General features: G+C 35.0%; 1 long non-coding RNA gene across 1 annotated transcript; it reads right to left on the bottom strand.

Moving 5' to 3' along the window:
• Window positions 1-50114: 50114 nt before the first annotated feature.
• Window positions 50115-143188, bottom strand: LOC118600398. The gene is made up of 3 exons (XR_004950036.1): window positions 143115-143188; window positions 91998-92071; window positions 50115-50263 (listed from the first exon to the last, which is right to left on the bottom strand). It is a non-coding gene; the product is annotated as an uncharacterized LOC118600398 (long non-coding RNA).
• Window positions 143189-144179: the final 991 nt, after the last annotated feature.

Raw genomic sequence — 144179 nt, 5'->3', positions numbered from 1 at the left:
CAGTGGATAAAAAGGATTCAACATCTATTTGTGAAAAAAACTCTCAATAAAGTGGGTAAAGAGGGAATGTACCCTCAACATAATAAGGGCTATATATGATAAACTCACAGCTAACAACATATGTGAAGGTGAAAAAAAAAAAATGAAAGAGTGAAATCTAAGATCAGGAACAAATGAGGACACACAATATGCCACTTTCATTCAATATAGTATTGGAAGTCTTAGCCAGAACAATTAGGTAAGAAAAAGGAATAAAAATCATACAAATTGGAAAGGAAGTAAAACTGCTGCTTTTGCAGATGACATATTACATACGGAAAACCCTAAAAAGTCCACCAAAATCTGTTAGAATTGATAAATTCAGTGAAGTTGTAAGATACAAAATAGACAAAAATGTTTTACATTTCTGTACACTAATAATAAACTAGCAGAAAGAAAAATTAAGAAACTGATCCCATTTAAAATTGTATCAAAAAGAATAAAATACCTAGGAATAAATTTAACTATGAAGGTGCAAGAGAGATCTGTACACTGAAAACTGTAAGACATTGATGAAAGAAATTAAAGAATACAAAAATAAACAAGAAGGTAATCTGTGTTTATTGATTAGATTAATATTGTTAAAAAGTCCTTACTATCTAGATTCACTATAACCCCTCTATCATAATTCCAAAGGCATTTTTCACAGAAATAGAACAATTGGAAAATTTTTGTAGGACCATGAAAAATCCCAAATGACCAAAGCAATCTTGAGAAACACTAACAAAGCTTGAGGCATCACATTACCTGATTTCAAACTATATTACAAAGCTATAGTAATCAAAACGGAATGGTATTGGCATAAAAACAAACACCTAGATCAACGGAACAGAGAGCCAGCAATAAACCCACACATATATGGTCAATTAATTTATGACAAAGGAGTCATGAATATATAATGGAGAAAGCACGGTCTTTTCAATAAGTGGCACTGAGAATACTGGACATGCAAAAGAATGAAATGACCACTATCTTATACCATACATAAATATTAACTCAAATGGATTAAGAACTCGAACATAAAACCTGAAACCATAAAACTCCTAGATGAAATGTAAGTGGTAAACTCCTTTACACTGGTCTCAGAAATGATTATTTGGATTTGACACCAAAAGCACAGGTAACAGAAAACAAAAACAAACAAGTTTCCTGTACAGAAAGAAAACTTATCAACAAAATGAAGACAACCCAGAATGGGAAAAAAATATTTGCAAATTATATCTGATGAGAGGTCAATACCCAGAATATATAAATAACTCAAACAACTCAGAGAAAAACAATCCAATTTAAAAATGGGCAAGGAATCTGAATAAATATTTTTCTAAAGGACATATACATATGGCTAATGTGGACATGAAAAGGTGCACTAATAATCAAGGAAATGTAAATTAAAACCCCATATACCTGTTAGAATGGCTATTATCAAAAAGACAAAAAATAAGTGTTGGCAAAGATGTAGAGAAAAGGTTATTGTTGATGGGAATGTGTGCAATTGGTGTGACCATAAATTGGTGCAGCCACTAAGGAAAACAGTATGAAAATTTCTTTGAAAAGTTAAAATGGAACTACTATATGACCCAGCAGTTTTACTTGAGTATTTATCTGAAGAAAATGAAATTGTTAACTCGAAAAAATATACCCACTCCCTTGTCCATTGCAGCATTATTTACAGTAGCCAAAATATAAAAATAAGTTCAGTGTTCATCAATGGATGAATGGATAAAGAAATTGTGCAATGCTGCAATGGAATATTATTCAGCCATAAAAAAAGAAGAAAATCTTGCCATTTACAATAACATGGATAGAATTTGCAGGCATTATGCTAAATGAAATAAGTCAGACTAAAACAAATATTACATGACCTCACTTATATGTGGAATCTATAAACATAAAAGGTAAAGGGTGGGCAAAATGGGTGAAGGGGGTCAAAAGGTATAAAAATTTCCAGTTATAAAGTAAATAAGTCATGAGGATATAATGAACAGCATAGTGACTATAGTTAATATTTATTGTATATTTGAAAGTTGTCGAAAGATCTTAAAAGTTCTTATCACAAGAAAAAAATTGTAACTATGTATGGTGAGAGAGGCTAACTAGACTTATTTTGATCATTTCTCAATATACTCACAGTCACATTGGGGGTTAGGAGAGCAACATTAGAATTTTAGTGGGACACAATTCAGTTTGCAAAGTCATGTAATACCATCTGTCCTGCTGATCCCTTTCATTCATCTCCCCAGAGTCTGCAGAAGAAATTCTAGTAGGTGAGGTCAACTACTTAGTTGTACGTAATATACAACATAACGATTTGATATGTGAATATATTGAGAAATGATCACAATAAGTCTAGTTAACCTCTCTCACCATAGTTACAATTTTTTTCTTGTGATAAGAACTTTTAAGATCTTACTCTCTGCAACTTTCAAATATATGATAAATATTAACTATAGTCACTATGCTGTTCATCGTATTATATTATACTTTCTAATAGCTGTTTCTGAAACTGCTCTCGTGGTTAATTTGAATATTTGATTAAGTGAGCCACCAGCTCTTTTCAACATTCTCAGATAAGAAGCAACACCATATAGAATCTTACTATTTATTTTAGTTAGAATTGTCATTTTGCAACCAGACCATGTTCAAAGAACTAGGCTGAATAAATTCACCATTTTTTGAACCAAAATTATGTAAATGATCATTTCAATTTAACAGTATTTATAAAATTCAAGCACTGTGATATCTCGACAGTCCGTCTGATAACCAAGACAGCTACTGAACAGCTAACGGACAGGTAGTGTTTCCAGTGTGGATACACTAAAAAGATTATTCACATGCCAGACAGGATGGAGCCAGATGGCACAAGATTTCACTACTCAGAAGGGCATGCAATTAAAACTTAGGAATTATTTCTGAAAATTCCTATTTAATATTTTCAGACTGCAGTTAATTATATGTACCTTGAACTACGAAAGCAAAACTGCAGACAAGGGATGTTATCTACTGTATTTTTCTTTCTTACAATGCATCCTAAATGCTGTTATGCTCACGGTGAGAAATGGAAAGAAAAGAATTATAGGTTCAACTAAAATGCTCATCTCCAAAGCAGCAGTTGGCATTTTCAGGTAGTTTTAGACTAAAGTCACAGTAAGAGTTTTTAGAGTCTGTCATGCCTTCCAGATGAGTGTAGACGTTTTACATACTATGGTGGTCTCAGGCCCAAGCTTTATGCCTCTAGCCTCTCTCAGGATGTGTCCAGGCAGTTGCTGATTTTGTTATAACGTAGTTTAATTAGCGCCCTAAACAATTTTCACTGGTTTTGCTGACCTCATTTAATTTTCTCTTGGGGTTCAGCACTACAAATGTTTCAGAAGTGAAATAAATGGGGTCACTCGCCTTAGAAGGACACTATTCATGTGCACCTTAGCACCTGGAGCTGAGCGGTGAATACCTTTTATTTTTTATTTTCATTCTAAATAGTTTTATTACAAGATATGAATATTCAGGATATGTCAGAGCACTTCGTGCTTCTAATTAGATTTTTGGTAACTAGTTTTAAAGTGTTACTTGAGTATTTTTCTCATAGTGACTTTCAGGCAAAAGTATTACTCAGTGATTAAGAGATGTTAATCTTATTAAATAGATTGTTCTTAATAGCCAGAGACATCAGTCCATGGATAGCTCCTATGGTAATTTTACATCAGATCAAGGAGCTTTGACAAGTTTGTCTTCTGATTTTTTTTTTGTCATGTGTTTCTAAACCCAGTATTAAACTCTTCATCCCAACTGGGCTTCTGGCTGATCTACCTTTTCTGATAAATTAAAGATGTAACCAATTATATAGTCTGCATTAGTAAGCAAACTAGATGAAATCAGCATATTCACCCAATATTTATTCCACAAAAACTCAAAACAATTGCAATCTGAAGAGGATTTGAAATATGACACTTCTAAGGCATAATATTGATTTACAGTGTACACCAAAGTCTTCTATTTTATTAAATGAGATAATCTAGTACTCAGAGGTCCTTTATCAAGAGGTTTATAGTCCTTCGTGTATGTCCTAAAGGCTTCAAGATCACTTTCCCTGCAGATGCTGTTTTTGTTGGGTATAAACACGCACTGGGTATAAACCTCCTGAGAATCACTGGGACTGTCCAGACTAACCAGGTCCAGAATTCCACTCCGGGAAGTTCTCCAAACTTACTAAACACTGTAGATAGAAGCTAAAATCGTCTTCTACTCTTTGATATTCTCTGTATCTCCCAAGCTGAACAATGCTTTGGTGATAGCATCTGGGGCAGTGAGCTTTGATATTATTATGTCTAATTCTCCATGATCTGAAATTTTTTTATTAGCATTCTTTCAGAGCATGGATTGACCTGGGCCCACTTAATTATCTAAAGCCTCAGCCTAGGGGTAATAAATATGATTAATATAGTATTTAAGATAAGTGGCACTGGGCAGCCTCTCCAGTGATTGTGGAATGTATTAAGGTTTTGTCTTTCATGTCCACATAAGAGAAGAAAAAGGAAAGCTTAAGGGAAAGGACTCATTAAAAGTCCTTTGTCTAAAAACCTTGGGAAGTTTGACATCCTATTCTTCCTGACCTCTGAGTGATCACTACTACAGCCAGGGATAATGTTTTTAATGTCTCAGTTTGAACACTGCCCAATATTTTAAAGTAAATCCACAGATTATGCCGCCTTATAAATTTCCTGGTTCCGTTGCCTTACATTATTGGATATATTTCTGTTTCCTTTGCTTTCATAGACCTAAATAATGAAAACTCTTTATAGTTCATCCAAAGCTCACTGACTCTGACATGTGGTATTCACATTTTGTGAGTAATTTCCAGGGTACTTCCTATTTTTCTGCTGAGCTATATGCCAAGATAACTTTTGAAAGGTACAGCAGTATGGGTAATTGGCAATTATCCAGGTTTGTGTTGGATATGTTATGGAGGTATTTCTATAAATTAGGAAATCATGCAAACAGGTAAATTTTATTATCTAATAATAATTCTTATTAGGGGTGTTCCCTTACTTTATCTTTTTCATATATTTATATGGAATTTGCCTCAAATGATGCTTTCTTTTTCTTCTGAGGGGTCCATCAATAGATATCCAAAGACAGCCATAATTAGGTACACTGGCCAATTAAATAAGGAAATGCAATATCTTGTTAGCAATTGGCATCAACTATTGGGTGACATTTTGATAAACTGCTTCAATATAGATAGCATTTTGGTGTCTTTTCACTTCTTAAAAGGTCACCGTCTCTGAAAAGTAACATCAAGAAAGCTGATATTTAAAGGGTAGAGGAAAATTCAAATAAATAGCCTGTTCCACTTCTAGGTATATCTTCTCACAATAAAATCCCTGATAGTCTACTTGGCCTTTTTATTCTTATTGAGGTTTCCATTATTGTAAGGGAAAGATGATACATCTTTTTTCTCTCTGATCCAGATTTGCTATCACTTAAAGCCTCACTCTGTTTTTTTTTTTTTTCAATAAGGAATTTAACAGTTGACTCGCTTGGTAAGATCTGTGTGGTTACAAGTACTTCTCGTCCTAAGAGAGATTAATGAGACTTTTAGAAACTTCTTCAAACCACTGTGAGGAGTTTGCACCACATTACTCGTGGGTGGAAATCAGGGCCAATTCTACGAAGCTTCTAGGTTAGTGTTTCTTACAACATAATCCACAAGTTGTCTACCTTGAAACAGCACCTTCAGTGTCTTCTCAGCTATTCAGGTACTTAGGTCAAAGTCCAGATCAACGGAATTAGAATCTCTGAAGGTAGAGCTGACTGAGGACGCCTTGGTCTCACAGGATTTTCAAGTAATTCTTAAGCATGCTGTGAAAATGACAGCTCTGTGCCACAAACAGGTGCTCTGACCACCGAGAAACCTACACTAGATCTTGCCTATCTCCCTCCACACTTAGTAAACTTCCCACATTCTCAATCAGCAGGAAAATCACTTCCTCACACAACTTTAAGACAAAACAGACACAAAACAAGTTGCCTTTCCCCAAAATGATCTGTCCTAGATTTTCTACTCAGCCTGATGCAACAGGTCTGTCCTTGTACATTGTGTGCTGCTCCTGGACATTTTGGAAATGGGGATATAACTTTATCATTCTATTGTGAGTGAATCATCCTATGTAGCATATGAAGTGCCACAAAAACTTCTTTTACAGTCTTGTTAGGAAGGTCTGAGAGCTGGAGAAAATACATGGTTCTGGGAGAGCAGAGCATGATTGGGGGGTTGCTGAGCACTAACTACTTGAACCAGCCGGTGATGCACAATCACAAAGGTGCAGGTGGTATAACTCCTCTTTGAAAGAAGTGAGGTGCTACCTCTTTTATCCTTTACTCAGTAAGTAATCAGTTTTGTTGATTCTAAATAAATATCTGACATTTGGCTCAACAAATTTTATAGTTTAAAGGTTCCAAAAAGCAATCCTCCCACAATGAAATAGCTGAAAATACATTGTACATCAGTCAGGCAAATTACAGGAGGTTAACGGGGCTGGAACACTTTCATATCAAATCTCCTCATTCTTGTGCACCAGCCCTGAAGGTCAATGAAGAGGTCAAGGCTCCAACAGACCCTGATACAGCTGAAGCCCAGGTGGTGGCCACCTCACATATCTTATGGAAGAGTCCTCATTCAGCTTTGAGAAAGGCAGTGAGGCATATCCTCCTACCCTTAGAAAACACCCATTGGCCTGTATAACTTGTTTAAAAGGAAGAAATGTTTAGTGAGCGTCAGCTATAACTTATTGTCACAGTGCTTAGAATCTTTCTCTGGGGTCCTATCTCTTACTGTCCCTCCTTCCCTATGCTCTACTAGCTCTGAGATGCTGGACGTCATATCAGTCTATGCAGGGAGATTTTATCTTTTCCTTGACCACTTCTTCAGGTTCAGCCTCTTGTGCCTCTGGCTTGCTTTATGCCAATTTATAATCCGTGCTTTCCCTCATTTGCTTTGGATCTTTCCCGTAAGTTCTGTGCTTCCTGCTGGCCCCTTTCAAATGCCACAGAATGCTAGATTCAATACTGAGCTTCAACCACTGACCTTTCCCATTTTAACATGTCCTCTTTTTCCTGAGACCTGCCTGCTGGATAGAAAACATGTGCCATGTTCTCCTGGATCTAGTCACTTTAGAGATATCTGGCCAGTAGCTACCATGACTTTGTACTAACAGCAAAAGTAAAGAACTATTGATTGCATGTGAAAAACCCAAGTCCCAACTCCCTTTAATAGTTCTTCATTGAATTCTGTAAAGCACAAGAGAAATTAAGAGACCAGTAGTTCACATTGGGGGTGTGATGGAAAGTTAGTATGTATTAAGTACTAGCTGACAACTGGACATATCTTCCCTGTGGCCAGAAAATGCTTCTTGGAGATGGGAAAAGGAAAGTTGAGCATACACAACTGTTTGAACTAGATAAAGTGATAAAAAATAAGAACAAAAGTATGGGAGCATATCATTTTTAAGAAATACTGGCTATAAGAAGATGAAATATGAAAATAGTCTAGAGACCAAAGAATAATTCAATATTAAAGAATAATGCTTCAGAGAAAAGTTTAGAAATAAGATTCGGAAACTGGAAAGTTTATCTTCTAACACAATGAACATAACGACCATGTCTGTTGTGTTTATTACTCTATTCTCTGCATAACTTAGTTCTCTGGCACATGATAGGAATACCAAAATGCTTAAATAAATGCATAAATGAATAAATGAAATAATTTATCAATGAGCAAAGCAACCTGCATTATATAGTTAAAATATGTACAGTGACATTAGTGCATTCACTAAGTTTTTAAATAACCTATGTGCCTATGTTCGAAATAAATGTGGATTTAGAAAATGTATTTCATTTGCTAGTAGATATTATTCTAATAAAGGTTAAAGATCTCAGTCATTTATCCATCTATTTTCTCCTAAAAATATTAAATGCTTTACCATTTTTAAATGCATTAATTTACTATTTTGTAGCATGGTTATTTTTCATGTTATTTAGAGAGAATTTGTCTTCCTGCTAGAAATTTTTACATTGTATATACAGTGTTACTTATTGCTTGGATAATGCCCTATTAATTTCAATGGATTCCTTTTGACATAAAAATGGATTTGCACTGAAGGGCAAACACTACCTCCATATGTATCCAGGCTGCATTACAATTGAATCCATCACATTATACATTTATAGGTGTCTACCCCTGTTACATTGCTGAAATGGTCTGCCATAAAAAATGGCCATGTGAAAAGCTGGTTTAAATTTCATGCATTTTTACTTGCAAAGTATCTGGTTAGATGAACAGAGGCCTCCAAGATGAAATCCTTTCCAACGTGAATATGCTAACATGACTCCCTAGAAGCAACACATCAGCACTCTGTCCAGTGCCTTTTCTTTAGATTCCAGTGACAGATTTGTTTTAGGGTCAGCATGTTGAAATGCACTAAGAATTTATTTTTCAAGCTTACAGAGGCAACTAGCACAGTGAGAGAGGAAAATGTAATCTCTGTTTTCTTTGGCACCATTGATGCTAGTATGTGAGAGCCCCTTCATGGTCTCCAAAAACCCAATTTAATATTTGGGACCATTTGGGTTATATCTTTAGAAATAATTCTTTGGTATATTAACTTAATTTTTTTTTAGATAATTAAAATTCCTTTCTTTCCTAAGGGTGGAAAACCATGCCCATGAAACCGACTTCAGGTCTGGAGGCAAAACATGCTCCTCAAGGGGAAGCAGAGAAACCAGACTTAAGAGGAACCTTTCCATTGAGGGTGTTTCTAAAAAGTGAGGGTTGAGAGTTTAGGAGAACACCAACTTAGAGGGATTTCACCAAGGTTTCTTATTTTTTCATATGTTAGAAATCTCAAATGGAGGTAAATATATTATAGCAAATAACACACTAGAAGAAAAAAAATCCCTAGATCTCTATTTATGACTTAAACAAGAAGTGTTGGCTTGTATTTTGAGATTTTACTTCTAGTATAATAAATAATTTTTTAAAAAAAACATAGAATGGGAACTGACAATAACACCACCAGAATTTGAACATTCGGGTTTAGGTTTGGTTTGTCCTTTCTAGATATATGACTGTAAAAGTTATTGGGCTTGTATTATATGATTTTTATGTAAAATAGAAACTTTCCAGAATCAAGTGTTGCTTCACATATTTTAAAACATTAAAGCCAATATTTAAAAATCATAGATTTCACACAAAAATGTAGATGTCTGATCTCATGTGCTTTATATGAAAAAATGGAGATAAAAATCTACTACTCTGTGTCCTTATGTAGATTAAATAAGATTATATGTTATATGTTTTGAAAACTTTGACGTTAATATTATTTACCATTTATTAAACTCATTTTTACTTTTAGTTGTTTCTTTGTCTCTAATTTTCTTAGTTTTTCTTTTCTTTTTTATGATCACAAGCATCAACTGCAATATTTCATTCTCGATGCTTTGAAGACTATGGTTTCTTTAGTTAGGTTGGCTAATAAATTCTGACTCAACTTTTCAAGTCAAACTATTACAAGATGGCTTTATTCATCCTAACATATGAATGGAATATAAATGAGGCACAGTGCACATTAGCTCCCTCAGGTGAATACATCTGGGTCTAGGACATGTATTAGGGAACAGAAAGTAAATTTTGAGATGGTAAAGATGTGGGTAGAGTTCAGTTTCTTTTCTCACTTCTTCCTTTCTATCAATAAAAGCTATTAAATATGCAAGGTATAGAATACATATTAATGCAGATTAAACTGGCTTATTGTGAGCTTTTAAATTGGCTTATTGTGAGTTATTAAATGTGGGGTCCATAGTACTCCTTTATCCTCCAGTATGTCAAATACATTCATAAAATTGTATTATAACTCTCAGATTAGTCTGAGTTTTTTCAAAGCCTTTTCACAGAAATTGGTGAGTCAAAGATAAGGTTGAAAATTAGCAGTAACTTGAGTTACAAAGGCTTTGTAGAATTCTTCCTATAGCTGGGGTTTGAGACCGACTATTAATCATGTTATAACTTAAAAAGATATAAATGTGTACCAAGCAGAAAGAATTCAGTTCAGGTCTGCTGGCCCAAATACAATGGGCTGAATAGCAAAGTCCTAAGATTTCTTAGATGCATAATGTTCTTACAAATGGTCCATGCTATGCTAATAAAACTATTGTGACTAGGAGCTTTTGCAGTGGAAACTGACAGATGAGGCAGAGTTAAGTACTTTTTCAGACAAGCTACTACAGTAAATCATTAAGGCGCACAAACAATCATCCTTCATCAGTGTGCAATTTGTTTCATAGCAATTGCAAATCGAAAACAATGTAAACAAACAAATCGACAACTAATGAACATCCCCCACCGCTCACTGTAAATAGATCTACAACTTTAGAAGAACACTTTATCCAACACATTGTCAACTCATTGTAAACACATCTACAACTCATAAACAACTCATTACCCAGTATGTTGTCACCTCATTGCAATTAAAGTTGAATGTTAACTGTACTGTATGTTCCTGTTCTGAATCAGATTATACCCTAGGAAGAAAATGGCTAAGGAGAGCCAGTTCAGAAATAAGAAGGCTTTTATTTTACTTTTTCCCCGTGTCAGTTTGATTTTTAAAATTATTTGACTAGGCTCACATAGAAATTAAACTGAATTTTTACCTTTCTTCAGGTAACCCACATTTTCCATTTTCATAGAGAAAAGGCAGTAGTTTCTTAGTACAAGTTTCTTTCATGGAGGAAAAGTAAATGTGTAAAGTATTCCCCAAGCAGTAGTAAAACTCACAGCTTTTACTGTAATTGCTTTGTGTGAACTGCATTTGGCATCCCTACCTGGTATATAATCTTTTGGTTGAGGCCAGTATTTTTTACAGTCTACGGAATGGTTATTTTTGGAAAGCAAACGTGAACTTATGAATGTCACCACAATTCTCCCATAATGTTAACTTCGCCTGAGGATTTAAGTGGGTTTATTCACCATTCTGATTTACATAATCCTTATATCCAAAACATCAGGCATTCTGCCAGGTTACATATATGTGCTTATGTGTAATATACATGCAATTATGTATACAACACATAAGTAGTACCAGGAGTATCTGACCCATTTTACAAAGGGTCACTTTATGAAATGGCAGTATTATTTTATATATGTATATATATAATACATTCAAATATGTGTGTGTATGTATGTATGTGTGTGTGTATACACACACACATACATACACACATATATATATATATATACTTATACATATTTTGATTCAGACAAAGGTTCAAATTTTATGGTTAACCTGTGTGGAAGATAGGATTTAATTTGGAATTATACTAAATGTAAATGAATTACAGTCAAGATATAAATATAATTATGTGCATAGGATTGTAATGTAACATATTTATAGCATTATATTCATGCCAATCAACACAAAAGGGCTGTGAGTGTAATTAAAGAACAACAGACATTTAAGGGGCCTCAGTTCTCGATCCAGGTTTGCTTCTAAAGAAATAAGATATTTCTCAAAGCTGTAATCCAAAGGGTTAGTCATAGATTCCTCCCTAGGAAAGACGATCTCTAATGTTCTTTCCAAGTTTTATTCTGAATATTTTTAAGCGTAGTAGAGCTAGCACTGAGGTGCTTCAGAGGATACAGAAGAAATGCTTTTTATCTTATGAAATAGTGGGATGTATTAAGACTTTGCAGTCAGATAATTGAATTTAAATACAATTCTGTCATCTCCTAGATGCATAATATGTCTTCTCTGAGTCATAGTTTCTACACCTGTAAAATGAGATTGTAGAATTGTGAAGATTAAAGATTATAATACTTCTAAGGTATCTAGTACAATGCTCAGTGTTGAACTAGTGTTCAATAAATAGTAGCAATTATGAGGATGGCAATGATGATAGCCAAACTATTTTACAATCCCTCATTAGAAAAATCCAAACCAAAAATTTATTTGTTTATTCCTTCATTCATCTGATATCTTCTTCCAAATTCTCTTGCCATTATAGAGAGGTCATAATGTTATACATCACACACATTAATGTTTTATTTGGAAAATACTTTGGGGGAGAGCCATAAAATTTTCCATTTCCTATTTCTGTGATATTGTACGATGAAGGTACTCTTAAGTATGTGCAATATGGAAGTATGAGTATCCAGATTTAAATATTTAAAACAATGATACTTACACTGTAAAAGAGATTTGATTTTTCTCTCCTGTACACTATTAATATGCTAAATTATAAAGGCAGCTTGTTATACTACAAAAATCAGTGCACTATGAATTGAGGAGGTTTTAGTCTGTTTTGTCTTTAAGCAAGCACTTGAGCTTGAGCCCTTAACCTAGCTAGATAAAACTGAGCATTTATTTCCTCGGTTGTTTCTCTCACTTCCCCCAGCAAATTCTTTTCAGACCATTTATTCAACAAATATTTACTGATCACTTTCTATGTGCTAGGGACTCTTCTGGACATTGGGAATCCACGATGAGCAAGATGGACAAGTCCCTGTCCTTATGTTTTAGTGGATTAGGCAAAGTAAAAAATAATAAGAGTGAATGCAATACCAAGAAAAAAATTCTGTAAAAATAAAGCAGGTAAGAATATTGAGAGTGATGGCGGGGCATGCTATTTTAGATGGAATGGTGAAAGAAGTCCTCTCTGAAGATGCTGTGTAATTAGAGACCTGAATGAGGTGAGAAATAAGTCATGCATTTTTTGTAGCAGACTCAGTAATTACAGAAGATAAAGATTTAAAAAGTTCTATCTTTGTTTTTCTCTATCTTGACGCTAGCAGAATTAATTCCTACCCTTCTCTATAACTCCTGTCTATTTTTCTATTATTGTTTTTTTTTATTAAAAGTTTGGGTGACATTAATGCTTCAAGTATAATTCAACAGTATGTCATATATATATTGCATTGTCTGTTCACGACCAAAGTTAGATCTCCTTCTGTCACCAATATTGGACCCCTTTTACCTTTACCTCCTCTCTCCCCATCTTCCTGGTAATTACTAATCCACAGTCCATGTCCATGAGTCTCTGTCATATCTGTTGCTTTTAGATTTATATCCCACATGAATGGTATCATGTGGTTTTCAACTTTTTCTGCCTCACTTATTTCACTTAGCATGATTATCTCAAGATCCATTAATGTTGTCACAAATGGCAGTATTTCATCTCTTCTTATAGCTGAGTAATATTTCCTAGTATATATGTACCACATCTTTTTTAACCAATAATTTTTTGTTGGACACTTCAGTTGCTTCCATGTCCTGGCCACTGTAAATAATGCTGCTATGAACATCAGAGTGCATATATCTTTGTGGATAAATGTTTTCAGTTTTGAGGGTAAACACCCAGATGAATAATTGCTGGATCATATGGTAATTCTTAGTTTTCTGAGGAAACTTCACACTCTTTTCCATATAGTTGAATTCCTACCAGCAGTGAATGAGGGTTCCTTTTTGCTCATAGCCTCTCCAACACTTATTATTACTCATCCTGTTGATAACAGCCATTCTAACAGATGTGAGGTAATGTCTCACTTGAGTATTGATTTATATTTCCCTAAGGAGCTCCTGTCTTTTAAAGTGTAGAAAAATAATTTTTCCCTTCTTCTACCTCACATGGCTCATATTTATCATCCCCAACCCCTGTCTAATATCAGAAATTGGGCCTTTATAACATTTTTTCAGAAGTTTAACTTTCAATTCCCATAGCTACAAATCTAAATATTTACAAAAATGTTAAAATGAACGTAGAACAATCATTTGAGATAGAGTGTTGTAGGAAATGAGGTCAGGGACTTATCAGAACTGGATCGTGTAGGAACTTTCAGGCCACATAAAACCTTTGGATTTTATTGTGATGGAGATGAAATTCTGGCATTCTAAACTGAATAAACTGTAGTGCAGCCACTATTGAAGCAGAAAGACTAAGAGCTTCTTGCAATAATTCAAGCAAGATATGACGAAAGCTTAGACCAGTATAGCAGTAGTAGGGGAGGTTAAAAGTGGCTGCATTTGGAACTTTCAAAGATCTAGCACTCAGGACTTGATGACGGGTTGGATGGTGGTGTGGAAGGAGGGATAAAAACAGAATTTGGTGTCCTTTCAGACCTGACTATCTTGACCAGTTATGAGCTGGAGAACCTCAGGTAAGTCAGTTAATCTCTCTGACCCTCAGTTTTCCTAACCAAGTTATTATGAAAATTAAATGACATAGATGGCACATAGTTATCCCTCAGTACATGGTAGGTTCTAACTCTTCATCCTTCCTTTACAGCAGGGATCTCCAAACCCTGGGCCATGGACTTGTACCAGTCTATGGGCTGTTAGGAACTGGGCCGCACAGCAGGAGGTGAGTTGTGAGGGAGTGAGTGAAGCTTCATCTGTATTTTCAGCTGCTCCCCAGCACTAGCATCACTGCCTCAGCTCCACCTCAGATCATCAGGCATTAGATTTTCATTGAGCACTGGTTCCCAGTGCCAAAAAGGTTGGGAACTTCTGCTTTACAGGACCAAACATGCTAGAAATAGTATATTGTTCCCTGATATTATGATATAGGCCATTTTATCTTGAGATGGCTATCAGTTAATGATATGTAAACAAGATGTTAAAATTCTAAGATAATGAAAACAATAATGCTATGTCATGAAAACTAAAAGGTATTAGATATTCCAAACCAGAAAAATTTTAGTAACCACTTTTCTTAACCAAAATCTGGAGATTGCCAGCAGTAATAGTTATGGCCTTAACAGGTATGAGCCAACCAAGAGGCTTCCCTGTAGAGCTGGCGATGAGCTGGAGGCAGCATCGGCTTCCCTGAGACCTGATGCCTTCTGGAAAAATTGATCCTGGCTTAAAAATGGCTGCTGGCTTCCTCTGAAGCCATATACAAAGCAAATGTCTTATTTCCTTGGGGCATTCTGATCTAATGAAGTGCTCATATTTTCCCCCCACAAAGATTTCTACCCAATTGTCTTTGGGCAAAGAAAACCATCATGAGAAAGTCAAGGATGTACTCATTCTCGGGGTACCTGGTACTCAAATCGACCACAGAGAGAAAGTGTTCATTTACGATGCTTTCTAGAAAAGTAAAGCTCTTGTGGCCATAGATTGTATTTCTAATCCTCATGCATGATATCTTTGTAAAAGTGAAAAGGGGAGAGAATGGAAAATACAGCGACATGATGCTAGCAGCCGGAGTTTATTGAGCAATCTCTATGTATTATTCACTTTACATTTAATAGCTCATTTGCACAGCACCCCTATAAAATGTGCTATCTTTATAATTCCCACTTTCCCACTTCTGTAAGTAAACTGAGGCATGAAGAATCTTTTTTTTTTTTTTTTTTGTCCAAGCACAGCTAAGTGGCTAAGTCAGGATTAGAAGCCAGGTCATCTAGTCCCTGAGGCTAGACATTACTCAATACTACCTCTATCATGTTTACAAAAATGAGTCAAAGAACGTATCGACTTATACCAAGCCATTAAAAACCTTTCTCTGTTAGGAACAGCATCTCATTAATACTAATGTAAAGAAAGAAGGTGAGCTGAAAGGCAAATGAGGGTCTGAAAGCTTATTTACTCTCCTTCCCGTGTGTGGTAATCTTTACTATTTAAACGACGTAAGTCCCTAATGCTGCAGTTTAAACCATGTTGTTTTAGGGGGCTCTGAGACAGTCTTTAAATCAGCTGTTCTCCCCATTGCCAGCCAGGTCACAGCTTCTGGGTGGCCTTCAAAAGAAAATGCAACTAAAATAGAGAGTTTATGAAGTAAAAAGAAAGGATGACAAGATCTCAGCAGGGAAATAATATTATACTTTCCTTGTGAAAATTCCCAGAAAAAAAATATGTTCATTCTTACCTCTCAACTCTCTTTCCTGTGCTCCCTTCCTCCACCCATTCTGTCTTTGTCCTATACACTCAGATTCCTCTTGAAGCCTATCAAATTTCCAGATGAAAATATGTGCTGGAAAAGTGCTAATGTTTTACATGTGTATAAAACAGATGTATGCACATTATGCTATAGGTACTAAGCATTTAAGACACATAGTTGCTAAGATTTGAGTCCTATAAGCTTTATTCAAATAGGATACTATATAGAATGTTGTTCAGTGTCAGAAAGGCTTCAAAGTAAAGAGGGGTAGTGATTCAGAACCTCTATAAAAATAAATGTAAATGATTTTAACAAATGTCCCACTTTATTTTTTTCTTTCCAGTAGCTTTTTTTAGTTTTTAATATTTAGGCTCCTTAACGATATGCATTTTTTTCAGTGAATCATGTTACTTATAAAATTTAGTTTACTTGTAGGTTGATGCTTCCAATATTATTGCTATTTAAGACCAGACTTGTTCCTGGAAGCAAAAGGAAGGAACCTTTTTCACAAAGTCAGGTAAACCTTGCAGTGCCAATATGGAGCTCACCAAAGGCAGTGAAAGTTCAGGCTATACATCGTATTTAGAACGACTGTATTCTGCCATCCTCCACACCATCTGGTTATTTTTTTCTTCACCCTTCCATAATTCATCCTGTTCTCTACTTCTGTACTTTTCTTGTTCTGCTTCTTTTAAAGTCTCATCTGAATTTGCCTATTTTGCCACTCAGCAGAGACTATCTCAGACCATTCCTCTAAGTCCTGTCTGATTCATGCTGAATTCCAGATAACTGTTAGCTGGGGTTGAAATATGTATGTAGAGAAATTTTATATGGAACATCTGCTGCACAAATGGAGATGCTTTTTTAACAAACACCTAATCTTTGTTTGATCTAAATAGATCTTGTTTTCCTTTTTGACTTCCTACATAAGATCATAGCTATAGACCTTCTTCCACTCATTACCCTCAAAATCGAACCGCCCCCCAATCATAAAGCAAAAAAAATCATTGTTAGGTACTCTGTTTTAATATCTATCCAGTTTCGGTCAGATCTTTTTTTCTTATTTTTTTTTTTTGTAGTAAATAAAAACTATTGATATTAAATTTTCTTTGAAAACATAAAATGCCCTGTTGAACATTTGGATTATTTTCTGTTTTACTCTTACAAAATAAACAGTGATGAAAATTCTTGTACACAAATAGTTGTTAATTGGGATTTTTAAGATGTATCTTCTATCGTTTGCCATCAAATTTCTATAACCTACGCAGGTTTCTCAGAAGGCAGCTTAACTACATCCTCATAGCTCTTAGGATTTAGCTTCTCTCTTCTTGTAGTCTTGTTATCTAAAATGTCTAAAGAAGCCAAGCTTTAAAATAATGTGCTGCAGTAAGTGCTATATTATATATATGTTTTAAATAGCTTTTCAAATCTACTTGTTAAATTTACAGAAAAGGAACTACTAATGGAGCACTTTGTAAATAAATATCCTTAAATATTTAGCATGAAAGATAACTATGAGAGTCTTGTAGGAAATTACAAGCAATTAGTATATATTCTACTTTAGTTATTATAAATGTTGAAAATGAACATCAAACATTCATAATGTACTTTCAAAAAATAAGTAGGTATTAATTTGGTTGGTCTTTTTTAATATATAAATTTTTGAGTCACCATTGATAGTTTTTTCATTTAATTCTCATTTTCGCACACACAAAAAGTTTGTCAAACTATAAATAAATTACATCTTAACAAAAATTTCTTTACTATGAAAGATTTAGGACTCTGAATGAGACATTTTAACTGTCAGATTTGTGACCTATGCAGTTAGTGAGTGATGGATTAGGAGTGAAAGGGTTAAGCTGTGTGTGTGTTGGTGCATGATAGACAGGAAGTAAGTTCAGGACACCATAGTTCATATAGGTCAAGGCCTGGTGGTGTCAAAGATCTGGGAAACCAAAGGTTCAGAGAGTGGGGCCCAGGAGAAATGTGCCTGGGAGAATTTCAAGGAAACAGGGTCTAAGAATCCCACTTGGAGCTAGAGGCCAGGCTATTGTGCCAGCCCTGGTCCAGAAGAGAGATTAATGTTATAATCCCGAACCACTCTCTCTAGTGTGGTGCTTTCTGTCATTCAAAAGACTGGAACTAGTCACAGGGAAACAGATGAAAGGGCCCCTTTCCTTGAATTTCCATGGCTGAGTTAATCAGAGCCACGAGGGCACAAGATTCAAAAGTCTACAAGAGAACATTAAAGTAAATGGAACAATCCAGTCCTTGGTTGTCAGGAGGGTTTAGAATAGATCACACAAGAGGATAGAGGCTGCAATAGACCTTAGACCAGAAAGGTCCTTAGACCAGACTAAAAATGTGTGAAAGAAGCAAAATAGTCACAGAGGCAATGGGATACAGAGTGGCAAAGCACAGGCTCTGATCAAAATGTTACCCCATATCTATTGCATATGACAGTAACTCATTGATCAAGCTCTTTGAATTTTAATTTTCTCTTTTATAAAATACCAATAAGAGTAATACTTCCTCCTAGGTTCTATTATGTATTAGACAATGTAAACAAAACATACATGGGATGTGCATAGTAAGTAGAAGATATTATCACTATCATTATTATTATTTAAAATTCTAGGCCAGAAATAGAGAGAAAATAAAGAGAAGGCTTGAGATTCTTAAATAACCAGTAAAGTCCTTCTTCCACTTCACCTTAGTTTGTCCAATTAACCAGCTTCCCCGTGAAGCCTGATAAGTTTTACTCCATTCTGAAGCTCTTAAGGACTTGGTGCAGTCAGGATTCATTTTGCCTTCTAAAGCCCAAGTCGTCAGCATTACATAGGTGCAATTTTATAACAATCAATAGATGACACCGACTGAGAACCTGCTTGATTACCAGCACTGTGTTAGGTGAACTCCACATATTACTTCTCATTTTATATTACTTCTAATTTTATATTCACAAAACTCCATGAGGTAGGGATTATCCATTTTTTTTTTTTACACATAACTAAACAGATAGATAATGACAGAAAATTTATATGTTGTTCAATAATGTATCCCTCAGCACCAATACGATGCCAGATACATAATAAACATTCAATAAATATTGTTGAATGAATAAGTGAAGGACTTTATCTATGGTCACCTACCTGTCAAGAGGTGGAACTTGGAATTGACATGTGAGTAAATGCAAGGCTGTGGATTTTGTACCTTATGTGTTCATTTGAGGGCTTATTTAATCACAACTAATTATTTATTTATATCCTTTGCCCCTCCCTCTTTCAGAGGTATGGTTTTTTTCAGAAGTATGGTGTGTCTCGTGATTTTGAGTCTTCTAAAATTCCTAGGGAGATCCCGGGAAAATTCACTAATTTCTTCAGTTGCCAATTATTGATTCTTTATTCTGTGACTATATTTATCAAAGGGCCCTTTATATGGTGTTTTGAAGTAGAATGACTATGATATAAATACAGGTTTGGAGATCAGAAAAGAGGTCAGGATGAGGGATGAAGATTTGGGGCCCACAGGCACATGGAGAGAGCTCAATAAATCTGTTTGTGAAATTGATTCATTAAGCCACAGAAATGGATGGGTTTATTGAAGAGTGACTTACAGAGTGAGAAGAGAAAAAATAAGCAGAGAGCATATTAAGATGAGTAGGGGAGGCCGTAAGACAAAGAAAAAGAGTAGCAGAGAAGCAGGGGAAAAACTGGGAAAGAGTGACAACACTGGTCACGGAGACCAAAGCATGATCTTTAAGAACCAAGGGATTGATTTTCTCCAATGTAATCATACTTTGGGGCAATAAATGAAAAGCATCCACGGTGCTTATCAAGGTGGTGAGGCTCTTTTTTGAAGTGGGAGGCGGGGAGCGGTGAGTGGTATCAGAAACTATATTGCAATGTGTCACAGGAATAAACAGATGACATGGTATGTTGATGTATTCTACACTATTCTTTTAAATACCTCAGCTGTGAAGGTAAGGAGAATGTTAGTATAGCAGGTAGAGGATTTTTAAAGCTAGGAAGAAATAAAAACATCAATATGCTAGTGGGAAAGTTGAGGCTGAAGATAAATGTTCAGTTTGGACTCAGATAGACAGAAGTCTGAGGGAATTAGGGACTGGAGAGGCACGAAGCATGGGACCTGCAGTGTAGGTCCATTTGTGCTTCAGTAAGAAGCTGGAATTTTCTTACATCAAGATAAGGGGGGTGAAGGGAATAAGATACCCATACAATCTGCAGAATTAGAAATTGAGCATATCCTTTGAGAAGAAAGGCTGTTAAGATTCGGGTTAAGAGAAATAGTGGAACCCCGAAAAATTATATACCAAATAAGAAGACTGAGCCAGCAAGCTGTATTGAGAATCCAATAGAGTCTGACTCCCCCAATTTTTTTAAAACAATTCCCACCAAATTCTCACAGATTTCTTTATAGCGAAGGTCAAATGACCTATGTTAGTATATTTTGTTAGAAGAAAGAGTTAGATTCTAATTAATGTTGTAGCTAACTACTGTGCAATCTTGGCTGAATCATAGTTCTTTGATAAATAGCAATGAAATATTTGTTCTGATCAGTGGTGATTGCAATAGTAATAAAAGCCTTGGAAGCTACAAGCAAAATTCATGTCATTGTTTTTCAGTTTGCAATAAATATAGAAGAGAATTAGAGAGCATTATGTTATAAAATAGTGTATTCCAAGTAAAGGTACAATTCTATCTATGTGAATATTTCAAATACTCTAAAAATTGCAATTACTTAGCAGACCTAAAAGGTCAAAATCAGATTCTTTTATGCTGTAGTGTTTTGTAATACCACTTCAAAAGCCAGCCTCCAAGATTAGTAAAAAAAAAAAAAAAGTTTTTTTGTTGTTGTTTTGCTTTGTTCTTTTTTTTTTTTTTTTTTTTAGTTTTGGTTAGAAATGTTAGATTTTTGGCTATTGGGGATATTATAAGTAAGCTGAGATAGGAAAAATTAATGTGGGATATTAATATGGGATAGAGAAAACACTTGAAATATCCTAAATATTACTCGTGCAGTTTGGATTTCACCTGTACAATTTATCTAAGATCTATTCAGCAACTCACGTGGCCATTAATGTTCTCTGGTGGGTCCTTTTCTTTTATAAGGGTTTAGTTTGAGAAGGATAAAGTCCTTTTAATTAGTTCATAATACCTCATGTAGTAATAGTTTAAAGGAAAGGCATTCAGATATTCAGAATCCTTACTCCTAACCCTACTTAAAGGAAAAAAGGAACTTTTAAAGGAAGTATTATTCACAATCATTACTCTTAACCCCACACGAGGGGAAAGGCATAGTAAAGGAGCCGATATGAAACATCTCAGCACATTATTTTCACTTTTTGTGCCAAACATTCAGCTTAATACCATTACCTGTTCATCAACCATCTATTGATTAATCAATTTATAAAACATTTATTTTGAGTAAGGCAAAGGACCAGGATTCACAGATAATTTCTGCCCTCGAGGTGTTCATAGCCAAGTGCAGGAAAAAACACATAACAGCAAAATTACAACAGAGGGTAATACCATGTAACAATGAATGGGTATATAAAACACAGAAATAGCACTGAGCGGGGCATGACTTACTCTACTGGAGGGTCAGAGATGCATTTCAGGAGATAACGTGGATTGGCATTGGACAAGTGAATTTTAGTTCACTGCATATGATTTAATGAGAGACTTCCCATTTTACAAACTGCCATAGCAAAGGATAATGTTATCTTACTAGAAGATAATGCTCAAAGCGCAATCTCACCTCCTCCAAGTTTCCTTGACTCACTTATTTTTTTATCATCCTGTATTTTACATTTCTGCTGTAGTCATAAATGGGTACTTATTTCTATGTTCATTTTTAATTGCTCAATTCCTCAAACTGCTTCCTGTTTTTATCACTAAAGTAACTTTGTCCTAAACTGAGGACTATTCTGTGTACAAGGATCTCAAATGCTATTTGAATGAATCTCCAATCATAATAACCTGTGTGTTTCATTTTGTCACCAAAGTGAAAACTGGGCCACAAGGATGAGATTCAAACACAGTGCCTTGGTAAAGCCAAATTCTGTTGGAAGTTATTTCTAGATTTAAAAACATCCAGAATAAAATGATTCATCATCAGACTACAGTCTCAAATAGAAAGAGCTGCTAAATTCAAAGCGATAAAATAGGTTAATTAAGAGGAGAGCTACAAGTTGAGCTGCATAGTTTTTCTTGGACAACATAATACAATCGAAGTTATTTATTATTTATTTTGATATTTAAAATATTTACACTCTATATTTACATATTTAAATAATCTTTTAATCAAGAAAGATATGTTTTAAAATTTTTTCAGTTTTCTGGCCCTAATCTTTGCTTCCTACTACTTTTTCATTTAAAGTGCACACTGTTGCCTCAGTGCACAGTTATCCCAGATACTTTTCGAATAAAAATTCTTCTGGAGGAAATCCTGGCTTCATTACAATTCTCTTTATAATCTGTTAAAATCCATCCAAATTTGTGTTCTCTAATTGCATAGGAGATTTAGAGAAACGTCCAAAAAACTCCAGGACTTGTAACCTGTTTTTTTTTCCTTCACTTGTTTCCAAACTGCATCTGTGTTGTCAGACAAAATATTGATATAGCCTGCTTAGCTAGATTTAGTAGAATCTAGGACAGTGATTTATAGAGTAGAAGGAAATCCACGTTAAACCTTCAGGTCTGGAAGTTTAAGGTTTATGTTGATATCTATTTGGATTGGTATTTCCTTTCCTTGCTTATAAAAATAAAATGACGTGTGAATGGGTAACCCAGAAACACAAAGCATAATGTTTAACATTACGTTTGCCACTTACACGTCAGAAGGTGTGTTAGTACTTTAAGGATTCCCAAAGTGAAAACATGTCAACGCAATACAGAAGAATAGAGTTGTGCTCTGAGAGCACATTGAAAAGGGAGCAACATCCTTTCGGACTGAGAGGGACAAAAAAGGTTTGAGGCATATGAATTTCATATTATACTACAAATAGGAAGTTGATACCACATCTGGAATCTGAGTGCATGTATACTTATGTGTATACACATACAACAGACTGAGCTCATAACATATATGGAACAATTATAATTATGTGTTTTTATATGTGCATGCACTCATAAGCACACATATAGAGTATGTGTGTTTCTAAATATATACACATATACCACTGCCATTGTCCTTAGGGTATTGGCTTGTCAATCCAGCTGCTGAGAAACAGGCTAGATTGGCCTTTTGCCTCCAGCAGGATGTTCCAAGGTAGAATTGTGTGTGTGGCAGGCAGCCAGTACAATATATCACTACAGCTGGATTAGAAGGATAACACCAACAAGGCCACCAGGAATAGGAATAAATCCTTTTTGTAGAATTGTGTAGGGAATTTTGGAGATGACTTATCTTTTTTAAATCCAAAATCACTATTTCCACAGCCAAACGGAAGGAAACAGATGTCATCCAGAAAGGGTGAAGAAAAGGACAGTAGAACTCTTGAACTAGAATGTGAACTTGCAAGAAGCTAAGACGCCAGCCAGCAGTTGAAAGAGTTGGGGGAGGGAGTGGCTGCCCTGGGGATACTGCCTGACAGGGTTCAGAGGTGACCAAGAAAGGCTTCAAGAGTTTCGACCCTGGATTCAAGTTTCCTGGCCCTATTACTGAGCTTTTCCCCAGGAAGTTTCTGGGATTTAAAAATAGCTTCAGCGTACAGTCCAGCTTTATACAAGCACCTTGGTATTTTCAGATATATGTTAATAATACATGCCTTAAATATAGGGAAGTTGTTCCATCTTATTGGTGACATTTAATATTTAGTTTGCATTTTTAAAATGAATCTCAAGGACCTGCTTAAATCAGACAATCTTCTTCGAGAAGACTTACAGTTTATTTTGCCAGAATCTACTTTGGTTACTATTTTAACAAATTTACAGATCTCAGAAATGATTTTAAATAATAAGCTCATAACAATACAAGAACATTTTGCTTATTAGCATAACCTTTTACCAACCACATCTCCTCCCCATACAAAATCATAAGAATTCAGAATTTGCACTTGGTGGCCATCTGTTTTTTCTCTGAACATTACTTTTAAGTCCCTTTCTTTGGGTTGTTATTAAGATATTTTAAATCGTGATGTTCCTGCACAGCATGTCAGATAGAAATAATGATAATAAAATAAGTGTGTACAGCAATTTACTTAGAAACAGGAGAGCGCAAAAGAAATTAGCAAATGTTTAATTCTAGGCAGAGGGCCAAACTATCCCAAACCTCCTCCTCCATCTGCCCTTGCCAGATTTTTAAAAACCCACCTTTAAGAAGTACAAATTTGTCTATGGCAGCATTTTCCAGAAAGTAATGTATAATAGAAAGATTAAGTGCAGGGTTCTAGAACCACAAAGAGTTCACCTCAGCTCTCCATTTATTTGCTGGGTGAACTTTGGAAGTTTACATAAACTCTCTGTGCCCTGTCTGTAAAATGGGGGTGATATTTATCTAACTCATAGACTTGTTATGAAGATTACTTCAGGTAATGTGGGTAATGCATTCAGAACAGTGTGTGGTAAGCATTTAGGACAAACAGTGTAAAATCTTAAACTGTTGGCTATTGTTTTTTTTTTTTTTTAAGAATATTGATAATTACAGTCATTTGGTTCATTAATCTGTCTTTAGTCAAGGCTGCACCTTGAGATAGTCTTTAAAATCTTTATAGGTGACCACTTCTGGCTGCAACTGTATTCATGAAATTGCTATTTCCTAGTACATCTGGATAATATTTAGCTGCTCATCCTTAAATCCTGAATCAACTATTCTTAATACGAGCAAAGGGATTTTCTGTGGAGTCAGCACAGTGTCACGTCCCAGGTTCCCTGTGTCTATCTGGACTGTGGCCAAATCTCCATTAAACTTTATATCAATCATGTTCATTGGATTCCAGTGGAAAAGAATGATAAAGGAAGTGGGGAACTTAATGCATGTTATTTCTAAACAGTGAACATTTGGGGACTAAGCTTCTATATTAGCAATATTTGTATCTTAATGTAAAACAATTGCATCAGAAGCCATTTTGTATTTGGTTCAACTTCGGTGCCTCTAAAAATGCGCTGGTATACTGCTACCCGGGCGCATTTTCATTGCACATTCTCATAGAAGGTGTGCTGCAGACGCTTTTACAAGCACTTAGGTGTGGACCTGACTGCAGCTGGAGAACTTAATGAGCAGTAGGAGAAGATGACTCAGTGTTTCACAACTGTCTTTCCCCTTATAGTATTTAAATTTTCATTGTGTTATCCTAATCCCTGAAACAGTTATGAAAATCTATTTTAAGCTGGTATCTAAAGCTTTTCATAACACATGAAATATTCAAAAAGTATACAATGTCTGGTTTGCTGTGAATATTAACATTTAAAAATAATCCCTAAATATTGTTGAGATTATAACCTGCCATAATTACTTTAAAAAAAATAAATGGGATTGTCTTTTAACAGATAGGAATTTTACAGCTTTCCTTTTTCTCTTCAAATATATGTTTATTCCATTTTCCCAACTAAGTTTTATCCTTATACATAAATTCTTATTCTTGAAGGTTTTTTATTGATTACTCTGTTATTTCTCTGTAATAAAAATGTATGTAAATTAAAATCTCATTTTTATTTGGTATCAGAATCTATGATAAAAAAATATTTTCAATTTGGTTATCATTACAAATATTATTAGTATTAGCAAATAAATAACAGAATAAAATTGTAAATCTGGATAAAAAATATATATAATAAATTTCATTGGAAATACATTTCTTAATGAAATGAATGAGTCTGGTTTCATTTTTAATTGATTCATGTATATATGGATGAATATTACTGACAGAATGAAACAGAGTTAAGTGTCCATTCTATTCATTTCCTTACTTATAAACCCTGGGGGCGGGGAGGGAAACTTGTGCACATAATAGGTGAATGAAAATGAAAATGGAAGGAATTTTGTTATAGCATGGTCATTCAATTATTGGCATTCCTCTGAGTTAAATGCCAAAATGCAGTGAATTATCATCAAAAATTATTTCTAGCTAGCGTTCTATCAGCTAACAACTTGACTAGGTGCTCCTTCAATTTTACCAAAAGCAAAGAATTATAAACAACCTGCCTTGAGAAAGACTTTGTCACCTAGTCACTATAGTCATCCATTGCCTTGGTTTCTGGGAAGTATACCAAAAAGGATTGACCGATACCTATCAAATAAGTTATAATTATTCTTCCTACTCTTTTGCTCTGAAGCACTTTGAGTCCTGATATATGCAAAAGAAGGTTGAGAAAATAAAAATATTGTTACTTTCAATATACATTTGCCAGTGTTTTTAAATAAAATGCTTTCATATTATTATGTGCTTTGAATATATTTTTATCAAAACTTGGAGCTGAAGATTCAGTTCATTTCATTTTTGAAAAATGTTCACCATTTAACCTACTTGGCAAAGTCAGTTCTCTGTCTAATTAATCAATCAAATCAAATTTACTTTCTCATTAAAAAAAAATGCCTGATATTGTTTTTCAGTTCAAAGAAATGTTATTTGTCCATTTCTGTGACGTCTCACTCCTGAATTCTAGCTCTAAGATACATTAGGTAGGTAGGTAGGTAAGTAAAGATAGATCAGGCATAGAGATTTGCCACATTTTTCAGTCTCTCCTTTTGCTTTGTTCCCAACTGGCTCTCTAATGAGAATCACTCATTTTTTGATAACAGTTAGCAAAGGAAAAAAGGTTCTTGGAAGGAAATTTAACCTCTGCCACCCACTTTAAAAATATACTTGAATTAGAATAGTATATCATCTTGGGGCAAACTACCTCTTTCTAATGTCACTGTTCATTTTTAATAAAAATATATTTAATAAAGAAAAGACCTTAAGTTTATGACACTTGGTTACAGGAGGCTTCACAGACAACAGAATTAGACATTAGTGAATTGATTTGGTATGCTGGAGCTTACCAAACTAGTGAGTGGTATGACTCTTTCATAAAGAGAACAGTTGTTCAAGAAGACATACAAAAGAACCAGAATGATGCTTCAGCCACAGACCCATTACCAGACAAAAGTTTATGTGGATATTGAAGACCAGGGCCTTGGAAAGTTATGCATTACAAATATATGTATCCTGCATGAATATTGCTAGATTATAGGATTCTAAGACCCTCTGAATGTGATCTTAGGAAGGAACCATGCAGACCTCATGCACAAGTAGAGTAATGGACAACCTAACATGGTGTATTTCAAGAACACTGAGGCGTTTCTCAATCCAACTGCCCCAGCTTTGATGCCTGAAATTCCACTATCAGAGATTCATTTACTTTATCACCCACAAAAGTGCTCTTTCAGTCCCTGGAAAGATATCATTGAACCTTATAAGTCACTTGTATCTTAAAACCTTAGTGTAAATGAGATTTTAATCCTGTTGAGAAACTGTGAGAGTGGAGCACATATAAAGATTGAAGGAGGTGAAGAGAGATGACATTAAAAAGGCTCACCGACTGCTTCATTTTATCTAGGGCTAGTGTGTATTATGGCTTCCAGCTCCAAGAGTCTCTTGACATCAATATGTGAGTTTCTATTACCTGATAACACAGATGAGCTTAGTTGCCTCAATAATTATAGCCATGGTTTATTAAATGCTATAGGGTCCCAATCTTAGTCTAGGTTCCATACATAGTTTATCACTACTTTAAACTGGGAAATGATCCTATGTGCTAGGTCTCATTATCCCATTTTAGGAAACAGACATCTCCTTAGTTACACAGCTAGTCTGGTTTCAAAATCCATAGTCTTTATATTTTATGTAAATTGTCTTAATCCACAAGGCTATGTTATGGTACCCAAATACCAGGTATCCTTTCATCCTCATTTTTAGCTTCCACACAAAATTATTAGTGAGTAATGTGTAAAAGTAAAGATAACTTACGGAGATGCAAAGAAGGATTCTAATCACACATTCTAAAACTATCAACCTCAGACATAACTCTTGCTCTTATCTCTTTTTGGCAAGAGATGGGACAGTCTATTTTTTCCATGTGATCTAGTCTTATTGGCTCTTATTTCTCCTTTCCCAGGCATGATAATCTCCAACCTTGAATGCTTTCCCTCCCTATTATACAGATAAATTCAGCTAGGTCAAAATTCTATCCTGAAATGGCATACCTTTATTCATTCAAAAAGCCCTGACAATTTTCAGATCCTATTAGTTTCCAACTTGTTTGCTAAGACTATTTCTTGTACTTTCAGCATATTCTTTATGAGTCTCAGACTCATCTCAAGGGACTCTTCATGGAAGTACCCCAACAAATGTGGGCTTACCCCCTTCAAGGAATTCTCGGAACTACTAAAAAAATAAAATACCTCTGTGTAGTTTGCATTATAATTCGGTGTTAAACAGACAAGAGTGGGCGGTAAGGCAAAAGATGATACGCTATTAGTATTCTTGCTTGCTATGTGGAATTAGATGGTAATTTAACTTCTCTGTCTCTTTTCTTTGTAACTGTAACATCTTCCCTATGTATTTCACAAAGCTGTTGCAAGGATCAAAATAAATTACTTATTTTTTCTTTGAAACTATTTGTTCTAAAAAGTATAACGTGCTATGCAAATATAAATTATATTTATCATTATTCTAATAGTTTCATCTTTAAATAAATCAAGATGTTAGTCAGATAAGTCATATGAAAACAAATTCTCTGAGTCTAGAAAGAAATTAGTGTTTTAGTATTTACTGAATAAATACATACAAGTAAGTCAAGTGTACCCCCAGCGTTGAAACCTCTGGCTTATAGAAAAATTGTGAATAAAATAATACTAAAATTTTAATCATGGCAAAAAATGTCCTTCAGAGTTTGGGTCCTGTCTTCTATTTTTTTTTTTTTATCTTTGCTAAGATATAATTGACATATAACATTTAAGTTTAAGGTATACGATGTGTTAATTTGATAAACTCATATATCGCAATATTATTACTACTATAGCATTAGTTAACATCTCCATCATGACACATAATTATTTCATTTTTGTGGTGAAACATTTAAAATCTACTCTTAGCAATGTTGAAGTATATAGTAATACAGTATTGCTAATTATAATCACCACACTGTATATTAGATCCCCAGAACTTATTTATCTTATAACTGGAAGTGTGTATCCTTTGACCAACATCTCCCCAGTCCCTCCAGCCCCTGTCCCTGGTAACTACAATTCTGTTTCTATAAGTTCCACTTTTTAAGATTCATATGTAAGTGATATTGTACAGTATTGGTCTTTTTCTGACTTATTTCACTTATAATACCTTTGAGGTCCATCTATGTTGTAGCAAATGACAGAATTTCTTTCTTTCTCATGACTGTATATTTAAATGGGTGCGTGTGTGATGTGTCATATCTTCTTTATTCATTTATCCATTGATGAACACTTAGGTCATTGCCATACATTGACTGTTGTGAATAATGTATATGGGAGTGCAGGTATTTCTTAAAGATCCTCTTTCATTTGCTTTGGATAAATATCTAGAAGTATAATTGTTGGATCATATGACAGCTCTATTTTTAATTTTTTGGGAGAAACTCCAAACTGTTTTCCATAGTAGCTGGACCAATTTAATTTCCCACCAACAGTCATATGAATTCCCTTTTCTCCACAGCCTCACCAACACTTATTATCTCGTCTTTTGATAATATCTATTCTAACAGGTGTGAGGTGATACCTCATTGTTTTTTATTTGCATTTTTCTGAGGATTGATGATGAGCACCTTTTCACGCACCTGTTGGTTATTTAGACGTCTGTTCCTTTCTTCCTTTTCAATTCTTACCTCCTCCTCTCCTTCCAATCTCACACCTACACTCTTAACAGCATATACTTTCTTATCTCATGTTTTTGTACATGCTGTCTCCTAAGTCTAGGATTTTTTTTCTGGTCTGTTTGATAAACTCCCAGTTGTCCTTTAAGATCCAAATCTGACTTCCTTACACATAGTGAAAGTACTCTCCTCACTATTTTTATATGATTTTGAATGCATATCTACTGTTCTGAGTATTCCTACTAACAACTGCATGCATTGTCTACCTATTTTTTGCTAAGCAATTTGTAATCATTTGTTGATTTGTTATTTCAAGTTAATAACTACCTTTGTTAGCTGCAGTTTGTATTCCAGCAAATGTCACAAGTCATCTTTTGAGTAAATTAGCTGAAAACTCAGTTTGAAGTAAGCACAATACTTGGCATTGGGATACAGTAAATGACAGTCTCTGTCTCAAAGAAGGTCACCACTTAGTGAGGAGGCAGCCGTTTAATCAAGTTATAAAGGTTATAAAGGCTTAACATCAAGCAGAAGATGCCTGAGAGTACATATAGGAAAATGGCCATATATCCACTACCACATGAAAAAGGAAAATATTACAAGGGAAACAGCAGAAAATTATGTTCCCTGCTAAAAAGTGAAACACACTATGCCTATACAACCACAAATTTAAGTCACTTTGCAAACTTTGGGTTGCTTTGTAAAATAATAACAAATGTTACCAGTGCATATAACATTTGACAAACTATTTCTCAAAACTAGTAATTTTGTCAGTATTTCTTGAAATCCCAGAGCTTGACTGGGAAATCATCCTGCTAAGGGTTCCACCTGCCTTCTAAATGGGAGCTGCAAATATGAACGAGATATCTGGGGCCACAGTGACCAACTGAGTTTCTTCTTTCAGTGGGCTTTACCCTCATTACTCAAATAGAAATTTATTTTAGGTTTTAACCTAGGAGTTATGAAACAGCAGACATTTCTGCCTTTCTCCCTCTATTTTCAACTCCAAAAGAAGTCATTTGGTAAAATAAGCATATGAGAAATAACCACCAATCTCTGTTCGAGTCATAATCTATTATCATTGATAGGATCAAAATTAATGGAATTTTACTATAAGACATATTACCATTGTTATATATGAGAAAAAATGTAACAAAAAGTTATAACATTTTGCTTATATTTAGCAAAACTTTACATAAGTTAATATAAGTCATATCCAATATGTCATGGAAGAAAACTATAGTGTCACTAGGAAGTTGTAGCTGGGGGGGATTAGAAATATAGACATCTTTTTAAATGTTGAAGCCATGGAGACAAGTGTTTGTCTAAGCTATTTTGTTTTGTTTAGTTGGCTGGTATGTAGGAGGGAGAGAAAGGAATCTTGGCAAAAAATGCACAATTTTTAGTATATGTTGTATTTAATATGTAGTATTATGATTTTAGTATAAAGAGTGTAACACATGTTAATTTGTTCAAAATTGATGTTTGACATTTGTTGGAAAAGTTCTATTTTCATGCAACTAACACAGTTTGTTATTAACTTGAATTAACAAATTAAAAATGATTATATTTTAATCGTGAGAGTTTGAGATACTCAATATAAAATGATAATACAGTGCTTAGTAAAAAGAGGAAAAACAATGCATACAATTGGTAGTAACAGCAGTCAAAACAGTAGACATGCATGTAAAACAGGTCATGTGACTCATTTGCCTAATATCCTGATTTATTTAAAGATGAACCTGTTAGAATAATGATGATAAATATAGTCCATATTTGTATAGTGCTTTATTCTTTGAAAACTATTTGTTCTCAGAGATATAATTTATTTTGATCTTCACAACAGCTTTGGGAAATACATAGGGAATGTGTTAAAATCATAAAGGAGTGGTCAGTCAGAACAGTAGATACGCGTGCAAAACTCCAAGTGATTTTCATGTGCAGGCAGGGTTTTAAGAACTACTGGTCTAAGTAATGGACAAAGAATTTCAAACAAGGGAGTTACATGTTCAGAAAGATCACCAGGAAGAATGTTATTTTGTTGAGTAGAGACTAAACGAGGGAGAGGCTGGTGGTGGGGAATCTATTAAAAGTTATTGCAGGCATCTGGTTAAGAGACAGAATTGGCTTGAACTAAAGCAGTGATAACAAAGGGAAAAAAAAATGAGATTCTCAACCAGTGACAGGACGTGTTGACTAGGAACTTGTGAGAAGGGCACAGCAGGAGCAGAGAATAACCACGAGACCCCTGCCAATATCAACATTCCTTATCTCCTCCCCTTTCCTCCCTCCTTGAGCTTGGGTTTGAGCACAACTGCACTTTATTATCTAGGTGACTTTGGACAAGATACTTAACCTTTGTAAGACTCAATAATTCTTCCCTAAAATGGGGAGGGAGTAATAGTAACATATTTTGAAACATTCTTTATGAGAATTAAATGAAATAATACATTTAAAATCTCATCATTTTTCCTCTTTTTCACATCCTCTCCTTAGTTCTCTCCCATTTCTGATTTGTTACTCCTTTCCCCCATTTTCTTCTCTCTCAATGACTTTCTGAATCTTAGAGTGTCAGGAGTTACCTTTTTAGGAACAGATTTGCTGAGATCAATTTAGACTCATTTAAGCAAAGACAGAACTAGGCTGAATATGGTAGCTGTAATTCTGAGATGAAATGACTGTAGAATAGCTTAAAGAATCACCCAACTATTGCATTATTTCACTCTTCAGATAGCCAGCATCAAAGAATCATAGGTTCTAAGAATTTCAGAACAGAAAGGGCCCTTAGGGTGCATAGACCCACTATGATATTACATAAGTCAATATAATAGCTGCACTTAGGCACAAGCTTTTTACTTAATTCTTTTACCCTGTAACAATCTTGCTCTATATCAAGTATAGCAAGAATTTACTTACTATCATTGATAGGTTCTGTGACGTTAAGAAAAATGACACATAACAAAACCAACGTTACCATAGGCTAATTGATATAAACGAGAGTTAAGTTCCTACAGCTTCAACATTATAACAAAATGAGGAACTGGTATATTCTGGAGAGGCTGTTAGTAGAAGGGTCAAGAAGGCAGGCTCTTCCATAATTGAAGCCTGGACCCAAAATAAAAAAACAAAAGTTATTTTAGGACAAGCTGTGGCATTCACATATGGACTGTATAGTAGATGACATTGAAAAAATGGTTATTTTTTTCAGTGTGGCGATGGCATTTTGGTTACTTGGGAAAATATTCTTATTTATTAAAGGTAAAGTATAATGACTATAACTTGTTTCAGATGAGTTAGCAAAAACCATTTGAAAAAAACAGATTTTATATATATTCATGGAGGAGAAAATAAATATGTCAAAGTTGGTGAGTCTAACTGAAAGCTACATGTTAGATATTACTTGTTAAAAATAAATTTAAATATTAAAATGGAGAAATAAGTATTTTTAAAAAATTAACACAGAATAAATGACTATTGTTATTCAAGGAAATTGGAGGAACAGGCCCTGGAATTAGACCTGGAGTCAAATCCTAATTGGATCACTTGTTTATTAAGTAGGCAACTTTGGGAAAATTAGAAAACCTAAGTCTTGGTTTCTTCATCTATAGAAAGAAGTTAATAACAAGAATACCTAGTTGTTATACACTGTCACCATTGTAACCATTAAGATAATAAAGTTGAAGTACTTAGAACCAGGGCTGGCACCTGCTAAGAGCCCATTTGAAGTTCTCTCACCACTGTTATCTCAGAGTACATGAGAGTAACAAACAAACAAAAAAACAAAACAAAACAAAAAAACCCCAGAAAACAAACACTCTGTGTTCATTTTGTGATTTCTGCCAGGTTACTTTTTCTTCGACTTTTTGAACTTATCTATCTTCAAGAAACTGGGACATCAGTAAAAAAAAACAAAACAAAACAAAACAAAACAAACAACAAAAAAAAACTGGACCACTCTTTTGTAGAACATATAGATACAAACAGAAAGCCCTTTTCTGTAGGTAGCATGAAGGTGGTAGTCTCCCCTAACTGTCATCTCTAAAGCCAGCAATAAACAAATCATAAAAAATGTGCTTGGAAATTTCAGCTCCACAGTAAGAGCTGAAACAAAGGCGGAAAATTGCAGCTCTCTGTGTAATAACTAAGCCTCTCGTTATGTGCTGCTGTATTAAATATAAAACATTTTCATTTCCTTTGTATAAGAAATTCAATAGGACCTGAAAAGGGGGTCAACCAAGTACGGTGACTCCCACAATAAAATGTGAATGGTGCTAATATTCCTTCTCCAACTCTCGAGAGTGACTGCAAATAACCAAACAGATAAAATGTAGCTTTCATAAAACTCGAGGTTTGGTAGAGAATTAGCATGAGACTTGTGCTTGCGACTTGCTAACGGAAGGTTGGCCAAGAGCTCAGATTTATGCCATGAAATTTAAATGGTTTCCTCCTGAGGTTTTCTTGACAATATCATTGTATGCAGCTGAGTTAGTTTATTGGCACTTTTGTATGGAGATTGTTTTTGGAGGAGTGGGGAGTATAGGGGGTAGGGGTGAGGGTAACCTATTTCTTTAAGAAACCCAGCACTTATGGGGCTCTAGAGAATTTTAAAGCGGGAATTTGGAAGAGTAACACATGCAAGAGTCTCCAAATGGTGAGGCAGAATCAACAACATTTACAAAATTACATTGGGGAAAAAATAACATGGTAAGATCACAGTTCTTTTGTTGGGGGTGTTTAACATAACACATGGCTTTATCTCACCAAGCTTCTGAAATTAGAATGATATTGCTATAAGATTTTTAGGAATTAGGCTTTGAATTTGTGTGCAAGTTTGCAGGGAATTTTGTACAAAGATAAAACCTCAAATTAAATTTAGACCCAGGTATTTTAGCAGCTAGGAAAGGTTATTCATGGTGTGCCTAATACAATGTCACTAACTAACTTAGAAACAGGAGGTCACAGATTGAAGTTAAGGAAGGGTAGGCCTATAAGCAATTCAAGCAGAATTTAATTACAAAAAGGGTAGCTGAATAATAGCGCACATAGCTACAGGCGGCAATAGATGCAGGAATTGTAAATCAGTTCAAGGAAGCTGAGAGTAAAAGGATATAAAAGAGGAAAACAAATCAACTTTCTTAAAAATATCCTAGGGTTAACTGAGCAAGCCTCAGTGGGTCAGAGTCAAGGCTTTATCCTTTCAACGTCCCTGTGCTTTGAAAAAGACACCTAAACAGCAGTTCATTGATTTCCACAAAGGCCAAAGACCTGTGTCATCCACCCAATTGAATTCTTTTGTGCTGTACATGTGCTTACCCTATATTGTCTGTCCTCTTACAATTTTATCTCCCCATGTATACATTTCTCACACCCTGGGTAAAACACAATTATTTTATTCTTGCCAACATGCACTATATAATCACCTTGGGAACTGACATTTCATCCGTGCCCTTGCAATACACAAGAGGAATTAAAGGTCCAGGTCCTCTGCGTCTTTAATGTTTTATTCTTTCCATGCGTTTCAAGGGTAGTAGCTAAATATCAACGCAAGAAAATTTATCTCAAGCTGCAACTTCAAAAAATGCACATCCAATAATAATTATGCTGTTTTTAAAATGACTATTTCTGGACAAGAAAATAAAAAGAAGCAAGGCCAATGTTAAAATGCCAAAATAGCAGAGGATGCCTGTGAGATGGAGCTTACAATGGGACTGCCAGAAAGCTTGAGCTAACATTAGAAAGAAGCATGTGAAAGTTGGCAACCCAGGCTCACGTGGAGCTAAAGAAACAGTGTTTTTGTATATTCCAGTTCCTGTTGGTTCTGATCCCTTGAATGTTGCTTGGGGTATTACACTCTCAATTCCAAACAAATTTCAACTAAACCTCAAAATATTTTCAGCTATAAGAAACCAAACACGATTTCTACTAGCATAATAAATCAGCTTACGTTTCAGTAAAATTTTAACAGTCTACTTCGAACACTGAGGTGTTAACAAAGTCCCTAGAAAGGAACTAACCATTTCCATGTCTAATTTTTAATGGTTTTGTTTTAGCTTTATATTTTTTGATTTTATATTTTTAAGCCATTTCACTTCTATTCTGTTGCACCTCTCAACCCAGCATCTAATGCTTTTCAATCAGGCTGCTTATTTAAAAAAAAAAAAATAACTCAATTGACATTTATTGGGCAGGTGGTAGCCAGGCGTCTTTTCTGTAGGGAGAGAAAATTATTTTAGGTGTTTTCCCCACACTCCTGACTTTCTGACTAAGTGAATTTCAGCACCTGATCCAAATCACAAAGGTCATCCATTAGCAGAAAGCAGAAACTAATTTGGCTTTCCCTGGCACCTTTTATACTCAGTGATTGTCTAATAGTTTGCATAGTGACAAGATGGAACCTTGGAGAAGAATAGTTTGTATGCAGGTTGCACATTAGAATGTCACTATATTCCTAGGGCCAACTTACGACACAACTTCAGACAGAAGAATCTACTGAGGGTGGCTGTTAGTTCGTTGAGCAGTATGCTTTACATTTAATTGCCTTTTTTTTTTACAAATAGATCTCTAAGTATTTTATTCTTCATTAATAATCATAAAATAGCAGCTACGAAATAGATTTATGGTGAATTTTTTTCTTTTGTCACACTGTCTTCTCTTCTGTCATTAGTTCAACAACTTATCACTTTGAAATAGTAGGCCCAGAAAAGACATTTGACAGTTTTAAACCAATATTTGATTGGCATCATGGTTACTGTGACATCCTAGATATAGATGGAATGTGTGAGGTGGATTTACCCTTTGCCTTCCAATGGCTTCTTTTATAGGGAAAAAAAAAAGCTTAAGAAAACCTAGAATAAATAAAGGTGAAGAATCTGCTGATGCAGCCCTACATGAAGAATTGCATTACTTATTTTTAGATTTATGCTTAGAAGACAAAGAAATCTATATGAACTCCTGCCTGGTATTTTTCCTCTAAGCTGTAAAAAAATAAAAAATAAAAAATAAAACTTTTTATCTATATTCAATGCAATCACTGACATTATTCCAGAGAAATACTCATTCTTGCCTATTGATTTATAACTTCTTACTTTTCTTATCCCTTGTCAAAAGTTTTCACTTACAACCCTAAGAGTCAGGGAACCAAAATCAGTACTGCCCCGTTTTGAGTGTCACTGTGTGGTGATCCTAGGTGGCCTCCAAACACTTTTATCAATATTTATTGATGGGATCCAGAGGCACTCTAGTGACCCCACTCTGGAGGGGTATAAACCCATGGCAAGTTGAGCCGGGGAAGGCAGTGGTCCTGCTGTAGGCCAGAGCTGGTGAGGCGGCTTCTGGATGCTCAGGGGCCATTGACAAAACGTCAAACATTTCACATTTCTGACTAGCTCTCTGGGTAATGCCATGCTAAGCAGAAACTTGACTATTTCCTCCTAGGAACCAACAGACACATAAACATACAGAAACAAACACAGATTCTGTTTTTTTCTCTTCCAGTTGTTCTTTCTCTTGCTTTCTGTCTCACATGCATGCGTGCATGCATGCATAGACATAGACACACACACACACACACACACAGTCTACAGGGAAATTAAGTGGTGCCAACGAAACAGTGTACTGAGAAAGTTCTTGGATAAATTAACAACGCAATTACATTACATGACATGCCACAAGATGGATGAGGAAAACTTGGCTGGTATTATGTTCTGTTTTCAAATTGCAATTTATTTGAGGGTTTTAATGGATGCCTTATTAAAACATCTCGGCCCTGGTCAGGTTTCAGCATATGTCACAGTGGCCTGTGATTGATGACACCCTCTGCTGCTTCTCTTGCACATTTGCAGGGAATTTAAGCAAAGAGGGAATGAGCTGAGGCCCAGCTTTGTATTGATCGTGTGAGGTGCGCTGCCTGGGAGCACAGTCTAATAACATTCTCTTAGCTGAACTGCTTCACATGAAGGCATTTATTACAAGAACTAAAATGTTATATTGCTCAGAATAAAAGAATATTGTACAAACAAAAGAGTTAGCGGTGAGTGGGGGAGACACAGAAAGGCAAGGGCACACTATAGAACCATTCCTTGTTATCTCTCAGAAACCACGTTTTTAAGTGTTGATGGAAAAAAAATGAATAAAGCAATGCTTATAAAAAGGTAAAAGAACAAAAGGATAAAAGCTTTATTTTTGCTTATTTTAACCAATTATATGTAACTGCTCTGTTTCATAAGAAAGACTGCTAGGTGAAGACTGAGAAGTGAGGAGCCTTAAAATCAATTGGAAAATAATTAAATATCAAAGTGGACCTTAGGACATTATTTGTAGGGCCATCTGAAAACTTTGTCATTTTACATATGCTGTAATTTTTGACAACTTCCATTGAAACAGAGCTATTTGTACCTAAAGAGTAATTGTATTCCTCTCTACACTATGAAAATTTGATTTTTGTCATGTTTTAATTTAAATAGTTTTAATTATAAAAGGGCTCCATTTTTAATTTTATTACTTGAAGTTTTATAAACCCTTATGTTTATTGATAACAAATTTATATTTCATATTGTTCAATAAAATAATGATTCCAGTTGTACATATATCATATACATGTATATATCTAGTCATGGAGAAAAAGATTAGGAAAATACAAAAGGGTAACAGTAGTTATGACTAGAAAAATGATTGTAATTTTCTTTGCGCTTCTTTGTAATATCATCATTTTCTGCAATAAACAATTACTTTTAAAATCAAAAGGACGAAAAAGTTTCAAAGAAATTTGTAATATCTTGACTTAGAGGAGAGTAATTAGAGAAATAGGTATTATTTGAAAGATCTCTAATCAATATAATCTCAAGGAAAGGGATTCATTTTGCAATAATATGAGTCTATTTCCTAGTAAGCAGAATCTATGCATTGAAAAAATCTAAACAAAAACCAATTACAAAGTTGAGACAAAATAAAAATATCTCTATGCGATACAAAAAAAAAAAAAAGAAAGAAAAAAAGCTTTAAAAAGCTAAACATAATAAGGAAAAAAGAAAGTGTGTTCTGTTTCCAAACTCTGATAACATTAGGGTTTGTCAATCTCGGTCCAAAGGATTTTTTTTTTTTTTTTTGCTTGACCTGCTATGATTGCTATTATTTGAACTGCCACATTTATTATTTTGTTAGCCTTTGAGGACCTATAAAAATCTCACCTAATTATATTGGAATCACCTAGCATCACAGTCAAAGCCAAAGAAGGTGAGAAAATGGCCAACAGCTTTCCTTGAAATGGAAGGAAAAAATAGTTAAAGAATGAACAAACAGCAGAAACTAGAAACACTCAGGAAAGCCAGCTTTATGAGTCTCTCAAGAAATGGATACAGAAAACATTTTTTAAATGTTGACAGAAATTGTTAAGTTGTAAAAATGGATTTCCTGGCATTGTCAGTTGAATGTACCTTCTAATGTACAAAATACCAAATTTACGGTCTTTGAATAGATTGTGATAGCTTTGGTGGAGTGATGCTAGGGAAAAAAGGGGAAATATTATTTAACCTCCAAGGCCTCTTTTTTCCCTTGGATTTAAGATTTCACATCCCTATTCCATGTCTTCTCATGGTCCCTCATCTTTAGTGACTGAATGCCTATCTGTTTATCAAAAGGGAATAATTTTTCTTTTACTGTGAAAGTGTTTATATAATATCAGAAACACTAAGTTCCTTTGTTCTAGAATGAGGGCCAAGTCTCTAATCTTGGAGAATTACTTTAAGTCAATGAACATTTATTGATCATAGTCTATCCATAAAGCAGTGTGCACAGCAGTAGCGCCATGATTCTCTACCTTTTTGTGATGATTGCCGGCTTTAAGAGCCAGGATCTTCTCACAATAAAATACATACACCCACACATACAACAGTTTAGTGACCCAGCAACCCTAGGTTAGAATGGAAGAACTGAAGTGATAAAATGACAATAAGATATGGCCTCTATCCTTAAAGTGGTGAAAACAGAAACATTTATAATTTTGCAGTGATTCAGCCTGTGAGAAGAGCTATAGGTGAAAACAATGATGGATGTGCTGTATCTTTGAGCATAATTCACATATTACTATGGCCTTTAATGAAGTTTCTAAGAGCGCAAAGCAGATGAGCTCAGAGCAGACGTGAAAGGACAATGACAGCACTAGGCAAATGTTAGAACAACATCGGAAAACACTTGAATGGTGCAGTTTGCAGTGGAATTCCACGATAGTGTGGGCTACTGAAGGTCAAAACGGGGCAAAGGGACAATACAGACACGAGAAAAGTATAAGAGAATATGAGAATAAAAAGTGTGTACACCTTAACTAATACAATGTTATTTGTTAATTATATCTCAATGAAACTAAGGAAAAATAATGCTGCATAGGGCCCAAAGTCTTTAAACATTGTAACTGTTCCTTGAGTAACTTCAAGACTGAGCTCTACACAACATATATAAGAAGTAAAGAAGAAATGGAATTTCAGATTTCTACTCAGGGTTAGCTAAGTTAATATCACTGTCTGGCTCATAACAGTTTCTGTCAATCACTCCCTGGTAAGGAGTATTTGATAACCAGAACTAATTAACATACATAGAATTCACTCATAATTTAACTTTGAAATGAATATGTGTAAGTATGTTCATGGTGTTCTTGTGTTATTCTCAATAGTCCCTTTGCATTCTCAAAGTTCCGATTTAAGAACCTGTATTATTTAGGGGTCTTGGTTGCATTAGCGACCAATTTTGGCAAATTATTAAAAAGTAATTTCTTGAAAAATCCTCAAGAAGCTCAGAGAGTCAAGGAGAGCTTAAAGAACTGGGAGTGGGGTTAGGCGCATCAGCTGAGGAATGACTGGTACTGGAATGGCCTTACTCCCGTTTCTGATGACTAATTTTACAAGGAAGCCACTGGTTCAGGGTTTCTCTTCACACATCATAGCCTGTGCTTTCTCACATTGTGGATGCGTTCTACAAGCAGCAAATGAGAGAGGGGAGCCTAAGTTTCAAGCACTTTTCAAGACTCTATTTGCATCATGCTTATGTCTAGTTGATCAAAACAAGTCACGTGGTCAAGCCCGGAGTCCATGGATACAAGAAGGTGTAATTCATTGGGAGCCATTATTGAACTATTCACACTATGCTTCTGGCTTTCACAATAGAAGGAATTTTCCTCCCACAACACCTATTCACAATAATAAATGGAATAAAAGGGAGTAAAAGTGATATTAAAAATAATAGATAGGTAGCAAAATAAATGATAAATGGCCACTACAGAACCCCAATTATACTGCTGAAATGGAATTATCTGAATCCAGATAGGCACTATTTTCTCCTCTGAAAATTATGAGCATGGACAGGTATCATCCATAAGAATGGATGCCTTCCCTAAATGACCAGTTCCCCCATTAAATGCATGTGGACTTTCTAAACTAGCCAAGAAAACTATGAATTATAATCTTGCTTTTTTTAAACCACAATAAATATTCAATTGATTTAGGTTACATCTGTTCACATACAATTCTAGTGTTTAAATGAAAAATAATAGAAGCCAAATAAGAAATGTAGATTTTGAAAGAATCTCATTTCTCTAGAAACTTGTCATCTTACGTGTCACACACTGTTTCCTTCAGTTTGCTTGGTAAATAAGAGTTACTGTAAATAACCACACTAAAAGTACACTGAGAAATGAAAATAAGTAGATATTTCTGGCATTTTAGAGCACAAATATAACCTCTTAACCTGTAGCATCCAAAGGTTAAGTCTTAAAACTGAGTCCATTAACCTTTCTAAGTGGTTGTGATATTAAAAACTGACTCTTAATAGCTATGGGTCATCATCTAATGCAATAACCATCAGCAATGAAGAATTATGGATTAAGAACATTATCTATCTATAAAATGGTCATTTATGACACTCACGCACAGACCATCTCTAAGATGCACAGATAACCATGGCCAAGAGTTCAAAACTAATAATATACATTATGCTTTTATTAGTATAGTTATGATATTAGTGAGTTTTCAGAGAAAATTACATTTATAGAAGGTTCAGAGTATTTACTCCAAACATGAAACAAAAAGAAAAATCTCCAGAATTCTCTTTCATTGAGCTATAAATCAACCAGGTAGAGCTAATTGACTCAGAGGGTCAAATACAAAAGAAAATAAACATGTTTTTAAGTTGTCTGGTGGCTGTGCTACAGGACAGATTCGGACTCATCTACATAATTGAGGAAAAGCCACTTATATGAAAGCTTCTGTGTCTTATCAAATAGGAAACTGTATTTGGATTGAGCTCTTTTTTATTATAACTTAGACAATTTAATATACACTTATGGAATAGTTGCTGTGTATCATCAGCAAGGACATGCTATGTTTAAGTTCCTTAGGTATGAAAGAACCTTTGATTTCCTAATAGAGACTTAGCCTCAGTCAATATTCTTAAAGACTGGGTTGTCAAAACATAATCTTCTGGAAAAAAAAAACACTATAAAAATAACTTATAATAGCTATGTTTTCTAAACATATTTTTTGGGTTGACCTGTGTACAAAAGCAAGAGGAAATGTACTCAGGGCTTGAAATCACATGGGACCTTGTGAATTCGAAGACCAGGTACAGAGGGGGGGAAAAAAAAACATACAGGGATTAATTTGAGGAAGTTTGCATTTTGATCTTAAAAAATCTTTTGTTGAAACATTTTCATGTTCTCTGTGTTATTTGAAATTTGTTTACATAGATTTCTGCCTCTACATCTAGTTAATAATTTATATTATCACTATAACCATATGACTTTTGGGGTACAGATTTAATGTTCCATATCATTTTATTTTACATTCCAAACTAACAAGAAAATGTCAGTGTTCCTAAACACGAAGTATATTTATTAATTATCCACTATTTATGCTAGATTTTTCCAAAATGAGTTTAAAAACATTTACAAGCAACTTGTAAATATGCATTCTACATCTCAAATAGCTATAAACAGGTACTCTTTAAAAAATCTTTTAATTTTTTTTAAAAGTTGTTTTTAGCCTCTACTTCTAGTAATCAAACTTCTGATGAATTTAGAACATGAACCTGTGAAGAGAGGCAGTAACACCTTGGTCAATGAGGATCCTTATCTACATGGCCTAACAGATGTCTGGGCAACACTTTCTTCCCAGGGTCCTTCAAGATACTTATCATCATCATCTTTAAGATTCTCTGGACTGGAATGTCTAACAGCTGATTCAATACTAATGTATAATGTAAAAGGCCAAAAAAAATTTTGTCAGTTTGAATTCCTAAAGAGAGAACATCCTTTGTACCCCTGCCCCATATTCACTCCCAAGTTGTTACCCCTAATCTTAGTTAAGTAAGGTTATTTCAATCCAATGCCAAAAAAACTCAAATACTACAGGGTGGAATCAGTAAGTCATATTAGTTAAGTCACATGCTATATTCAAATTGTTAGGTAAATAGAAAAATAATCTCGAGAATCATAACTTTCAATTTTATTTCCTCTTATAGAAGCCTAAATGTTTATTTGGCAGGCTCGACTACAAGCTCCTTAGAAGTAGGATTTATAACTTATTAACCTTTGCATCTGGCAGGTCTAAAATGGAAATCATAGCTCCAAACATGATATTTGTAAAGTGATAATAACAAGTATTGAGTATGATATAGTTGATTGTTCACTGTATTTTGACAGAGTATCACAGTGTAAGCTCTTGAAGTATTGCCAATCATGTTCTCAATAGGGCCACCAAATATAAACAGAGTTGAGTTGAGAGAAAACAGCTTTCTTTTTTTTTGGTAAATTTCCTTAGGATCTGTCCCATAATGTGGCTAGTTTGCCAGATTGCTTTCACCACAGGATGTTAAAACATAATAATCAACCAAACTACATTAACCAGGGTCCCCAAAGACATATTTCATGGAATAAGTAAAAGCAATGCAATTTCACAATAAGTATAACATTTTAAATTCTGTTGTCAGCATTCCTAATTCTCAAAGGTGCCTCATATATTATCTTTCCATACAAATATCTAGACTTCTTTTGTAGTTCTCCATGTACCTTTTATAATAACACATTGGGATTTCAGAAATAATACATTTTCCTCTTTCTCCTTTTTTCCTACTTCTGCTTCTTCATGTTCTTCACTCTTCCTCCTATTCTATTTCCCGTCCACATTCTCCTTTTGATTTTTGGGTACTGCAAAGAATAGCATGGTAGATTTCCCATTCCTTTATATTTCATTTCCTCAAATGCTAGGCATCCAACAAGTTTTATTCCAATCAGTATGAGTTGGATCATTAACCAGGTACTGATATAAAGGGAAAGCAAATCTGTTTTATAGGACATATCACTCTAAAGTGTATATTAACTCAATCGCTTTTTGAGTAATTATATACTGGAATACACAGAACAGTCACCTTAGGAGGCAATTTACTTATTCCAACAATAGATACTACTAAAAACAAAAACTGGAATTTCTCTGAAGTTGTCTTCAGAGGCTATGACACATTTTATTGAATGTTCATTTGGATATATATAAATTTGAGCATTTTTATTAAAAAATATTCAGAGATTAGATTGAATAAATAGGAGCTTTATTAGATTTCACCATAAGTCAGAAGTTTTTCTGTACAGAAATCTTTTAAAGTTAAATGCTCTTTCAAATAGAAATATGGTTCTGCTTAGACAATCTGGCAGGACTTGCATTCCTTTGATAGAAGGTTGGGTTTCCATATGTCTTAAGCAACTGGATGACTGATGACTATAATATTCACCTAAAAAGGGAGCTGTCTCCACAATCCTTTTATGGCTTGAAGATCTTTTAAGAAAGAGTAGGGAATAAAGATCATAGAGATCTTTTCCATTGGGCAGCCCCTCCCTAATGCCACTTACTTATGGGAATTATAACAGATAACATGGAACTACAGTAAGTCCTCAATATTGGCGATCGATTCTGACTAAGTGAAATGATGCATAACAAAACTAATTTTACCATACGCTAACTGATAGAAACAAAAGTTCCCACAGCCTCTCATCAACGTTATAATGAAACGACATTATTCTTGGACCTGCTATATTACAGAGAACATGAACCCCTTTCATCTTCTTCCAATTGGATCTCCTGAAATAGTAATATACATTAGTGTATTACAGTTCATTGACCTTGGTAGAGCCTATCTGATTTGCCTACAACTAAGGCCCAGAAATTCATGTAGAATCTTATTCACCTTTCTGACTTGACTACATTTCTTTTCTCATTTTCACTATTCTTCACTCCAGCACCTGATATAGCACACAGCACATGGAGGCATTTGGTAAGAAGATGAATACATGGATAAATGGTAAACCTGGGCATTTTGCCTATCATTCTCTCCCCACAGATGCACTACAAAAGGAACAGGAGTTAGGACACACTGTAGGGTATTAGGCTTTCAAATGCAATATCCAAAGCACATTGATATTTCCTCCATCTTTTCCTCTCTCCAACCTATTTTTCAACCACTAAGAATCTCAGACTCACTATTATTTAGATTTTGGTATGAAGCTTGATATTGTCCTAGAGAAAACTATTTCTCCACCTCGTCCTCATTTTTTTTTTCTGTTCTTTAAAGTTTTTAATAATATAAACTACATATATACAAATATATACACAAATATAAAACAGACATTTCTAACATATTTCTATGTGTTTAAAAAAAATAGCTATTACTCTCCATTCATAATTTCTAAATTCTTCAGCTAATTATTTTGTATGTAGTAAATTCTCCAGCTACAAAGTTCTACGTTAAGCTTTCTTTTCTTAAAAACTTCTTCGGTGCTTATGTTGTCAGCATCCCAGAAAGCTCCTATGAAAGAACTAGATTTGACAGTCAAGTCAACTGTGGCAGTTACCAATTTATTGCCTCTCAGCTCCAAAGTCACCCTTCATTGCCTGCTTGTGATAGTGGAACACTTCTCCTTGCCAGCTAGCATGAGGTTAATCTTTGTTAGTACAGGGTGCTGGGGGGGAGGGGGGACACTGGAAGAGGAAGGGGCTTCTCTTCCTGACTCCCATGTGCTCTGCTTCTTCCCACTTCTGCACTACTGAGTTGGAGTGTGGGATACCCAGTGCCACTCACTTCCCCGTGGGTATCCAGATGGCAGACATTTGATTTTGTTCTGGGGCCACTCAGTCAATATGACTATGGGAAATTATAGTTCCATTCCCTTTATCAGTGGTTGGTTTTAGGGTAGACTTGTAACCAAGTTATAGTTGGTAATATATGGTATGTGAGGGGAAATATTCTAGAGACACTTCCAGGAAAATTTTCTTTAACAAAAATACACAAGATACAGGCATTAGTGTATGAAAATATGAATGGAACTGAGTGGCCATCTTGAGACCAATAGGTTGTCATGCTGAAGATGGCAGAGTGGAAAGAAGAAGAGAATCTGGATCCTCAGTGATACAATTGATAGACTTTCCAATCCTGAGATACCCCACCTTCGAACTTATTATGTACCATTTCAAAAAATCCCATACTGATTAGGATTTTTGAGTTTACTGATAAATTGCAACCTAAAACATTCTAACATTCTTCATGATGAACTTAATAACTAAATACTTCTTGTTCCACACCTGTTAACCCAGGAATCTATTCTCATATACTACAGAAGGCTAATCCTTATTGGAGCTCCTTAAACTCCTAGGTCTGCTTAGCAAGACACTTAAGGAATCATCTGAAAAATCCTCACTTACTGCTCTAACGGTAAATTAAGACACAGAAAGAAATTCCTTTTCTGACTAGTTCTCTCTCCACTTTCCATTGTGGTTGCTTTAATTTCTTAAACTATTAAACATATTAATTCTCTGTAGCTTACAAAAATACAAGAGAGCAAAGCATTTTAAAGCATAGGCTCTGGAGTCAAAAGATCTTTGTTCAGATCTCACCACCTCTACCTTGAGAAAATGATACGACACAACTAATAGGGTCTCTGGATCCCATTGGTAAATGAATATAATAGAACCTGCTCATGATTCTGTGCCTGAACATAGTTAGCCCTGATTACAGTAAACTTAAGTTCATTAACACCTCAATTAATTTTACCTTAAACAGACCACCAATAGACAGGCTTTGGGAAAGTTCAGGACAATCCAGATAGAAGATTAGAGGCTTGGGGAAAAAAAATTTGCATGGAAATATCATGCTTATTTGGGGGCTGTATTAAGAATTCTGAGAATTTGTTTTTGAAGGAGACAGGAGAAGGAAGCCCTCCGTCCAAAAGATGGAGCTGATGGAGAGTTTCTTCACCTTTGTACTAGAAAGGACACTTCTGATGGGCCCTGCCAATCCGAGATGAGAGAGACAAGTGGAATACTGCCCAGAACTTCTCATGAAGGATATGTGTCATGTGATGTCTGTGAAGAATGAAAATAGAACATATTCATATACTTTGAAGAGCAGAAAGAAATATTGAAAACCCTGCCTTTCCGTTTATTTTGTCTTGCCTTTGATTTTTTTTCCAGGTCAAATGTTGCAACACTGAAGATTTTACCACAAGAGAGTCAAAAGAATTACAAAAGAGGACAGCTTCATTCAAATATGTTTAAGGACCTCATATAATGGCTGAGCATACAAAAATTAAGTAAATGATGAACACCGCTGTACATTTCAAGTGTCATTCAGGTCCCGGAACATTCGCAAGTGCCTATTTGCAAATATGTGATGCTGGAATTTCACATATCCAAATTCCGATTCTGGATAATTTAAATTCTAAATATTATAAAGATAATGCAAAGTTTATACAGAGACTCCAAAATCTATCTTTATGGCACATATACCAATATTTTCTGTTAATAATGTGAAAACCTTAACATTTTAAACTGTTTCCTTAAGAATAATTGCCCGGTTTAGCACCGCGAATGGTTTGACAAGGCAATAAAGCTTTGTGACTTTACAGCCTTGTGCTTAAACAGTTCCACCATGACATTTTGTGACCATTAGGCATACTTAATCTGAGAGAGTCCCTGCACATGGCCCACTCCTACTCCACACCCACCAACAGTAAAAACCAAACAAAAAACAAACCAAGTTTCAGAACATTAGGACAAATTTGAAAATAATTCCATTGTTTCCTGAGTCTCATCTCACTGTTAAGTATTCAACTGTGCATTCCTGGAAGAGGCAGTGGAAGCAATCGCGTCTGAGGGTTAGCTCCAGGAGTATGAGACAACCATTAAGTGGAGGAGGAGTCACAGAAAAGCCAATAGCACCCTTTTAACTATCTTAGAGTAAACCCTTAGGATTTATGCTCTACTAATTATTGTTTGACATACAAAATCATCTGTACTCTTTACTATCAAATTCCCTCTTTCGCTGAGGAGGAGACAGTTACATGTTTTGATATCTGCCTGTACCATAAGGTAGCCTTCGAGGAGTGCCGTGTTAAACAGAAGTACAAAACAGAGCCCATGTGTTTTCTGACCTTACGGGAACCTGACATGTAACTAAGCACAGTCACGCATTAAATCGTATTTCTGTCCGAAACTCTTGAATTAAGAAACTGTTTCGGGAAGGGTTTTTTTTTTTGTTTTTTTTTTTGTTTTTTTTTTTTTTTAACACTTTGTCTACATGTGAAACAAACCTCAGACAAAGCACTAGGGTCTCGCTCAGGGGAAAAGTGTTACAATAGAACACAGCAGAAGCAGGAGGGAAACCCAGTGTTCACCTAACAGATTTCACGTGAGAGAGTCTCCAATGCAGCAGTAACACTGCCAGCTTTTCTGAACCTTAACACTTACCCTTCTGTATGATTTGATTTGGGTGCATTTAGGCTGCCCAAGATTTTTATGTGTCCCTTTATTTTTCTGATCATTTCTAAACTGTACCCTTAAACATAACAGCCTTTTAGAAACTATAGAAAACTAAAATCTACCTTTCTCACCTTCTATTCATTTTCTTCCAAAACACACATGTGTTGTGGGTTTCTTTAAAAAAAAAAAAAATACAAAAAAAAAAAAAAAACCAACATAACCAGCCACTTTCAAAGACAAAATAAACCTGGTTTACCTTAATGGAGTTATTATTACAAAACAAAGCTTATCTGTAGTATGTACATGGCTAATAAAAGAATGTACCTAAAAGATATTTTGCCTCCCCAAGAATGCCAAGACTTTCACTTTTTTTCCTGAATTCTGTTAAACTAATTCTGTGTGATAGGCAAATATGTCCTCCACATGCTGGTGAATTAAAATTCAGCTTTCAGTGAATAAGATTAATTGCCTCTTCAGACAAAGCTGGATTTGCGCTCCTATTAGAGAAAGGGGAGGAGGGAGTAGCAAGGGGCAGGGTGCCAGCTAGACTGCAGTATTCAGTTACACGTGAAATGATTTGTAATTCTGAGTAATCACTTAGGACAAGCCCTTGCACCATTTTATCTATACATGACTCTAGGCCAAAGTCAATACTCATAGTAAAATAATGAGATGAAGCTAACTGAGCCCTTTTATTAATGCTCCAAGGAGCAAATCTGATGCTTGAGTTTCTCCCATTGAAAGTATCCACTTCTTCCTAAAAAAATGAACAAGTGGGTCAGGATGCCCAGTAGCAGCCAGGGTACCTGCTTCAACAAAATCATAAATAACCAACCCTTCCTCCTCCCCACTGTTTGTGTGCCAGGCTTCACCTAGCTGCAGGTGAAAGCACATGAATTCTGCATCACCTCTAGGCTCATTAAAGAGATCTAGCTCTCTCCTAATAGTTTCCCCTGACTTAGGGACACAGATACACGGATGCGCAGACGGACACACACACACACACCATGATGAACCTTAAAAACAATGCACAGTACTTTTGCCATCTCTTCCTTATCAGTCTTAGAAAGAAAATCTGATTTTCTAACAAATGCACAGCTTGGTGACAGAGTCAGCATGCAACTGTTAGGGAATTAGACGGATACCAGCTGTCCCAGTTTCCTGGAAATGGGGCCTGAGAAGAAGGGGAGAAAAGGTAGAGGGAAATCCTTGCTTCGAACTCCCAAATACTATTTTTCCCCTGTGTCATTACTGGTCAGATAACCAATCTGGTAAGTAGATATTAACATTAAATGACTCCCTCGATAAGTTAGGGCAATGTATTAAAACTTCTCTGTGCTTGTTGATGACCTAAAGATCAACTAGTAAAAAAAAAAAAAAAACAACTTAAAACAGTATCCTTAATGTCATTTTCTAAAACAGAGAAATTCATGTGGTGGGTAAAATCGTCTCTTACTGGGAAAACACTATAGAATATTTCCACTCTTTGTGGGGGAAAAAAATGTCTGCACCAACTTTTACTTAAGACAAAATCTCCATATGCTGTACTCCAAAATAAAACATACATAATAGAAGAACATATAAGATACCTGCATTCAAATTCCAGATGTATCCTCTTAGCTAGGTGCTTCTTCCAACTCACCTTTGAGCTCAGTCTTCTATCTGTAAAGAGATTACACATTTATTGGCAACATTGTGAAGAGTAATGCTTAGTTCAACATCAAATGCATAAACTTGGTTACCCGTATTTCACCCTTTCCTGGATTATTCATTTCATACGAGTGTAAATGTTGATATAAACCAACCAGACAGAGGTTTCAATTAAATTACTCCTAACATTTCTCTGATTAGAGCTTTTGGTAGGTGACCAAGATAGCTTTTTTGAACTTCACTTCCATTAGTGTGCTCTTTGAGAGAGATGCCAGCAAATGTGAAATTCCTCTCCAAAAAGCTTATATGAATTGCCAACCAAATAATCAGTCATGAACCACAGAGAAGTTGCTAAAAGGTTCAAGTACCTACACGCGGAGTACATACCAAGTTGACATTAATTTCATTTTTCTCAGTCATAACTTGGTTTTGCATGCAGCTTGAACTTGGAATGGTGCTTTTTTAAATGGAGATTTTAAGACACACAATTCCAATGATTATGTAGCTCACACTGACCTGGGATAAATGTCCAATCTAGTGAGGACTCAAGGTATGCAATAGATACATTCACATAAACACACACATAGCAATTTGTCAGACATACAGGTAAACAGGCCTTCAGGTAGAAGACCAAGCATATCTGAAGCCACCAACACCTAAGAAAGCTTGATATTAGGGGGAACCTGCAAAAAGTTCGGCATACCTGAAATGCGGAGAGTAGGTGCAGAAGTAGAAAGAATTGAAGGAACGAAGGAAACAAGCTTGAGTCAGATGGTATTTATCAGAAATTCTGAAGTGTTTGCACCTAATCTGGAGGCCAGACGCTCTCAAATTTTAGTGTGAAAAGAATCACATAGGGAGCTTGTTAAAAATATAGAGTCTAGGTCCTACCACCATCAATTCTAATTCAGAAATCCTGGTGTGGTTCCAGAGAATCTCTTTTCTAACAAGCTCTCCAGGTGATTCTGATAGAAGGTGATACACAAAACTCACTTTGAGAAACACTGCTGCAGGATATAGGGAGTCATTAGAGATTTATCAGAGGAGCGATACAATCATATATATGATATAAGAAGAAAAATAGTCCCTGAAGGATAAATTGGAAGACATCAAGAATTGAAGGTGGTGCGTAATCCAATTGAAATTTTTTTTCAATGAGGCAAGAGGAAAATAATGAGACCACTGAATGAAGTACATCATTAGATAAGGATGTAAGGAAGAGGTAAAACAAAAAAAAACCTAGCATCTAGCAGGACCAGTTGTTTGCTGCTTGGAGAAGAAAAAAATTTAGCATGACTTCCAGTTTTCTGCTTTGGGCTCTGTTCTAAATGATCATATTTGCTGAAACGGATTATAGAAAAAGATAAATAGGGAAATATGAGTTTAATTTTGGGTACGTCAGGTTTTGTAGTGTGGTTGAAAGGGTTCTGTGGTCAGATAAGCTGGCTTTATATCTCAACTCTGCCACTTAATTTCTGTGTGACATGGGCAATATGCTTTGCCTCTCAGACATAAACATGTGGAAAAATTCAGGAATATTAATGAATAAATCAGTTAATATAAGAAAATATCTTAGCACAATCCCTGAGAGTGGTTAATAAATGCTAATATTAGTAATTTGTATTAATTTTAATGTCATCATCATTAGCTAGCTGAAGCTATTCCATAGATGAAAATATTATACAAATAATTGTCAAAACTTTATTACAGATAAAATCATCCAGACAGAGAGAAATATCTGGAGAAACAAGGACTAATAGAATCCAGGTGACTACAGATGCTTTAGTTGACAGATGAATTGGATGAAGCTGAGGAATGGTCACATAGAAAGAAAGAAAAGCAGAAGATATTGTAGGTCAAGGGTGTAGATCAGCTAAAGATAGAGGAAGTTGTCAACAGTCTCACATGCTTCCCAAAGGTTAGGTAAAATGAAAGTCAAAAAACGTCCATCGTATTTGACAAATGGGAAAACACTCGTTGGTGACCTTAATTAGAACAGTTTCAATTCTAGTGAAATGAATTCATAGAAATAGTGATAGCAAGAAGAGTCATCATGTAGAAGAAAAAATTTTTTAATATGGGAGCAGGTAGGAGCACATTTTCAAGCTTAGAGAAATGATCAAGTGAAGAGGAAAAAAGTCAGAGTCATTAATGGAGGAGAGTCTGAGAGGTGATGAAAAAGGATCTAATAGAAAAAAAAGTTATGAGTAGGTGCTGGCCTTGGACAATGGAGGGAAACTTCTCTTGGCTCTGAAAGGATGAACATAAAGAAATGGTCAAAATTCCAGAAGCCTGAGGTAGCAGAATATAAAGATGAGTGTATTCCTGCCAGAGAATATCAAGTTTCTCTTTCGAACTACAATATGATCACTGGTGAAAGTGAAGGGATTATACTAAGAGGCGGGTTAGAAACTAGAGGAGGAAACTACGAATTTGAAATAAGTAAGAAGGGACAAGGGAATTGACCAGGACTGTAAAAGCCACCAGACTGCACTGAGGTAGCTTATTGGGTTTTCTCCAGCTCTTTCCAAAGCTTGGGTGATTGTAAGATCAAAGAAGATGGATTATGGGTTTAATTTAATTTAAATTTTACAGAGCAGATGTGATGAAAGGACAAGGTAATAAAAGAAAATGGTGTCATAGAGAATGGTGTTAAAATAATAGACCAAGATTTAATAGAGAAGAGAGTGAAGGCGGAGAAGCTGATTGAGAGCAAACTGAGTACTCAAGGGAATGAAGGGCTCTGGAAGAGCTGAAGAAGAAGAGCAAAGAAATAAAGAGTGGAAAGACTGTATTAAGGAATTAGTGTGTAAATTAGGGGCATATAATTTCAGAGGAGAAGCAGTCTTAAATGTTGATAGAATTGTGTGTACAGCTATGGACAGGGCTGTTATTCGAAACATTTTATGGCTGGGGTAGAGAACTCAGGCACTGCTGCCCCTAGAGTTGAGTAGGGACTTGGTGGTCCCTTAGACAAGACCAAGGATCTGCCCTTTATTTGTTGAACTGTGGAGAATTCTGGAGAAGTCCCATTAGCATGAAGGGGCATGCAGAGGGGAAGGGAGCAACTGGGCAGAAAGTGTTTAGCATCTAGCACACATGTATTTTACTATTTTCACACCCAATGTGTACTGTTGGATACCAGTTCTAGCCAAGAACTGGGTGACTGAAGGAGAGGAAAGATGATGATCTCTGAGACAGAAAATGTTAAGGAATGGGGCTGGATGTGTTACCCACATGAACGTGGAAATCATCCAGGATGATGAATAGAATTGATATGAAAAAATATCTAGGAGAGCGCTTAGTTCTTCAACTGCAGGCCAGTGTCCTGGTGATTGGTAGAAAAAATTTTATGAGGAAAAGAAAAAAAAGAAAAGAAAACCAACAAAAATAGTATCATCTAAAACATGGCAATCCCCAAAAGAGGAATTACCAGGTAAATGCAAAAAAATGATCTGGGAGCTACAACTTGAAATTTAGAAAGCTGATTTTCATTCTGCTTAGAAATATAAGACTCAAGAGATTATTCAAGGTATTTGGTTTTATTTTCACTGTTTCTTCTCCAATGCATGGACTCAAATCCGAGATTTAGTTTCTGCCACTCAGCCTGAAATATCTGGCTATTGTTCATATTAGCTCTTATTTTATGTAACTTTCAACTCCTGGCCTCTGTCTATATAGGCAGACATTATTATTGTCATTATTCTTTGACATTTCAGATAAAGCAAGTTTATGAATCTATTTGTCATCAAGAGAATATCTGCCTTTTGTCTAAAATGGGACCTTTTGAGGAGGGACTGAGCTGGGGTTTGAAGGTGATTGTTGGAACCCTACAAACCAACCATGTCTGTAGCTTTTCCCTTACATTCTTTCTTCTTTTCTTTCTACTTGCAATTTAACTTTCTACTTGCTTTTGTCTTTCTCTTCTATTATTTCCTCTCTCATTCCCTGTTTAAATCTAAGGTCATTCCTAGGTATTCCAAAGCCACACAGATGAGATGGGATAGATTGTCCAGGGAAGTCCCCTCACCCCCAGAATATGGCTCTGGAATTTTTCCTTTCTTCAGACCTCACCCTGTTTCAGTCCTAGCAAGGGGAGATAAACCAAAACTGGTCATTTCCAGCTTAGACACTATCTTTGGCCGAGACCTGACCTTTGGTTAATTATAATATTATTATAACACCATCTGCATTGCAGATACTATAGCTCCCATCAGGCACCAGATGCCATGACAGTTCCAGAAACACCAAATAAGAAAAAGTGGGAAACCAAACTCCCTGCCTACTGAGAGGAAATAATGAGGATATGTCAGTACCACATCTCTGGGATTTGACCCTAGAAGAACAAAAGCCCACAAGTCAGACATCCTTGGGGCTAATCAATCTGAATTCACCTGCACTTGCCTCTCAGGTGTGTACTTTTGCTTCATTAAATCTTGCATTGTCCTGCTTGATATTCATTTCATGAATTATTTCTCACAACATAAGACAAGAACCTGGTGACCAGAACTCGGCTTTGAGTCCTGTTTTGGACATCCACCCCTGGGGAGCTCTCTGTCACACCAAATATCCTCTCTCCTCATCTCCAAACCTGGAATCTCTTAAAATTGGGAGAAGCAAGGACAGATACATAAATAAAAATCTATTTATTTGAGCACCAGGGCATTCAAATCTATTTGTACTATTAATTTTCCTTTGTGTCTTAAAAACCCAAACTAGTTATTTACTTCCCAAGTCTTGACAGTGGCCTTTGATAAATCAAATTGTGTCCCTCAGTTTCCCTACATGGAAAAATAAATGTCCATCATTTACTCCATTATTCTCCTAAAACTGTCAATAGATTTAATAGTTGAAGCTACAATTAAATTTATATATTTTTTAATGTCAAAATAAAGCTGGTGTGACTGTACATTTGGCATTATTAAAAGCATTATTCAAGTGTCTAAGATGTATGCTAAACATTAAGTGGTTAAAATAATTTAAAATGTTTTTTTGTAAATGAGAATACATAAACATGTAAACCCTATTTTTGAGTGAAAATTTACCTATTTGAAGAATTTTCTCATTTAGCGAATGTCTCACTTTCTACAATATAGATATAAAAGGAGGTATTTGAATTTAGGCTTGTATCAAACTAAGAATACGTAGATTTGATGCATACAAATGTGCCTAGTAAAAAGTGAGCCATTCTGAATTAAATAAAATAAAACAAACTAATAATTCTTGATACGTCAATTAAAATAAGGTATGAGAAAAAGAGTATCTGAAAACCCTTTGTGTCTCTTTTTAAATCGTCCTCGTTGAATAAGTCGGGCAGGAAAACTCAACATTTTATTTGAGTGTTTAAGAGTTCCCTTTGGAGTGGAATTGATAGAGCTTGATATCACTATGTATAAATAAATAATTTGAAGGTTTCTATGTCCAGATAAAATTCTAAAATCAGATAAGTGGGTTTCATTTTATCTTTTGTTATTTTAGCGGTGGGAAGCTTAGTTTTTCCCTTCCCTCAATGGCCTGTAGTCCTCCCAAGATTACTCCCTCGGGCTCTCCTGTGGCCTGAGGGATGTATTAGGATCTCATCAGTCCTTTTAATCTGATTGTCATTCTGCATTTTAATCTCTGCTTTTAGGTTCTCTCATAAATGGGAAGCACTGCATAGTCTCCCCTTTCTCTTTACCCTTCTAAACCACACTCAGTCCACAGCAGCCCAGGAGTTATAAATGCCAGATGATACACATACTTCATTGTGAAAGTATATTTGGTGACACTTTTCTTCTGACAGTCAATAATGTAAGATTCAGTTTAAAAGCTTATAATTGTGTATGCCATTTAACATCATGATGTTTACTAGTGATGGCTGCATGCTTTATAAAGACGTAAGTGGAATTCATCAGTTCATTTCTAAATTTTTTAAAACAATTTGCTTGACTCCTAAAATATGCCAGAAATTGAGCTAGGCATTCAGAAGACAAAAACAAACACGTTTCATGTCTTTAAAAACTCACAGTCAAGTAAAGAAATGGTCACATAAATTATTATAATAGAATATGACAAAAAATAAAGCATAAAATTCCATTTGGGCACAGAGAATAGATGAGGTAACAAAACTGAGGCAAAGGTCAGGAATGGTCAAGTTAGATACCACACAGAAGATAATGCTTGAACAGGTTTCAAAGGAAGAATATGAGACAGTAGAAGGAAGCCACTTCGAGCAAGGACACATACAAAGATTCAGAAGGAAAACATAACAAAACATGACATTGTTACTTATCTGTCAATAGTTTGGTATATAAAGAACATAAGATGACAACTGGCATATTGCTAAAATTGGACATTGTAAATTCCTGTGAGAAGTAATGATATTTATGTTCAGTATCAGGATTTTCTTAGCTTAGTATGTCCCTGAAGTCCTATGATAATGAAGAAGGAGACAGATATGGCTCCCAGAATTTTAGAAAACCACAACAGATTTGTGATGCCTTCTATAATCAAGCAATGTGATCATTTAAGCCCAATTCGAAGGGGTACCTTAGACAATAGAAAAAGGGAAAAATGATTTTTCTACAACTAAGTTATTCCTGCAGAGCCCTATCATAGCATAGGACAGAATCTGTAAAAATTCAGAGAAATGTAATACCTAACAGTTCACCACCAAAAACTTATACCACAAGCAAAATCATCCTTTTAAAGATCCTTCTTTTCTTATCACCCCTTGTGTTCTTCTGGAGCATTCCCACTGTGACAATTCTTTGACCTCACAGAGAACTGCAGTCCTTTATCCTTATTGCTTCATTACTATCTACCAGCTCCCTCAGGAATGTACTTCCCTTCTTCAATAGCTCTTGTTCCAGAGCCTTTCTAATAATGACTCTTTTGCAAACACCCTAAATGCCTTGGGCTCTTCCTTCTTCCATCACATCTACTTTGCAAACCCCAGTGATGAATCCAACAGTTCACTTTCTTGCTGAGCCCGCATCCATGGAGCTAAGTACAGCTAGACAAAAATCGTAAAGCACGTAAGACTGGAATCATGGTTCATTAATGATCACCAGCCTCAAATGGTCATTTAACATTGAGAGACTAAAGTGATCCCCCACTCACCATTGCAGTGACTATTTAGTACCTTCTCTATGCTCCTCCACTGCCCCATCCCCTTTTGTTCTCAGCAGATAACCTGACCTCATAGTTCACTGAGAATATAGAAACCATACAATAAATATGACATTATCTTCTAATTACTAAATGTGCATTTGCTGTCATCTAATTATTTCCTTCTTCCCTCTTATTACAAAGAAAGAAGTAAGCCTTTTAAAAAATCTATCTTTTTCAGTGTTTCAAGTAACTTCTTTTTAATCCCCTTTCCTATTTCTTCCATCTCTTTTTCATGGATTATTCTCATCAACATTCACATACTACATACCCTCTCATACCTCTTATGTTTTTTTTAAAAAAAAAAGAATCAAAACAAAACTTTCCCTTGGTTCCACATCTCCACTTCAACTGGTATCTATTTTCTCAGTTTCTTTTTAAAACCAGCTTCAGCTTCATTACTTCCCAAGACATCTTGTTCACAATCTCACCATCTTTCTTGGGTCACCAACAATTTATTTCAAACTAGTTCTGGTATTGCTCATGCAAAATCCTTTTGCACTCCTGACAAAGCCTCTTTGCTTCTGCAATAACACACTTTCCTGCTGGCATTTTTATTTCTTTGGTTCTTCCTTCTCAAACCCAAAGAAGAGCCTGAGTTGAGGATTTGTGTGCAAGTAGTTGATTTGAGAGGTGATCCAAGGGGATGCATGTTAGGGACTCGGTAGAAAAAGAGACAGGCAAGGAGGATAAAGCAATAGTTGTGTGTTATCAAGGTCAATGATAGGCAAGAGTGGTAGAGACAAATTCCTATGAAGCTTTCTTACAAGTACACAGAATACTTCCTCTTAATTGCCCAAAAGACTTTGGTATTTCTTCCTTCTTTACCTATCATTTAATTTTGCGGGACTCAGGACCCAGTCCTGGGCCATCTTCTCTTATCACTTTAATATCCCTTCCCAGTAATATCAGACATTCTAATGCTGCAAATGGCACCTAAATGTTTATAGCTCCTAAATTTTTGTCCACTGAATAGGTATAACTTTCTACATGACATCTCCATTTGGAGATTCATTAGACATCTCATATTTAGAATACCCAAAATAATCTCTTGCTTTTTCCCCATTCCTGCCCCCAAATTTGCTGCTGCTTTAATTTTCCACATCTTAATACATTCCACTCACTCAGTTACAAAAATGGAAATGTGGGAATCATTTGACAGCCTCCTTTTTCTCCCTACTTACATCCAATTCATCACCAAGTTCCGTCAATTCTACTGCCACATTATGCCTCAAATTTCTTTACTTTTTACACCTTATTCTTCTTCTAGATTATTGCAAGAGTCTGCTTCCATTATTGCTTTCCTCCATTCCACTCTGCACATAGTAGCTAGAATGATCTTTCAAAAACATATGCCAAATTTTATTACTCTCCTACCTAAAGGTTTTAATTGTCTTTATATTATCATTAAGTAGATAACAATTTGTACTGATTTTCTTGGGACCAGTCCCAGTTTATAATTATTGTCACAGCTTAATTATTAGCAGTGTCTACCTTCATTCTTCAAATTGCCCAGTTTTGGACAATAAATTATATTATCTAAATCTGTCTACTCTTAAAATACAAAATTCTTGTATGACTTACTACCAACTCATCTATAGAAGTTAAGAGCTTGGCCCCATATTATTATACACTAGCCAACTTGAAAGCACCAACCACTTTCTGCTTCAGAGTCCTTACACACGCTGTTCCCTCTACGTACAGTGCATTCTTTCTGAAGATTACACTTGGCCAACTCCTTGTCTTTCATCAAGAGTCCAGTTAAGGCCATCTTCTAAAGCAAGTATTTCTCAACAACATAGTATAAATCATTCTCACTAACGCATTTTCTTTTTTGTATCCTCTTCCTTTCATTCTTAATGTAATTATAAATTTATGTGTATATTTATTTGTTAATACACATCTTCCCCACTATATTGTAAACATGAGGACAAAAAACATTCTATAGTTATGTACATTCTAGCACAGCGCTGGATGAACCCTCATTCTGGGTGTTCTCTAATACTGTGGAAAGAATGGAGAACAGAGGGAGAAATACCAGTCGAGGCCTTTTGAGACATTCATTTTCTAAATCTGAATAAATACAAAACCTCTCAGCACTCTGACCTACTAGAGTGCAATGAAGATGTTGAAAGAAAATGCCAATGTAGGAGAAGCACATCAAGTTTTCTAGTACTTTATGAAACTAAACAAAACTGTCTAAACACAATGAGACAAAGTCCACAGAGGCGATAGTTTAGAATGCCTTGGTAAGAAGGGGAGTTTTATTAGCTCCCAAAAAACAGTAAATTTACAAAAAGGATAAAATACTCAATGAAAAATTCAGCTTAGGTTTAAAAAAGTATTCATATGAAACTATATGCTGGATCAGTTCTCTGATTAAGAATCATAAATTAATAAATTTTCAGAGCCAAAAAGATCCTGGACATGAGCTAGTTCAGTTCTATCATCTTGCAGGGAAGAAAGCTGGGAATTAGGTAATGGAAGTAAAGTTAGAAAGACGAGGAATAACTTGTCTCCCATATTTCTGCATGATGAGACAGATCTATTGCAAAAAATATTATTTTACCAGTAACTAATACAAAAATTTAGTGAACATGTACTATTTTTGAAATATAAATAAACATACTAGGATTATAAGAAAAAAGTCTTAGATAATCTGTTACTCTAAGAACAATCTTCTACACTCCATGTCTCCTATGAAGGAGAAACTAAGATGTTGTGGTAAAAAAAAAAAATCATATATAAAGATATATAAATACATATATTCATATTTGTAGAACACAGTTGCAAAGGCAGTTTATTAAATTACATTTCAAAGCAATATTTTTCAATAAAATAAAGTATCCATTATTGTCACATAGTTAATGAATTACTTTTTTTTTTTTTCGTTAAAATGTGTTCTTAGGTTTCTCCCCTTTGATAAATTTTATTGTTCATTTTATGTAATGATTCACTTTATGTAAGTGATTCTAACAGTGAATTCATACATCCTTTACTAAATTTTGAGCCTTCAAAAACTGACACTTTTCACAGAGGGGTACCTGTTTCAAAGAATATGGTTGTAGCATCATATACTGGATACTTTCTTTACCATGTCGAAATCATGTATCTGTTTATGAAAAGCTCACATCATTTATTTCCAAAGGAAAAAGAAGTCACCTATTTCCCTACCCTGGAAGGAAAGGTCATACTGTGAGACCTATACTTTCCACAGATGACCTGTATCACTGCCGTGTGACCATGTGAAAGGCTAGAATGACAGGATTAACACAAGGGCCTATGCAGCCTGCTCTCTGCAAAGATAAATAAATATCCCATTGTAACGTCCAAGAATGGGAGGCTGAACATTTTCTATACAGACATTCTAGGTCCTCACAAATTCTTCCCCAAATTCTTCTGAGTCCAGATTTAGTGACTCATAGGTCCTACCCACAGTATATAATTTGTCTGACTTGAGAATGTAAATATGGTCTGGTAACTTTTATACTGTAGCCTAGTTTTAATGCATTTTAAAATTATTTTACATGTTTAAATATGAATATTAGAGAATACAATATTTAAACATGTAAAATAATGTTATGCATATTAAAAAGAGCATAATATGCATAAAATAAAATTTTGCATATTAAAGAGCATTATTCTATTCGATAAAAATACTTGCCAAATAGCCTCAATAATATATCAAATAAATGAAATGAAGAGACAGATATGGGAGAAATTATTTTAATCATCAAAACTTTCCAATATATGACATTTTTCCAAACTGAAAAACGTACAGTGCAGAAAATTCTCCATCCCAGAAGTGTAAGCCAGTATTTAGCAGTTATGTGACCAACTAACTTGAAGGCTGCTAAGAGCCCTATGTGAGGTTTTCATTACAAAGATCTTATCAGGACTAACTTGGAATTGTAATTACTTTGATAGAAGTTCAAAGTGGGGTTTCTTTTCTTGGGTATCTTGGCTTCCTCTTTTTGTGGGGAAAAATAAAAGAGACTAATAATGTCCTGGAAACAGTGAACTTAAAAAGAAATAGCTAGGAGTATTTGAACCTCCTTTGACAAAGTGTGAACACTTAGACCCTTTTTCCCCAGAAGTGGAGGTGGATGAAGCTAGCGTAGAGGAAAAGAAAAGAATATAAGTAGAGAGAATGGGAGAAATGCATATGTTACTACTGTTCCTTTATCTCAGCAAAGCTATTTCGAGTGATTACTGGGGGAAACTGCTCATAGTCAATCTCATATTTTCACTCCATGTTTGACATCAATGTTGTCAATACGACATAATCGTCTCTGTCAAAAGCATCATTCACTTTCAAACTGCAGAGTTATTTACAGTCGTGTCTTCATTCAATGTAACACTACCACTCAACACTCATCTGTCCCTTCTCTGTTTTAAGTAAACATTCGGGCAGACTTTTAAAGAAGCTCTATTTTAGGTTAGGCTAACAACCTGAAAATGAACCCAAAGAGAAAAATTTCTTCTCTTGTCCAAATACCATTTGGACAATTGGATAGTTTTTCACAAAAACTGGCATTTCAAATTGAGTTTTGTTTGGTAAGAGACATGGTGCTGAAAAGTGACATTTATAGTGACAGCAATATGGGTCCCCAATAAAGTAGACTGTGTTGTATTCTGCTCTAATTATAACTTTTTAAAATTTGTGTTTTTAAATTTGGAAATCAATTATAATAATGTAGCTTCTACTTAAGTACCTACTCTAAATCTCTGTTTACAAAAACATGGCTGATATGGGTTTTCGAATACAATTTATAAAAATATTGTGAGGAAAACTTAGTCTTATGCTTCTAAGCACCTGAATGAAAACTGTTTTCTTCATAGCTTCTATGTACCCAGCATGGTGGTAGAAGCTACACAACATATGAAAGAATGATAGTGATATGAAGAAAATAAGGACTAATAGAAAATGGACAGTGTTTTCAAAATAAACTTAATTTGTTTCTTCCAATTAGTCTTTCAGAGAACAAATCTTACAATTCTTGATATATCCAGAACTTTCTATTTCCTGGAGGCAACTAGTTATATCTTTTTACTACCAGAAGACATGATAATAGCTAAGAAGAGGTAGATGGAATTTTGAAAATTGGAAGCAGATATAGAGCTAATTTGACAGACAAAAAGAATTTCAGTGGTCTAATGACTTTCAGAAACCATCCTCAGTGCTTTTGCTAAGAAAGTATAAATATCTCTGACAATCTGTATGGAATCCCTTTCTCTTGATCTAAAATGTATCGAGTATATAAACTCAAAAAATAAGTCAGACATTCTAAATATATTTTCATTATCTGAAAAAAAATGAAACTTGGGTCATTTTGAAACCTGTGCATTTAAAAATACTAACAGCCACTTGTATACTAGACACTTTGCATAAATGATTTCATTTAGGCCTCCCTCCAGCCCATCAGTTTGTTATTGTCATCCCCATTTTACAGATTAGGCAACTAAGATGGACAGAGTTTCAAGAACTTGCTTATGGTTCTATAGTTAATATTAATAGTGTTATAGCTAACATCACCATCGACATAGATACTGTGACCTTTCCGTGGGTATTCTCTCATAATTCTAACAGTAGGGGTTATTAATGTCAATTAATGGAAGAACAAAACCAATCAAGTCTTAGTTTTCAACAACTTGTGCTGTCAAAGAGCTTACTTAGCTAGTTCACATAGACCTGGGATTTGAACATGGATTTGGGGGGATTTTTTTTGGTGGTGGTGGTAGTGGTGGTGGTGGTGGTTTTTACTCCAAAGCCAATGTGTTTCTCAACTAGACATACCCATCTAAGATCAAAATTGGAGCTTGAATTCATATAATTTGTTTTCAGTAAGTGTATAAATTTCATTTTACCTCAGTATCCTAAATAAAGTTTAAGAATATCAAAATAGTTGCTTCTTGTCTTTATTTTCCTGTTCCGTGATTTCCTTTTGTCTCCCTCTTCCTCACTTCATGATTATGTTAGCCGACCCAGGATCCCTGGACTCGATTTCATGAGAATTCTTCCTTTTACTTTAATTATCAGATGTTTCTAGGACCAATGCTAACATTCGTTTTCCATTTTACTATATTTTGCCATGTTTCCCCAGCTTTTCCTATAGTACCTCTACTACTAGGAGAGTAGGCTCCTAAGAATGTAGATCATGCTGAATACCACCATATTGTAATTTTCTCCATTTCATTCTATATCTTGGATTACTGATTATTGCCAAAGCACAGCACTCTTAGATATTCTCTTTATCTGCTCACTTCTTAAGAACCTTAAACTCTTTCATTGTCAGAGTAGGTTACACCGACCATAGCCCATTTTCTGCCCTCTGAACTTCTTGCCTTCTCCCTCCCATTTTCTGTTTTTTTCCTCTATATATTTTTTTCTATTTCTGCATGTGCATTGCCCCAAATGAAGTCCATTTTGTTCAATCCCATTCACCCTTTTCTTATTTTCCCTATATTCCCATCTCCACTATTTTCTTGCCCTGTCAGAATATTAAAAAAAAAAAAAAAAAAAGACTTCGAGTACCATTTTTTTTTTGTTACATAAGCAGCTAAGAAACAAAGCTAGAAATAAAGTCTTCAATTACAGAACAACTTACACATAATGATAGTTGTGAGGTGTTTTTAATGAACACATCTTTTACCATGATTGTTACCGTCTCCTATAATTATATGTGTTACGCTTTTGGCTCTCTTTTCTACTTCTTATGTTCTTGATTTACACTAAAAAAAAATTAAAAGTTCAGATAATAAGCATTAGTTACTGAATTGTCACCTCCTCACTCTACTTATTGACAATAATTTGGAAATAACAAACATCTCGTCTGATTATTAGGCCATCCATTTACCATGACCTGGGGCCACTTCTCAGTGATTAATGATGTGTGAGCTTGTTGTAATATTAAAAAGGGGAACCTGAACCTTAACTCCAAGCATAACAACATCTTTAGAGGCTTACAACAATTATGCTTGTTTTTTTTTCAATCAAATAAGTAAATTTCTATTCTTAACTTTTAAAAATAAATAACTGATCTAAAATTTAAAATCTACAATTATTGTGAAAGTCCTTTGTTTTCTAAAATTCATTAGCCAGTGATATGCAGCTTGGAAAACACACACACACACACCACACACACACACACACACACACACACACACACACACACACACACACCACAAAAACACAATTCCAAATAAGAAAATGAAAGAATCCTTTTGGGGGGCATTTTACTTCTAGGTATAATTCTATGGGATATTTCGAGATCCTTCCTGGATTATATCTTCATTTGAATAGCAACTGACCATTTACAATGTATTTTTAAAACATAATATCTCATTTATTTCTACAGGGGTAGGTACAGCAAGTAATGAAAAAGAAATGGAATTAAAGGGTATTGAATGGTTTTCGAAGTTCATGTACTAATCTGGAGCTAGAACCCAGGTCTTCTGATTCCTAGTTCATGGTTTTTTCTATTCTATCACGCTGACCTGAATGTTAGAACATACATGTACTACCTAAAGTAAAAGTAAATATTGGGCTTTAATTTTTTTAAAAATAGAAAATGTATTTTTAAAATATATTCTAACATACATTATTTATTTGATCTGGTGTAACAAAGGAAAGGAGCATTCTGATAATTTTATTTTCTGGTTTGCAGTTTTTGAGATTTCAAACCTGGTTAAAAATACATTCAACATCATGAGAGAATTCAAACTTTAATGCAAAGTCCACTTCAAAATCTTATAGTACTTCAGGGTTATATTTTTTTAAATGAATTTTTACTGTTTTACAGAGATAGTATCAGCTATGATTTCCAACTGGAAGAGCATACCAACACACCTTTATTCCATATGGCATTACTTTCTGGCTATGTTAATACAAATAAACCACAAAGTAATAAGTTGTTTTTTTTTTTTCCTCAGAGCAGAAACATTTTAAAGGTTGTGCACATTGTGACATTAAAAGCTTTTAATTCTATAAGTGTACATTAATTTTTCTAAGGCCTCATTTCTTATTAAAATAATGGTTGCAGATATTTTGAAAACATACTTTACTATACTTTCAGATGAAATATTTATTTTAGATTTATGTAATAATCATCAGTTCCACTTTGAACAACATAGCCATAAATACATTATACATTTTTTTGAATGGTCATAGATGGTGAGTGAGCAAGTTGAGAAAGATGAGGAAGATGGAGACTAAAATAAATATTAAAAGACAAATGAAGCTAACCTCAATAAAACTGTTGCATGTACATATTAGTTTCCAACTGATGCTTACTAGATTACCACAGACTTAGTGGCTTAAAACAGCACAAATTTGTTATCTTACAGTGCAGGAGGTCAAAAGTCTAAAATGGGTCTTATAGGGCTAAAATTGAGGTGTCAGAAGAGCTGTGTTCCTCTGGAGGCTCTAGCAGAGAATCCACTCTTTGCCTTGTCTAGCATCTAAAAGCCGCCTGCATTCCTTGGTTTGTGGCCACTTCCCACCGACCTCTGCTTCCATCGTCACATCTGCTCTGACTCCGACCCTCCTGCTTCCCACTTGTAAGTAACCTTTGTGATTATAACGGGCCCACTTAGATAATCAAGGATAAACTCCCCATCTCAAGGTCCTTAACTTAATCACACTCACAAAATCCCTTTAGCCATGTAGGTTTTGGGGATTAGGATATGAACATCTTTGGGAGGACATTCTGTCCATAATGGTGTCCATAAAATATTATAACTTTTAAATCAACACATAGATATGATGTACTTAGGAAAAAACATTCTTATATAAAGTTGATTCCTTTAAATGGTAATTGTGATCTGTGTATGAAAGGTATGAGATGTTAGTTGTTTTAGAAATACAAATCATGTAAATCTAATACCTGAAAGCTGTCTTCCAGTGAGGAAATGTGTGTTTCTCCTTACAGAGCAATATGTAAAAATTTAAATCGTGGAAAAAATTTTTTAAGACAAATGTGTACAATGGAATACGTTTTTAAAAATTGTTTTCCATTAAAATTGGCATTTATAGGTCTCTCCCTAATAGCTACTGCTAGATCAGCTGTGAGGAAGGCAAAATAAGCAGTAAGGAAGGCAAGAGTGTATTGTGAAGCTGGTTTCCAGCCTAGTGCTGTCCTAGTGAAAGAGGAGTGAAGGAAATATGCCACAAAAGTGAACTGAGGAAGGCGTAAGGTGGTTTTTTTGTTTGTTTGTTTGTTTGTTTGTTTTTTTTTTTTTTTTTTTTGCTTCTTTGAGAACTATTTCATCCTATGTTTTTGAGTTTACTTTTAATAATATGTAGAAATTGGACAATTTAAAATTTTTTAAAAGATTTTGAATCAAGTAACTTTATTCAAAGACTTGAGGCAAAGACAACAGGTTTTTTTGTTTTTTGTTTTTCAAAAAACTTATTATTTCACCCTAATTCTTAATGATTACTCTCTAGGAATTAATGTATTTGTCTTTTATAATAATACTATTGTTTAATACTTTAAATTTTGTCTTATCTCTATGTGTGTGTCCCTTGGTATTATTAACTGTAGCCTAGAATCATGAAAATGCCTTATACAAGTATATACCATTCCAGTGGTGCGCTGAAGCCTGCTTGCGCTAGCTTCCGAGAGCTGATTCTGTGTGCGTCTCCTCCCAATTCTGAGTTCAATGGCATAATGCTAATAGTTTGAAATGGGCCATGGTGGGAGTATTTATACCACAGAATCAGCAAATGTGACAGATAGGGCTTTTTCTTTCCCAGAAAGGTAATTATTAAACACTTACTAGCATCCCTCTGCACACACAGATTCAGTGCTAATTGGGTTAAGAATTTAAAGCATCTTCTAATTAATCATGGCTACTTGGAAGCTGATGTGATTTCTATTGAATGATGTAATGTGGCATATTTTGAACTGTTCCATCTTTTCACCTGTGAGATCTGTGATGTTGGATTATAGTTTAATATTATCGCATAATTACACAAGACAAAGATAATATAAAAAAGTAAATTTCTACTTTGTAATATATAACATTGATATCATGTACCCCCAAATATGATGCACTAAAAAGAACACATCACTTCTGGAGTATTCTTGTCAAAAATGCATAATCATAAGCATAGAAAAAATCAGACAAACCCAATCTGCACATTGTACCAAACAAATGATCAGTACTCTTTAAAAGTGTTAAGGTATTGAAAGACAAAGAAAAACTGAGGAATTGATTCACATACTGAAGATTAAGGAGATGTGACACAAATCTGGATTGGATTATGAACAAGAAAAAGGGCATTAGTGAGAAAACTGGTAAAATTTGAATAATTTCTATAGATTAATAAATAGCATTGTGTGTTAATTTTCTAATTGCAATAATTGATCCATGTTATGTGAGATAACATTAGAGAAAGCCGGTGAAGGGATACACTACACTTTCTATACTCTTTTATAACTTTTTAAGTCTAAAACTATCTCAAAGTACAAAGTTTACAAAATGTTTAAAGTTTTTGTTTGTTTGTTTGTTTGTTTTTAAAGAATATGTGCATTTAAGTAGGCAAACCTAGATTTGAATCTTGGTTTTACAAAACTGTGTGACTCTGGGCAGAATATTTAAAGTACTTTTTATATTTAATTTCACTTTTCTCATTCATAAGAGCTAGATAATAACTACATTTATTTTACAGAGTGGTAGCAATTAAATAAGATAATGCTTTCTGAATCTACTAACAGTGCCTGATACACAGTATGCATTGAATAAATAATAGTTAATGAAGCTGTATTAATGTTGAAGAAAATATAAAACTGTTACTGCATATTTTTTGACAGTTATAAGGTTCTGAATGCCCTTATATTGTTCCTCCAAGTCCACAGATATACACGATTGCCAAGAATCAAAAGTATGCATTTTCAAAAGACACAATTAAAACCATCCATAGAACTTTCACTGCATGAGGGCCATAGTCGTGGGCCTAAAAGAGATAGGAGTCCAAGGGCTCAACTGAACTGGCCTAATGTAGCATGAGCTATATTTTGGGATCTGGTTATGTAAACAGAGTGGCTTGGCCTTGTCATTAAACTCTAGAGACATTGCTCTCACGGTTTCTGAATTGGATAATAACACAGTTGCCTGCCAATTCCTATATGCAATTTCCCAATATTGTACAATCGTAGCTTCCTGCACAAATGTCAACTATACGGCAGATTAATTTTAATCATGTAAACCTGGAAGTGAGATGTGCCTCTAGGTTTACCAGAGATTTTTTTCTAGTGACAAATAATATATACTCCCTAATAAGTTTTACCCTTGTGGGCTAAAGGCCAAATGTTGCAAGCAATGTTGCCCAAGATCTGTGCTCATTATTTCTCTCTCTGTATATATATGTGTGTGTATATATATACTTAAAACATATGTATATATGTATGTATTTTTATAAATACGCACATATACACATAATATTCCTCAGTCTTGTTTAAGTATAAACAACCCATGACAGCTAAGCCAAAGCCACATTAAAAAAGAATATCAATACATATGTCGAAACTTCTCTTGTAATTAATAAAAATATTAATTTAAAAATTTAAAAAGTTCATGATTGTTTTGTTATGGTAAGTTCTCTATGCCATATTAATTTCTATTTATTTGGGTTGATCACAATTTTATGGCTAACTAACTTGAAGACATATCCTGCTCCTGAAATGTATAAATTATTTTAATAAAAATTTCACCTGTAGACAAAACCATTTATTCCTATTCCCTGTAACCTCGTTCTTAAAGCAGATTTCACATCATGCAGCTACTAACCTAAAGACAGAACAACCACCAAAGGGTCCAATGACATCAGTGACATGAAAATACAAAACCGTGAAAAATTTTCTCACGGCTGCCAGGAAGAAACTGAGAAGCAATACTCAACGAACAGTCTAACTTATACAGAAAGCCCCATGCATATGGTTAGGTCTAAAAACACAGGTTTCTAATTTTCAGTTCAAAATGTTTTTTACCTAGCCAGTCTCCACCCAGGCGTGCAGAAAGCACTCTGTGAAGTTAACGGCAGGTTTTTAGAAGAGCTTTCAGCTACAGAGTCCAGACTTTGCTATTCATCTTCATGACTGGGAAGGAAAGAAAATTTTCAAGTCCCTTCAGGGGTTTTATAGGTACTCTTGCTTCAACTTACTATTTCTAGTCTTCATAAAACAAAAAACACTGAGGATGGCATAGTGAAGTAGTCAGTTTATTCCAAATGCTGAAGCGCTTATTCTACCTTACATTTTACAAGTTTACAATTTTGGAGTCATTTGAGCTACTCATTGCCTCAGTGGTGCAATATTTTTTTAAAGTTATTTCTGACCATAATAGACACTTTTAGACCTTCAGTGATGAGCAAGCCCCAGAGGCAAAATACAATAAAGATTTAAAGGGCTTTTCGGTGCAGCACTGTAGCTTCTTTGTGGAGGAGAAGAACCGAAGTGAGAGGGCTGGCCCGCTCTGTGCTTATTTCTGACAATGCTTTAGTTTGTTTAATTTTCGATTTATGCCAATACTTTGGGGGCACTGGAAACTATGATCCAAAGAAAGATAAGCTTTCATCTAAGATGTGAAAGGTTTTTGCTGTTGTTGTTTTTATGTCGTTCTTTTTAGATTTGGTCAACAAATTGTGTTTGAAGCAGATGAAAAAGCCAAAAACAGAACTCAAACTGCTTCTATTATGCTCATACCAGCCCCTTATGTTTGTCTTTCTGTACATGTGGAAAGAGATGAGACACACTGCATTCTATATTTCAATTATTTTCACTGAAAAAGAAAAACCAGCTTATTCCATTGTTTACGTTACATGATAAAGGAACTGTAATCTATTTCTTATCATGAAACTCTGAACTCACTGCAATATTATTGGAGATATATTTGCTGTTTCTGAAGATATCCATCATGGAAGTGTTTGTGTTATATTTGTTGGTATTTTACTTTACTTTACTAGATATATAAACTGGATTATAAACAATTCAGTTTAGCTTTCATTTGAGCACCATAGAATTTTAGTGAGTCCCAGGCTCAGACAAATATTCTTTTATGGATATGTTTAGCAGATTCCTTTGCTAGTGAAAGCACTTAATGTGAATTTCTTATGCTCTTCCCTCAAGAGAAATGGTGATAAAAAGGAAGGAAGGAAGAAAAGAAAGAAGGAAGGAAGGAAGGAAAGAAGGAAGGAAGGAAGGCAGGAAGCAAGGAAGGAAGGAAGGAAGGAAAAAGAGAAGGAAGAAAATGTATTTTTGTTTTTTATATATAAACATGTAATATTTATAATATATACCCTATTATACATATATATACATACATATATTTACATACATATACACATATACAAGTTAGCATATTTATTCATATGTGTATATACATACATATACCCTTTTATCATATTTACTGATGATCACATGGACTGTGGTGCCTTGATAATTGGCTGCTCGCACCAGACTATTGAATTTGTTAAGATGACAATTCACTGGCAAATAGGAATATAGAGGCAAGAGGCCGAACTAGCTCTAAAATCACACAGAAATCTTTGTCTATCACATATTCTCTCTTCTAAATCTTCAAACTTTCCTTGTCCGTTGCTCCTCCCTCTTGTCAACCCAGAGGAATAAAATTGGCCTACCTGTCTTCGAAAAATGATGTATTTTGTTCTTGATATGTTGGTGTCCTACTAATCACAAGGATTTCAGTTTCTTTTCTTATAATTAAGTTTCTGGAAACAACAGCCTTCATTTAATATCCTAATTTTTCACCTTTTTACCCTTCACTCTCTGTAATCTGATTTCTGATCCAATTAATCTTTGAAACTAGTTAACTTTCAAAGTGGCTTCTAGTTTCACCTGTATACTAATGAGTCCCAAAGGACTTCACACAGACGAATCCATAGGTCAATGATCATTCCTCATTTACTTAATCTCCCAGAAGTGCTTGACAAAGGTATCATTTCCTCTTTCATGAAATACTTCTTCATTCTGCTTTTGGGATATTATACTCTCCTCAGTTTCCCCCTGCCTCTTGAGTTGTTTCTTTTGAGTCTCCCTGGCAATTTACTTCTTACTTTCCAGACTTCTCAGCTGTCAAGTGTCCCAGGGCTCACTCAATGGGCTTTGTCTCTTTTATATCTACACTACCCTTGGCGATCTCATCTGTAAAAACTTTAAATATCATCTACATATGGGTGAAAATACATTTATAATTCTAGTCTGGATCTTTCACCTGAACTCCAGATTCATATGCCAACTAACTATTAAACATCTCCACTTGGGTGTCTAATACTCATCTCAATCTAACATTTCCAAACCCAAGTTTATTATCTCTTCACTTCCTCACACCATTTCAGTTAATTACAACTCCATTTTTCCATTTGCTCATGTCCAAAACCTTGGAGTCATTGTAAATTCCTCTACGGCCCTCACACTCCATTTCTAATCCATTACCAAAAACCATTGATTCTTTTTCAAAATGCATCCAGAAGCTAACCACTACTTTCCTCTTCCAGCTTTACTACTCTGTCCAACCAGCACCATCTCTCTCCAATATTATCACAATGGCCTCCCAACTGATTTTTTTCTGCTTCTAGCCCTTGCCCTATTCAGTCTATCCTCTGTTAAAATGTGAGTAGGCTCATATCATGTTTCTACTCAAAACTCTCTAATGGTGTTCTATCTCAGTCAGAGTAAAAGCCAAAGCTTTCACAATGACCTGCAAGATCCTATATAATCTGGCCTGCTCTTTACCTCCTCCTCCTAATCTCTCCCTCTCTCTGCTCTAGCCTCACTGCTCTTCCTTTTCCTCAGACATGCCAGGCCTCTTCCAGGCTTAAGGCCTTTGCACTTGCTGTTACCTCCTCCTATAACACTCTTCCCTTGTTATACACATGATTCACTCCCATGCCTCCATTATACAAATATCATCTCATTGAGGTGATCCAATGCCACCATCCCTATTACTGGACACGCACACAAACACATACATACACATAAAATTTAATACATTCATTTATTACCTTCCCTCCCCCGACCCCCCACCTTACTCTATGCCCACTAGAATATAAACTCATTCAAGGCAGGGATTTTTAAACGTATGTCTATTTCTATAATCTCTAGAAAAATTTATTTGCCTGGTATATAAATGGGTAAACAAATACAGGAATGAAAACTACATTTCTCAGACATGTAACTTTAACTGAATAGTTGATATCCTAATACACAGTCCACCACTGCCTCAAACATACATCTACAACTCAATTCACCACTTCATCCATGAGCTCAAACTTAAGTTCTACCAATTAGTTAAGGGACTCCACAGAACCCTCAATATCTCTTCCTGTAAAAAAAGGATCAAAATATACCCAATATTTGTTCCTTCTTTGCCTTTAATCTCTACTTTGCTTTCCATCCTACCTCCCTAAGTACTTGTTCATAGTTTTCTTCTGCTGCATAGTACTCATTTTCTGAATGCTCATTAAATGATGGTATATCCTGTTCATCCTTGAAAATTCTGTTCATATTTCTACCCCAGGGAAATTCTTTCCTCCTACTTTCCCTCTCACCCTACCACTGCACTCCCACATATCCATACACACAACACCTGAGCATACTGGGTAAATACCAACATGATATTTACATTGATTGTATCAAGAGTATCTTCTTACCACTCTAAACTGTGCAAGCATAATAACTACATCTTAATCATCTTTGGAGTCCCAAGGCTCTATCAGAGAACCAGATCTATGTTAGGAGCTCAATAAATTATTGTTGAATGACAAATGAATGAGTGCATAGAAGAAGGAATAAATGAATGAGGTAAGATCACAAGGCACATTGAAAGCAATAGATTAATGTTTCCTTGCATACTTTGAGAGCTCTGCATATTTTTATTGGAGCATTTAGATATATAGCTTACAGAAGAAAGTCAAAGATTCATGATCACATAAAACATTTCTTCACTACCTAAGCAAGCTAGAAAGTGAATACTTAGTTTGACCTGAAATTGTCCAGTGAAATTCTTATGCCTATTTTTGCAATTTTCTGGGTAAAATGGCCTTGTAGCTTTCAGAGCAAATTTATAGTGAATGTAGAAATGTAAGCAGGCCAAGTTGGAGTCTTTTGTGTTTTGCCATTAAATGGAGTTTAAGCTGGTCTTGAATCCTGGCCAATGCTGTAGCATTATTTGTTTCATTTTGTTTTGTTTCATTTGTTTTTCCCCCCTCTATATTTCACATGAGAAAGCCAAATATTTTATCAAGTTACCTTAATTAACTGTATTTTCACTTAAATGACACAGAGATAAAAAGAGATAATAGTTCTAGAAGTATGCTGCTCTTCCATAATTCACATTGCCACTTGTAGAAATCTTACAGAAAACTATTAATAATTGAGCCTGGTGCTGACAATAAAACTCACAGTGTGCTCTTATTACATTTGCCATTCATGTTGCTTCCTAGTACTTTATTCCATTCTCTGTGAATATTATTATTAACTTTTATAATGTTCAACATTCATATGTGTATGATTTTAAAGAATAATACAAAAATATTGATGCTATAAATCAAGGGCAAAAAAAAAGTTAATTAGAATTCCATTATTAAAAAGGATGATAAAAGGAATAAAAATTTCCCATTATTTTATATAAGCAGCATACCAGTGTGACTTAGGGAATGGTAACACTTATTGACCACAACTATCATTATATTAATTAAATGCGAGTGTGGTTATACATTTTCCCCTCACTGGTGTGAGATGGCAGAGATTTTGTCTTGGCTTCATTCTTTGGGTTTTGGGTTTTGTTTCACTGAGTTGGCTCTAAGAAACTAAAGAATCGCAGACTAAAGAATCATAATGTGATGTTATCTATAGTGCTTTGAAATATCAAGATTAAGTTTCCTTAAGAATCTGGATGTCCTTTAACTTTTGTCTGTATCATTTGAAAGATGAGTTGTGTAAAAATAAAGAAACTATAATGTGCCCTTTATAGCATGATAAGAATTATTCTCAAAGATAATTTTTCTAATTTTTGAGTGGCATCAGCTGCCTAGGCAAGGCCAAGGACATTAATTATAGAGAAGATGCTAGGCAGGAATACTTATGTGCCTTTCATTGTTATAGAACCTCATTTGGGAGTTAATATCAGTGCTGTCTCCAGTACCATCCATCTGACACTTGGTAAATGAGTTGTCAGTAAAGGTGAAAATATATTAATAGTGCAGATCACTTGAAATGGGTGCTCTTATGTGTTTTATCAGAAAATTCTCCCTTTGGTTAACTCAATATCTTTTCTGACACATTTTTGTTGCACTAAAGTGTCTTTTATAGTGTGTCAGAGTTATGAATACTGATGGACCTTCTCCTAAAGTGCCCCTCAAGTTCACTGCCATTTGCTCATTAGGTTTGCTTTTTATTGCATGTCAGAAAGTGCTTTCTTTTAAGCACCTACTAATAAATGGGAATTGATGAGAACCATATCTCCAAAGCAGGCGGTAAATTCAAAGGTCTTAAATGAGGAAGTCTGTGAGGCATCTAAGACCAGGACATGTGCCAGTGGATCTCGATCTGGCTTACACGGAATAGTCTATTTGCTGTTAAGATTGAAGAGGCACACATTCCTCAGCAGTACTTGAAGTTTCGAAATGGAAACAGTTCATTGCCCCATTGATAAAAGGACATAATAAGTTATCTTTTCAAAGATGTCTCCAGAATCATTTTCAATTGCAATTCATTTATATGAGTCACATGAATTGTAACTTTGCAGGAAGCATTAATATACTATTTCCAACTCTAACATAAAATGTGTAAGGTGAAGGCAGCAGTGGGGTAAATGAAAATGTAGAGACAAAGAAAATGGTGGTGGTTGCATAATGGCAGTGGACGTAGGGGCCAGTGCTTATGTTCACTCAGTCATCAAAAAATCTGGGGATGAGGCTGTAGCAGGGGAGGAAAGGGGATAAGAAAAGAGAGTGATATCTCATTCTTCTGTATGTGGGTCTCTTGGGTTGAGTATGGCTTGGAAATCCAACCCTATGCTTCCTAGCTCTGGGATACTTCTAAAAAGCAGGTGCATGTCTTGGAAGCAGATTTTTAGTTCATAGAGATGTTCCTGAGCTGATTTTAGTGAGTTCCTATTAAAGGGAGAAAAATGTGAGTTAAACTTGCTGATGAAATGAGATATAGAAGAAATATTGGTTATGTGAGTTCCAACTGTGGCAAGTAATAGCTTGCTGACTCAAAGAGCAGGAAATCAATAAGCCAGAAAGGTATAACTACCCAGCAACAAATCATTAGTAAGAGAAGTGAAACCTAGAACCCCAAAGGTCATTCAAAAATTCCAAATCAATGTTTCCCAATCATTTATTTACCATGTTCATGGTTTGGCCATATCCAGAAAATATTTTTAAATTAAAATTCTTATTTATAATCAACTTGTTTGTTTACTTAGCTTTGTTCGGTATAATAATATATGTGGTATATTAGTTTTATCTTTTCTAATATATATTAAAATACATAACTATTAAAATTAAAAATTTAGGAATTTTTGTCTATCTTAAAAGTCCCATGTTCTGCCATTGGTACAAGTCCTGTGCTTTGGGGAACTCTATTCCAAACAACAAGAGCAAAGTATCTGTCATAGATTTTGAAGACCTGACCAGCAGGGACCAGGGGGAGGGACTTAATACTATTTGTTTGTAATCTGGACCCTGCTCCTTTTCAGGAGGATTGAGAGGTGACTTAAAATTAAGATATGTATGCAATACAACTGTTAAAGTAAAAATATAAATACCAGAACTTTGTAGAAGGAAGAAGCAAATATACTGTTCCTTCAGTCTAAAACAGTTGCTACGTGGAGTATTAAATTTAGTTGTGCTTTCTGGAAAGGTCAACATTATATCCAACTTGCTCATAAGCTCTATGACCTCTGTTGACCCTTTTGGGAGAGAACCATATGGAAAAATAGAATATTCTTTTTCTATGTTAAGAAACTTCGAAATTTCCTAGAATTTCTACTGAAAATCCACATACCCAGTCATCAGTTTCAAACCTGACAGTTTTCACTAACAGGAAGAGTGGGAGAGCTGGATCTGTCAAGGTGAGCATATGCGTGGGAGTCAGTGAGGCTTGAAGAGGGGCTTGCCTGGCAGAGGTGAGAGTGCATGTGAGGTTTAATGTCATGGATCTGTGGGCAGCCAAGACTGCTGACTTCTGTGCAAACTATTCCAGTTGCTTATTGCTGTATAACAAAGCCCCTCCAAAGAGTGAAATTGAAACAATAATTGATTAATATTTCTTAAGGTCTATGAGTTGACTGGGCTCACCTGAGCAGTTTTCACCTCGAGTCTTTCATGCACTTATAGGCAGATATCGGCTAGGGCTAGAGTCATTTGAAACTCAAGTGGGCTGGGTGTTTTAGATGGCACCAACATGGCTAGCTGTTGACACTGGCCATCAGCTGGAAGCTTAGCTGGGCTGGAGCATCAAGAGATGTTTTTGTCATGTGGCTCCATCTTTTCACAGTTTAGAAACTGAGTTTTGAGAACACTCCAAAAAGCAGGAAGCAGAAGCTGCCAGGCTACTTAAGGGTTCCTTTGACTAGAACACCATTACTTCTGTGTTCTATTGAAGAGAACAACTATAGAGCCCACTCATATTCAAAGGGGTTGAAGAAATAAACTCTTAATGGGGAAATGGCAAGGTCACAACATAGAAGAGTATATGAAATGGAAAATATTATTATGACAGTCCTTGGAAAATATCATTTACCACATACTCCAAGAGCCTTCTTCACTTTGGAATCTAGGCATATAAAAAGAAAATAAACCCAGGAGTAATCTGGGTTGGAGAATAGTGTTTTAGGCATGGTATGAAACTATAGGCAATGAACTCTAAGTTGTGCAGACTTTGGCATGAAATACGTTCATTATGTAATGTGGTGACAGGAAAAAGACCTAGATTAAAAGTCTGCTCCTAGTTTTGTACTTTATTAGCTATATAGCCTTCGGTTAGTAAGTAGGCCCTATGTCTTCACATCTACAAAACAAGAAGTTAGAATCAGATGATCTATGAAAGCCCTTCCTATTCTTAATAATTAGGAACCTATAAACTTAATGCCAATTTGTCTGCTGTGGGTCAGAGGGAATGGTATGCTGAATTGATTGCTCATAAATTAAAAGAACATTTTTGGACCAGGGCTGGCTTTTTGGGAATCAATAGTTGATATTAAATATAATAGACAAAATTATTGATTGTTAGAATTGTTCGTTGGCTCTACAGTCCTATAAAGGCATTTCTTAATGATCTACGATAACATGTGAGCTTTTAAGGCTTTTTAAAAATGTTTTTTACTCTAATCTGAACTCTAGGTAAGTAGTTTCTGGCCTACTAACAGATGTGGAAGCTGATAATTTTAATCAGAATAACCACTTCTTAATATTGGTTTGTAAATCCATATTTCCATTCATTGAATGTCTTCAGGTAGGAACAGGCTATACTCAAGTCTATGACTGCGAATTGGCTACATGTTGATCCCTACTCAATATTAAATTATATGATGTATATCTGTGACACAATAATAAGATATCTGAGTCTAAATGCATGTAAAAGAGGACCAAGACAGTTCATATTCTCTCTCCTTTCAAAAAAAAAAAAATGTGAACAGCACATAAAAATACATTCTGTGCTCTCTGAAGGTATAATAGGAACTTGAAACTGCAGTGAATGAGCGGTGTTCTCTCCAGTTGGCAACCTAAGCAAAGGCTGGAAAACAAATTTAAAATTGTCAGACATCTTTTAGATAGAAGCTTGAGAGGGGCTTAGCATAAGATACATGACTCGCTAGCTTTTTGCATAATGACAAACTTAAACAATAGAACCAACTTGCATTTTATATAAATAGTGACCACTTCCTGGTCTTCTGGGGCTACCCAGATAAAACCCCTGAGGGTTAATCCGTCTTATTCCAATCATGGGAAACTGCCCCTCTCTGAAAAACTGCCCTTCATTTATCTTAAGGAAAATGGCAGAATGGTTTGCACCATATTCCAAATTCTCTACTTAAATTCTACAGAAATATAGCTGTACACTATAAATCAGTCACTCACCGAGAGACTATTAGATACAAAGCCTTGTACCTGAAGGCCATCAAAGACTTTATTTATTCATTCTTGATTTTTTTGCCTATTTGACAAATATTTTGAGTACTTACTCTATGCCAGGCTCTGCTCACCATGACAGAAGTTATTGGTTTTCTGCCTAATAGCTATGTGCCTCACCTGCTCTCATACACACAACCTTCCACAGAGGCAGCCTTGTATTAATTTTACGAGTACCAACTCTGGTGTCAGACCACCTAGATTATGGTGTTACCACTGATATGTGACTTTATGTTATTTAATGTCTCTGTAAATTGTAGATAATAATGGTAACTATCTCGTATGCTTGTTGTGATGATTAAATGAGTTAATATACTATAACTAGTGGAACAGCCCCTTATAAATGCTATATAAGAGCTAGCTATTACTACTACTACTACATGGTGTTTTCAAGTGGTATTAAGAAAATAGCATTTCTTTGTTACTGCTTAAAGCAAATAAGAAAAAGAGTCAAAAAAATGAAGAGGAAGAGATATTTAAAAGCTTCCTCATATTTCTGGGCTTACTAGCATAAATAGCCTAGTTCTTTCATTCATAGATTAGATATCCTCTTGCCTCTATTCTGAGATATAACTGAAAATTATGAGTCGTCATTGAGGTTTTAAACTTTGACTAATGCCCTGTGTTTTTGTTATTGTTTTTGCTGTCTTAAATTTCAAAGATAAAATTGAAAGGCATGTCTCTAGAGCTTTTGATCTTGGAATTCCAAGAAAATATTAGAAAATTGCTTTACCATTCTTGGGGGAATAGTAATAACATGATGTAGGCACCACAAATGGAATCATTTATTGACAGAATATTGTAGACATAAGAAATTTTATTCATTCTTCTGAAGTGATCTTTTTGATATATATGAAGAAGGTCTGGTGATTAAAGGGTCATATCTAATACCAAATGACCACCACTATACCTGAGCTTTTCGACCTATTCCCAACACCTCAAATTAATCATTTGCCAAGGCATTGATAGACGTCGCATAAGATAATCAAAGGTTTCCCATTGTTCAGCCACTGTGGTGTGTTTAGAATTCAGGTCTCTCTATACCACTTTTAACAGCCCAAGACAAAAAAGATAAAGTTCTACTCTTGTTTTAAAAAAATCCAATTAAATTTTTAAAAATGTCTAAATAACAATATTGCCCTAACCTGTAGTACAAGAATCTGAGTTAAGGAAACTGTGATAATCTTAGTACAGCCGTGCTGGGCCAACCAAGTACACACATGACATTCTAGCCAACTTGCTGTTCACTGATTCCATAAAGGAGACGCACATGTGTCACAACGGGTAGGTAGATCAGAATTGAAGGCAAAGCCCGAAATTCAGATTTTGTTAAAGAGTGCTTCCTGAAGCATATTTACGTCTTAGGCTTATATCAGATCTTTACATTTTATAAGGCAAAATTTGAAATTTTCTGGCATACTCAGACATAGGGCCAGAAGACAATGGAGCTCTTCAATACTTTGGGCATGAATTCCTCTGTTCCTAGAAGAATCTTAAGTTGTTATTGATTTTAAAAACATTTTCAGCTTAAAAACCTATACATCTATGTAAGTCAATGTGTTCATTTTGTCCTCCTATATTTTGTTCCAAACTAAGCCACAAAAATAAACTTTTGGCAAAAATGGTTCAGGTTTAGCAAAATACCAAATAGGATTTGCTCAGAGTTATTTTCCCTTACATTTTAAGCCCTAGCCCATTCTGAGAAAAACACAACCCACATGTCTCTAATTCATTTATACTTAATGAAGTGAAATATTTTGTCAGTGGTCTGCTGTCCAAAAGGGCTTTTGAGATCCTTGAATAATTTTCTTTTCTCTTGTCTTACATGTCTGCACTGATCAAATCCAAAAGACTTATTTTCTAACTCGTGATGTTTAAATAGTAAGAGATTTTCTTTCACTTGGAAATCTGGTAAAATGTGCAGTCTTGTTTCCCATTTTTTGTCAAAGAATTTAGGACCTGATCACTTGAATATAATTTTCAAATACTTAATAAATTCTTACTGAATTATATGGTTTTCTTTTGATGTTAAAACAGGGGGGAAAAGAACTCCAAATATGGTAAAATACTTCCTAGGTTGCAAGTTTGTATCAGAATAAAGATTAAATAATTACCTTTTTCTTTTTGCTATTTGACTCTACTTCTGATAATTTAATGTAGAATAACACAGTCTACTTTTCTATAAGCAGCATCCAAACCATGATATGTCTTTTCTCATATTAAATATTAATATATATGATTTAATGTGGAAGAGTTAGCTGTTCCTGACCACGCCTCCCACCACAATCATACACACCCAATTCTAGTACCCATATCTGATTTTCTTTTGAAAATAATTTAACACATCTGCTGTAATCTTGAGGGGAAAAGATATAAATTCTAATGAAAGCCAGACATGTTGATGACAGCCTGTAGCTCATACACTTGAAAATACTGGGCAAGATGCAAAGGAAATTTCATGAAACGATAACCCACAAAGGAGTACTGTATGTGAAGAACAGCCACGGCCACAGAGTTAGAAGCATCATCACAGAGACTTTTCCAGAAGAGTAGATTCCCTAACCTCGACCTGATGTCAAATGAACTGACCCATATCAAAAAACGTTTCTCTCTAAATTGAATTTCTCATATTGTTATTCAATCATTTTATTTCATTAATTATCTGTAAATAGTCAATCAGCTGGATTCCAAGCTCTCCTAATGTGTTTTTCAAAATTGTCAATAAACCAGAGGACCTTAGAAAAGTCATATAGAAATGAAGCACTGAGAATTACTTTATCATGGAATTGACTGGAGAGCAAAGCATATTGATGTGTAATTACATGAATGCTGGAGCTATGTGGCATGGGTTTAAAACCATACTCTACCATTTATTACATATTCTTTTTGTGTAAGTTCTCTCTTTGTGCCTCAGTTTACTCAAAAAGAAAAAGAGAGATTATAAATGGCACTTACTTGATTTGACACGAATTCCACTGTTCCTAGAAGAATCTTAAGTTATCATTGATTTTAAAACATTTTCAGCTTAAACACGCATACATCTAAGTAAGTCACAACTGTTGTAGAATTTAATAAGTTCTTCCTGTAAAGTCAGAATATCCTCCTCAAAAATAGTTTATACTTTTCACTTTCTATGTCATTCCAGACCGTATTGCCTACTGCTTTATCAATACTTGCCCAACTGAATCTTCAAAACCAGGCTACATATTTGCCTCCTCCAGGAAGAGCTCCACGATTAACCTAGTTTAAATTTAATATCTTCTACTTAATCTTACCTCAGGACTCCAGGAGTGATCAAACTACTTTTATCAACATTTATTGTTTTGAAATCATATTAACACTTTATATGTCTGATTCCTATCCCTCCAATGAGAAAATCAGCTCTTGAGAGTAGAAATATTATACATTTTTCTTTTGTTTTTTTTCTCTACCTTATCTCCTCCTCTATAGCACATATACATATTGAAATATTCGAAATATCTTTAGTTCATTACTTTTTTAACTAAGAAAAAATGCTACTAAAAAGGTTTTTAATTAAAAAATTTAATTGTAAATATACATAACTTAAAATTTATTATCTTAACCATTTTTAAGTGTACAGCTCGATAGTATCAAGTATATTTACTTTGTTATGCAACCAATCTCTAGAACTTTTTTTATCTCGTGAAACTGAAACTCTATTCTTATTAAACAACTCCCTATTTCTTTCTCCTCCCCCATCCCCCAAGTTCCTGCCAACCACCATTCTACTTTCTGTTTCTAGGAGTTCAACAACTCTAGATATCTCGTATATGTGAAATCATGCAATATTTATCTTTTTGTGACTGGGTTTTACAGTTAGCACAATATCCTTAAGGTTCGCCCATGTTGCAGCATGTGACAGAAAATCTTTTTTTTTTTTTTAAAGACTAAATAGTATCTCATTGTGTATCCATTCATCTGTAGATGTATATCTGTATTGCTTCCACTTTTTGGCCATTGTAAATAATACTGTTAAAAACATGGGTGTGTAATTATCTCTTTGAGACCCTGCTTTCAATTCTTTTGGTTATATACTCAGAAGTAGAATTTCTGCAAAAAAATTTTGATATATAATAAATGTAGATTGTTTTCAGTGTTGTTGGAGAAATGACTGGTACCTTATTTATTAATTCCATAACTAGTTACTGAACACCAGATACTGTGCTAGGTCCTGGGAGTATGTGAATATCAATAAGATATGGTCCCTATAATTAGGAAGTTAATTTACATGATTTCAACTTCATGTTGTATTAACAATAATAAAATGTATGTGAGTCCTAAGAAAGGATGAAAGGCTTCATAAAGGAGATAATCTTTAAGTTGGTTCTCAGGTCAGAAGTAGAAATTTACTAAATAGAGGATAAAGAAAAGGCATTCCAGAGGAGAAAAAAAAAAAACAGGTACAAAGACACACACTGTGGAACAACACAGCGTGTTGAGGGAATAATAAAGTTGGTGTGGCTGGAACATAGGTCATAGGAGGGGAGAAGAGACTAAAAAACAAGGGCTGCAGACAAATTTCAGGCTGGTTCTGAAAGACACTGGATGAGAAAAAAAAAAAGAGTTCAAAATTTAACTTCTAGTCAACGGAGCTTCAAGAGGAGTCTGTTAGGAAAGACGGCTTCTAGGAAGAACAAGAATGGGCAGTATAGAAGGTTGCATCAGACACGATAGACAAAAAGCAGGCAAGAGATAATGAGAGCCATCTTTTTGTTTAGTTATTTTAGGCAAAAGTGATTAGTAAAAGGGATTTAGAGGCATAAAACCAGATACAGCTAACCTCAACTAAAAACCAGACACTGAACCCTTGCTTTTCACTTAGCTGTCACTTAACATCTCAGAGCTTGAGGATCCTAACACTGTTCATAAAATAATACCTAAAGATTGTGAGAAGTGAGCAAAGTCATGCACATGAACGTACTTTGTAAACTGCCAACATTCTGTGCAAATGTAAAATAAATATCAATATTATCTTTATATACTAATCAACCTGATAATTCATTCAAAACAGTGCATTATTTTAAATATATTTTCCAACTAACAAGGTATTCAATTTTCACTAATAACACAAGGTTGAATAAATCAAACCTCATTAAATAGAAGTCAATTTTTTTCCAGTCTCTTGAATTTGAAATTAATGATGTAAAATTGGTTGTAGAAAAAAAAAAATGGAGCTGACTAATCATTTCTGGTCTACTTGGATTCATTTTTACCCGTATTTTCTCCAAGTTACGTGATCCTTACTATCATTGAAGACTGAAAGTTTTGGACGTGTATATAACCTCCCAAAAGTTTTTCTTGTGTAACCTCACAGTTTGTGATACACACACACACACACACACACATACACGCACGCACACACAGAGATGGAAATATGGAACATTTGTCAAGATGATTTGATAGCATGTAGATGGGCATTATATAAATGCAGATACTGCTGTGATATTTAAAATACTGTGGATGCAAAGGAGGACATTTTAGTTTCGAACTGACATAGACTCTAGACACAATGATGATAATAGGAGTTAGTAATACTGTCCATTTTTATTCCATGCATTAGCAGCCCTGAGTTGTACATTTCCCAGCTACATCATGAGAGGAAGGCATGGCAGCCCTTGAAGATTTTATTTTCCCCTGCGAGAAGAGATAGAAAGAAAATAGCAATTATTTTTGAAAATAGAATAAATTTGCTAAGAATTTGACTTGGGAAAGTAAAAATGGGATTATGACTTCTTTCGCTCATACATGAGGAGTCAGGAGGATAATCGTTAGAATGATTTAGAGAGAAATTTTTAACTAAGCAAAAGGGTTACATGTCAGTCAGAAAGTAAGTAATAAGTTGTTTACATTGAATGGGTCATGTGTCAATATTTTTGGCACTTATAGTTTGAGCAAGACAGTAATCCTTGATATACAGGGCAAATTGCTTAGCATTTCAAATATGCCTTCAATTTTGGGGAGTAAGTGGTGATGAAGTTCAAAAGATAGCATGATGTACCTCACATTCAGATATGGCTGCCAGTGTGTACTAAGGGTATACCATTAGATTCCAAGATGGATTTCTATTACTGACTATATCTCTGGTTTAGTAGAGCTGCCACCTAGTATGCCATTATTTCCAAATCAATAACCTCTGCCTCAGTTTCCTTTGCCACAATAGTATCATTTTTCCTTTTCAAACACTGTAAGTTGATTATCAATTTTAATCTGCAAATACTAGTGGGAATTTTATTTATAACAGGTATCCCTACTATTTACAGAATGAATCAAAGTCAAAATTACAAAAACATTTTAGTTCATATCTTAGTAAATATCTGCACATATTCTGACTACTTTCTCAATATCTTTATCTATCTGTAAAGATATATTTCCTTCCTGTTTCCTGTTATCCAGCTCCCTTGGCCAAATCAAGTTGGTTTCTACAGTTAGAGGAAGCTAACAGTGATGTAAATACCCTTTTATGCCAAAGGACATCATTTGGTTGAATAAATCCCAGTGGAATCATTCGTTAGTTTTTCCAAAGTTACAAATTAACATTTAAGTGTGACTGTTACAAGCCAGTAGAGGTAGGTTAGCCAGGCTCAAGCGAAACACAGAGCTCGGGCACAGCCAGAGGGGAAAAGAGTGATACATAAGAAAGAAACTGAGTATAGTAGGTGCTGCCACAAGTCAGAAGGACATCCTCCACAGCGATTTGATCCTAAGACACAGCAAAATGAATTAATGAACAAATGAATGAATGAATGAATGATAAGTGACCTCAGGCACCTAGAAATTGATTAGTAAAGAATACAAACAAGCAAAAACATCAATGTATTTTCTTTAAGCCATGGTATACTTCTAACAGTTTCAAATCCTTTAATATGTTTATCATTTTTCATAGCAGATAAAAACACCTGGCTCACACACAGAAAAAAGAGAGAATCTTTATGAATCTATTTGGTTTTATGTTAAAAAGGCCATATGTTCATCTTAACAATATTCCCCTATAAGCTCCCATTTCACAGATAAGAAGAACATAGATCGTGGTGCCACAATTAGAGTAAGATATATGGTCACCCATAGGGAGGAGGCTGCCTCGCAGGTAGTCATGGGAGTAGATGCTTTTGTTATTTTGGTCTGCCTAGACTCCAACTCCACTTGAGCCTCCCTTTGCGGGTGCAGACCCTTCCCTTATGTGCAATTGTGGTGGGAGTTGGTGCCCACCACCTTCTGTAGGAGCTAAGGGGTTCAAAACATCCCCATCCTGCCTCAGCACAGTCAAGGAGATTACAGCTGATTCAGGCTCAGCAAGCAGATCAGATACGCATTACCAATTTTGAAGGAGTGAAATGAGGTGCGCCAGTCTGTTCCTGCTGCAGAACCTTTGCTTCGTTCCTGTTCCCAGCTCTCCAGAGTTCTTCCCTTGTTCCCTGCTTTTCTGCCTGATCCCCTAATTCTCTCCCATTTGGTAGCCCCCAGAGCTTTCCAAGTAATTAGAAAATGTGCTTTGGGCTCCAAATAAACGAGATTTGTTTCTGTTGCTCGCAGCCATTAACCCTGACTGATGCTAGTTTAGTTAACAGATGGGAATCTTGCTTGTAGTGGTATTTAGCTACCTATATTCCTTATTCTAAGTGTAGTGTGAACTCAACATGGGAGAATTAGATATGATAATTGGGAAATGATCACTAGGGGTCACAGGTGCAACATCAGGACCCAAAACTGCAGGGAATGATAAAATAAAAAGCAGATTTCACTGTTAAGTTTATGTATAGAATAAGCCAATGTTAACCTCTCCTCTTAATAGGATAGACATGCAGATGACTTTTAAACTTCAGGATGCATAAAAATCACTTTGGGAGTTTGCTTTAAAATTCAGCTTCCCACTCATCCTTTCAGAAATACTCATTTAAGTGGTATGATTTGGGTCCTACTTGACACAAAGAATCTTCCTTTCTCACTTCTAAAGTCCCCTAAAATTTTTATCAGACATTTTTATGGAAGGGGAAAATATTGTCTATAAAAGAACTCTATTACTTAGGAAATGTAACAAATCAATGTACACAGTAGTATTACATCCAAAGTATACTAAACTTGTTAAGGTTCAATTATGTAAGTTTGCAAAAGGAAATAAAACAAATAGAGAGAAAAACTAAAAACAGTGCAAGCAATTCTGCCTGCTCTCTCCAGAAGAGGACATGTGCCTTTGGTTGGCCTCAGAATTATTGTGCCTCTCAAAGTGACCAACTCACCAAGCTGCAGGTGGTTTTAGTGTCTTTAGATGTGTCCCTTTCTAATAACATGGCCCCAAAACATTAAGCAATTACTTTATTAAATATTCCACCAAACAAGCAGCAACCTGTTCTAAGCTATCAGAAAAAAAAAAAAAAAAATACCACATTGGATTTATTTAGATTTTGTAAGACTCTTCCAGGGTAATTTTGCTAACAGTGATTTTCAGCTACATACTAAACTCAGAACTTGATCTCCTAGTAAGACGATTCTGCTCTTATAAAATCTAGCATTGAAAGAAGCAATACAGTGTAAAGCAGGGGTTAAATGCCGTCACTCTGGAGCCAGATTTATTGAGTTCAAGTTTTTGCTCTGGCATTTATTAGCTGTGTGACTTTGGGCAAGTTGCTTACCCCTCGTTCTTAGCTTCATAATCTGTAAAATAATAGTTTCTCCTTCATCGGGAGGGACTCCAGGTTACAGAGTGTCAAAACCACATGCAAATCTCCGTATAAATAAAAAGGGATAGAATCCCTTCCCCACCTTCTCCCATTTCCCACAGCCAGAGTCTTGCAATATTTAGTGTGATTGACTAATGTTGCTGCATCAAAATTCAAGCAAAGTGAAAGCAAGGAAGATGCTGGAAAAACATCTGCCTTCCTTTCACTTTGGCAACCACCGTGGTTGTGAGCAAAGTCACAGTCACAAGATTTCACACATGGGCTGAAAAATTCAGCCAAGTCCTTTAATTACTGAATTATCATGGTGGGAATCAGGACTTGGGAGAAAACTGGAACCCTTCCCTGACTATTGGCCTAGGTTGGGTCCCCCCAATCACACAGTTTCAAAGCACACTGTAATTCTGTGATAATACTTATCACAATTTTATTGAAATAATTATTTAGTGTCTGTCACTCCTCTTTCCCTGCCGTAATTTAGCCTTAATGTCCCAGAATGTAAACTCCATGAGGACTTATCCCATCCTATATCACCAAGTTTAACTAATGCTTTGAGCAACACAGGCACTCAATAAATATTTACTGAATGCATAAATGTGCAAATGCTAGTCATATACATGTATAAATTTTAGATATTTTCTACTTTTAAGGTGGAGGCAATGAGTAAGGAATGGGACCGATATCCATTTCTATATCGTCAGTTTGAAAGTCAGCCATATGTTTCACCAAACTAAGTGTTCATTCAATTCATCTGAATTCAACAAACATTTCTTGAGCACTGTCATGTGCTACGATGCTCAGTATGCAGAGACGCTCTCAATAAGTTCATCCTCCTCCATATCCCCTTTTCCCATTCAAACAGGTGGAGAAACTTCATATTACCCTTTCATTAAACAAGCATTTGTTAAGTGATTGCTGTGTGCTCTGTTAAGTATCTCTAATTCTTTATTTTTTTCTGTGCTTATTTTCTTTTAAATGCCAGTTTATTTATTTTTTCATACTATATATACATACTTTTTTTAAACATTTTATTTTTTAATTTTTTCCCCTTCCTCCTCCTTCTCCCCTCTGGTAATCACTAGTCCATTGTCTATGTCTATGAGTTTCTGTTTGTTTGTCCTATTCATTTGTTACTTTTAGGTTTATATCCCACATATGTGATTTCATGTGATTTTCAACCTTTTCTGTTTGGCTTATTTCACTTAGTATGATTATTGCAAGGTCCCTCCATGTTCTTTATCCAATCATTTATCGTAGGACATTTCAGTTGCTTCCATGTCCTAGTCACTGTGAATAATGCTGCTGTGAACATCGGTGTGCAAATATCTTTTCGAATATGAGTTTTTAAGTCCTTGAGGTAAATACCTCAAAGAGGAATTGCTGGATCATATGGTAGGTCAATTCTTAGTTTCTTGAGGAACCTCCATAGTGTTTCCATAGTGACTGTGCCAACTTGCAGTCCTACCAGGAGTATAGGGTTTCTATTTCTCCATATCCTCTCCAAGATTTGTAATTACTTGTCCTGCTGATTATAGCCATTCTAACAGGTGTGAGATGGTATCTCATTGTGGTTTTGACTTGCATTTTCCTAATAGCTAGCAATGATGAGCATCTCGTGCCTATTTTCAATGTTATTGATAAGTGCTCATGCTCTCTTTGTTATGTCTTGTGTGACTTTGTCTATGAACAATTACAGTTGACTCCTGAACAACAGGAGTTTGAATTGCACAAGTCCACTTATACAGAGAGTTTTTAAAAACTTACCTTACTGATAAATATAGTTTAGTACTATAAGTGTATTTTCTCATCATTATGATTTTCTTAACATTTTTTTTCTAGCTTAGTGCATTATAATAATATATTATATAATGCATGTGACATACAAAATATGTGTTAATTGACTGTTTATGTTATCAGTAAGGGTTCCAGTCAACAGTTGGCTATTAGTTAACTTTTTAGAGAGCTAATAATTATATGCAGATTATAAACCACATAAGCGAGTTGGTACCCCTAACTCCCATGTTGTTCAAGGGTCAATTGTATTCATTTGCTACATGGGTTTAAATGAGTCCTTCTGGGTCAGCCACTTGGGTCTAGCTAATATGTTTTTGTTGTCCACTAACCAGGCAACACAGCAGTTAAAAACCTTGAAATCTCAGTTATTCAAATATTTTTCATACTCTTCCAAGTTTTTTGCAAATTTAATGGCTCTCCAGGGCAGCTCTCATCCAAGTATTAGGGCTCTGATCATTTCTATCTTGTGGCTCTGCTATCTCAAAATTGAGCTTGCAGGGTTATCACGGCAGGGAATAGAGGCAATGAGGAACTGACATTGATCTTCCATTCATTGGTCCAGAGAGGCATTATATCTATAGTCCACAGAAAAGAGTCACATGACCCTACTTAATTGTAATGAATCAGGAAAGGAGAGAAAAACCAAATGTGATTAAGCACTGAAAGCATACTATTACATTTTACTCTTAATCAGAAGCAATCTCAATCAGTGGTGTACACTGCGAGATAATCATAAACCACAAAACCTGGACTAGATATTCAAGAGTGTCTTCCATCTCCCCATTTTACACTAAAGGAGACAAAGGCTAAAAGGTTGCCCAAGATTTCAGAACTACTTAGAGGCAATACAGAGATTGGAAATTAAGTTGCAAACAACTCTACCCATTATATTCATCCCACTGCATAACAATCCTCACTTAACATAGTTGTCAGGCATTCCATGTGGCCTCCCCATCAGTAGGAGGCAGCAGAATCGGATAAAAACAGAGCCTTAATGGGTTAATCAGAACCAACGTCTCCTGTCAGTTGACTAAATTAAGAAACTTCTAATTTGGTAAAAATTCTAGTTCTTTGGACTTTCCATTTTTAATTCGTTATGTTTTCAATGAGGAATTCAGTATGCAGGGACTAAATTTGTTGAGCTCTGACCAGAATTTTAAATTTTTATTAAGTATGTATGTTGCCCACTAACAAGCACAGATAGTTAAATCTGGTTTGGAAAGTAGCTGGCATTTATTTGGCATACATGAGCCAGACTGTACCTTGTAGCTCAGTGAATTCGATTTATATTATTGTTCACTATTTATCATGTTTCATGATATTGAAAATAGATATAAAATTTAGCAGTTCAATTTCCCATAATAGCTGAAAAGATATTTGATAAAATCAAATTTTTAAAGAGAATATATTATAAATTACCTGATTTGAGTTTCAGGAAGTAAAATACAAAGAATTATCGATCTCTCTTCTTTCTTAACAGTCCCTTGTTTTCACACATCAATGTCAAACATACTTTCTATTCAAGGGTCCTTTGCACCCTGGCATCAGAAGTGACAAAGATTATGTTGGCAAACATCTTCTTGGCAGAAGATGGAACTTATGATCCCTCAGACTGATATCAGTCAGATCCCAAGGTGCCCTTGAATGTGAGTGAGCATTCTTATGTGCTTACAGGGCCCTTTCAAGGGAGCAGCAGCCAGAAACACATCTTCAGACCATTTCAAGTTGCAGTTAACAACCAGTCTTGATATTTTCTAAGAAACTTTCTTCTATCCTCAGGAGTTCCCTCAGCACAGTCTCTGTCACCCCACGGAGCAGCATGAATTATTCCGATATACTCCATTTTCTCTGAGTTACCCCCATATGATAAAAAAGAAAAAGAAAAAAAAATTAAGCTAAAAATAGGATTAAGTCTCAAGTTTCTTTCTCCTTTTTAAATTCTGATTTTTTTTTTTTTTTAGCTCCATTCCCTCCAGCTGTGCATGGAGATCACTGACTTTTTAATATCCAGTGCCAACATCAGCCCACAAATTGGCAGGCATGCAGGAATTGGTCAGTGTCCTCTGATGAATGTATATTTTGCCTTCCCTTCTCTGTAAACCAATTAGTTTCTTGGGTTGGCATGACTCTCCACAGTCTGAGCCAATACCCCAAGTGGACATTCTAGCATGCAACTCAATATGCTCCTTCTTAGCAATAGGACAGTCTGTGATAGACATTTATCACAATGTTATATAAATTAAATGGGAGTAGGACAGGTAAGGTTTGTCAGAGTAATTAGATCACATTCAAGAGAATGTCTTTTCATGTAGCCCCACTGGAGCACAGCATTTGCCTGTGAGATACCAGACTTACCCTTAATGTCTTTACCTATCCCCAGGTACTAAATTACTGAAACCTTGGTCAAGTCATTGAACTTCCCTGGGCTTCACCCCTTTGAGCTGCAGAATGGGGATCCTACTGTACTTGTTTTTCTTTCTCATAGGGTATGTGAAGATAAAAGTAAGATGTCATTATAAAAATGCTGTGAACAATTATAAAATAATGTATAATAATTACAAGCTTATTCATTGCTTGTGCAATGATTGAAAACCAATTTGGAGTATTATTGTATTAGTTAGGATTACAGCTGGATGGCTGTGACAAAAAACCTAAAACAACAGGGTCTTATATAAGAAATAAATTTATATTTCTCCAGAGAAGTCTCAAGGAATGAAGTCTGTTGCTAGTAAGCTGTCTCTAGGAGGGTACCCAGGTTCCTTCCAGTTCTGATATCCCTAGAGTGAGGCCTTGATGCTCATAGTCCAAAATGGCCCCTGGACCTCTAGTCACACTTATAATTCTCATACCAGTAAAGAAGGGCACAAAGCAAAAGAAAGGTCAAAAGATATATATGTCAACTATCTTTTACAACAATCGACTGAGGGCTGCTATATACATTTTCACTTACATATCATTGGCCAATTCGTCACACTTAACAGCAAAGGGACGTTGAGAAATGTGTCCAGACATCCTTGTGTCCACCTGAAAATCAAAGGAGAATAAGTTTGGGGATTGGCAACTAGCAGTTTCTGCTCCACCTAATAAAACTGAACATGCACATGCCTTATGACCTAGCAAGTTCCTGTCTAGGTATATGCCTCAGAGCAGTGGTCCCCAGCCTTTCTGGCACCAGGGACCAGTGCTCCTATGAGAGTATCTAAAGCCTGATCATCTGAGGTGAAACTGCGGTGATGATGTTAGCGCTGGAGAGCAGCTGCAAATACAGATGAAGCTTCTTGCCTACCCACTGCTCACCTCCTACTGTGCAGTCTGATTCCTAGCAGGCCACAGAAGAGTACTGATCCTCAGCTGAGGGGTTGGGGACCCCTGCCTTAGAGAAACTCTTTCACATGGCTAAACAGAAAAATTTATATGGGTTTTCACTGTGGCACTATTTCAAATAACAAAACTGCTCATTAGGAGGGGAATGAATAAATTTATTCTTACGATGGAACACCATACATCAACCTACACAAATTTAAATAATTAGTCTTATTTACTTAAACAACTTTGATGGGAAAATAGCAAGTTACAAAAATATGTATGAAGTATGATCCTATTTATACAAAGTTTAAAATACACAGAGCAGTACTATGCATTGTTTGCTGACAAAATATATTTATAGAAAATGTTTAAAATATGTTCATTGGAAATAGTACACATCAACTGCAGAAGACTACCTTAGGAGAGAAGGAGAAAGGATAGGGATGGGAGACTGAGCTTTATTTTTAAGTGTATTCCATAATATCTTATATAAGAAAAAGCAAAAACAAAGAAAGCTCTGAAGCAAAGTGGCAAATTGTTAACTTCTATTAAATCTGGGCTATAAGTATTTTGGCATATATTATTATTTTCATGATATTTGAACATTTCATGACTATGAAGAAAATATGTGCTTATAGGATATTAGGCAAAATACAGGTAGTCTCATTGGTGGTAGTTTCTATTTCTTATTGCATTACTTCTCCAGCTATTAGGTAAGTAAGTATGTGCTGCATATATAGAATGGACAGTGTAGATCCACCCAGATGAGTTGTAGATGTATATCATCTTCCAAAAGTCATTTGAATGGAACTTTGGGACAACCTCCAACTTTTGGAAGCTTTCCCTGAACAAAATAAAATAAGCAGCAGTAGGATCCAGGGCTGGCTCTTTGCTCCAATCTCATTTTCTGCTTCTCACTCTTCACTCTCCATGCTCCATGCTCCATCATGGCACTGATTCTCTTTTTGAAGCCTCAGCCATTCTAAACACATTCTCCCCTAAAGGCTTTAAACTACACAGTTTCCTCATGTGTCCTCCTTCTCAACATTAAAGGCTCAGTTTAAAGGACATCTTTCAGGGAAGCCACCCAGGATCACCCTAGCTAAAATTGATCTCCCTACGTCTCTCCCCACCATTCTCTATCCAATTACCATGCTTTTATTTTTAAATTTCTTTGCATTGATGATCACTATCTGAAATTATTCTAATGATTTGTGTATGTATTTATCTTCCCCCACAAAGTATAAGCTCCATGGGGGCAGGTGCTTGATCCATTTTGTTTATTGCTATATTTCCAGAACCTAAAACAGCTTGGCACTACTGGCTCTCAGTAAGTGGTTGTTGAATAAAAAATAAATGACAGCAGATATTATGACCTCTAAAAGCCAGAAAGGGAAGCTTAGAGGTTGTTTTTTTCATTGATTAGGGGAATTAATATGCCTAGAAGTCAACAACCTCTAAAAAGCATAATTTCGTTGTTGTCATTGTTGTGTATTTCAACAGTCTATTTTTAGGGAAGTTTTAGGTTTACAGAAAAATTGCATAGAAAGTACAGAGAGTTCCTATATTCCTCCCACCCCAAAACACACACACGCACACTCAAACACACACACCATTTTCTCCTACTATTAACATCGTGTGTTAGTGTGGTATTTTTGTTAAATTTGATGACCCCATACTAATATTATTAACTAAAGTCCATAGTTTACGTTGGCGTTTGCTCTTAATTTTATATAATCCATGGGTGTTTACAAAAGTATAACATGTATCCATCATTATAATATCATATGGAATAGTTTTGCCATTCTAAAAATGTTCTGTACTCAATCTATTCATGCCTCCTCCCCCCTCCCTTGAACCCTTAGCAACCACTGGTCTTTTTACTGTCTCCATAGTTTATCTTTTCTAGAATATCAGATAGTTGGAATCATACAATATGTGGCCTTTTTAGAGTGGCTTCTTTTACTTAGCAATATGCATTCAAGATTCATTCATGTATTTTCCTGTCCTGATGGCTCATTTCTTTATTTCTTTATATCACTATCATAACATATTTATATCTAAATATAAATATATATTTATATATATCTAAATATAAATATATATTTTTATATATCTAAATATAAATATATATATTTATATTTAGATATAAATATAACGTATGTGTAAGTTTTGTGAGTACATGAAGTTTTAATTCATTTGGGTAAATACATAGGAGCATGACTGCTGGATCATATGGTAAGCCTACATTTGTAAGAAACCGCCAAACTGTCTTCCAAAGCGGCTGTCCCATTTTGCATTCCCACCAGCAGTGAATGAGTCCCTGTTGCTCCACATCCTTGTCAGCGTTTGGTGTTGTCAGTGTTTTGAATTTTAGCTATTCTAAGGCATATAGTGGTAACTCATTGTTGTTTTAAATTCCTTAATGACACAATGTTGAGCATCTTTCATCTGCTTATTTTTTTCCATCTATATATTTTCTTTGGTGAGGTGTTTGTTCAGATCTTTTATACATTTTTTAAATTAGATTGTTTGTTTCCTTACTATTAAATCTTAAGAGTTCTTTGTATATTTTGGATACAAGTCCTTTATCAGATATGTGTTTTGCGAATAGTTTCTCCCAACCTGTTGCTTGTATTTTTATTCCCTTAAATAAGCACTAGTTTTTATAGAGACAATTGCTTCAATAACTTTACCTGGTATGTTTCTAATGTACTTTGAGAGTCTGAGTGTGCCTGGCCCATTGATTGTTCCCAATGCCTGATATCTGTCCCCTTTGCCCATTTGCTTCATATCACTGACACTAGAAAAGTGGGTGAAAGAGAAAACAAAGGGTGTGTTATATCAGTTTCTGTGAATGAATCATATAAAAGACATCCATTTAAGATTTCCTAGTGGTCAACAGGCTCTGTGCTCACTTCTAGTCCAGGAAATGGGGCAGAGAACTGTACCTATAGACAAGGTAGAGCTTATTAACTTCATCTCCTTTGTACAATATTAAAAGTTTCTGATTCCATTGTTTGAGATTCTTCTCTTTGGCAATCCTGCGCCTCACTTCCCACTCTTCAGAAAGGGAAAAAAGGTGGGGGAGATAATACAGTTACAGTTAATTTTCACTAGGAGAACACAAATTAAAGTTAGAACTAGTTCACAGAGAAAGTTCACCAACGACTATTGTTAAATGAAACTTCTGCCCATTTTATCTGGGGATTATTGAGATACATAATAATAAGTTATTAACATATGCAAGGCCCATAAAAAATAAATAAACAAGTTTATTTTTTAAAGTCTTGGCAATTAACCATCTTTCAACTAGATTCTAAATTATAAACCTTTCCATTGATTACTACTAGCTTGTTTATGAATTTCGGCTTTTGAATACCACTATGTTCTTGGTCCTGTGTATAGTACTTCTCCCAATAGATTCCTATAGGTACAAAAAGGGTCTCTTTCCCTTCTGTTATTTCCTGGTTTTGGGCAAAGTGAGCTAAAGTTTACAAAGAAAATCCATTCCTGTGCTAAAATTTGAAAAGGCAATTTATATTATTTAATAACTTAGCATTGGTTATTTTAAAGAGAAAAGAATATAGCTTTTATGTTTTAAAGGAGAAGAGGATAGTGAAAAAAATTATCAAAGTTGCTTTGTTTCCAATTCTTGAAAAAGTGGTATCCAGAGAAAACAAAATGCCTCACATGAATGTCATTTGAATGTCCAAAGGTGACAACTTTCAATACAGTAGACACACTTTGTGACTTGCTTAGAGAATTTTCAGAATATTTTCCAAGCTAAAACTGTTTTCTCTACCAACTTGCCTCTGTGCCTGAAAATCCTACCAGCTTTCTTTCTCTGTACTTCTGTATTTCTTACAAAAACTCCCCATTGCTACACACAAAGCAGCAAAGATGATAATGTACCAATGCGGTATAATATTTGGGTGAATGATATTATCAATAGTTAGTTCTTTTTGTTGCTGAGTAATATTCCATTGTATGTATATTCCACAATTTGTTCATCCACTTACCAGTTGATGACTGTTTTTTTTTCTACATTGAGACTGTTAAGAATAAAGCTATTCTGAACAGTCTTTGTATAAATAGCTTTGTATAAAGCTATTCTGAACAGACATTTCTCTTGGATAAATGTCTAGCAGTGAGTTTGCTGGAGCATATGGTAAATGTGTCTTATATTTAAAGGAAATGACCAAATTGCTTTCTAAAGTGGTTTACAATTGTTCATTCCCACCAGCAATGTCTCAAGGTTTTGATTGCTCCACATCCTCAAGGCGAGTGCCTTTAAAGGAAGATAGAAAAGTGTGCCAGGAATACACAGAGGGGTTGATACAATATAAACCCCTTGTCAGGATCTTCCTGTGTTGAGAGATGTCTCCCAACATGGCCCATCTTTCTCCTTTACCTCACTCACTTCTACCTACAGATGCTCAAAAATGAGTATTGGCCTAATTGGAACTGTATCCATCTCCCTGGCTGAGGCAAAGTTCTGCTTAGTGGATCAAAGTTTTTCATTGCCTGTTCACCTGTGTGCTTTTCCCTGCCTCTTAAGATTCCTCAGTCTTTCTGACTTCTGTTTGCCTTTATTTTAGGCCTTTTACCTCCTTTTATCTTAGTTAGTTGTGCCCTCCTTGTTTGTCATCTGCCCAGTGGCCCTCATTTACTTTACTTTTTCATGGATTCGTGAACTTGGGTTTACCTACTTTGTTCCAACTAAAGGTTTTACTTTTTGACTCTTACTTTGAATTGGCCTAAGCTAATTCAGTTCCATTTAATTTGATGTTTTTGGTATGTATTTATAGCCACCATATATTATAATTACAGACATAGCCTCTTCAATGAAAGCAAGTTTCTGACCGAAGTCTCCCAAATATGCTGACATTTATTATATTTTTACTAGCAAGCAGGCGTACAGCAGTTTGCACAGCCTGTTCTATAAATTCACCGAAACCCTAATTCTCTGTCCTATGAAGTGTGCCTACCACACTTGCACAAGAGACTCACTAGAGGCAGATGAGTCAATATTATAGAAGCAGTATTCCCTGGTCTTGATAATCTACATTAGCATCAACAGCTAGATGTAGGATAAAGCCATAGATACCACACCATCTTTGAAGGTACAGGCTACAAAGGACCTGGTAGTTCTTAATTCCTATTTATGGAAGCGTGTGTGTGTGTGTGTGTGTGTGTGTGTGTGTGTGTGTGTGTGTGTTGGGGGCAGAGGATCTCTAAAATATTCTATCCATTCCACATATACTGAGAATCCTACTCATTTCATCAGCGAAAGCCTACTTCTACAGTCCATTATGCTAATTAATGAACCACAAATATCACCAATGAAAACTCATTTCTAGCTTTCATTCTAGCATCTGGTACTAATCAAAGACAAATATAACTGAAACACTTATCATAAGCACATTTTAGAGTGTGAACCTCTGATAAGGTATCATTTGGTTGCCTTGAAAATTGAATTTCTGTTTAGTATGTGACTCAAACCAAGCAGTACCTACATATATCACACGTTGCCTGCTCGCTTGCTTGCTTGCTCGCTTGCTTGCTTTCTTACAGAAGTATTTTAAAATAAATTACATATATCATAACAACTCTCAAATTCTGCCTTGGATATAACATTTATTAAGCACCCACTATATGCCATGAAGTCCGCTGGGCATTTTATAACTATATTTCTATTGTTCATCCAGACAATTATAATAACTCAATGAAGGAAGTGTCATTGTGTGTCCCTCTTTTACAAAGAACTCTAAGTTTCTCAGTATTTGAAGCAATAGAGTTGTAGTTTGAACCTAAGTCTACCTATCTCTAAAGCAGTATTTTAACCATTTTCAGTTTAAACAATACATATTTTGTTTTATCTTCTCAAAGATATAACTAAATTGTTGTCTATTAATCTTTATTATATTTTTAGTTTAATAGATACCTACCTTGGTACATTTGAAAAAAGAACTTGTCTTTCTCCCCTAAAAAATGGACCTACATGGCCAATTTTGCCAATAATTTCAAACTTTATGAAAACTTGCCTTTTCCTTCCTATGCTCAGCATGAGTTTCAGATTAAAATCCCTGCAATAAGAAAAGTTCAGTGTTTCTCTAATTTAGAATTGCAATCTACATTATTTGCTCTGATTCCTCTTTTTGCATATTTGAAAGTGTTATATTTTTTTCTAAGGAAGAGAAGCTATTTATTCTTTCTCTAATGGTGCTTCCTATTTCTTCATTTTAAAATACCCATGGATACAGGCAATGTGCAGAGATCAGTGGAGAAACCCCTTCTTGGTGACTATACTTTTACTTTTTCTTGGTGACCACACATCGTAACTATACTTGCAAGATACAGTTTTCCCTGAATTCATACCCCCAAACTATATTTAATGGCTCTGCCCAAAGCCACTGTGGAGATAAGGTCTCTACTCAAAAGCTACATCTCTGGCCATTTAGGAGTCAACTGTCTGCTGACAGGTCACATCAGAGAACTAGCCTTATTTTCATCACTTGAGCACAACAGTATTTTTGTCTCTCTCTGGGTTCTTCAATAATTTTGACATTATATGAACTTTCTTGGGCTTGGCATGCTGCCAGGGCTCTGTGTCATGTGACTGGGAGCCTTTCCTAAAGAGAATGCATGAACCACTCATTAGCATAATTTAAACATTAAATATGAAAACAGTCCCCCAAATGCTATGAAAACAAATAAACCACTCAGCCACTACTGAGTAAACTACCTTACTGCTGAGGCTCAGACAAACAATAGAATGATTAGCAAAAATGCATTACTAGACTCAGTTATATTTCATAGAGTATTTGACAATCCATAGGGCCCACTTCTGTTTCCCCATAAATAAGACATACAATTTAATGGTTCTCTTTTATCTTACACATCATAGTGAATCTGTGAGAACATCACTTAACCTCTTCAATCTATCTTTCAACTGCTGTATACTTACAGAAAAGAATGAACAGAAATGTAACAGTTCTGATTTAATTTTATGAATATGTACTTTTCTGTTGCCTCTGGTAAAGTGAAAAATATATATTCAAATATAGAAAAGTTGTTATTTCCATACATTAAGAATGACTCTGAAACTTACTGGAATACAACCACTACAAAGTTCAGCATTTTTGGTACATGGTGATTCTATTCCAAGGTATTTCGTTATTTGGGATTATTGGAAGAACCTCGCCACAACCTAGGTTTTCCAATAATTCAATTTGAGGAATGTGTAGAAATTACAGCATAAAAATAAAGCTCCAATGCAAACTGAACATATATAAATTTTATCTTAGGTAGAAGTTAATGAAAAGTAACCTAGTGTTATATATATTCTCTAAGAAAAAATGAACTTGATTTTTAATCATTCAACACAGACTCTTTAAAAAAGCCATTAGCTATAAAGTAATGATGAAACACATTTTGGCAAAACTAGATACAGGCAACAATTCGAGAAGGTGCATTATTCTAAGAAATGATTTTTTTTTCTCCTCTAACATTTCCAAGCATTTTGATATTAGTTTTTAATCTCATTTACAAAATTTAAGATTCATTTGGTCAATCAATTTTTCTCATATATAAAATGAGAGCAATGACATTATCAATTGCTTGTTAAGAAAATTAAATACAATTAATGCACATAAAGATCGCAGCCTGGAAGACTTCCTATTTCAGATCCAACATGGAAAGAGCTTGAAAGCTGTCACTTCTGTCTTTATAACAAGAAAAATGTGTACAAACTAAAAACTAATAACTTTCTTGGACCCATTAGAGAATTGAGGTCACAAAGCAAACCAGCACTAACAACCTGCCGAGGCAGGTACATCTAAGAAGACACAGCCAAGATCTGCTTACCTGGAATAGAAGCAGCTGGAGCCATAAACTGGTAAGAAGACATAAATGATAATTTTAGTGAATTGTTGAAGGCTGAGTTTGGACTAACATGAGAGTGGGAAACCCTTGGGGACTGGACTCTTAGGGAGGTTGCCACACTCTCATGTGCTTTACCTCCAGGTATCTCCCATGGTTCTCATGGTAGAGCTCAGAAAAAGATCCCTAGTTCATGGCTCTGGCTTTAGCAGGGTTTGGGGAAGAGTAATCATTATGTAATAAGCTCAGACTTCCTCCATAGCAAAATTCTGTCTTCTAGGAGAGAAGACTTTGCCAGAGCCTTATCTCAGCTGAGGGACATCCCTCCAACACAAGCTCCTTCCTATCTCACCTAAGATTTAAAAAAAAAAAAAAAAAAAAAAGTCTACGGAGGCCAAGAAAAGGAATGGTAGAGTAGAGAAAGCTATACCATGGGGAAATACTTGTGAAGATCACAGCCCTGAGACACAGGCCTACTAAAAGACTATGATTCAATCACAGAATTTTAGAACACTTTTCATTCTCCATGCCTGACCACCATATCAACAGGACATCTGTTGGTATAGAATAGTGATAGATTACAGCTGAAGAACTGCAAGATTTAGAATCTTGCTAAGGAGGAGCATTTAGGGCAGCCTAAAGTCAAGAAGAGACACAAAATATCGGTCATTGGAGAAATTTGCAGCCTCTGGAATCTATAGCTGCAGTAAACATTAAACACAGTCAAACTACTAGACAGATTAACATAAATCCACAGACTCACATCCTATTTACTTCAGTTCCTGTTACTAAATAAAACATGTCCAGCATTCGATAAAAAAATTACAAGGCTAGTGGAAAATGTAAATGTTATAGCCACATTGAAAGACAGCTTGACAGGTTTTTACAAAGCTAAACATAGGCTCACACATATAATCCAGCAATCATACTTATATATATTTACCTAACTGATTTGAAAACTATGTTTACACATAAACTTACATATAAATGCTTATAGATCTTTATTCATAATTTCCCAAACTGGATCCAACCGAGATGTTCTTCAGAGGTAAACAGGTAAACTATGGCATATCCACACAATAGAATACTATTTCATAAAAAAGACCTGAATGAGCTATAAAGCCACAAAAAGACATAGATTACCTAAATGTATACTGCTAAGTAAAAGAAGCCAGTCAGCAGATGCTAAATGATTTATGATCCAAATTGTACGATATTCTCTGAAATGTAAAACTTCAGAGATTAGAAGAAGATCACTGGTCTCCAGGGGTTCAGGATAAGTGTGCTAGTAAGGCATAGGGAATCTTTTAGAGCAGTCAAACTATTCCATATGACATTATAATGGTAGATATATAACATGACATATTTGTCGAAATCCATAGAATTTTGTAGCATAAGAATATACCTTAATATGTAAAATAAAAAAAAAATAATTCAGGAGGTTGGAATGTAGAATGTGACAAAATATTCTAACTGATTACAAATATATAAAACACCTTTCTGAAGGAGGTAGAGAGAAAAGGTTCTTACCTATGAACTGTGGAAATGAGTAAAGTCTGCATGACTAAAGATAGCAGAAACTGCATATAAGCATTGTACCCTAATTGATAAAATTGTTTCTCATGGAGGTATGAGTTAACAGTTGTGAAACTACCACAGATAAGCAGAGGTCGAAGCTAAAATAATCCATTATGTAATGGATTAGAATTGGAGACATTGGTATACATTTATGTCTAGCTTAATGTAGATACTGATAGTTACCTGTAGAAATATTTATAAATATGTGTATATCCAGAAGTTAACATACACATATGTTTTTGTGCTCTATCAATTGAGAGGGGCAAAAACAGGACGCTCCAATATAAATGAGCACACCTAATACCCAGATCTTGGTTTCTAATTCTCCAATAAAAGGAACCAGGGATCTTGGAGAAACGTCTGAGACTAGGACTGGGGCAGGAAATGTGTACAAGACGAGCCTGAAGCATGCCAGAAAGTAATGAAGTGCTCAAAAATGGAAAAAAAAAAATGTCCACAATAATTGGGGCATGTTAAAAGGACATAGAAGCCAACCAATAGAGCTCCCAATTGCCAAAGTTGGTACAATTTAAACAAGAAAATGAATAAAATCATGTTAGATTATAATCCGAAGTATGAAGCAAATATCTGTGAGTCCATATTGATATAGGTGAATTAATTAATTAGAAGAATAGACAAATCCCTCATGTAGAAAAATTCTAAATAATTTATATAGACATTCCACAATCAAGGATGTAGAACATGTCACTTAAGTGTGAGCTATATATAGTGACTTCCTTCCAAAGAACACAGTGTAGAGGATCTGGGAAAAAAGGAAATTCTAATTTTGGAGTTGAGATAACTGACACTCACTACCTCAGTGATCAAAGTTAACATCAATAGTGATATCATTTTGATAGTATATACTCTTGATAAAATATGATGAGAATGATACTTTACCTCTATTGTTTTCTTCCCCAAACCCGTAGCCTTAGTCTTATCATCAGACAATTGCCAACAGAGGGACATAATGAAATCTATACCTAGTCCTTAAAATTATTAGGACCATCAAAAACAGGGAGAGTATAAGAAATTGTCCAGTCAAAAGGAGCCTAAGGAGACATTACAAACTAAACGTAATGTGGTATTCAGAATAGGGTCCTGGAATAGAAAAAGACAAAGGTAAAATCTAAGGAGATATGAATAAATAATGGCTTTTGGGTAATAATATATCAATATTGGTTCATTAATTGTGACAAATGTAACATATTAATACACGTGTGGCAAATATACCATTATAATGTATTTATTTTTAATTAGCAATAGATGGAACTGGGTGTGGGGTATATGGTAACTGTTATCTTCTTAATCTTTCTGTAAACCTAGAACTATTTTAAGATTAAAAGTTTATTTTTTAAAAAAAGTTGTGGCATGGTTTCTACCTCATTGGAAGGACCCAATAAATGACAACGGTTATTATCTACATGACAAATACTAAATTAGCAGGTATCTCTGTGGTCAAATAGAAGTCAGATAATTATTAGAAGTTTAAATAGAATATTGACTGTAATTAACCTGAATAATTCAGAATCTAAAAAGAATTGCTAACCTATGGATTAGCCAGATTCCCAGTCTCTTTTTGCTTTTAAGAGTCAACCACAGAATAAAGTAAAAGTCAGAACATACGGTAGAAAAAACCCAAACTTAAATGATTTACGCTATAAGACACAGAGGAAAAGTAAATACTATTGGCTCCTGATCCAAATTCTCTACATTACTTTTTTTTTCTTTGTGCTGCATTACTTTCAAAGTGATGTTGCCCATTCCACTTCTGAAGGCTCACTACCTCTCATGGTCATTTACATTTCAATCGTGAATTTCTGAGATCTAAAGACCCTTAAGATATATAAGCAGGCATCCAATACTACTAAAAACTGGGAAATTCCTAAAAAAAATATGGGAAAAAATGAGAGATGGGAATAAAAATGATAGAATATTTCATTAAAAGAGAAAGTAAATTATCTGCTATTAAAATAATTACTCCTATGCCTTGTTATTCATCCTTTTTCTCATCTTTCAAATAAATGCTTTGGAAAAATTCTGAGTTGTTGAAGAAACTGTCAATTGACCATTCATTTATAATCAGTTTCATGTAGCAGGAGAAAACGTGTTAACATTTTATTTTCAGTACACTTTACAAATATAAGAGAATCATTCAAGTGCCCAACAACTCTGGATGAAGCCTCATAGACATAATCTTATCTCTGAATTCTCTAAACTTCACCTACCTTTGATGTGTTTTCTTCTAGATAGGTTATAATTGCTAATATTTGCCTCCATCACTCTGGTGTCTCTTTGGACAAATTAGAGATTAAAGACCTCATGAGGATCCCTGGAATTAAAGGTTTCATTGCATTGTAAATAGAAAAACAGGCACACAGCCTTGTTTCTGCCATTGCTTACCAAGTCCACCTCATTTAAAAATTTTATGGATTAACTCAAACCACTCTACATGTTCAAATTTTATAAGTAAATACTAAAATCATCTATCAAAGATGAAGCTTAGAGTATAAAAGGACCTGGATTTTAATACTCCAAAAAGGAATTTGTTCATCAGTAAGCCCCTCTGGATCTACCTCTCCTCAGAATGTCCACATAATAGTACACACATAATGGCCACATTAGCCAATAAAATGTTGGCGTCAGCCTGAATTATAAAGCCGGTCAAATTAGTCATAGGAAGGTTCTATTTGTCAGCATACAGGTCTCATTCTCAGAAGCACTTGCTTTGACATGATATCAGTGAATCCTCTCAAAATATAAATTTATAGTATTTGAAGTATATTCCTTCCCCTTTAAGGACTATTTGCATTTTGATACAGACTACAAAAAAAATGCCATAAAATGTAAAGGTATACTTCTCTTATGGTAGAATTTTAGATTCTGTCAGGTTATGCAGAGAAAAGAAAGAAAAAATCCTTAGAATAGTTTTTGCTCAAAATCCCTTGAATCATACCAAACAGGTAGCCTCTTACTTTGCTTTCGCTCAATTGTTTCCCTCTTTATATGAAATAATGTGCTACATGAAATAATGCAACTTTACCTAAATTATATTTATTTTAGAGTTTTAACCACAGTGAATAATATTTTAAGAATAAAATTTATATAGTTTTATGCACAGTTGTTGCAAGTGTTTGTATAGCTATATTTCATTGTAATCAGTACATTTACTTCTTGTGCTTTCCCCTTGCCAAAGTGTTCATTCATTCCACAAATATTTATTAGATGTCTACTATGATTCAGGTACCATTCTGAGTATTGGGATACATCATTTTAAAAAACTGACAAAATTCCTGATCTCATGGAGTTTACATTCCATTGAAGGAAAAGATATAAACAATAAACATAATAAACCCCAAAACTATATATGCTATCTTTAAACATGATGAAACAATAAATAAAAATAATAAAATAATAAAAAGAAGTATCGGCAGGTTAGGGAGGAGGATAAAATTTAAAATAGTATAGCTGAGGTAGGTCATTGAATAGTGACATTAGAGCAAAGACTATTAGGAGGTGAGTTAGACATGTACATAACTAGGAAAAGAGGATTCCAAAATGAGCAAATAGTCAGTGCCAATGACCTCTAAGTTGGGACTGTATCTTGCATGGCTGAGGAGCAGCAGGGAGGCTATTGTGGATCGGGTAGAAATAAGCAACAGAGAATAGAAAAAGATGATGTCAGAAGCAAGAAAATGGAAGGGCTTTGGTTTAACTATTTTGTGATTTTAGACAAATGGTTAACACTTATAAGATTCAGTTTATTTAACCTGTGAAATAAGGAACAACCAACTAAAAAAGAGGTACAGCTAATAAGCCAACAATGGAGAGAAAATGGAATAATAAAAATTAATATAAAACAAAGCAAAAAAGAACAAAAAATAATGAGACAAATAGCAAAACAACACATTTGAACTCAACCATAATGTAATGATAATTACATTAAATGTAGTTAAATACTCCAATTAAAAAACAAATTTTTAGGTGAATAAAAAAACCAAGACCCAACTATATGGCATCTATAAAAAACACACTTTAAATATAAGCCAAAATATAAGCTAAATATAAGTTAAAAGTAAAAGAATGGAAAGAGACATATCATGTTAAATCTAATAAAAAGAAAGTTGTTGTAGCTACATGAATATCAGATAAAGTAGATTTCAGAGTAAGGAATATTACTGGGATAAAGAGAGATGGAGCACAATGACAGAACAATCCCAAATGTATCTGCATCTAAAAACGGAACTGAAAAATATAGGAAGCAAAAACATAGAATTGAAAAGAGAAACAGATAAATTCATGATTGTAGTTGGAGATTTCAAAATCCCTTCCTCAATAATTGAAAGGACAATTTTCTGTCTAGAAAATCAGTAAGAAGACTTGATTAATGCTATTTACCAAGTTGACCTGATTTACTTTTAGAACACCCCACTCAAAAATTAGCAAAACACATATTTTTTGTCAAATGTACATAGAATATTTACCAAGATATGCCATGTTATGAACTATAAAACAATCTCAATACATACAAAGGGACTGAAATTGTATAATGTATATTCTCTGACCAATAATAGCGGAAATCAATAATAGAAAAGTATTTGGAAAATCCTCCTAAATATTTGGAAACTATGTAGCACATTTATATATAATAACTCATAGGTCATAGAAAAAGTCACAAGGAAAATTAGAAATTATTTTGAACTAAATGAAAATAAAAATGTATCAAATGTGTGAGATGCCACCAAACAGTGCTTAAAAGAAAATCTGTAGCATAAAGCACTTACAATAGAAAAACAAAAAAGGATATCAAAACAAATCTAAGCTTTCATCTTAGAAAACTAGAAAAAGAAAATCTCCAAAATAATCCAAAGGAAGAAAGTAATAAGGGTAAGAGCAGACATTAATGAAATAAAGAGATATGTCAATGAAAGGATAAATTGTCACCTTGAATAAAACAAATAAAATTAATTATCAATATCTGAAATGCTATATGGATAATAACTACAGATACTACTGACATTAAAATGATAAGGAAATATTTCAAACAACTTTTTGCCAATACATTTAACAATTTAAATAAATTTGTTAAAAGGCACAAACTTCCAATGCTTATTCAAGAAAATAAAAAATGGTAATCTGAATAATCCTGTATGTTTTAACTGAATTGAATTCATAGTTTTAGAACTTTCCCACAAGGAATACTTCAAAACTAGATGGTTTCATGGGTGGATTCTGCCAAATAGTTAAGGAAAAAATAATGCCAGCTCTATACCAACTCTTTCAAAAAATAAAAGAGAAGAGAAGATATTCTATCTCATTCTATGAGGTCATAACTGACCTGATACCAAACTGGACAAAGATATTAGAAAGAAAAAAGAAAAAGAAAAAAAATACTAGAAAGCAATATTTCTCATTGATATTAGCAAATTGAATCTGGCAATATATCAAAAAGATAATACAATAATACATCATGACTAAGCAGAGTTTATTCCAGTAATACCAGGTGGATTGAACATTTGAAAATCAATCAATATAATCCACCATATTAACAGCCTAAAAGAAAAATTATATGATAATTTCAATATATGAAGAAAAAATACTTGATGAAAATTCATACCCCATTCTTTGATTTTTTTAAAAAAATTTTTTTTATGACTACAGCACCTAGTCTCCCTAGGTGGTCTCCCATCCAAGTACTAACTAGGCTGAATCCTGCTTAGCTTTCAAGATCAGAAAGGACCAGGTGTGTTTAGGGTGGTATGGCCATATTCATACTCCATTCTTGACAAAAATGCTTAACAAATTAGGAATAGAAAAATACTTCCTCAATTTGTTAAAATGTATGTTTGGAAACACACGGCTAGCATTACATTTATTGGTGAAAGATCTCTAAGATGAAGAAGAAGGATTTTCCTCTGACCCCTTCTATCGACATTATACTAAAAGTCCTTGCCAATGAAGAAAGATGAAGCAAATAAAAGGCAAACAGATTAGAAAGAAATAAATAAAACTGTCATATGATCATCTATGTAGAATAGGCTAGTAAATATCAATTTTGTTTATAATACTAGCAACAAACAATTGGGAATTTCAACTTAAAAATACTGTTTACAATATCAGGGGAATGTGAAATACTTAGGGATAAATTTTACCAAAGATATATAAGACTCATACACTGAAAACTTCAAAAATTGCTGAGAAAAATTAATGATGATTAATAAATATAAAAATATATCATTCTTATGGTTTCAAAGACTCGATATTGTTATTATGTCAATCTTCCCCAACTGATGTAATGCAATTCAACTCAAATTCCAGCAAGAACTCTCATAATATCACTAGTAGAAATGCAAAATGGTATAGCCACTTTGAAAGACAATTGGGCAGTTTCTTATAAAGTTAAACATAAACTTACCACATGACTCAGCAATTGCACTCCTGGGTATTTACTCAAGTGAACTGAAAATTACATTCACACAAAAACCTGAAGCAGCTTTACTTATAATTGCTCAAAGCTGAAAATAATCAACTCAATAATAAGAACAATCTAATTAAAAATAGGCAAAAAAAAGAATTTTACCAAATAATATATACAGATAGCAAATAAAAATGATATATTCTCATCATTATTCATTAGAGAATTGCAAATCAAAGTCATTATAAGATACTACTATGCACCTAGAAGAGCTAAAATTACAAACACTGACACTGCTAAGTGTTGGCAATGAGATCACATACATGGCTGGACGAAATGCAAAATGCAGTTTCTTAATAATGCTGCTATAAATATTTGCTACAAGGATTTGTATAAACATATGTTTTCATTTCTCCTGGGTAAATTCATAGAAGTAAAATGGCTGGGAGGACTTTTCTAAGTAGTGGGAGATGAATCATATGGTAGCGTTATAAAGGAAGCACTAGAAAATAGGAGGGCCACCGAAAAGCAGGAAAGTGAATGGTGATCCCTGCCAAACCAGGAATGGTGAGGGAATTGGTATGGAATGCTGGAGAGGAAACAGTTCTGGTGGTGAGTAAAATAAAGGGGTCCTATTCTCTAGTATAAACTAGAGAAGTATGGTTCTCAAAAGGAGCTGAGAGGAGAAACTGACACTCCGTTTATTTGTAAGACTACAGTTTTCAAAATCAGTTCTGCTCCAACAGGCAATCTCATAAATGTAACAGAAATATCACCGGAATGCGTGCTTCTCAACAGTCACAAAACTTTATGTGGTTCCAAGGACCTAATTATCACAGGAAAGCCTTTTAGGCTAAACCAGTACTAGAGGCCCAGGGACACAGTGGCAGTGGGTTGCACGAAGGGACTGGGCACAGGCGGGAAGCAGTGATGTTGTTGGCAGGAACATAAGAAGAAGAAAATAAAACTGGAGAGGTAAATTGAGGCCAGACTAAGAAGGGCTCTGACTGCCTTCCTTATGATTCTATTTCTATCGTATATTTAGTGCTTAAATCTACAATTTCACAGATGGAAGAAAAGAGAGCAACACTTTGTTAATAAATATATGATTTATTAACATTCTATAGTGAAGTATAGTCATGTCTTAATTATTTGGGGGCACATATTGCAGGGCACATATTAATTATTTTAGGGCACATGTTGGCTTTTGTTACAGACTGAAAGTTACTGTAGGGATCAAACAGTGTGGCGCTACCGTCGGTATGCACTGGTACCTAAGTTACTATCTACAAATGATTCAGAAGAGAGAACCCAGTTCCCCTTCATGCCTTTGCTAATACTGTTTCCTCTGCCAAGAATATCTACTCCCAGTGTCCCTCCATACCCACATTCTACGGTTTAGTGGTTAAGAAAATGGAATTTAGAGTCAGAGAGTGTCTGGCAACAGAAGAGCTCAGTAAATGTTAGCTGTTTCTAATAATAACCCATCGTTAAGCTCACATATCAATTCCTTGATATTTCCTGCCTTTTCCTGGCCCCCTCATCTCTCCCTCCGAAGCCATGAGGATTCCTTACCTCCTCTGAAAATCCATAGCACTACATGGTGAACTCCTTCAAAGCAAGGTCCATATCTCTTCTGTCTTCATATCCTTCACAGTACCTGAGCGGACATCTTACAGTAGGTGTCATAGTAAGCATTTATTTACTGTGAAGTCATAAATAGGTACTACATAGCTTTTAAAGATATTTCCTACTCTTAGGATAATAGCTTATAATTGGTAACGTATGCAAGTTAATGACCATTAAGAAAATGTTTTTGACTGTATCAAGGTACTAATATTTGAAACTATTCTGCCCTCTCTATAGTGAGATAATCAAAAGGAAAAATATATAAAGAAATCCACATATCGATGCAGTGTATGATAGCTATGCTGTTTCTGCAGAGATGACAAGGAAAGCCACTTCATTTTGTTTTTGCTGAAGAAACATATGACATTCATCAGCATAATTTTACGAGAAATAATTTCAAGAATCCGATGTTCTTAAAGAAACCCCTAGTAATTGTTTTTTTTGTTTATTCTAAATTATAAGAGGAAAAATTTATTACTAATTCCTCAATTATTTCATTATGCAGCACTAATAAAAAAAAGTCTTGACATCTCTATTATGCTTAACAAAGAATCAAAGAATTTAATAAATAATTTTTGACTGAAGTGATTATTTACTTAAAACATAGAATATGCAGAAGGAACCTCAAATCATATTTTCTGGTGCCATACAATAAAATAATTGTGCAATTAGTAATAAACAGCATGCAAGAATGACAAATGTTTTATTAAAAACTTGGGGAACAAAAGCACATCGCTTGTGCTTTTTCCAAGCGAACAAAATCCTGTGGTATATTAATCAAAGGGGCTTTTTTTATGCCTCTGGCAGCAGTGTTTTAAAGTAAACCCTTAATATCAGATCCCAATCCCCAGTTTCAATTTGCTTTCAATGGAAAGGACATTAGAGTTTATAAAATACTCCTTGATTACTTTTTTGAAGGCCTGAAATCTTGACATGTCCGTGACTTGCTCGCACTGCATCAATATACAGTGGTTGAAAGAGCAATACCCGTCGTGAACATTGCCACATTGACTTATAGAATCATGCCCTTGAGAAAAAGCCAGAGAGAAAAAAAGGAGCACCAGGCAATGACAAAAATGAAATAGAACTGTCATCTGGCAGTTCTTCATAGTCCGTCAAGGAAACTATTAAAGACGTACAAAGAGCCAGAGAGTGCTTGGGCAAAGGTTGTTAAACCAGCACTTCAAGGGCAGGTCACTGCAGGCTGCTCAGGACGTAGTGGAAACACCAGCCTGCGCTCGCTGAGGGGGCGCCCAGGTAAAGGGAATGGAGCTTTCCATCCCAGGGTAGTTGGAGATGAGAAATTTAAAACAAATTGTATTTTAACTCTTCCGTATATCCTTTCTCTAGTAGCAGATATCACAGAGATAATTTTGATCTGGTTTATGAACTATATTATAAGCTGGCCTGATGTCTTCGAAGCCAGGTTCAAAACTCAGCCGGCCATGGCCAGTTTGCAGCACCTTCACCAAATTACTTAGCTTCTCTGAGTCTCAGTCTCCTCGTTTTTCACACATAGGAAGTATGAAATCGAAACCTTTCCTTTACTTGTTTCCTCACTTGCACCTGCTCAATTTTCCTTATCCAGTGTTCGACTACTCTTCAGTTTCCCCTACAGAGTTCCCTAAATCCTAAATCCCTTAGGGTAGATACTTTCCTTTCCTGGACAACACTTATTTGGCTAAAAAAGTAGCAAGGTCCTTATGGAAATCAAGGAAACTTCTCCTCCTAACCTATCTCTCACTCGGTTGTGCGCTCGCTCGCGCTCTCTCTCTCTCTCTCTCTTTCTCTCATACACACACACACACACACACACACACACACACACACACACACACACACACCTCTGAGGTCGAGCATATCAGTTTTCTAGAAGCATTGTCATTTCCGAGGCCTTTGTTTAGCTCTCAAATTATTCTGTTCAGATATCAGCTAGTAAAGGAAGAGCAAAAGAGACTACAGATGGGCATTTAGGAGAGAGATTTAGAGGTCAGGCCTTTCCTTCATGTCATCTAACATAGATCTCTATCACTCAAAATAAAATTGGGGAAGTTATCTAAAAATGGAATAAGGTCAAATATCATACTACGTAAAACATTGCAGACAAGTATATTTTGTCCCTAAATCTCATTATGATTTGTGGTTTCAGAGAAGCAATAAGACATCTTGACTGTGAAAGGCAATAGAAAAATAAAAAAAATTCAATTCATAGAAATTAAATGATTAGATTCAGTCGCATGTAGGAATTAAATTCCTAAAGTGAATATGGAATAGAGATTCAAATTTTATTGTATTTTTGTTGAAAAAAAAATTACTTTTCATGGCCATTTAAGCTCAAAAATTGTGTGTGTGCATGTGTGTGTACATGCGTGTGTGTGTGTGTGAAGCCACTCTTAATAGGCTTCTAGTGGCTTCACACATACACACGCACGCACACGCATGCACACACACGTTTCTGGATGCAATTTAGAGTGATCGCATAATCTAAGAAAAGGAGGAAATTTTTCTAAGCCATTTTTTATGGGTGGGCAGAGAAGAGCTTATTATGAGCTCCTTTACTATTTATGGTCTTACAGTCATTTTAGTTCTAACATGCTATTATTAGTCCCAAAGAATTATTTTTTCCAAATAGAGAGTACCATGTCCAGAATAATTTTTGGCTTTTATTCTAATGGAATAGCTACACTATAGTTTAGGGGGCTAGTTCAGTGGTATTTCTTTCGTGATTCTTGTACTCAAAAGTATACTTATAGACTAATAATAACGTAAGTATACTACAGATTTATAGCAATAATGATTTTTACAGTTTTACTAATCTCTCATGCAGATGGGACATATTATTTTATTCTGGGTTTCCCCATATTTTTTTGGCAAGATTGAACATACGCTATTTCAACCCAAAAGATTTTATTTTTCATAACTTTAGAAGGTATGCTGTAGAATTCAATTTACAAACTTGGCTACAGATATAACTACAACAAATAACATAATGCCAAAAACACCAGTTGCTAAAGCATACTATTAAATGAGTAATTTCCTGTTGAATAGCAGGTATGGAAACCTGCTGTAGAATCTAGTTTTTTGTTTTTTGGTTTTTTTTGGACAGATCATTGGGGGGCCATCACCACAATTGACCACATTTATCACTAAATACTTTTACCAGTGACCCAAAGCCTGTGTATTTAAGAGACTAGCCTCTTACAAACACACACACACACACACACACACCTGATTCTGCCCTCTGAAAATTTACTTTTCAAAGGGGATAAGAGACAATAGGCATGGATAGCATTAATTTACATATTATAGTTTTTGTAGGAGGTGCTTATTTTTGGAGGATAGTACTTTTAAATGTTTCTTTTTTCATTCTACAGTTAACGTAATCTATAAATTATTTTTCTGTTAAAACAGTACAAAGTAAATTTTTCCTGACTGCTCTTTGTGACCAAAATGAGGGCCACACACATATAAGAAATTAGCAAAACTATGGAGGCCATTGTTCATTTCAATGAAAACAATACTGACATTTTGTATTAGTTTATAATCTTGCTCAATTCTGTACTATGCTAGAAATTGTATGCATGCAACAGTGGCAATAATAATAATAATAATAAAGAGAATAAAGAGGAGATGAAAACTAAATAGTATACAGGTATTCTATGTGCATAATTATAAGAACTGTATGAGAAAGACACTATAGTTTTCCCCTTTTTACAAATAAGAAAACTGAGACATAGCAAGTGACCTGTATGAGGTTCCATAACCAGTAGGTAGCAAAACCAGGCTTTGAACCCTGGACTCTCTGACTCCAGAGCATTTGCTCTCATTCCTGCAGATAGATACAAGATAGATACAAGACATGCAGACATGGGAGAGTTCATGAGCATGGCAGCCGAGCACTACAAATCAATTCTTTTAGAAAGTAGATATTGGACTAGAACCATGTATTTTCATGTTGATGGCGTAAGGTGGCTAGTAACTTTAAAGGTGATTTATAAAAGGAGAAAGTGATGTGGGTTGGCATCATTACAAGAAAATGTTTCAAGAAGGTAGAACACGAGAATGAGCAACACCTAGATCAGCTGAGATTGGAGTACAGGGTCAGAGACTGTACACAGGGAATAATATGAATATAGGCACATGGGTGTGAGTTGGACATTCATGTTTTTGGAAAAAGGACAGATGAAAAACTGCTCAAATTGTCCCAGTCGATCTCTATAACATTTTAATTTAATCCCAAATGTTCCATAGAACATATCTATATTTTTAAAAATGCTATTAATCTGATATTCTACTTTATTTGGACAGTTGGTATCATTATTTGCTAAATCTGACATCTCTATATAACACTCAAATTTACACTATTTTAAAAAAATTCTCTATCCTCCTCTACCCCTTTTGCTAGAATGTATGCTCCATCCAAGCAGGATCCTCACTTGTCTTATTCCCCTTTGCCATCCTCAGTATGAAGAATAGAACCTGGCATGTTCAGGTGCTCAAAAATGTTTGAGAATAAAAAGGAAAAAGGGTTTTTACTACATATTTATTTAATTCCAAAGTTCTTATGTTTGAAAGCAGAAGGACTAAAAAGAAGAAGAAAGAAGAAAGAAGAAGAAAGAAGAAAGGAGGAGGAGGAGGAGGAGGAGGAGGAGGAGGAGGAGGAGGAGGAGGAGGAAGAGGAGGAGGAGAAAGAAGAAGAAGAAGGAGAAGCAGCAGCAGCAGCAGCAGCAGTTGTTTAAGACTAGGTTAGGGAATGAGAGATGAGGTACAGAGAGGAAATAAGTATGAAAATATGTAAGCCTAAGTAAACTGGAAAGGAGAAAATGCATCGTACACTATGAAGGGCCTTTGGAGAGGAGGCAAGGAGGAAGCAGTAAGTCCTTACCAGAGAAGAATGGGAAGAAAGAGATCAAAGTTCTATTGACAGAAATAGGGAAAGGTGAGAGGAACAATATCAGTTTCTTTAACAATTTTAATGAAACAGGCAATGCAAAATTTTTAGAATTTTGGTTAAGGACCACAATTTTAAAAGGGGAGGGAGAGAGGCTATATAACCTGATGTAGATGAAAAATGACATGAATAGCAACAGATGTTCTCCTTATAACTCATTTTTTTTTTCAAAATAACCAAGATGGATTAGAAATGTGCAAAACAAAAGAGTCAAACTAACCCAAATTCTTCCAATTCTCTAACTGCAGAAACAGGGCTGTAACCAATTTCGCTTTTTTTTTTTTTTACTTTAAAAAAGAATAATTTTATCCAGACTAGTACTTCCATCTTTCAGCCTATGAAATATAATATTGTAGAGTTACTCTTAACTAAAAAGTCAAATTTCAGTTGGGTACACATTTAGACTATTTAAACTATAGTTCTGATAGATGTATTTGGAGATTTCATGACCAAAACCAAATAATGCAGACTCTTCCCAATTGATTAATTTGAAATATCAAATGTCTTTCAAACTATTTCTCTAATAGTTTTTTCTTAAATATTTGGCACCTGCCACTCTTCATTTTTAGGACAATATAGCATAAGATGGCATCTGATTTAACACAAAATGGTACATTATACCATTTTAGCTTTATATGTCAACATTTTATAATGTCTAGTAAATGACATTATGATTTCCAGATGTTTCACCACCTGAATCAGATTTAAATCATGGTAAAGTCTTTGATACAGATGTTTAAGAAATAGAGAGGAGTATATATGTTCAGATATATCATCTCAGCCCAAGCTCAAAGAATACCTTCTCTCCTGCCAGGTTGCTAATTTCAAAATGCACTTAAGATATCTTCCTCCCCAGTGGGAACTCTATTCTGCCCTCTAGTGCAGGAACATTTACCTCCCTTTTCCCTGGGGGCCACCAATGGGATTAGAAATACTCAATGTCATGAGAACTGCTGGTAGACAGAACTGATGACTCGATTAAATCAAATTACCAAATAACTATTAGACAACTATTTTTTGCAAGATAGGTGCTCTGAAGGTTGCAAAGAAGTGATCAATACAATCCCTGCCCTCAATAGTTTAAGCCAAATAGGACAAGTAAAATGACTAGGTTAACATTACAATATTTAAAGAAATATCAGTTTAAGAGATAGTGAAAAGATATACATAAATGCATTTTTGACAATACATTGAGGTAAAAAAAAAAAAAGGCAGGGATAAAGGGGAAATACAACGTTAGAAAGATAAACACAAGAAAAAAGATGAGAAATGGAAGAACAGATCCAGTCTCTGTCTTCCGATATGTTACAGTGTTCACTGACTAATTACAAATTTTGTTACTTTTACTAGTTGGTTTATAAATTGAAATGCATGTCTTAGTTCTGTTTTTGCTTTTGGACAGTACTACTTAGAACTAGTCTTTATGCTAAAAATACAGAATGAAATAAAATAAATTATAAAGAGTATCAAGACCATCTTTGTATCTACTACCTAAACCCAAAAGAGAGTCAGAAACAGAGTAGGTACTCAATAAATGTTGAATTTGCTAATTAGTTAACTAAGTAGTGAAATATTATTATTGGTCAGATGTAAAGCTATGATCCAGATTCGTATACATTGCAGACTTTCCCAAAGCATATTCTATAAAATATCAATTCAGTTAGATGGACCACTGGAGTTGGGAGGCAATTGAGTTGAAATATACTGGGAAAACACATACTCCACTCCCTGTCCCTCTTAGATATTCACTATGTGTGTTAATATTAAGAGTCTGAATTGTAGTTTTCCTAGTTCCTAAGTAGAAAAAGGTGTCATATAGCTTAGAATTAAAAATATATATACCTTTGCTATGAGTAAAATAGAGAAGAGAAATTTCACAAAACATCAATCTGATTGACATAAAATTATTTGGTGCATATTTTATGAGTAATATGGTTACTATGGCAATTCAAGGAACACATAAATCATGGATCTCAGGACTCCAGGTAAGTCAATTTTGACTTTAAGACATTCTATCTGGTGCCTAAAATATATTTGAGTTAATAAAAAAAAATTCTAAATTTAGTATAGGAAATGTCAAAGGGGTGCTCTCATGGTACTATACATATATGTGTATATATATGCATAATAATAATAATACATACATACATACAGACAGACAGACAGACATATTTGGAAGAAACCAAAAATGCCACAGTCTCTCAGTCTCTTTTGAAACACTTGAGTAGTTTGGACCATAACAATAAAATATCAAATTCACCATGTAGCACCAGTGAATGTGGTGCCATACTCAGCATCATAGAAACTTAATGACGTTCTGCAGAGCAGGTACAGAACAGTCCTGATCATAGCGGTAAGAAGTCAAGATGGTCATTTCTTCTTCCCTTGCCTTATAAATTACTTGAGGAAAGTCTTGCATGTCAGCTCTACTGTTATGATTTGAATATGCTATTTAGATACTTTCCATTATCTTTTTGATGTCTGAAAACTGTGGTTTACAACTATGCACAAGCATTTAAACAAATTACAATTAGTTAAATGTTCAATAGTAAGTCATAGGGCTTGATACTTCAGTGAGTAACAGAAAGAGACGTAGCTTTTGGCCATGTATTTTTATTGTTGTAGCTCTTATCCCTTAGCCTAGTACTTGTCATTAATTCATTTGAGGGATTTTTCAAAAAGTGTGATTCTTTTGATATAATAATAAAGAAACCATGTCTTTTTTGATTTTGTGTTCCCACAAGGTTATGTATATAGTTGGTACTCAATAAATAGTTACATTTAACAGTGAATGTTAATTGACCAATAAACTACTTAAGACTACCCCTTAACATCAGATAGCAGTGCTAAAAGTGCTTGCAATTGTGCATTTTTGGAAATGTCATCACAGCATCTTCCTCTGCTAATTAGGCAACTCAAAAGACCTATGTCCAAGTCGCTTATCTGATATCTTTTAGAAATAAGGAAATGTCTGCAGAAGTTCCATAAAAACTATCTGTTAATCCCTACCTCTGCTTGGGTATGTAGAAAGGCTTGAAACATGATATTAGATAACATCCCAGTACCTTAAGATAATGTTTACAAAACTTTAATCATTAGTGGACCAAAATCATGATTGTTCAATCCCAAAACTCCAGAGCATCTTACAATTGCAATCCCTATGGTCTAGGTGGATTGCCACAGCACTGCCTATGATATGCTTATTCTGAGCACTATTATCCATAAAATGCATTGAGCTTAACAAAGTTTTATTAAATAAATATTTTCTACGTGCCAAACCCCATCCATTAAAAGTAACTATAATGGACACAGCACTTCTTCTTGGGAACTTATTCTGGAGTAAAATTTTTTTTAAATGTAATATGTCATAAAGGAATAAGTGAGCTATTTTTTTGTCATAATAAGGCAGCATAACAAAGCACTCCAATACTGAGTTCTTAAAAATAATAAGCATTTATTTCCTCTATGTCTGTGGGTCATTTATTTAGGCTTGGCTGTTCAACTCATCTACTCTCCACTGAATTTGTTCATATAGCCAAAAATCAGCCATCTGTGGGCTGATCTGGAATGCTGTGGCTGGGAATGCCTAGGATAATTCAGACCTGTGCCACAAACCTTATCCTGTAGCATGTATTCACAGAAATTGCAGAAGAGTAACAGTCACGTGGAAATGAGCGCAGGCTTTTTCAAGTGTCTGCCTGCATCATATCTGCTAAAATTCCATTGGCCAAAGTAAGTCATATAGCCAAACCCAGTGTCAGATTGAGAGATTACAAAGTCATGTGGCAAAGGATATAGATACAGGATGGGATGACAAATGAAGGTCATTCCTTCAGGGCACATAGCTATGGAGAAACACAAAGCAGGGTAAGGGAATAGAGTGAAAGCATTGGAGAAAGGGCCAAATAAAGTAGTATTTGAGTAGAGAATTAATTCAGTGAGGAAGACAGCCATGTGAGTAGTTTGAAAAAGGGAATTCTAGGTAGAGCAAAGGAAAAAAACTCCAAAGGCCCTGAAACAACTTTTATTCAGCATGGCTGAGAAACAGCAAGGAAGCTGGAGAAGAGGGAAAGGAAGAGAGAGGTAGGAGATACAGTCAGACAAGTATCCAAAGGAGTAACTGGCAGGGCTTGTGGACCACGGCAAGGACATTAACTTGAATTATGAGTGAAATGGAAAGTCCCTGAGAGATTTTGAGCTGACAAAATCAGGATTTAATTTTGAATGACTCTGATTTTTATGAGGAGGACCAACTGCTAGAAGCAGAGAGGGCACAGGAGACTATGGTCTTAATTTAGCAGCAGCAGCATGGTAGATGAGTCATGAGTATAATGTGAAGATGGTGAGATGGGGACTGGATATTTCTAAGGTACTGCTAACTCACTAAAGTATGTACATAGTTAAAAATGTTCATCTCTGTAGCACTTAAAGTCATCTCATGTACCTCCAGAAGGTAGTATGTGAGAACCACACCTTGAAAAAACTGTCTTGCCTTTAGATAGTCTAGTCTCTCAGGTTTAAATTCCAAAAATGAATTAAGTGGTCCAAGATTCTTAGATTAAAAGGTCACAGACTGTGAAATTTTCTTCAAAATATAAACTCAAAATAAATGTCACATTTATTATACTAGAACGTTACAAAAGGAAAGTTCTCTTTCCCTACTTTAGTGAAAAAGCAAATGCTTTCTATGTCTTGATGATTTCCCCATTATCACAGAAATTTCTGGCATTGATTCCTCACATCAGGGAATTTTCCTCAAAGTGTTTAATAACCTCGGTTTTATTATGTTCATAACTTGTGAAGCTGCCCAGGAGTTCTTTCTCGTAGGAATAGAGGCACACACAAGTCTCAAAATTATAATCACCTACTACTGTCGGGAAAGGTGCTATGTAAATGCAAAGAGAAAAGAGTATTGCTCCCTCCTCCTAAAAATTATAAGAATCTAAATATGTTTTACTCTTGCTGTCACTTTATTATATTAAAGTGAAAAGTTGTTTTCACAGGTATTAAATTTTCATTTTGCCTTAGAAAAAAAGTGAAAATTTCTGTAAAAATTATAAATTTCCACAGCAGCAACTTCATAAAAATGTATGATCTTGCCCTTCAGGGTGCCTCCTCACTTGTTTGAAATGAAAAGCTGTTTGTACTCATGGTTGGAAATACACACATCAGGAAAAATTAATCATGCAAATATTTGCAAAGCGGGAACAGTAATTGTTGGGAGCAGCGAGCTGCTGCACACAACAGACAGAAATACTGGGAGAGGATTCCAAAGGACAACTCATTTGAACAAAGTCAGGACTGAAGTTCCATCTTATGGACTGACAATATTATCAAAAACACCCTGAATATGTTCCCAAAGGAATTAAGTTTTGACAGTCATACTGTCAAATACTATCAGAGATAAAATAAGTTTCATTAAACATCTGCAAATGGTACAATGGTAGGCAAGATTTAGAAATTAGAACTGGCCTTTATTTGTGGAGGGTGGCTATTTTCTCTGGCAATGTTCTTCTCATCTTTATCTAAGGAATATTATTCTAAGGCTTTGAATTTATTTTGCCTTATAGTTTTCAAAAAAAAAGAGGTACTATTTTTATAAGTTATTTTTAATGTTAATAAAAAGTCTAAATATAATTTAAAATGAAATGTAATTATGGTTATGTTAAAGTATAAAAAAGTTGACTGGTCGCATTGGAAGAATATTACCAAGAGCATTAGGAAGAGACTTTGATGAGTCATATGATGGCTCTGTGTGTGACCTGGAATATGATGCTGGATCTGTCCGGGTGCTGGACATGAGAGCTAGGTGTGAGACTTACGAAGGGCCAAACAAGTCCATATATGTATCTCTGTCTACAGATCTCTCTGTCCTTATGCTCATAAGAGATGGAAAGAGGAAGAAAACAACTTAGTGTGATAGTATATCAGAGGTTCCTGATAGGACTGACTACATAATGTGTGAGGTCCAGTGAAGAAGAAAAATGTGAGGTTCTTTGTTAAAAATTAAGAATCTCAAGATGGCAGCATCAGAGCATTAAGCAAGCTTGGGGCCCTATCTGACTGCACAAAATAGTAAAACCGTGAAGTTAGTCTTAATTCCTAATATGAGCATAGGCTCAAAGCTAGAATTTTTGATCACCTGTTTGGTACTAATGCAAAACTGCTAATAGGACATCTCCCATCTGGGCCCAGAGGACTGAAGACTCATTTATTTAGGTGAGTTCGAAAAGCGTATTTAACAGGACTTTTTAAATTGGGAGTTTTGAGAACTAGAGCATCTTTGTGCTGTCTTTTAGTTTCCCATTTAAAGTGGTCATCTTAGAATAAGAATAAAGCCAGCATTAAATTTTGTAAACAATTTAAAGTCTCCGTATCTTATTTCTTAGAACTTAGGAGGCCACAAGCCTGTGTTACATCATCCGACAGCCTCAACTGCACCTAAGGTCATGACGACATAATAAAATGTCTAATAGGATCATGCTAGGACTGGTGTGCCTCTGATCCCAGATTTTCTCATCTTCAATAAATCTGTATAAAAATATTGATTATCCATTTAAGGTATAAGTCCCAAATAAGGCAAGAGAAATTATAAACAATAACATTTAACCCCTTGAATAAGTAAATAAAATGACAAAATGGTCAAAAAGAAAATAGTATTTTAGGTATGGACTTTTTGTTGTCATTGTTATTTGGTTAAACCTCCATTTGTTAACTGATTTTCTCTTAGTGATGACTCATGATTTCTTGAGTATTCAAACCACTAAACACCATTACATTACACAGTATATTCCAGTAATTATAGTGAACTGTGCTAATAGTGATCAAGCTTTCTTGATGTGATGATGTCTGCCAATTTTTGAAGGAGACAAAAAGATATTTTATTCTTTTGTAATGAGTCAATAATATAAGACATAATTTCTTAGTCAGGTGACCCACCCTTCATATATACAATCAGCACAGGAACAACAATATTCTTACCTAAAACCAAGATAAAGGGAAACCCGTGAGATACTTCCCTCATCCTCTTACTGGTTACTCAGTGTATCTTCAAGGCTGATCATAGTGACCAAGCTCTTTTCACCACATAAAAGTGTTTCATGAAGAAGGGGGAGGAAACTGTGATTTTTACCTTTCCCCTTACCTCTGGCAAATTTATTCTAAACAGTCAACTCTCCATTATATGTACTGTCAATTCTCTGGTGCAAATCTTGCTTTCATGTTCTGCTGGAAAGATAAGTTTGATATGAGGACATGATTAACTATCTATTGTTTATTTTTACGTCTCCATGCAGCCTGCCACCCAGCAGGAGAACTTCAAACTCCAACACTCAATTACCTTCTCTGACCCAGGAGAGGTATAAAAAGTAAACAGAATTAAATCAGTGGAGTTCAATCCAGTTTCATTTAGGCTGATTCGTCATATGAACTCTCAGTCAATTATAGTTTCTGGCATAGAGTAGGGATCAAGGAACAACTCTGTGTAAGGAGTAGAGAGGTACATGAATTTTAGCTTCTTCAACCATCATCAGTGCATCACCAAAGAGCCTCATAATGGAGTTTGTTGTGTAGGCAAGGCTCCTGCCAAAAAAATAAAATAAAACAAACAAACAAACAAAAAAACCCACCATTGACTCCAGAAAAGACAAACAGCAAGAAAGAAGTCGCAGTATCTTCAATTCTGTTAATTCTATGAGCATCATTATCAGTATTACAGAGAAAACCACAGGCCGCAAATGGTGTCGCTTGTGTGAAAAGCCCATGATATCAAACCTAGACTTAATACCTGATATAATTGCTGTTTCAATCTCTCCCAAAAACATAGTCTTAATGAACTAGTCTGGACCTTTCTATTCAAAACCAATGAGGTAATTTGTCACACAGGCCTTCTAGAAAGAAAGGATAAACAGCATAGTAAAACCATCCCTATTTTCTCCTCTCCACCCCCCCACCCCTGCCAAAATAGATGTCTGGCCCTCAAATAATCCTTTATTTTCTTAATTGTTTCCCTGCTCCAACTTTCTTCCTATAAAGCCTTTCCATTGTGTACAAACCCCTGGGAGCATGCTTCTAGTCGCTAGATGGGATGCTGCCCAATTTATGAATCCCTTCATAAAGCCAATTAGGTCTTCAGATTTACTCATTGAATTTTGTTTTTTAACATCAGAAGCCTCTAAAACACTGTGTACAAAAATTTTATTGCATCTGATTTTTACTTGCGTTAAACTTGAAGAATTCTTTTTGCTGAAGTTCACTTATTTCAGCTTTTCAACTCTTTGTAAAAATACAGGACTGGGTAGAGAAAGTGTAAAAGCTATCAGGAGTCAGAAGGAAAGAAACAGTCTCAGCCAGGAGCCTCAGTGTCCATCTCCCATATGTGTAAACACCACACAAGCAGCTCCTGCTGTTTAAACTACAGAAGATGTAGGGTTATGGGCCCTTTCCGCAGTGATTGCTTAGAAATTTGGAACTTAAATTTTTATCACTGATTCAAAGTGCTATGAGTTCCCTGAACATCAGACAAATTCTTATGCCTGAGGACATATGTGATGTCAAATGCATATTCTATAAACAACATGATCTGGAGCATCCCTGGTGCTGTTCCCCTCCCATTAGCTAGATAATCCAACAAATACATGGATCCACATTACCTGTCAGGGGCGCTGATCCAGAACGAAAACTAACTGTGGCATCATAATGAAAGCCTAACTTTATCCTGACCAATCTACCTGAGAACACCAGAAATCCATTTATATTTTGTTGTGTTATTAACTAAATTAATAACAGATTTCTGAAGACTTTTATGTCTAGAGAAGAATGTCAAATTAGCTCTGAGGAAGGGCAGATCAAATCACAGAAGACAATGTCATTAGTCCAAAATGATATATCCATTGCCTTGTTCCTCCTACCCACCATTACTTATGAGATGGTACATTTTTCAGACTTGCAGATAATGCAAATTATCCAAACTAGACCCCTCAACAGCCAAACTGAACTTTTGTACAGGCAATACAGCAGACTTCTGAAAAGTTCAGGGATCTTTCTAATAAATGTCTAAAGGGAAAAGAGAGGATTTTTTTTTGCCAATCCAAAACCATCAGTGCTATGGCCATGGCCATACCTCCTGGCATCTCTGGGAACTACACGCCTACCTACTCTATCTTGTTATAACATTTTCAGTCTTTCAAATGGCGGGAAGTGAGGCGGGGAGAGAAGGAAAAAAAATCAGCAATTACTGTGCAATATTCAAATCTGCCTGCCAAGAGGAGAACAGTGATTTGTGAGACACATCAAGAGGTGCTGGCAAGATCAATCTGTGGAGATCCCTCTGATAGAGGAATAATGAGTTGACAAAGACCAATGTTCAGTTGGGTCCAAGCCCAATAAGATTACTGTTCAGCATCATCAATATTGTCTCTGTTTGGAACTGACACAATCAGACTGGAATCAATTGTATTTTCCACAGCACTGTCACACATGATTTTCAACTTTGGCTCACAACTCTGTAGAGAAGCTTGCAGATGTTGGCAGATTTTTGCTAACTTACGGGATGTCATTATTAAGTAGGAGTTGCACCCCACAGTAATTTGTGGTTCTGTAGTGTTTCTCTGAGGTCTGTATATTGAAGAGAGAAGACAGGAGTAAGAGAAAGAAGAGATGAGAGATTAGCGAGAGGGGTTTCCTGTTATAACACCCTCCAACCCCCACCTTGCTTTTTGTTTTGGTTTTATTTTTTATTGTAATGACCAAATGCCATATGTAAATGTATAGGTTAGTTCTTAGCTTCAGTTTAATTTGAGCTGAGGATCAAATATCTTTTACTGAAACAAAGAATCATGAAATTTTTTTCTTCTATGAAGTAATATAATTTTTCTGCTTTTCGCCATCATAAGGCAGAGGGTATATGTAGATGGCTGTCTACAAAATATTAAAAGTGTTCAAGGAGTTGAAAAATCTAATAAGCAATTTGATTTTTAAACAATTCCTGCAGTCTTCTCCAGTGTGTTTTCTAAGTCAAAGCTATCGACTTCATATTTTATGAGATCCGTTGTGCCTTTAGCCATGCCCATATGGGCATCCCAGACCTCGAATACTAGCTGACTGATCTAGTCATCCAGAAACGCAATTTGATTCATGGCCACAGAGTTAAATACTGAAAAAGGCAGAAAAAGGCAAGGGCTGGATTTCTCTTTTACCACAAGTATATATATCACAAAGTTTACTTCCCCAGTGAGATCCATCTAAAGGTAAATTCGGTGAGAAGTGCTGTGGAAAGACAACTACATTTGCAGTGCTGAACTCCCCAGGTTAATAGGCTTCGATTTTATCTACCAAACCCAGGTCTTTAAACCACATTAAATGCCGTAATCCTGTACCAAGTTTAATCACAGTTACTATATGGTTTCCCTCCCAAGTCCAGGATGATACCAGTGTTCTGGAATTTTATGCAAAGCAGACATTTATGGTGGCCTCTCTGGTCTCTGGTTACACTTGAGACAGTTTTTGTCCAAGAACATGTCATTCGGAGAGGCAGGTGTGCGCCTACCTTCTTAGACAGAATATCTTTGTAGAGCCTGAGAACTTTGGCACCTATTGTCAGCCTCTTTCACAGTCATTGCTTCCTGGTGTCCTGCTTATATCCTGAGGCTCTATGAAGAAGTGGGAGCACCAGTTCCAAGGAATCCCAAGCTGCTGCTAAACTTCTGGGAAAATCCTTCTTTTTCAAACTCACTGCAGCAGCCATTCTCCTTCCTGCCAAGGTTCTCACTGCTCTCCATTTCTCTGATACAAACCTCTCAAAGAGCTCAGGTTAGAAAACAAACTAAAAAAAAAAAAAAAAAAACCTGTCCTTGGGTTACTTTGATTTTGATTCCACCGCAAAGGCCAGATTAACATCTCAAAATGGGGTTGGAAAAAATGAGAATGAAACACAAATTAAAATCTTAATAAATTATTCTGTCATGCCTGCAGCTAGGTGGCCTTGAACAAGTTCTGCCATAATTCTAGATATAAAGCCTCACCAAAATCCCAGATCTAATAAAAGTAGAAATAATACTTGTGAGGATCGAAGAAGGGCAAACATATGAACACATTTTGGTGACATTAAAAATATTAGCGGTAGCCATTGTTCTTCATTGTTTAATACCTCCTTGCAAAGCAGAGAGCAACTTGCAGCTGAGAGATGGGAGAGAAAGAAGAGAGTCCTCCATATACTTGACTTCTGGAATAATTTGGATCTGTTCTGAATAAATTGATTTGATGGGCTCCGTGCTATTTGAAACCCTAGAGACTATGCAAAGTAAAAGTGTCTGGCATTCCTCTGGCAGACTAGGAAATACCAGTTGCTCCATTAGGTAAACTCCCAAAGGAGCAGCTCCATTCTTAGGGAGCCTTAAACATTATGAGTATCTAGGGAAGTGGTAGGGGCATGGGGAGGGAATGTCAGTGTATACATTCATTTTGAATTTCTGTTTGTACAGCATTGAAGACTTGAGTGTCCTTGGGGATATTTAAATAAATGTAAATGTTGAGGGTGGCCTTATATACAAGTACACTAAGCCTTTGCTTACTAGGTTTAAAAAGACCAAAGCATCCTTGACTGCAAATGGAACTCCTATCAGGTACTTCTCCAGTCCTGAAAGTACTTTTTTAAAGGAAATGCTTAATTAAACTTGAATTGGATATCACTTGATATCTTATAGGTAGATAGCAACAAGGGTTGGTTTATCTGACCATCACACATTGGACTTGTGTCTTGAGGGTCCAGAACAGAGGGAGAGGAAGTCAGGGCACAGATGGGGAGGGGGTGTGGTGGATACTGAGTTGAGCAGATAAAATACCAAAGCAGAAGACCTTAAGCATCTAGGAGACAGGTGGTGGTCCCAGGCACCAGGTTGGAGAGCAATAAAGAGAGAAAGAAATATCAACAGAGGACAGAAAAAGAAAAGCACAAGAGATTTGCCTCTGCCGCAAATGCTTGGTAGGGTCTTTACCCCATTCTCATTCAATCCAACAAAAATTAATTAAGCATGAGTATTACTGACATGTTTTCTACCCATAAAAATGTGGTAAACTTGGCCTAAAAAAGCTACCCAACATGAGGAACAGCATGCCTGGTCTGTAGTTCAAATTTGCCATTTATTAGCTATATGTTAAAAATCATTTATATTTTCTGAGTTTCAGTTTCTTATAGAAACTGATGATAATAGTATCTGTTGGCCTAGACAGAGCAGATCTAAGTACACGCCTAAGAGGCCTAACAACCTCTCCCAGTGATAATACCCAGGAAAAAATTAACAGACTCCCTTCCATTGTTCCTCTGGCAATAAGATATAATAAAATAGATTAACAAAGAGAGGCACAAATGATAAACCAAGCCCGGTCTCACTGCTAAGTCAGTCCCCTGCTTAGAATACAGAGTGGAAATCACATTTTAGGGACTCCAGTTGCCTAAGTTTTTTCCATGGTCTTCAAATGTTTTCCTCTAATTCCATTAATGAACAGATATAATAACAGCCTCAGGGAAGATACAATCCCTACACATTTACAAATGGTCCTTTACTTTCCATTGTTTTCTGCTGCTATAGGTTACACCCAGAGAATGAAACTAATGATTTAATTTAGGTTTATTTAGTGAATCACTCAGTTCTTTACTAGACTGGTAGTCTGACCCACTGTAGAGCGGTTTTTAAACTGAAAGATTCATAAGAATCACCTGGGGAAAATTTTTTCAAATGCAGATGATTCCTGAGGCCTTTCAATGTGCTAGGTTTTATTTTGTCCTATGAATTTTCCAGAAAATACTCTAAGAACTAATTAAGAACTAATCCTAGAGTATTTTCTGGAGTTCTTAATCCTAGAGTATTTTCTGGAAAAATTCATCCTTGTCTTGGTGTAATTTAATTTCATCATATCCTATTCGATATGCCAAATATTCTGACCTGGATAGATATAATTTGGTGTTATCTTTCTGAGGGTAAATGGCAAAATATCATTACAGAAAAATGTTCTCGGAATTATATTAGCCTTAATGTTACTTCAGAACTTCAGTTTTACCAGACAGTATAAACATTATACTAAAACACATATTTATATCTATTTAGTTTATGCTCAAATAAAGTAAAAATAATTATTAATATGTTTATCTATATACTTTTTAAATATTTTGCCAAATAACAAAAAGAAGGCAGCATACAACTCCACCAGTTTCCTGCATTTGCTGTAGCTGGCTTCACTGAACATTGTTATAACTGGAATAAAACTAAAATACAGAAAATTAGATGGTAGGTATATTTATTTCTTAGCTTGTGATTCTGTGTAGTACAGTGGTCCCTCAGTCAAGTCATTTCCCCAACTCGCCTTGTATCTGACAGGGAACTTTTCAGCCTAAAGATTTCTTCTTGGGTTACACCTTCCTCATGTTTCCCCTATATGATATAAGCTGCCGACATTAACAATAAAAGATTATGGACTTCCTCATAAGCGGTATCTCTGTGCTTCATTTCAGGAAGAGGCAGGACAGTAGAATGGTTAAGAACATGGCTCGAGAGACAGAGGGCTCTTGTTCAAGCCATCTCCTTGCCATTTGTTAGCTACAAGACCTCTCTTTATCTCAATTTCCTCATTTGTAAAATGAAAATCATAACAGTATGTCTCACAGGAATTTTGTAAAATTAAAGGAATTAATACATGCAAAGTACTCAGAACAGTGTCTGGGACATGGAGCGTAACAATTAATGTTAGTTATTTTATGAGAAAATATAGGTGCTATGTTAGGAAATTAAATACTTTATATATGGTAAACCTTCATTATGGATATTAAATGTTATTATTTATTAAAATGCTAAATTAGGCTTTAAAATTAAAACCACTAACAAATTATATCTAAATAATTTAGAGCCTAATAATACAGAAAATGATTTCTAGGAGGACTATAATCAAAACTTTTTTTTAATTCTACAGAAAGAATATTGAGTTGTTTCAGTTATTTGAGACAGAATTATAATGATTGGAAGGAGGAAAAAGTAGACCCAGAATCACAGACTAAAAGGAATTCCAGACTATGAGATATAAAACATCAATTAAAGGTGAACTCAAAAATAAGTATGAAGAAAAGCACTATGGAATCTAATATCATGTAATAAGAAATGCAGGATGGTATTCAAGACCCATGATTAGTGAAATAAGAAAATCTAGGTAATGATGATACAGTCATAATTTTAGCTATACAGACCTTGAGAGAAATCTCTGAGCAGGAAATGGGGAGCAGGGTCTCGGTTTAGAGCTGGGATGTAAGATCAAATTCATACTGTTGGAGAGAAGTCTTACAAGAATGAAGGATCCAAATCTTATGACGCCAAGGCAGAAACTCAGGTCTAGGGAAAAATGGAGATCTTGTCGTGAGAACTGAAGCATAAGTTGGTGGCTAGTTCCTAAACAGGTGATATGCTAATAGATGTTTAACTGGCTTTCCAAGAGAAAGACCTGAGACTTAGAGTTTGCCAATTTCCATAGTGTAAACACTCCCCATATGATGATCTCAAGCTACCTACATGACATCTACTAGCTTGCAAAAATTCCTAAAAAGTTAACAAGTGGCTCTCATGAACAAGTACAAGTCAGCCCCAGCACACAACAGGAGCCTGGTTTTCAGATTTGAGGGAAAATATTAAAGACAGATAAGGAGTCAGAATATTAATGCTGAATTCCCAAATAGTGAAGTAGACCCTCTTCATTCCTTCTGCCAAATGTCAAGTTTGATCCTGAGAGACTGGGAAAGGCTGAATTTTCAGGTCATACAATCAGATAGCTCCTGTAAAAAGAATAAAAGTGAGTAAGCTTGAAATAAGCAGGGCTGAATATACTACGGTCACCCCATACTGCTTTATCTGCATGTCTTGGATCAGAAAAAGTGAAACTATGTAACCCTGTCTCACCAACACTGGCTGACTAGCCAATTAAGGCTCAACACCAAAAGTCTGGACCACCAACACTTCCATGATAGAGACAGCGAGTTGGTAAATGCTTTTCTAGGAAAGGATGGTTAACTTATTTTCCTTCTTATAAATTATTCTACTTTCTTAAAGAGTTAATCATAACAACAGTTGGTGACAATAACAACTTTAATAGCATTAGTTAAGTAAATGCAATAGGCTGGCATTGTTCAATGTCCTTTACTTTTGTGATCTCCACTAACCCATATAAAAGTGGGTTTCGAACACTATTCCCTGAAGCCCAGGTTTCCATGAAGATGCCTGAGGAGCCAACTGAAGAGGGAAGACAAGGCCCAGGGCTTGGGGTTTTGCATTTTCATTTCTACTTTTGTAGAGCAGCTCTACTTACATATATTTAGGTACTGAAGTTTTGTGCAAGATTCCCTTTCAAAAAGGTACTCTACTGATGAATTTAAAAATTTTTAAAAACAAAACAGACTTAAAATAATCTTATAAAATTGCTATATATTTTTCCTGTTGTAAAAATATGAAAAATCTATATAAGGTAAAGGACAAATATAATAACTTCCTGAAGGTAACTACCATTAACGTTTTGTGGTATACAGCCTTCCAGTTTTTTAAATGTACACATATCAAAGTAGGTTTTAGTTTCTACCGTTAATCGTTGAGAAAATTTAAACTTACCCAGAGTGACACAAATGAGCAGGAATCCTAATTCAAGTCTGTCTCCTATGTTCCTACTAGGAAAAATAGGCAGTTACCTCTTATTCCTTCATATAAAGACCATATAAATTGGTTCTTTTGTCTTTTTATGAAATCCAGTGGTACAGCTAATAATGGTATTCACATCTGTCTAGTCTATCACTTCTATCTGAGTCAATTGTTCCCCAGAGGAGGAGGCTCCACACTAAATTCCATAATGTATTATACATACTCTAGGGAAGGGAATAGACCAGATAAGTGGTTTACACTCTGGTTCCATGGGTTCATATAGTTCTTAAATGTTATCTCTTCCTTAGGCCAGCTTTTATCATTAAGCATTAATATCATTTAAACGGTATAAAGATTGTTATAAACTTTGAAAGTTTTCAAGAGCAAATAAATGCTAGCTTATCAATTTCAGAGTCAAAGAATATTAAAATTAGATTAAAATATACAATTAGCCTAACACATTTTGAATTTGGACTAATTGTTTGAAATTCAAAAGAACCCCAGGATATTTTTCACTTGAAACACAGAAATAAAAAATTCATACTAAACAGGCAGAGTTTGCCCTCAAGGTTGAAAACATTAATCATCATGCATCTTACTGTTAACTGTAAAAAATCATTCTTCTTCTGATTTAAAGAGAATTATTTAGTGAGTGTTTTTAACTTCTTCACTTTCTCAAGCAGAGGCAGTAACATGGGGTTGGGTTCCGGGCTCCTCTGCCCCTTCACGTCTCCCTTCTCTACAAGGAGTTGCCTTTGATATACGAAGGAGCTCCTGGCCCAGAGAAGAATATACAAAGCCCGGGAATAAATGAGAATCTGCTAGGCATGTAATTGAGATTTAGTTACTAAATCCCAGAAAGAATTGAAACAGTCTTTCTAAGAAGGTACATATAAATCCCAAGTAAACGTGAACTTGAGGTGACAGTTGAATCAGTGGAATAAGTCTTCACAGAGCTTTGCAAATTGTCTGGGACTCTTTCCACAGCCTTCGAAAGATCATCAAGCTAGAAGTAACCACTTTAAAGAAAAAAAGTTGACTTTCCATAGGATAGGCAAGAATATTTAATATCAGGAAGGAAATAAAATAAATACATGTTATAGTCTCTTTGTGTAGCTTTTCTCATGATGCCAAACCATCAAGACTACCTGACTGGCCTATAATTATGCTTGGGCTCTTTAGCGCTGGAATTTCCTTTGGTGGGATCTAAGATAGCTTTCCTGATGCAATACTATTTTCCACAAGCAGTGCTGGAATAAAACTCAAAAAGATTCAGCATCTGTGATTTTTGGAGTTGATATTTGACTCAATAAAAAAAAGAAAATTTCAGATTCTTGTTAAAAATCTAGTTTTGGATAACATCCTTGTGCTATAATACCACATATAACATCCTTTCTCTGATTTTTAGAAAAATGTCCATTATTAATTAGCTGAATTTTGGGTCTTTCAAACTGCATAAAAATTTACTAAAATGTTTGGTATGAGTCAAAGTGGATTTTTAAATGAGTATACTTTCTCTACCCAAATATTTGATCCATGAATTTTGTTATAAAATCCAAGGGATTTTAGACAATAAATATTTAAGATCACTGTCACTCATTTTCTAATCCATTCTTTGCTAGTGAGCCCAGAATAGAATGATAGGAGAATAATGCAGGAACTTTTCACGTGTAATTATTACAAGGGATTTACCTCACACTGGTAATAATGACTTTATATAACCTTAGCCAAGTCTCTGGACAGATGCTATCTTCAGGAATTGAGCCTCATCATATCTTTAACTAGTGAAAAAGGCTGGTCACCATTATGCTCTTAAAACTGTACTGGACAATCAGAGATTATAGAACATGTTCACTTTTTAGACAAATATTAGAATGTTCACTTTAGAAATGTGGCTAGTTTAAAGAATAATTTTAATCTAATTTCAGTATTCTTTCATATATTTTTCAAAATTTATTTACTTACTATATGATAGGTCCTATGCTACATATAGACAAACAACTTATAGGCACTGCTAATTCTACTACTCTCATAAAATATTTAAAATATTAAATTTCATTAGTGGCTAGTAAAATTATAAATCTATTCTCTTCCCATTAAAGCTTGTGGACCCCCAAGCTATATTTCTGGACCTACATTAAGACGGGGCATAATAGGGTGCAGGATCCACTTTATTGCCCTGCCCATATCTCCTTGGATTCCCTTACTAAGTTCATTCATCCTCGCCCTCAGTGTGCTCTCATTGCAGTCACCCTCTGCATCTGCAAATAGAGAAGTATGGAGACTTATGTCATCTTGGAGGGCAATCCATAAAGAATGACTAAGAGCCACAGGGGTCTCAATATTCTAGTTTCTTTTGCTGCTAATTGGAATTCCTCTAAAGTGGACTTCAGAGCACCTATACATGGTTAGCCGAAATTACCATTAGTGGATCTTGCATCCTTCACTTACAAGAAACACAACCTAATAAATCATGTTCATAAGACTCCTCGTCAGAACATGTGGTTCTGAGGAACCCAACCTAAGCTATATAACATGATTTACAAGACATAAAATATTGATTTATATGCTTCAGCTTACTTTGTATAAATAATCGATACTTTTCCAAATAAAAGTCATTATAAACTTTGACCAATAAACTGCTCAAACTAATGTTAGACTTAGAAAGACTTAAGAAAAACATAATATTTAGAACTAATATTATTTACTTTGGATAATGGTAGACTAGGTTATTTAGACTAAAACTCCACAGAAGCCCAGAAAATTGAACAAAACACACATCAAAAGAGTGTGTGTTTAAAACCACAGGTGAGCTAATAAACTAACAAAGAATTATTGGACCTGGATCCGAGGAAGAAGGGAGACCTGGGGAGATGACTATACTTTGAGGGTTGCTTTTTCCCTGAAATCACTTGAAAAGATAGTAAATTTAAGCCAAATATATCAATAAACACATTAAATATAAATGAACTAAATGCTTCAATTAAAGACAAAGATTTCAGAAGATTAAAAACAATGAAACCCAGTTAAATAGTATTTTCAAGATATAGATCTAAAATCTAAGAATATAGAATTGTTAAAAATAAATGAACAATGAAAGCTAGTGTAGGCATATTAGTATATCAAGTACATTTTAAGGCAAAAAGCTATGCTGGAAGTAAAGTGGTATACTATAATGATAAGAAGTGTAATTCACCAAAAAGATATTCTAAATGTATTTGTACTTGATATAACCTCAGACATAAAAAGTAAAAACTGACAGAGCTAAAGAAATAGACAATCATAATGAAAGATTTTTCACAGTAGTTGATAAATCATAGAGACAAAATTAGAAATTATGTAGAAATATTCAACAATATGATCAAAAGAAACATAATTGAAATACATAAAACATCATGGCCACCATTTCAGAATAGACATTCTTTTCAAGCATGCGTGAAAATTTCCCCAAAACTAACTATATCTTGGGCCATAAAGCAATTTCAACAAATTTCAAAAGAAAGAAATCATATAAAATATGTGCTCTGATCTCAATGAAAATAAGGTATAAATCAGTAGAAAGGAAAGGGAAGGAAAGGGAAGGGAAGGGAAGGGAAGGGAAGGGAAGGGAAAGGAAGGGAAGGGAAAGGGAAAGAAGAAAGGCAAGAGACGAAAGAAGGAAGCAGGCAGACCGAAAGAACAGGGCATAATGGAAGAAAGCAAGGAAGAAAGCAAGAACAAGTAAATGACAGATCAAAAAGTGATAGAATGAAGAAGAAAGAAGAAGGAAAAGAAGAAGAAGAAAGAAGAAAGAAGATAAGAAAGAAAGAAGAAAGAAAGAAAAGAAGAAGAAGAAAGAAAGAAAGAAAGAAAGAAAGAAGAAAGAAAGAAAAGAGAGAGAGAGAGAGAAGGAAGGAAGGAAGGAAGGAAGGAAGGGAGGAAGGAAGGAAGGAAGGAAGGAAGGAAGGAAGGAAGGAAGGAAGGCAGGCAGGCAGGCAGGCAGACCGATAGAAAATTCCCATATGCTTGAAAAGCAATATACTTCTAAATAATTCATAGATTCAAGTAAAATAAAAATAGAAATTAGAAAATATTTTAAAGTAACTATATAAATATAAAGAAACTGATAATGTTTTTAATTTTAATAGATTACTTGTTAATCACAATAGACCAATAGAGAATAAAAAGACAAACCAAACAATGGAATATCTAGAACACATAATTTATAAAGAATTACTTTATCTAACATTAAAAAATTAAAACTCTGACAAATCAATAAAGGAAATATGGCCACTCACAAAAGATAAACCAATAAATATGTGAAAGGGTGTTGGAACTCACTAGTAATAAGAAAAAAGGAAATAAAAACCATAATGAGACACCACAAGAATGACGATTATTTTAAAAGATTAAAAATAACTAATGGTAGTGAGGAAGTAGAGAAATGAGACTCTAAATCTCCTAATAAAAGTATAAATTGGTATGTGCACCCTGAAGACCAGGGAGACATTGTCTTCTGAAGTTGAACATAAACACACTCTCTCAGCAATCACTCTTATAGATATCTACCAAACAAAAGTGCATGTTCGTGTATACCAGGAGATGTGTAAAAAGTTGTGAATGGCAGCATTATTTGAAATAGTTCCAAACTGAAAATACCTAAACATCCATCCATTTGATGAAATATATATAGTTCCTTAAATGACACGGATGACTCTCTTAAGCAAGCCAGACACACAAAAATATGCGTACTGCATGATTTGATCTCTATAAACTTAAAAAGCAGATAAAAATACACTTCAAGTTTAGGTGGTAAAACTATAAAGAAAGGCAAGAAAAGATGTTTACCATGAATGAGAGGGAGGGAGAGGCAGTGATTGAAGAAAAGTTTCTAAAATGCTGCAATTAATATTTTTTGACCTAGGTGGTGGCCAACTGGGTGTGTCCTTCATGATAAATCTTTGCTTCATGAATTTTTCATATATATGTTATATTTTTAATGGAAGGCTTAAAATAATAATTTTTATAAACAAAAGAATAAAATTAAGTTAATTTTTGACAACTTGGTAATGTTAATGTTACGTTGTTTTTGTTTTTGTGATTGTTTGCATAACCAGATTCCATTCACAGATGATTTCAGAATATTACAATATTGGGCAGCTCACAAACAACTTGTCATTGGCATTTCCAAATAAAGGTCTTTAGTAAATTCCAATAAATGCAGCTTCACAAGTTTGGCTTGTTTTCTGCTAGTTAATGAACAGGGCATTTGGATTAATAAAAAATTCTGAAAAGTAGAGTTTTTATATCATAAATAAATTACGTATTTTTAAAGATGTTAGAATTCATTTTTAAAAATCACTTTATACAATTAACCAATGTCACTCCAACAAATTTAATAAAATTTTAAAAATTATTTTATACAAACAATTTTGGGCGTACTTAAATTTTAGTAATTCAAATAGCAAAAATTTACTTTGAGTCTCTTCAGGATCATCATAATAAGCATAATAGTCATTGTACTGTCGATGTACAGAAGGGCCAGGTAAACAGAAGTTTTGGTTGATAGAATTTGAGATAAGATCATTTTAGTTAGTCTCAAAGGGCAGTGCTAGTGTTTCCTTACTTGGAAAACTGACGTTTTAGTTAGATGGTATACAAAGCACTTTGCATTGAGTATCAGTGACGAAAGAACTGTCATTCTTCTAGCCTCTCTCTTCTGACATTATAATAATCTGTTGCAAATGGATTTGTGAAGACTTATCCATATATGATCAAATCTGTGCACGTGCATACACACACACACACACAGAAAATGGTCTTGGGTTTACATTTACACATATTTTTTGAGTTCACACCTGTTTTCTATTTTTCCCAAAGACTTTTCAAGATGTCTTTTTAGAGGGCATAGGAACCACACACAGAAATTGAATAGTGAAATATATACAATATATTATATAATTGGTATCATGGTGCTATGAACTCAAAGATAGTGCTACCATGTCACCAAGACATTACAGCCCTAATATTGAAGAGATAAAAATAATGTAAACTACCCTAGGGATGGAACTGCCTATTATAAGCTTTAGCTACTAGTTTTATAAAAAACTCTGAAATCTGCCTAAGATTCCAAATTTCTGTGTATAAGTCTTTTTATGCTTTTCCTTCCACTTTTCTTCAAAATCAGGGACCTTAAAACTTAATCCAGTTTAATCTTAATTTAGCCTAAAACTGTGGAACTGTCCTCTCTCCAGCATCAGCAATAGCTTCCCACTCCCCACCAACTTACGCACGCACGCACACACACACACAACCTATCATGAAGAGAAATATCTCCTCCCAACATAACTTATCACTTTTTTATTATCATGGCTAAAGTTTACCCAGGAGTTTTAGCCATCTTATAAAATTTCAGTGACAGTCAAAACCAAGTAAAATAGTTCAAAGGCAGGGTGAACTGACTCATAAAGAGCCTGGCCTCAGAGAACAATAGCATGGTATCCTTCTAAGTTCAGAAACTAAGAAAAAGTTTGAGCTAAATCCAGATGATTTAAATTTTTCTCATGGAGAGAAAAGTGAATTTCCTCTACCTGTACTGTTCTATTCCTATAACTAAGTTTGACATGGATCTAATTTAAATACAATAGAAACAAAGAGAGGAAGTTATGCTTGGTATCCTTTACATTTATGTCCTCAAGGTTGTTTGGAAATCTTTTAGGCAGTTTTCCTTTCTCCAAATGTCCTCTTCCGCTGTTTCTTTAACTGGAAGAGTTTGTTTTTTATATTTTTTTATTTTATATACTGTACATTTCCAAAGTATGTATGTTTTGGGGCATGGTATTTGCTTTTCTTAGAGCTATGAATCGCTTTTGTTCATTTACCTTCTTTGAAATTCATTTCTAGTAGCTGCAGAGCTGCTGCTATGAGTGTTAATAGGCTTCTAACATAGCTGTCATTTCAAGTAATAGGTGCCAAGCTTTCAGCAGCTTATTAACACATTATAACAGCAACCCCTATACTAAACAAACAAATTGCACAGAGGAGGACACAAGCAAAATTAGTGTGTATAAATATATATAGTCGTATGTATACATACATATAGTATATACTTAGGACTCATCAACATGTTTGGTTCCATACATGATTAGCCCAGAATTGGCACTTTGTTTTTTATGAATATTCACAGGGAGAAAGAGTGGATCGGATTTGTATTTGGTCCCAAATGTGAGACGAATACAAACTGGTATAATTACTGAAAGACTTCCATCCTCTCAGCCCAGTGACGCTCTCAAGACCGAAAAATTGCAGACTTGTGGTATTTCACATTACGGAACTGTGCTAACGTGATCTTTCAGCGCCACTTCATGGGGGATGCTGCAGAGGAAGGAAAAGTGGAAGTAAGCAAAGAAATACACCAACTGGCAAAACTACTGAGAAAGGAGGAGATGAAAATATGAAAATGTGCTTCAAAGAGTCAAAATTTGCATTTGGATATGAACACTGGACCAACTTTCAACAAACACAAATATATTCTTCCAGATGCAGGGGCAGACATATGTACAGATAAATATGAGAATGTATATTCACGCATGCTTTATATAAATATGTATAAATGCACACATACACACATATACATACATATGTATGTGTATAGAGATATATTATCCTTTACAAGTGTTTATGTATTTAATGGTTGCATAAAATTTCTTAGCAGCTTTCTTGAAGATTTATTTCAATAAAGGCTGTAAATTATACATTGTAGTAAAAGATAACCTTTTTTGGAGTGTAAAAAAAAAAAAATCCCAAAGCAATTTATAATCACATCGTAAAATATTTGGAGATTGTAAACATGTTAAATTAAACTTTTAAATAGCTGAATAATTGTTTAAAGTTTACTAAAATTTGTAGCATAAAGGAGGGTGACTTGATAGCCCAAGGCTGTCTTCTAGGATTTAATATGTGCTACTGTCATTGTTACTAATAATGACAAGGTGGCATTATTAATTGTTCAATAAGTATCAGTGCTGAGCTCATAACTTTATGAATTACACATTTTTCACCAAATGTTTCTACTCTTTCCAGACGACTTTCAAAGCTTGGGAAGTGAGAGAAACTCAAAACAAAACAAAAAAACAAAAAAGCCAGATTTAGTGATAGCATTTAAGTTACTTGATTAATGATTGACTTTTCAAACATAAAGCAATTCCTTCCCCAAACCATTCTTGCTGGAGTAGATGTAACTTGACATTATATTTGGAAGAAGAATTACTTTGAAGCTTGTAATAAAAAATAATTGTTGATTTCAAAAAACTCTATTAATGTCCAGTTCCTATAGGTCAAATTCAGGAAGACCGTAAGAACTTTTTAACATTTACTTTCCATATAGTGCAATTCACAGGGATACTTAATGAGTTTTTGCAAAGCGGGTTTTCTTTTTGAGGTGGATATAATAATATGCAGGTAACAAAGTCTCAACTTCTGAGGTCTGTTCTAAGCTATTTTTTTTATGTTACCACATTCTTTACATTAGCTCCTAACTTACCCCTATCTAGCAAGGAGTTTGCAATGGACTCCACTTTTTAGTACTTCAAGTTGTTTTTTAAACCTAAAGAGCCTTTGGAAACTAAAGCATTCCTTTTATTTGATACTCTGGAAGCCCTTTAGTGAATTATACTCCTCACTACATACATGCTATTATATATGCATGTTACTCACAGTACTATGTGATAAGTTCCTATGCCAAGTACAGTACCTTGTCCATAAGAACTGTTTCATAAACGTTGAATTCATGAACAAATTAATGAATAAAGACCAAGCCTACTCTATATTTTCTCATCTGTTTTAGTTCTCACTGCTTAGTCAAATTCTATTTTGTTTTACCATAAATATCTGCTTCTAGTTCAAACTACGGTCTGTACCTATGTTAGAGGCAGAAAAAGGAGTGTCTGAAAGTCAGGACCTCATCCCTCTCAGAACTTCTCCTGTTTCTTTGCCTGAGTAAACTGATGCCTACAAAAAATAAATATATGCAGCAGGGTCAGGGCCAAGGGTCTTTTTTGTATGATTTTAGTAAAAACATATTTTTTATAGAAAAGTATCTGCAATAGCCTCCCAAGAGTTTGGTCAAATCACCCCAGAATTTGGTTTCCAATGACAGTTATATGATATATGTGTGAAAATAATGGGCAGTGGTTTCAGATGATGAATGTGATTTTGGTTGACATTCCCAGCAGCTACCATGATTTTAAGATGGGAGAGCAGAAAGCAAAAAAATAAATAAATAAGAGAAAAGGGAAGAAAACACAAACAAAAACAAACAAAAATCTAGCTATACTTTTTTTGCAAGAACTACCCAAGCCAGTTTAGAAAGGCTGAATGCCACATGACCAATAAAACATGAACTTTTAGTTTCCAATCAAACTATGAGAGGAAGTCACTCTGCGTTTCCAGCGGAGTATTTTTAATAATGTCCCCTATAAATATCCACATGCTTGGACTCTATTATTATAAAACAACAATAAAGGTTTGTAGCAAAACCTGTTTTCCACCAAAACATTGTTTATTTTAATAAGTTGAATAAACTTGGAAGACTAACAAAATGTCACTTTTCCAACTCTGCTGAAAAGAAATCTGACAACTGTGACATAATCATTGAAATGCTGCAATTTGTTAAAATGCTCCTAATAATTTTTTCCTGACTTTTATTCAAAGGCTAAAGTATGACACTGAGAGAGAAAGAGAGAGAGAGAGAGAGAGAATTAGGCTAATATTGATTAACATACTGCAGAAGGGAAGGTTACCATGACGTTTAATTTCAAAGTCAAATGCTAAGGAATTGGCACCTTCACACAATCTCTGATCATGGGAGGGAGCAGGAGTTTGAAAATAGTGAAGAAAAACATAGCCTTTAAAATAATAAACAGCTTTCCCAAGTCTTGCCATATCACAAAAACATCCATATACTACACATGCATACAACTCCCAGTTGCTCACAAATTAATTTAGTGACAAAAGATTGTACCCTGAGTGATAAAGGTCTAGTACTACGATTATCTTTATGGATAATTGGGGCCATAAAATATTTCCAAAGCACCTTTTATTTGTCATTTGTTGACAATTCAACCAACTCTCCTGTCTGCCATCCTCCATATTTAATGGGTCCCTATCCAAGTATGCAACACACTCGTTTGTATGGGAAGGATGTCTTCATATTGTTATGCCATTGCATATCCTTTACTTCCTTATGTTGTTCATCAGTCTACCTCCTGCTCTTTTTTTCCTATGACACCTCTGAGATGGTACCCATAGCAACACCCCTGAGAAGAAGGTGAAAGTGAAGATGCTGCAGTCATCCCTAGCACACAGTGCTGACAATGTCAGTCATTAATGCAGCAGCTTCTGCCTACTCAGATCTCCCTCGCTCCTCTCTGGTCTTGTTTCCCTGCAGTAGCAGCCACAGAGTCACTCACGGAGATCCAGAGACTTGCTGTTAATGATTTGTCACTTGTTTAGAACACCTCGGGATGGCAGCTCTGTATAATCTGCCCTCAATGGTACTGCCAGGTTGCATTAGGAAACAATTACCTAGTTTATGACTAGTAAAGTAGGCACCAGAATTTCCAATTAAACTTGCATGTTTTCAAAGGAGCCTGTGTACCCCTATATTTAAGGAAAGGGGCACCACCATTAGGGATAGTTCTACTCACTCCTGCTTCAGAGTTATGCTATATGAGGATCAGTGTCTTCTAGATTAATAAACTGAGAGCAACAGAATATAGAGAATGATTTTATGCAAATTCAGCCATTGCCATTTATTAGGTTCTCACCATTCGTTAGGATCTGGGTAAATGAAACTATGAACACACTTGCCTAAATACTTTTACAATAGAGAAAAATAAACAAAAGGCTAAATGTAGCTTTATCATTTCAGTCGCTGACCCCATTCTGTGTGTGTTTGTGCACACATGTATGTATGTGCAAGCACACGAACTCAACAAAAAGAAACAATTATAAAATTGTTTCCTTCACTTACAATCTTAAAAAATGCTAGAATTTGTAGATTTTTCAAAATTAAAAGTATATTTTACTGTAAAAAGCATAAATTATTAAATGTTTAATATCTAATAGAAATATAAAATTGTATAAATTGACTAAAATGTTATCACATTGAACAGATCTTGACTTAGATACACTCTATGGATTTAAAATCACTGCATTTATTGAGACAGAATAAGATTGTTTGCATAGCTAAGAAAGGTCAAATGCTATTGAACTTCAACTCCAAAGAGTTAGTCTGGAGTTCCCATGCAACACCTCTCATAATATCGAATAATATTAGTAATAACAATTTAGAATCTTATTTAAAAATCCAGAAAAAGAAAATGTAGATATGTAATCAAAGGTCTATATACACGAATATCACATACTCTTAGATCCTTATTCTGCCCCCTTGAAAAAGAGGAAGAAAACTAACCATTTATCAGTAGCAGTGTGAAAGGAGAAGATTTATCATTTTAAATTTTTCATTGCAGATGGTTTTCATTTTAAAAGGCAGGGAAGCAATTTTTTTGAAATCATTTTTTTTCCTTAATGCAATTGAGCCAGACGTCTCTCGTAAATCTTGTTGCTTTAGTAGACAATACTCAATTCTCTAAACTTTATATGCAATAGCTAGCTTTTTTTTCTTCTTTTTTAAGATCCTGTCACCCAGGCATGAAAATGAAAGCCACCTGAAAGGTGGCATCATATCCAAAGTATGTCATCAGGGCTACCCCCTTTTCTCTGGCTCACAGTTCATCTAATTTTATTCATCTTTGTGCCCCCCAAAAATGATGAGTTTCAATGAGTTTTTAAAAGATTTCTTTCCTTTCTTCTTCTTTTTTAAATAGAAGGAAAATAAATGAGTCTGCCAGTCAGTATATCTTTTGAGTCAAATAGTAAAATGCACCCAGTGATTCACTGAGTTCATCGAGTCAGGGATCCAAAACAAAAAGTAAGCCATTAGGGAAAAATCAGAGAGGCAATGCTGCTTTTGTAATTAAAAAGAAGGAAAGGAATCATTTAATACTGGATTTAAATTTCCTGCATGATGTCATTCCCCTTTAAGAAAGAACGATATAACATTTGTGGTACAGCACTAGATATTCCCATTGAGCAAAAGACATGGTAGTACTGGGCTGACTAAATTCATTGGTATTCATAAAGTACATGTGCTGTCAGTTTTTGAGGCTACAACATGCTTAAAATAAAAATTCTTATTAAAATATCATCAATCGAAAAAAATATCATTAATCGTCTTTACATAAAAATTTCAGTCTGAGGGGTGCGTGTGTGTGTGTGTAATCTTATAATGAGAGATTCCTTCACATTCGCTCAGACTAAAAAATGTTGCTTTTTCAGATTTTGAGGTTGAATCTCTTGTGATCATTTATGTTCCCAGCTTCGAAGATATCAGGGATTAAATAAAATAGAATCATTGTTGGCATGCATTTTGTAAGCTTCGTGTAGGCAGACCTAAAGATGAAATCTACCTAAGATTTTATTAAATCAATATTCATATTTGCAAATATTTCAAAGAGATACAACCAAAAATCAATAAAGATTTATGGAAAAATTTTCCTCTTAGAGTCAATCAGGGTGACAAATGATGACCAAGCTCACCTGGATTGAGAGTGACTGGAAGGACAGTGGACCCACAGTTCCTTGATATCCAGTTCAGTGCTCCTCATGGCTTCATGCAGAAATGAATGACTATTGAACATATTAGAAACGCAGAAAATTATCTTTAATTAAGTAGGACTTCTTAAAAGAATTGCCTTTAAGTTCATCCCAAAGAGCATCCATCTTGACATTTGTTTTCCATAGCATAGATTACACTGCTGCTGCCATTTCATTCTCTTTTACACATATATGGCTTTCTATTATTAAAATATGAAAACTACTGGAAAAAAATTTCCATTTTCCAAGGCTCTATTTTCCTATAGTTCAATTATAATATTTATTTGAAAGTTTTCCTTAAACATCTGGAAAATACATCAAAACTGATAAGCTGAAATACCAAAATCATTTGCTCCAAGAAAATGTTCTTAAATGCTGAAGAGTGTAAGCAGGAAAAGAAAATCATCCATAATCCTATCACTAAGATATTATACATCCTCTGTGAAACATGTTTATTTTTCTAAATCCAATCTCATTTTACAAAGAAACCCAAGCCCTAAGGTTTGACAAAAGATAGAAATCCAGTCACCTTTTATTTCTCCTACTTGAGGACCTTCCACAGAAAATTTTGGAAGAGGGACCTCTGTCTTTCAGTCAATTGTAGTCTCCAATGCAATAATCATGGTCAACTCAAAAATATGTTCCTGGTGCCTTCTCTGTTATGCCACCCTCAGTTATGTGAACCCACTACTATAGCTCAGGATCAGATTAAATATTCTTTAAAAGATTAATTTTTACATTTGTATAGTATTCCATCCTGTCACTGTGCCATGATTTCTTTAACCATCCCTGCATTGTTTGACATTTGGAGTCTTTCAAGAATATTACTGATAACTCTATATAAAACTACATTTATATATAAATCTTTGGCCATATCTCTATTTCATAAGTTTGGATTCTTAGCAGTTAGAATTCCTATGTTGAGGAGTACAGACAGTTTTAACAAGAATCTTTATTCAAACTTCAAAATGACCTTTCGAAAATGATGTTTACGTATTAATGATTTTA

Source organism: Rousettus aegyptiacus, unplaced genomic scaffold, assembly GCF_014176215.1.
Source record: "Rousettus aegyptiacus isolate mRouAeg1 unplaced genomic scaffold, mRouAeg1.p scaffold_m13_p_3, whole genome shotgun sequence".
In the NCBI taxonomy this organism is placed as follows: Eukaryota; Metazoa; Chordata; class Mammalia; order Chiroptera; family Pteropodidae; genus Rousettus; species Rousettus aegyptiacus.
Note: the sequence above shows the minus strand (reverse complement) of the source record. Positions and strands in the feature narration are given on the sequence as shown.